The 144,179-nt window shown below is 33.3% G+C and overlaps 9 protein-coding genes and 3 pseudogenes across 14 annotated transcripts; 9 read left to right on the top strand and 3 right to left on the bottom strand.

Moving 5' to 3' along the window:
• LOC107952932 (DEAD-box ATP-dependent RNA helicase 57-like) overlaps positions 1-359 on the bottom strand; it is a 53,474-nt pseudogene extending 53,115 nt beyond the window's left edge.
• Positions 360-16,978: 16,619 nt separating this feature from the next.
• Positions 16,979-22,587, top strand: LOC107952931 (NAD-dependent malic enzyme 2, mitochondrial). 2 transcript variants are annotated; one of them, XR_001698993.2, is made up of 20 exons: positions 16,979-17,484; positions 17,674-17,770; positions 17,920-18,038; positions 18,133-18,300; positions 18,386-18,514; positions 18,651-18,711; positions 18,849-18,952; positions 19,034-19,117; positions 19,241-19,347; positions 19,457-19,556; positions 19,913-20,020; positions 20,159-20,224; positions 20,382-20,454; positions 20,549-20,635; positions 20,781-20,835; positions 20,925-20,996; positions 21,541-21,603; positions 21,955-22,069; positions 22,221-22,354; positions 22,445-22,587. XR_001698993.2 is itself a non-coding variant. In XM_016888139.2 (19 exons), exons 1-19 carry the CDS (start codon positions 17,353-17,355, stop codon positions 22,290-22,292), a joined length of 1,812 nt encoding a protein of 603 aa, XP_016743628.1. In that variant the 5' UTR covers positions 16,979-17,352; the 3' UTR covers positions 22,293-22,587. The 2 variants fall into 2 exon arrangements, 1 of the variants encoding a protein (XP_016743628.1); XM_016888139.2 differs by having other exon boundaries at positions 22,221-22,587.
• A 44,520-nt stretch (positions 22,588-67,107) lies between these two features.
• Positions 67,108-68,671, top strand: LOC107952929 (salutaridine reductase). Of its 2 annotated transcripts, XM_041118016.1 has the most exons (4): positions 67,108-67,266; positions 67,325-67,571; positions 68,500-68,577; positions 68,630-68,671. In XM_041118016.1, exons 1-4 carry the CDS (start codon positions 67,232-67,234, stop codon positions 68,654-68,656), a joined length of 387 nt encoding a protein of 128 aa, XP_040973950.1. In that variant the 5' UTR covers positions 67,108-67,231; the 3' UTR covers positions 68,657-68,671. The 2 variants fall into 2 exon arrangements, with proteins under 2 accessions (XP_040973950.1, XP_040973949.1); XM_041118015.1 differs by having other exon boundaries at positions 68,500-68,663.
• Positions 68,672-68,745: 74 nt separating this feature from the next.
• Positions 68,746-70,164, top strand: LOC121203707 (salutaridine reductase). Its single transcript, XM_041074147.1, has 2 exons — positions 68,746-68,829; positions 69,781-70,164. The coding sequence occupies exons 1-2, from the start codon at positions 68,746-68,748 to the stop codon at positions 70,162-70,164; spliced, it is 468 nt and encodes a 155-aa protein (XP_040930081.1).
• Positions 70,165-70,728: 564 nt separating this feature from the next.
• On the top strand, positions 70,729-77,370 carry LOC107952927 ((+)-neomenthol dehydrogenase). 3 transcript variants are annotated; one of them, XM_041118012.1, is made up of 9 exons: positions 70,729-71,571; positions 71,670-71,751; positions 71,834-72,194; positions 72,337-72,413; positions 75,427-75,843; positions 75,929-76,175; positions 76,250-76,324; positions 76,533-76,709; positions 76,808-77,370. In XM_041118012.1, exons 5-9 carry the CDS (start codon positions 75,824-75,826, stop codon positions 77,183-77,185), a joined length of 897 nt encoding a protein of 298 aa, XP_040973946.1. In that variant the 5' UTR covers positions 70,729-71,571; positions 71,670-71,751; positions 71,834-72,194; positions 72,337-72,413; positions 75,427-75,823; the 3' UTR covers positions 77,186-77,370. The 3 variants fall into 3 exon arrangements, with proteins under 3 accessions (XP_040973946.1, XP_016743624.1, XP_016743625.1); XM_016888135.2 differs by lacking the exon at positions 75,427-75,843; XM_016888136.2 differs by lacking the exon at positions 75,427-75,843 and having other exon boundaries at positions 72,337-72,423.
• LOC107955819 (uncharacterized) lies at positions 71,055-71,999 on the bottom strand. The gene has a single exon (XM_016891613.1). The coding sequence runs from the start codon at positions 71,997-71,999 to the stop codon at positions 71,055-71,057; it is 945 nt and encodes a 314-aa protein (XP_016747102.1).
• A 452-nt stretch (positions 77,371-77,822) lies between the features above and the next one.
• LOC107952926 ((+)-neomenthol dehydrogenase) lies at positions 77,823-79,938 on the top strand. 2 transcript variants are annotated; one of them, XM_016888131.2, is made up of 5 exons: positions 77,824-78,509; positions 78,583-78,829; positions 78,920-78,973; positions 79,044-79,217; positions 79,302-79,938. In XM_016888131.2, the coding sequence occupies exons 1-5, from the start codon at positions 78,490-78,492 to the stop codon at positions 79,698-79,700; spliced, it is 894 nt and encodes a 297-aa protein (XP_016743620.1). In that variant the 5' UTR covers positions 77,824-78,489; the 3' UTR covers positions 79,701-79,938. The 2 variants fall into 2 exon arrangements, with proteins under 2 accessions (XP_040973948.1, XP_016743620.1); XM_041118014.1 differs by having other exon boundaries at positions 77,823-78,829.
• Positions 79,939-98,554: 18,616 nt separating this feature from the next.
• LOC107952924 (uncharacterized) lies at positions 98,555-101,831 on the top strand. Its single transcript, XM_016888130.2, has 5 exons — positions 98,555-98,709; positions 98,786-99,129; positions 99,504-99,666; positions 100,290-100,493; positions 101,076-101,831. Exons 2-5 carry the CDS (start codon positions 99,094-99,096, stop codon positions 101,477-101,479), a joined length of 807 nt encoding a protein of 268 aa, XP_016743619.2. The 5' UTR covers positions 98,555-98,709; positions 98,786-99,093; the 3' UTR covers positions 101,480-101,831.
• Positions 101,832-102,299: 468 nt separating this feature from the next.
• Positions 102,300-106,785, top strand: LOC107952923 ((+)-neomenthol dehydrogenase). The gene is made up of 5 exons (XM_016888129.2): positions 102,300-102,633; positions 105,090-105,336; positions 105,423-105,476; positions 105,946-106,122; positions 106,204-106,785. The coding sequence occupies exons 1-5, from the start codon at positions 102,614-102,616 to the stop codon at positions 106,576-106,578; spliced, it is 873 nt and encodes a 290-aa protein (XP_016743618.2). The 5' UTR covers positions 102,300-102,613; the 3' UTR covers positions 106,579-106,785.
• An 870-nt stretch (positions 106,786-107,655) lies between these two features.
• On the top strand, positions 107,656-110,665 carry LOC121203706 ((+)-neomenthol dehydrogenase-like). The gene is made up of 3 exons (XM_041074146.1): positions 107,656-107,675; positions 110,252-110,498; positions 110,585-110,665. The coding sequence occupies exons 1-3, from the start codon at positions 107,656-107,658 to the stop codon at positions 110,663-110,665; spliced, it is 348 nt and encodes a 115-aa protein (XP_040930080.1).
• A 5,790-nt stretch (positions 110,666-116,455) lies between these two features.
• On the top strand, positions 116,456-128,993 carry LOC107955818 ((+)-neomenthol dehydrogenase-like; annotated as a pseudogene).
• Positions 128,994-129,776: 783 nt separating this feature from the next.
• LOC107955817 (bifunctional protein FolD 4, chloroplastic-like) lies at positions 129,777-132,131 on the bottom strand (annotated as a pseudogene).
• Between the last annotated feature and the right edge of the window lie 12,048 nt (positions 132,132-144,179).

The following is a 144,179-nucleotide window of genomic DNA, read 5'->3' as shown; positions in this document are numbered from 1 at the left end:
ACGAAAACAACAGGAAAAATAGCAAGCACAAAGGAGCGAAATTTTGTATTTTTCTCTATTTTTCGTTCGGCTATAAAGCCATTTTGATTTTGATTGTATTTGACTGCGAACAAAAATCAATACAAAAAAGGGCACAATAGCAATCAAAAGAATCAAATCCAAAGTTTAAAAGGTGTCATTTTTTAATCTTTTTTGGGGATTTCTCTTCGTGTTCATGTTTCCTTTTTATTATTTTGTTTATTTTTGTTTTTTACAAATCTATTTTAAATAAAAAAAGGGCAAAAATAGAAGGAAAGGGAAGCTTACCTGAATTCGCTTTCGGCAGAGGTAGAGGTGCATGAAGCACCGATAACCCCCATGAGCTGGCCAAGGCAGGGATAGAGAGAAAAGCCTCCCTTTTCTCTGTTTTTTTAAATAGAGTGGTGGAAATGGCTAATTTAAAAAAAATTGGTTTAAATAAGAGAATAAAACGACGCCGTTTAGTGGTTAAGTCTCAGAGACCCAAAACGGTGTCGTTTTGAGCCTTACACATCCGACTCGACCGCTCCAGCCTAGGATTCGTGTGTTTTTAATCGGAAGGGCTAATTGCGCTTTTAGCCCTTTCGCTTTTTTATTATTTTGCAATTAAGTTTTTATCTTTTTTAATTTTCGCCCATTAGTTTATTTCGTTTCCAATTTAGTCCCTCCTACAACTGTGCGATTTGGATGGGAGGAATAATTTCCCTTTTGGTCCCTCCTTGTTATTCGCGCATTCAAATTGGTCCTTTTCTTTTTATATTTATTTCAAATTTTCCCTGAATTTATGTTTTAAATTCAATTTGGTCCCCTTTTTTTAGTTATTTTGCTATTTTATTATTAAAATTAATTAATTAATTATTACTATTATTATTATTTTTACGATACTATTATTTTCTATTTTTACTATTATTATTACTATCATTATTATTATTACTATTATTGTTTTTTATTATTATTTATATTATTGTTGTTATTATTATTCCTTATTTTATTATTATATTCTATTATTATTACTATTGTTGTTGTCTTTACTATTATTATTATTATTATTATTATATTATTATTATTATTATTATTATCATTATTACTATTATTATTTTTTTACTATTATTATTTCTTGTTTATTTTTTATTTTAAAATTTTATTGGCTTATTTATTTACTCTTTTAGATTTATTTATTATTTTTCTTTTTATCAGCTTTTTGGTTTTATTTATTTTACTCTATTTTTGTTCTTATTATTGTCATTCATATTAATGCATCTATTATTATTCTGTCACGCATATTGATATCAAAATTTATTTTTACATTTTACTACCAATTCGTATTGCCTTTTTACCCGATACATTTTAAAAAATGTTGTTTTTTAATAATTCGTGTTTTAAGATTCGAGAGGTCATACCCTAACTTACGGGGCTTCGATTTTCTTGATAAATCCAAACCAAATAAACATTTTTAAAATTTTTAATGTTCCAGGGAATTAAGAAAAGATCTTATTCTAACTTAAGGAATATGATTTCTTTCTAAAACCGAGATAGTCAAATTTCTTTCAAAATAAACAAAATTTTCGGGGTTTATTCTCATTTCGAGGGTTTAAGACATTGTGTCCTAACTTACGGGACATAATTCTTTTCCTCGATTAACGTGAAATACGCCCTTTTTCTCAAAAAAAATTCAGTTAAATAACTTTTTAACAAAGGATCGTATTTTAAATCTCTTCAAAGTTCTCAATTTTCGACACTAAGACATTGATTAATCAATTACGTACCAATTTTGGGCGTATCAAAGGTACTAACCCTTCCTCGTGCGTAACTGACTCCCGAACCCATTTTTTGGATTTTGTAGACCAAAAACCATTGTTTTAATAAATTTAAATTTTTGTTAAAATGATTGAATTACTAGGTGATCCGGTCACACCTAAATAAAAAGGATTGGTGGCGACTCCCATTTTCGTTTTCAAATCAAAGTCGACCCCATTTTTCAAGAAAGATGGTTTTGACAGTATCTTTAATCTCCACTTTACTGTCCCCCACACTACCATTATATTCCCAATCGTCTACTTTTCTGAGGAGTGGTCACAGATTTCATACTTTCTCTCTTTTTGATATGTTCAATTCAGACAATCTCGTTCTTTATTCCTAATAACCACATACATATAAGCCTCGTTATTTAGTCCACACTTACTTCGATGAGTTTTCCACTGTGAATACAAAATGATTTGTCTATTTTACGAACACTGCCAAAACTAGTTACTGATGTAGTCGGGGATCTCAAGTTACTCAATTTTAGCTTAACTTTTCGAAAATCTCGACGGAGATGTGAAATTAATATAAACATCTTTTGATTTCTTCAATAAATGAGTCAAAAATGATCTAGTCGTACTCTGTTTACTAGAATCTCGGAGTCTCAGCTTAGTCTACTCCCTTTCACTGCATATGTCTTCCAATTTCTGTGATCGTTCAGATAAAATTACAAACTCTTTCAATTTCACAGCTCTCACTAACATCTATATGCCCTCATTTAAACCCATTCAAAATGAGTATACATTTCAACTTCTGTCTATACAATATCTCTAGTATATTTATGGATTCTGATAAATTCTCATTCATTCGGAGTCTGATAAATTCTCATTCATTCTCTATTATACACGTAATTCTCTATTTCAGCTCTAGAATTTCTCTGTACTTCTTATCTAGATACAATCTGCTAGTGTATTTCTTTTTAAATTCCTATTGGAGGAAATTACAATTTACTTAATCTTTAAGAGTAACTACTATCAAAATTATTCATCTTCAATCAGCTTCATCTTTCAAAGTGACATATCATTTTAGACTATCTTCAGAAGAACATACAATTTCATCAAAAATTCACTGAGTAGTTTCCAGCAATATTAAGTTTTGACCAAATCATCATCAATTTTATCCCTGAATCATTCAGTTCCACGTTTTCGAATATTATCAACTGAAAGTCTGTGAACACTTACCCAATTTTGAAGATAAGGGAGTGTCGTGGAAGGCACAATCGGGGGTAGTTGCAAAGCCATAAGATTAACTCGTGTATCTCTAAGGACCATTAGTTCATCTTTTAAAAGAAAACACTTCTTATTTCACCATATGGCTTTTGCAGAACATCACACTAACAGTAGATCCTTAATTGGAAATATTACCATTTACCTTATCTGATATAGCACGATTAGAATCTGCTAACATAATAAATCTATAAGAAAACAAAGTCAAATCGGATCAAAAGAATCAAATTATCACATGTTATTGTGGCATGTATTTCTAGACTCAACATTCACTATGTTCAGTCCTAGAATCAACTAAATCGTAACTCTGATACTACTAAATGTAACACACCTAACTTGGTTCTGTTTCCAGACTCGGGCTACGGGATGTAACAATAATTAACGGAGCAACCACATATAATTTCAGCTTTAAATATTCAATTAAAAAGTAAAAATAATTCATAATCCTTATTTCAATTAAACATGAAACTATTTCATAAATAAACAATCAGCATTCAAATAAAACATGAGTCACATGATGATAGTCAATTCAAAGCATAATCTTCAAATATAGCTTTTCTCGAGCCTTATACAAGCTTATGAATGGGTTCAGTCACTCTCTTAAAAGAGAGGAATGAGAAGAGAAAAGAAAATAAGAAAAAGAGAGAAGTTGCATAGTGGTGCGCGGTGGTTGCCACGGTAGTGGAAGGTGTCACTAAGGGTGGCATTTGGAGAAAAATAAGATGGGAGAGGTGGCAAGGTGGTGGTTCAGTGGTTAGTTGATAGTGGTGCAAAGCTAGAAATAGTGGGAGAAAAAGAAAAAGAAAGCAAAAAAAAGAATGTTAAGAGCTAATCAAAAGAGAAAAAAAAGAAATGGGGAGGACAAATGGGTAGTGCAACAATGAGGGGAGGAGAGTGAAAGGATGGATGCAAAAGTGTGGTCAACCTTGTCTAGGTTCAATGAACCATTCATAAGGTAAAAATGGAGAAATTGGCAAGTTAGGGGGACAAAGGAGTGAAAAGGGGATTATGGTCTCCACAATTATGGTATGTTGACCAAAAGAAAAGGAAAGAATCTTCCCCTCTTATGGCAAGCTATGTTAGACAGGAAGGGCTTTAAGTACATGGGAAAAATCACAAAAAAAATAAATTAAAAATTGTAGAAGAGGAGACTTGAACCTAGGACCGTTAGGAAAATATTTAAACTTTTAACCACTAGGCCATTTCACTTTATTATAATCATTTTAACAGGAAAATAATTAAAACATGATATGATCTTTACTAAGGGTTTAAAACAAATTTGCATTGAAAAGAAATTAATGAGAGGGAAGGGATTCGAACTCAGATCATCAAGGATAGCTCCATCACTACTCAGTCATTACAATTGATATTTATTTATTATCAAATAAGCAAAAGATTATCTAAATAAAAATTCGGTCGTGACGACGCTTGGTTCATTAACCTAATTTCTACTAACCTAGTTTTTGGGATGTGATAGTCACATTTATATCTCAATATTCTTGGAGTCATTCACTCAGATGCCTAAGACAAAGCATCTTCCTAATTAGACTTGATAGACGACATATTAGTCCTCCAATCGATTTGCTCATTTTTTATTAGACTAAGGACATGTTTAGGTTCATCTACTAATACAAGTTATTTTCTCGTATTACTATTCGACCACGTAATGTCGCTTAGTATTATTTGAACATTAGTTAACTAGTGAGATAATATTTGCTTTTATTTTGCTTTGAAGGCAAAAACCATTGAGGATAATGTATAAAGGGTATTAATGTAATTTATAGATAATTCTATTAAAACAAACTATTTAAAAAAATACAAGTATACAAACGAATATACTACACTTAGAACATCATATCCAACAATATGGACTTAAAAAGCATTTTGCTCATGGAATCAAAGATTTGATCAAGCGATTAGAACTTTTAGATTTGAGCAAAACGTTGATCGAACTTGTGTTTATTAACATATTAAGGATGGTCTTTCTCATTTTATATGTCGATCACATTCTACTCATTAGAAATGATATAGGAACATTATCATTGGTTAAACTGTGGTTGGTCCAATAATTTAACATTAAGGACTTGGAAGATGCTAACTTTGTTCTAAGCATTCAAATCTTAAAGGATCAAAAGAACAAAGTGATAACTTTATCACAACTTTCATACATAGACAAGATATTAAAATGTTATGCAATGATCGATTTAAAAGAAAGGAACTCAACCTTTTCTATCAGGTTTTCATCTTTCTTTGGAGGACTGTCCTAAGACAATAAAAGAAAAAATACATGAGAAAAGTTTGTTCCACTTTGATAGTAGGAAGTCTCATGTATGGTATGTTATGCACACGTCCAAATATCTATTTTATAGTAGGTTTAGTGAGTCAATATCAATCGAATCCTAGTCTAAGACACTGGCAAATAGTTAAGCATATACTCAAGCAGTTACGGAGAATGAATGAATATATGCTTGTGTATTGTGAAGGAGGTCTTACTCTTATCAGATATACTGATTCTGACTTTGAAACATGTAGGGATTCGAGGAAATCAACATCAGGATGTGTCTTTGTCCTAAGTGGCTTCTAAGGCAATAAAAGAAGAAATACGACTTTAGAAGTTCCTTACGAATCTCGAGGTCATTCTTGGTATGGAAAAAATCTATCACACTATTGTGATAAATAAGTGGCAATAGCTAACCCCAAAGAAACCAAAAACCATAAGAGGATGAAACACATTAAAAGAAAGTATCACATTATAAGGAAGGCAGTAACAGATGAAATATTGGATGTAGTCAAAGCCGCACTAAAGGATAACCTTGCAAATCCTTTTACTAACACTCTAGTAACTAGGAGTTTAAGTAACATGTACAAGGCATAGGAATGCGAAATATAACTCATCTACTTCACAGAGGTGAGTGGATGACTGTTGGATCTAGTACCTCAAGTGTAGTATTTTCGTCTATATATACTTGTATTTTTCGAACAAATTGGTTTAATAAAATATCTATTGACTACATTAATATTTCTTATATATAGCCTTTAACGCTTTTTGTACATAAATAGAAGCAAATATTGGCTCACAGGTTATTTAACATTACGTGGTATTATGTGGTCAAACTGTAATACAGAAAGAAAACTTTTATTAGTAAATAACCTAAACATGTCTTTAATCTAATTAGAAAATGAGAAAATTGATTGAAAGATTAATATATCGTCTATTAAGTCTAATTAGGGAGATTCTTTGTCTTGAGCATCGAAGCGGATGACTCCCAGAAGATAGAAAAATAAATGTTACTGACTTGATTAACAGCACGTCGGACAAGACCCAAGTAGAATAGATCCTAGATTTGTTTATGGATTTCTTCAGTTGTGACATTTATAATGTGACATAACTTAATCTTAAGTGGATGATGGACTATGTATGTGTGATTCATATACTCTGATGTAAGTAAAAACATGAGTTTAAATAAATAAGGAACTAAAAGGTGGTACTTTAGGTATACAACTTCTGCAATATATAGCATCATTTCACAATAGTAGAATTCATAGCCCAACTAAAAGGTAAATGATATCTTCTCATCGGCATTAAATGATAGATAAAAAGTAAACAAGGTCACGAGTCATTTGTCTTTATGAAAAAGACTTGATTACTATTTGATAGAAATTGACTTTTCATGAAAGAAGATGTAATGGTTGCCATGAGTTAAAATAGGATTATATTGAGAGAATGGATTTATCCCAAATAGATTAAGGATATCCTATGAGGGTAACTCACTCATGATAAGGTCATTTGACAAGCACTTATTTAGTAGCTTTCGTAATGGTATATAATTAGAGAGAGCTTAATCACGATACTATAGTGGAATGACTTCGTGGCTAAATAAGTTTATAATTAATCGGCGAAAAGCTAGAATTTAATTATAAATTATTTAAGCCCTAATTATATATACTCAATTGATCCTTCGCTAATTCGTTGAAACAAGAATTGAATTACATGTAGAACCAAATGGATATAAATGAATGGAAATGATGAAGAGAAATGAGTTTCATTAACAAATGAATGTGTTTTCTCACTAAGTACAAAAATTACTTAAGAATTAATTTAAGGTTTTACGAATTATTATTTAATTAACTATAATTAAATAATTGAAATCGAAAATGGAATTAAATTAATTAGTCATTATAAATTCATTAAATAAGGAAATTAAATATATATATTTTCTTATAGATTTTATACGATAAAGTTGTTATGAAAAATTAGTTAATTAAATTAATTGAATAAATAATGTTTATTTTGAGAAATGGAAAATAAGCATTGGGTTGGATTAAATTATAAAGTGTTAGGTCAAAAGTTCAAGAAACACATATAATTAGCCTAATAAAGGAGAAGTCCAAATCCCTACATATTACATGAGATGGATCCCTACATATTACATGAGATGGGCAACAACCCAAGTGTTATTATCTAAGGTGTTTACTATTAAATAAATATATTCTTATTCAACTAGGATTCTCCTGTCTTTTTCTCTATAAATAGACACCTCTGGTAGAGGAAAATAAATGTAATTCTACTAAAAAAGTGATAATTTAATTTCTGATTTTGTGTTAGATTCGTATTTGCTAGAGCACACACTCGGTGCAATTTAGGGTATGAAGATAATAGGGAAGGTCATTTGGTTAAAAGTTGGGAACGATTCAAATCCGTCTCATATAAAGCACATGTACTTTTCAGTAAAAGTTTATTGTTATAAATATCACAAACTGTAACAACCCGTTTTTAGTCAAATCAGAATAGTGGTTTTGGGACCACAAATTCGAGGTCAAAATAATTATTTTATTATTATTTTAATGTTTACAACATGATAGTATGATTGTGTGAAATTTTCGTTAAGAAATTTTATTGTTTGAGTGCTTAATTCGATAAAACAGACTAAATCACGTAAAGAGAAAAACTTGTGTTCTATTAGCTAAAGGTGTCTAATAACTATGGAATATTTTTTCAGCTGAAGGAATACGAGTTGACCCAAGCAAGATTTCTGCTGTTGTTGATTGGAAACCACCAAGAAATGTATCTGAAGTTAGAAGCTTTCTAGGATTAGCTGGCTATTATCGACATTTTGTTAAAGGATTCTTGATGATTGCTACACTGATAACTAGATTGCTACAGAAAGATGTGAAATTCGAATGGTCTGAGAAATGTCAATAGATTTTTGAACAGTTGAAAGCATTGCTAACTGAGGCACTAGTTTTGTTTCAACCTGAGTTAGGCAAAGAGTTTGTGATTTTCAACGATGCATCATTGAACTGTTTGGGTTGGGTTTTGATACAAGAGGGTAAAGTGATAGCTTTGTATTTAGACAGTTGAAGCCGCATGAAAAGAACTATCTGATGCACGATTTGGAATTGGTCGTTATTATTTTTGCATTGAAAATTTGGTGACATCATTTATACGATAAAAAGTGTCATATCTTTACCGATCACAAAAGCTTAAAGTATATTATGATTCAGAAATATTTGAATTTGCGACAACGAAGATGGTTCGAGCTGTTGAAAGACTATGAATTAGTGATTAATTATCATCCGAGGAAAGCAAATGTTGTTGCGGATGCTCTGCGTAGAAAATCATTATTTACTTTGCGAGTGATGAATACACAACTAACTTTGTCTGATGATGGTTTGATTCTAGAAAAGTTAAAAGTTAAACCGGTATTTCTTCAAAAAAAATTATGAAGCTAAAGAACGTGATAATGAATTGCAAGCTTAAAGAGTGCAATGTAAGTCGACTATTGATTTAGACTATCAGATCGGATTCGATGATTGCTTAATGTTTCGATGGAGAATTTGTGTACCAAAGAATTCTGAGCTTATTCAGAAAATTCTGCACGAAGAACACAGTGGTTGTTTATCTGTTCATTCGGGAAGTACTAAAATATACAATGATTTGAAACAGTTGTATTGGTGGTCGGGCATGAAACGAGACATTTCAGAGTTTGTGCCGAAATGTTTGGTTTGTCAACAAGTTAAAGCTAAACATCAGTCCCTTCAGGATTGCTACAACTAGTGATGATACCAGAGTGGAAATGGGATAGAGTTACAATGGATTTCGTATCGGGATTGCCCCTGTCTCCGAAAAAGAAAGATGTTATTTGGGTTGTCTTTGATCAACTAACGAAATCGACACATTTCATTCCGTTACGTACAAATTATTCGCTTGACAAATTATCTGAGTTGTACATCTCTGAGATTTTTAGATTGCACAGGGTGCCAGTTTCTATTATTTCAGATAGAGATCCGAGGTTTACATTGCGATTTTAGAATAAATTGTAAGAAGCTTTGGGTACGCGGTTGTATTTTAGTATTGCATTTCATCTACAAACTGATGGTCAGTCTGAGAGAGTAATTCAAATTCTCTAATATATGCTTCATTGTTATGTTTTCGAGTTTGAAGGCAACTGGGGGAAATATTTACCATTGGTTGAATTCGCGTATAACAACAGTTTTCAATCGAGCATAAAATGGCACCGTATGAAGTATTGTATGGTCGCAAATACCGAACTTCATTGTATTGGACCAAGCTTAGTGAGAAAAAGATTCACGGGGTTGATTTGATTAGGGAGACTGAAGATAAAGTGAAAGTAATTCGTGACAGTTTGAAAGCAGCATCAGATCGACAGAAATCGTATGCAGATTTGAAACGTAAAAACATTGAGTTTCAGATCGGTGAAAAAGTATTTCTGGAAGTATCTTCGTATAAGAAAATCCTTCGTTTTGGTCGCAAAGGCAAATTGAGTTTGCGATTTATCAGGCCGTATGAGATTATTGAAAGAATAGGGCTAGTAGCATATCATTAGTTTTTCCGTCAGAATTAGAAAAGATTCACAATGTATTTCATGTGTCGATGTTACGATGGTATCAATCAGATCTATCGCATGTAATTTCTCCGGCAGAGATTGAAATTCAACCTGATATAACATATAACGAAGAACCAATCAAAATTTTAGCTCGAGAGGTTAAAGAGTTGATAAATAAACGTATAGCTTTGAGGAAGATTTTGTGGCAACGGCACGGTGTCGAAGAGGCTACGTGGGAACCTTAGGAAGCTATGAGAAAAATAGTATCCTAACCTTTTTTCTGGTAAGATTTTCGGGGACAAAAATTCCTAAGGGGGGAGAGTTGTAACAGACCATTTTTAGTCAAATCAGAACAGTAGTTTTGGGACCACAAATTCAAGGTCAAAATAATTATTTTATTATTATTTTAATGTTTATAGCATGATAATATGATTGTGTGAAAGTTTTGTTAAGAAATTTTATCATTTGAGTGCTTAATTTGATAAAAAGGACTAAATCGCGTAAAGTAAAAACTTGTCTTCTATTAGCTAAAGGTGTCTAATAGCTATGGAATATTAAATTGGAGGTCCTTATGTTGTAATTATACCATTATTAATATGAATGGACAAATATGGACATCTTTTTAATGGTTTTAAAGGTTAATGTATAAGACTAATTAAGTAAGTAGATAATTAAAAGATAATTTAATAAAACAAAAGGTCATTTTTTTTAATTCATCATCTTTCTAACCGATTATTGAAGAAGATAAAGCCATTAAAATAGCTTCAAGGTTCGGCTAGCTATCATCTATGTATGTAAGTCCATTTTTGTTTTGTTTTTAATGATTTCTATGTTTTTGAGATCGTTGCAGCTTAATCTAGCAAGCCCAGGGACTAAATTGCAAAACTGTTAAAGGTTTAGGGTTTTTCCATTGATGAATGAGCATGTGTTTTGATGTTTAATGGTAGAAAATGTATGCTTGTTGTTAGATAAACAACATTTGTAAAGTGATTTTTGACAAAATTGTCATTTAGGGATTTAATTGAAAATTGTTGAAATTTTGTGGTTAAATTGTGAAATAAATGAAAGATATGGGCTGCTAGGGACCTAATTGAAATTCATCTAGCATGGGTTTAGGTTGAATTACATGAATTTGTGTTTTTATGATATAATGACTAAATTGTAAAAATGTGAAATATTAGGGGCAAATGTGTAAATTTGGCTTAATGTGTATTTTGGACTAAATTGAATAGATATATTATTAAATAAGTTAATTGTGATTAATTTAGATCAAGAAAAGCCAAATATGGATTTAGATAGGGGAAATAACAAAGTTTTGGACTAATCGACTCGTTTCATCGTTTTTGTATTCAAGGTAAGTTCGTATGTAATAAGCATTATTATGTTTGTATTTTAAATGCTTTGATATTGCATAAATTGTGAATACGGCCTTGCAGACATGTTCGACGATGACTCGGCAAGTGTGAAATCCCTGTTGAACCTTAGGAACAGATTAGGATACGAATGGCATGTCATTAGGGGTTATGTGATTTGGGTGCTGGTCCGTACGTCCTACCAGTGGCTGAGTTATCCAGCATGTGTTGCGGATACTCATCAGCTTGTGTAAGCAGCACCATGTAGCTTTGTCATGACCATCAGCTTGTGTGAGCAGACCCGTTGATAGCTCGAGAATGAGATATGTTATGTTATGTTTTATCTAACTTTACAAGCATTGAAATAAGGAAATTTATGAAAGTTTATCTAACATTGTGAATGAAAATGTGGCAGGTTGGTGATTCTATATGAGATATGTTATGTTTTATTTGCTTAAATTGCGCATATATGGTAAGTTGATTTTAATGCTATATGAACTTACTAAGCTTTATAGCTTACATTATTTATTTTTCCTTATTTTATAGTGAATTCAAAACTAGCTCAGATTTGGGAATCGTCGGAGACTTCATCACACTATCCAACTATCACTTTGGTACTTTTGAATCTAAGTTTATGGATATATGGCATGTATAGGATTATGGTCATTTTGATATATAGTTTGGTAATGAAATTAGTCATTTAAAATGGCTTGTAAATGTTAACTGTTTGGTTTTGGTATTTAGCCATAAGAGTTGGCTTATTTTGGTATATTTGATCATGTATATATATGTGCATATGGTTTGTGTTGTGAGTTTGATGATGGATATGTGATGCTTGTTGATAATAGGTATTATGGATGTCAAATGGTTGATATTTGAGAATTAGTATGCTTATTAGTTTACGCAAAATGATACATAATTGTAAGATGCCATTTAGATGATTTGTGATTGTGAGTTAGCATGAATGAAATGGTCAAATTTGATACTTGTGTGTATTGTGGTTAATGGTATGAGATTATCATGAATTAAACTTGGTTGGTGTTGATTTAAATGCCTAGTTATGCCATGTTTTGTACTATTTGATTTGGTATAGGTGTATGGAAATATAGGTGGCAAAATGGCTTGGTAAATAGCCTATTTTTGTCTACACGGGCGTGTGTCTCAGTCGTATGTGATACACGGTCAGGTTACACGACCGTGTGTCCCCTGGTGTTGAATTAGAAATCAAGTCAGTATGCTCCACATGGCCTAGCACACGGGCGTGTGACTTGGCCGTGTGACATAAGTCAATATACCCTACAGGTTTAGCACGGCCTAGCACACGGCCTGGCACACGGGCATGTGAGGCCATTTCGAAAGGGCACACGGGCTAGTCTTATGGGTGTGTGGTTGCCCATGTGACCCAAGTTAGGGAGTTATACGGGGTCAGACACGGGCTGAGACACGGCCATGTAATTCCATTTCGAATGTCCACACGGCCTGTGAAGCGGATGTGTCTTTGACCGTGTGTAGTTTGAAAAACTATCTAATTTTTGTAAAAATTTCCCGAGTTATTGGTTTAGTCCCGAACTATAATAGCCCATTTTTCAGTGAAATAGGAACAGTGGTTTCGGGACCACAAATCCAACCCAAAAATAAAATTTATTTTTATTTTATTATATGGTCCGTAATATGATAGACATGTCGTGTGAAAAATTTGATACTAAAATTTTATTGATTAAGTGTTTAATTACGAGAAGGACTAAATCGCATAAAATGCGAAAGTTGAATTCTAGTAGCTATAAGGATTAAATAACTATGAAATTCAAAACTAGAGGTCCTTATATGGTAATTAAACCATTAAAGAAAAGTACGTAGATTTTTGGTGACTAATCCATGGAAAATTAGAAAAGTGTAGGGTCTAAATTGGAAAATGAAATAATTAATTAATTAAAAGATGATAAAAAGCAAATATCATTTTATTTTGTCATCTTCAACCCCAAAATTCTATGGAAACCCTAGGAGAGAGAGAAGAAACTTTCAAGACTTAATTGGATAAGTTTTCTTGTCTCGTTTTTAGTAATTTTGATATTTTTTAAACCGGGATAGTCGAGTCTATCTATTTGAGAGATTAATTTGAAAAGTTATCAAGATATGAAAAATGGGTCATGGATGAATATGCTGAAAATTAGAAATTTATGGTAGAAAATGAAAGGTTGTTGATAGATAAACAACTTTTACAAAGTGATTTTTGATGAAAACATGATTTAGGGACTAAAATGTAAAGTTGTGAAATTTGATGAAAAATTCTGAAATTTTATGAATCCATGTGCTGTAAAATTTGTAATGGGATTTTGGTTAGGCTTGGAATAGGGAGTAAATTGCACAAGTTTCATTTTTCGAGATAAAATTAGAATTTATGGAAAAGTTAAGGGCAAAATGGTAATTTTTCCTAAGACGTAGATTGAGTCCAAATAAATATGAAATGAGATAAATTGATGATTAAATTCATTATATAGATCCGAATAACACAAACTCGAGGCTAGATCGAGGAAAAGAAATGGTTTCAGATTAATAGATTATTTACGCAAACGAGTGTCGAAGTAAGTTCGTTTAACCTAATTGAGCATGTAAATATGTTTAAATTGAATGTTGTGGTTGTATGAAATGTTATTATCATTTGATGTGAATTATTTGATTGCTATAAAGAAAAATTGGATACATGCTTGAAATGATAAAAAAAGGGTTAAGTTCCGATTGAATATTGAGTTCCGATGAATATATGCGCTTTCCCGAAATGAATAAGGTTTTGCATTTGTTGCTGACGGGATTTAGCTCGGACGACTAATCCTATTGACCTTGTTATAGAAAGGATTTAGCCCGAATGGGTAATCCTGATATAATACCTTTCGAGTATACGTTACAATTAGGGTTTAGCCTAGACTGGTAATCCTAATTGAGCTCTTTGAGCATATGTTATATAAAGGATTTAGCCTGGACTGGTAATCCTGTTATGCGATATATGGCTTGAGAGCGTGCTTCTTGGTTAAGTGCCCTAAAAGGTACCTTCGAATAAGGATTGAAGGATTACTGAATCGTACACCCTGAGTGTACGACCTGAGTATTTAACAAAAATTCCAATGATTCAATGGACATAAAAGTCTTGATATGGCATGAGAATTATGAGAAGAAATGATAATGTTTTGAAAGAGTAATGCATGATGAGCTCAACTATCTTTACTTGATGTATATGTAAACTTTGCGACTAACATGTTTAATTGGATGCATGTAATTAGGCAATTTTGCTAAATAGATGGAAACTTGCTATTGTATGCTTAAATTTAATAAACGGGATTGGTAAGTCTAGTTTTCGTTATACGAACTTACTAAGCATGTAATGCTTACTCCTTTTTATTTTCCCCTGTTTTATAGTGCTCGGAAGCTCGTGAAGGTTGGAAATCACCAGATCATCGTCACACTATCAACTAGTCATTTCGGTTATACTTAGTAAAAATCATTTTGGTATAATGACATGTATAGGACAACTTGACCAATAGAGGCTTGAAATTGATGTTTTGTAACCTAGCCATTGGAATGGCTAGTAATGGTTTATTTTGGTATGATTCAGTAGACAATGATGATATATTCATATGTTATATGTTAAGTACATATAATCAAATGATGTTAATGCCTACGTTAATCCAAGGTAAGTTTATAAACACATATACATGTAATGGTATGCCATGATGAATGATAGAATTGTTTAATTTGAATGCTTGGAATGGTTGGTGTTGGATGTGTGTTTTAAGTGCAGGTCTTGGGTGAAATTTTGGGTGATAATTGAAGCTAGAAATGGCTTCATTTTGTCCACACGGGCGTGTGTCTAGACCGTGTGTGACACACAGCCTGGTAACATGGGCATGTGGTAAGGCCATGTGTCCCTTGCACCTTAATTTTAAGAAATAGAATGCTGAGAATTGAGCACATGGGCAGGGGCACGGGCGTGTGTCTCAGCCGTGTGTGCCATACGACCTAGAACACGGGCATGTGTCTTGGCCGTATGAAACCTGCACCAAATTTTGAATTGAATTAATTAACCACACGACCTAACACACAGACGTGTGGCATGGCCGTGTGCACAAGTCAGAGAGTTACACGGGGTCGAACATGGCCTGCAACACAAGCGTGTCCCAAGGTCACACAGGCGTGTCCCTTGGACCACACGGGCGTATGAGCCTTACACCTTAGAAAATTTTCAATAATGTCGTGAAAAATTTTATGAGTTTCTAATTAAGTTCCAACTTGATTCTAATGCTCGTATTGGGCCTCGAGGGTCCAATTAAGGGACGTTTTGAATGATCTCGATAAATGAATAGTAATTTACATGAATTATTTGTAAAATATTTTGAAAGTTCTGGTAATACTTCGAAACCCTGTTCTAACGACGGATAGGGGTTAGAGGTGTTACACGAACCACTTCAAATGCATGTTTAAGGCCTCGTAGGCTCGTATTAGGGACAATGCGATTGATGTTGAATGACGATTGCATGAAATTGAATAATGTATGTGAAATGTTTGTTTATTTGTGTTATAAGTCCGGTAATGCTCCATAATTCTATTCCGGCGTTAAATACAGGTGAGGGGTGTTACACAAACCGACTTAATTTAGAAAAATTTTAAACTTATGTTGTTACAATAAATTATTTTCTTAACCAGATTTTCCAACAGAGGCGTGCCCAAAATTTTTATATACAAATTTCGAGTCAAAAATGGACTTGAAAAATTTGGAGACAATTTATTTATAAACTTTGAAAAGAAGTTTTGATTACAAAGAGAACTCCTTTAATTATTTTCTACGGTTGAGCTTTGATCCAAAGTTGTCAAAACTTGATTACAAAGGATGTAGTTTGCTTCAAGTGCCATTATGACGTGCTCTTGAAATGGATTTGAACCTACTTTTTTCAGTTGAATTGGATCGAAAGGTGACTTTCTTTATAAACAACTTTTGACTTCCTCTAATTGGTTGAACTAGATCAGAAGGTGGCTTTTGTTTAAAATTGATACGACACTCTTTTGAATTTTTTTCAAGTTCTTTGGTTTCTTTAAAGATCTTCTAGACTTTTTAACTTGTGTGTGTGAAATGGATAGGACTTGACCCCTTTTATAGTACCAATTCTTTAAGTAAAATAGAATTCTTTTGGAATGTAAACTCTTGATTTGAAGTGTTCTACAAAAATTAAACTCTTTAATTTAATATTTATCTCTTATCAATTTAATTAATTATAGATAAAATAATCATTTAATATTGTCACTTAATTATTTTAATATATATTTTTATTATTTATTTATTAATTTAAATTAATTAAAAAATAATTATGATATAATATATGATGACATCATTTTTATTCATAATAATTTCAATTTAAAGAATGATATGTTTTGTAATTAATTCAAAAAATTTCATCTACAAAACCATCACGAAAACATTGATGAAAAGAAATAAGTGCTTGAGATTATGAGTAAGTTAAATTAAAATAAAGTAAGAATACTTTTATGATATAATTTATCAAAAAGTTATATCTTTCAAATGTACAACAGCAAAATAATAGTTTTACACGTGGCAAAGATCAAAAGGGAAAGTTCCTAAGACACACTGAAAGCATCAAATCATTATTATCTTCCCAAATATACCCTCGTTGCCCGTGGGCAACCAATCCCCTTCAAATTTCAATCACTATCGCCCATCCACTGACCAAACCACATTCTCTTCGCTGCCCGCACGTCCCGGGCATCTTCAGACACTTTCTTTCCCAAACATCTTCAACTGTTTTGCCCCTTTCAGACGTATTTAATACTACCGTAGACCAGCGAAAATCGTCAACAATGACAATAAATAAATAAATTAAAGTTAATTCCTTTAAGCTTTTTTACTATATATTGAAACCAAACGCACGTTTTCACACCAATTCTACCAGTCCTTCGTGTTCTTTTTTTCCTAAAATATTTGCGGCAACATGTTAAGACAGTAGTACTACCACTAAGAGCGGCTGTTGTGTTTTTAACTGAAGTTGTGTTGTTGTCTCCTTTTTACTCAGTGGTGGTCTTCGATCTGGAAATCTAGGGCACGGAATGTGGAACCTGACGCGATTTGCATCGTCGAGGTTGAGCCGCACACGACGGTTGTTCTCGTCGGTGATTCCTGGTCCTTGTATTGTTCACAAGCGTGGAACAGATATTCTTCATGATCCTTGGTTTAATAAGGTTGGCTTAGTTTTCTTACTATGATATTTGACTAACCTGTTTGCACTTTGAAGTAGTGATTTTTCTGCTTACTGAGAATGAATTTTATTTAGACTCGGAAATTTATTTTTTTAGATCGTGCTTTTGAAACGTAAGCTCCGGATTACCGTCGATACGAAAACGTTTGACTTTTTTTCCCCTTAAGTGCAGGATACTGGCTTTCCCTTAACAGAAAGAGATCGACTTGGGCTCCGTGGTCTCCTTCCGCCACGTGTGATATCATTCGAACAGCAATATGATCGTTTCTGTAAGTTTGTTTTCCAAATTAGGTATATTATATGTATAACTTACTAAAATCGTATGGTTGTGTATTTGCCTTTTAGGAGATTTTTACCAAGTTGTTGATCTTGGTCTCTAACAATAGCCTTCATTTTGACTGTGTTTTTTAATTGGTAGTGGAATCATATCACTCCTTGGAAAAAAATACTAAGGGCCAACCTGATAGTGTTGTTGCATTAGCCAAATGGAGGATCTTAAATAGATTGCATGACAGGAATGAAACACTATACTACAGAGTAAGTTGGTTGATTGTTTCAATTTATGGCATTTACACAAATTTTTTTACTTCTCATATCATTTAAAGTTTTTCTGCTTTGCTTTTTGCTTCAGGTCCTTATGGACAACATCAAAGATTTTGCACCTATAATTTATACGCCGACTGTGGGGCTAGTATGTCAAAACTACTCTGGATTGTTTAGACGCCCACGTGGTATGTATTTCAGTGCGAAGGATAAAGGAGAGATGATGTCTATGATATATAATTGGCCAGCTCAACATGTAAGTTTTGGATCTTAAGAGTGTCAAAGATTGTATGTCATATGCCTTTTGTTCATTTATGTTATGTTGAATTCCGGTCTCGCAGGTTGATATGATAGTCCTGACTGATGGCAGTCGTATTCTTGGCCTTGGTGACCTTGGAGTTCAGGGTATTGGAATACCAATTGGAAAACTTGATATGTATGTTGCTGCTGCTGGTATCAACCCACAACGTGTAAGAACTATTATCTCTCTTTTCTTTCTTCCTCCTTCCAGCCTGTTTATTTTCAGGCAGGTAAATGTCTGTTGTCTCTACCTGTACATTCTTGCGTTTAACCTCAATTGTTCAATCAATTTTCTTTCACTGACAGGTGCTCCCTGTTATGCTTGATGTTGGCACTAACAATCAGAAGCTACTTGAAGACCGGCTTTGTAAGTATATGATGTACTTTAATTACTTGTTCTTAAGAAGTTGTTACCTTTGCAGAGTGGACTGTATGATATGCTTGCATATGATTTTATTTCCTGACAGGTTGGGCTGATGTCAACATTTTTCTTTGGCTTGACAGATTTAGGATTAAGACAACCTAGGTTAGAAGGGGAAGAATATCTAGAAATTGTTGATGAGTTCATGGAAGCAGTTTTCACTCGTTGGCCTAAGGCTATTGTGCAGGTTTATTTCTTTCAGAGGGGAGAGCTTTGTATTATTGCTTGTTCATACCGAGTTTACTTATTTGACGGTTATACCATTTAGTTTGAAGATTTTCAAATGAAGTGGGCCTTTGAAACCTTGGACCGCTATCGGAAAAAGTTTTGCATGTTTAATGATGACATACAGGTGAACATTTGGTGCAGCTACTTGCTACTTTTATGAACTATTGTCTAGTATAATACAGATTGCTATGGAATCACTTCGAATGCCATCATTATTAAAAAGTTTTGCCGACTCAATGTCTTGCAGGGAACTGCTGGAGTTGCGCTTGCTGGATTGTTAGGAACTGTAAGAGCACAAGGTCGAACATTGGCTGACTTTCCAGACCAGAGAATAGTTGTGGTGGGAGCTGGGAGGTACTGACTTAGCTTATAGATAACAGCTTGGCCTTCAGTCTTTCACCATAAGATTTTGTGCCCATTCTTGGCTTTACTTCTCATATCCACCTTTCTATCTGTCTTCCAGTGCAGGGCTTGGTGTCCTTAGCATGGCTGTGCAAGCTGTTGCAAGAATGACAGGAAAAAATGAAACTGCTGCACAAAACTTTTTCCTACTTGATAAAGATGTATGTTTATGCTTCCACTATAGTACTCTTCATTCCATTTGTGCCAGGTATTTCATACCTTGATATGTAATATATCCTTTCTATGTGTGATAAATATGAGGTTTATATGCACAGAACACGCAAAAAAGTTTTACTTGAAAATGGTTTAAGGGCTTTTATATGATTTACATCATTCATAGTTTCGTTTTTTTGTCTCTCTAAAATATTGTTATTTCTTATGAGAAAATGATTATGGTTTGATACTGGGAACCTAGATACTCTCATTCTAGTTATATGTCAGATTGACCATCTAGTAATTTTTAATTTCATTCTCCACATGGTGGGTAATGCTTCAAATATTGTTGTTGCCGGTTTAGGGTCTCATCACTAAAGAGAGGAAGAATCTTGATCCAGCGGCTGCTCCATTTGCTAAGGATCCAGGACAGATAGTGGGACTTAGAGAGGGGGCTTCTCTACTTGAAGTGGTAAGTCCAATGGCAGGGCTTGAGGGGCTGCCATAAAAGTGCCAGGCTGGTGTCTATGAAATTGTGCTAAGAACAAAAGAAGCTAGTGCAGAATTTGCATATGTAAGAACTAATTGCTGTAAAATTAATTTTATCCAGGTTAAAAAGGTCAAACCTGATGTGCTTCTTGGTTTGTCTGGAGTTGGCGGTGTGTTCAGTGAAGAGGTGGAAGTTCATACTTTTCAAATTATTTCTATCTCATATATAATCACTAACCGTTATTTTGTTGTTCAGAGTAGTTTATGCATACTTTTATGTTCTAATTACTGCTTGCGTTGTGCATTGTTTCGAGTTCCTCACTAGTGTCTTGGCACAAAAACAGGTGCTCAAGGCTTTGCGTGAATCTGGTTCAACTAGACCTGCTATTTTTGCAATGTCAAATCCCACCATGAATGGTTTGTTTTTTAACCCGTCATGCATATTTGGATATTTTCCCCCTTAAAACTAGATGTTTTATTTTAATATTCTGTTTGCATTCCCATTGGACAGCTGAATGCACTGCAGCAGATGCTTTTAAGCATGCTGGAGAAAACATAGTGTTCGCCAGTGGAAGCCCTTTCGAAAATGTCAATCTTGGTATTTTCCATACTAGTTGAAGTTCATCTTGTTTGAAAGATTTTGCATCATAAATTTACAAGAATTTAGTGCTTCTTTCCCGCATGTGAATCCGGTTTTTAAGTTTTGGTTATTACATCTTTTATAAGCATTTGCTTGCTGACAGGTAATGGAAAAGTGGGCTATGTAAATCAAGCAAATAACATGTACCTGTTCCCAGGGTATGTGTTGTTTTTGCAGTTCGTTATTATTCTTTTCTTAACATACTTAGAACTTGCTCAGATTTAACTAATGTTGCTTTTTAATCCAGGATTGGTTTGGGAAGTTTGGTCTCAGGTGCTCGCTTTATAACTGATGGAATGTTGCAAGCTGCTGCTGAATGGTATGAATATGAGTATTATCATATAGTTCCTATTATTCTTGTTTTCTCTCTCTTCCAATAATTCTTAAAGCCTGAATTCACAGTGTAGAATGTTTGAAAACTACGCTCTTATTATTTCTAGTATGCTATAATGTATTCATTGAGTATATATATATATAAAAAGCATTTGAATGGACCAAGACTACAAGAAAAGCACCTGACAGAACAAGTCTACTTGCTATCCGCTTGGTCACAAATCGAAAACCGTTCTCTATAAGCAGGAGAAAATCTGTTTACATTGGGACCTTTCTCAGACCCTACTTATAACGGGAGGCTATAATTTCTTAGTGATGCAAAACTTGGACCCTAAAAGGAGTGAAATGCTGGTGTAGGCCTTTGTATCCCTATGTTATTGTGTGCACTATTGAAGTTTTGGTTGCATAAACTTTATTAGACACTGATTACAATAACCTTTTTGCGCTTCACATGAGTATGAACACAACGGGTCCTATAATTCTTGTGTCACTTGTGATTTTAATTGAAGCATGTGATGCTATCTTTGCAGCCTTGCATCTTATATGAGTGATGAAGAAATTCAGAAGGGCATCTTGTATCCATCTATCGACAGGTAATATTGTCTACATTCACCTGTGACTTTTCCTTGTTGTCTAAAGTGGTATCGTAAACGTTAGTTCAATAGAACACCCAATCATAAACAATTTATGATTTAGCAGGGCATTTTTTCAATACATCATTTGCCTGTCACAATAGATGTAGATTTTTTAGCTTACTTGTCACGTTAGTATTGCTCCGATTATATTGCATGCATGAATGAAGCACTCATGACCATTGGAGATTATTGGGAGGATCTATGGTTTTAAGAATACAACATCACCTTTTCTTTTCCCCTTTAATTTCTAATGCTCTTCTTCTTCTTATTCATCATGAAGAAGTTAATTATGCTTTGTGCACAATGCAGTATTCGGCATATTACAGCCGAGGTCGGAGCATCTGTTCTGCGAGCTGCTGTTGCGGAAGAACTGGCGGAAGGGCATGGAGACGTGGGTCCTAAAGAATTGGCTCATATGTCGAAAGTAAGATATCAAACTTATTTCACCTTTACCTTTTTCTAGTCCCCTCAGTAAAGCATTTTCATGGTAAATATTCACATTTTAGTAACCCTAAGGTAAAAAAATTACAACTTAAATCTTTATCATCTAAATTTTATAACTTAAATGGGTGCAGGAGGAGACGGTGGGATACGTATTTCGAAATATGTGGTACCCCATTTACAGTCCACTTGTTCAGGAAAAGTAGGCTTCCATTTTATTATCTCTCACAATTGGGAAATGGAGGCCATTTCTATGTGGACCGAGGAGGTACGGCCCCTCAAACTAGAGCTGCGAAGCAAGCGTGTTAACTTCCTTCTTTTGTTTACTATTAATTTTATCTTCTTCTTTTTTTCTCAGATAAATAAAATTGAATTATTAATCATTAAGAGTTCAATACCGTCTATTGAACCAAGACAGAAGATTTATGTTGATCTCGAATTCAACCCTTTGTAAAAATAATTTACTTTTTAAATCTGGAGTTGCAGCAAATATATTATCCATCGTTTTTCTTCCTTTTGTAACCCCTAACGCAAGCATTTTGCAACAAATATGGGTCAAGAATGACCTTTTCTCCAATTGGGAGGAAGCCGCGTTCGTCAAATTTTGTAAAATTAAGTGTTTCTGATGATACAGACTTGATGAGCAGATTGGGCTCCATATTTCGATTTCCATTTTCATATTCTGAATTTCTCTTCCAGTGTAAAATGAATGCTGAAATTCGATTTTAGACGAGTTATTATTGTTTCAACTCTAGAAGTTGGATACCACAAGATTTTAATCTTTACATATACCATTCATGGATAAATTTGATTCCAAAATATTTGGAAATTTCATCCATTTTTTTGTGCTTTATTTAAATTATGGAAAATTAGGGAACCAGCAAAAGAGTTACAATAATAAACAAACTGTGAAATTTTGAAACTTGAATCAAGTGAAGTAGACGAACTTTTATTACACAAACAGGTAAGAAAAGAAAAAAAAACCAGCAAAAGAGTTGCAATAATAAAGAAACTGAAATTTTGAAACTTGAATCAAGTGAAGTAGACGAACTTTTATTACACAAACAGATAAGCAAAGAAAAAAAATAATAGAAAAATAGAACACAAGTTATTATTTTGATCCCTTTATTAAAAAATAAACAGATTGATTCTTATAGGCTAGATGAATGAGTAAAATAGTTTCTTTATTAAAATTGTTTTATCAAAAGCAAAATTGTTTCTTTATTAAAATTGTTTTATCAAAAGCTTATTTTGGTGTTTTATATATAAGGCACTAATTGTGATGCTGATTGTATTTTGGGTTTTGTTTTGTTCAAAATCCTGTGAAAGCTTAGGTATGCCAAACTCCATTCTGACATTTTTGTGGAGATGTTTAAAAGAAAAGGCTAGAGTTTAAGATCAGATTGGCTTTAAAAGAGTGGTTACCTTGAACCGAAAATATAATCCAATAGGAGAAGGTTAGGCAACTAGATTAAATAATGGAACAATATTGTGGTCGGGTAATTTCTTGGTCCTCCGCTAGCACTTGTGGATTCAAACCCTAAATCCTAAACCTAAATATATTATTGCTATGGGCGCATGTACAATTACAGGAGGGATGTTTAGTATTGATTCTTATAGTACTGTTCGGGGGGTTGATAAGATAATTCTTGTCTTGTAGATGTTTATTTGCGTTCTATCGAACTAATCTAAGAGCACTTTCTTATCATAATAAATAAGACTGTAAAAAAAAGAAGATTCAGGTTTAGGGTTTAGGGTCAATAATATAGAAGTATAAGTTGCCAAAATGAAAAAAAATGGTTTAGGGTTTAAGATTTCCAAGGTTTAACCAAGGATTAGCTCAGGACCCTACTACTTGTTGTATTTGGTTTAGTATTGCTACCACGCGTGACTCTCGAAGTTAAATACCATTGGATGGGTTACTTTTTATTGGCATTGAAAACACATCACGTTATGGCAGGGTAACATCTCATAGTTTAATGAATCTTCCACTTATTTGATGGGATGGTTAAGAGATTATATATGGTTAAACTCTTCACAACTTATCGATGAGTATAATCTATTTGGTATGAATAGTTTATCAGTCTAGGCGGGGATGTTCTTATTTGAACATCTTGTTTGGGCTACCGGATTCATTTTTTAACCCTAAACCCTAAACCTAAACCTTAAACACTAAATAAATAGATTTTGTTTTCATGGAGGGCCCAACCAACCTTGACAATAACTTGATTTGGATATCTTTTAATTTTTAATGGAAGACTTAATTAAATATTAGTATATCTTTTCAGCTTTACATTGATTTGGATTGAAATAACTTGATTTGAAATTTTCCCAATTGAATTATTTTCTCTTTTTTTGGAAGAAAATAGAACAATGGCCTTATTTAGTAAGCAATATGCAGAACAAATAAAGAAAATGCAAGTGATCTTTGTTAACAAAGATGCATGGTTTTTCGAATAAATTGAATCGATTGAATTAGAAAATAATTGGACTATCGGTCTAAATAATAATGTTAAATTGTTTTTTTGAGTTGAACCATTTAAAACTGATAGTAAATTAAAAATCAAAACCATTTGAATCGATTGAATCGAGTTTTAGTAATTTTTTGGATTTTATTTTATTTTCATACATTTTTTTAATCCAACACATTGAAAAATTTTGAAGGTTTGCCACCAAGGCCCACTAAACTCAAAGCCAACCAAATAGACTTAACCAAACAGACTTTGATTGTACCATGGCTACCGTTCTAATTCTTATTCTAACGTGCTACGAGACATAAATGTAAGTGTACATTAACCAATTTGCAAGTTGATTGGTCAAATAAATATGTAACACTCTAAAATTTTTATTTTTGAATTGTTAAAACATATTAAGTGGATTGATTTGGTTTAGTTGTTAAGTGTAGTGTTTGTGTGTGACAGATCCTGTGTTCAAACCCCTTCTTTGAAATTTTATTAATTTTGTTCTAAACTCTGACTTCGGAATATCTAGGTTAGCTATTATATTTGCTCAATTGTTAACAAGAATGAGTTTGTTGGTTTAGTGGTAAGGTTTTAGCTTACTTAGAGATCTCGTGTTCAAATCCTATATGTGCAAAATGGTAATATTTTTACTTTGTCAATTGTTGCCGCCTAAGGTGTTAGAGTTTCGATTAAATTCAATTGCTAAGTAAATCTCACAATCCCTTTTTTTCTCACTCCCTTTCTTCACGTTATTTTTTCTCTTTTCTCTTGTCATTCTGTTGACTTTTTCTTTTTTGCCGCCCCTTTTCTGCTTCTATTCTACCATTTCCCTTGATTTTTCTTCTCTTGTTTTGTTGTGTTCTGTCTTGTCACCTCTTTGCTACTTGATTTGTTTCGGTTGTACGGGGTAAGTATCTCAGAGTAGGACTCATAAATTCGTCCTGGGCAAATTCTTCGAATGTTACTTTGGTTACTAATTATCATTGTGTTGTTGGGCTTAACTGATCTTTTGTAATTGTGGTTAGGTGAGGAGTATGAATTACCTAATCCTTTGGTAAATTAACTTTATTAGCTGTTATTTTTCTTTTTGGGGTAAGTGTTGAATGCCCAATTTTTAAATGGTTGGTTGGTTAATCCAGGAATTATGTTGATGAATACTTAGTTTTTAGTCGATTTGCTTTAGAAACCAAAGGTTGATTCTCGTTTTATTCACTAATTCAATAAGTGGGTGTTGTTTTAGGTGCTAGTTTTAATGTTGTTGTGTCGGCATCAAAAAAATGAAAAGGTATATACCGTCTATATCGAAAAACAACGAATGAATGAAGCCGAAAAAATATTCTGTTGACACCACACAGTCGTATGCCAGGCCATGTAAGCCACACAACTGTATGGGCCACATGAACTGGGTCAGGTAGGCTGTGTGAACCACAAAGACATGTAAAACACATGGGTGTGTGTTAGGCCTTGTGCCAAGCGATGTGGGATACACGGGCTGGGCCAAGTAGGTCGTGTGGGCCTATTTTCGGTAAATTTTAGTTAGGGTCGTGATTGAAGTGTTTTTCGATGCTAGCGACTTCATAAGGTCTGTTATGCAATATGTAGGACTCTAATATTTGAAATTTATTGTAACGCCTCAAACCTAGCCTAGATGTTATGGCCGAATCCAAAGATGTCACAAGGAAAGGTTTTGAAAATGGTGTCATTACATTAAATCATTCCAGATTTTAAATCCATATTCGTTTATGTCTATTGTCGAAAATGTTATTCAATTAATTTATTTACCAAAACGTAATTTATCGCGAAAGTTATAGTAATCGTTATTTTCTTAAAATCTCAGTCATAAGTTTGGAAAACCTTTGTTTTAGTAAAAACTATGTTTTAAGATAATCGTCGCAACTAAAGTATAAAACGAAAAATCCAAATACCAAAAATTAAACCAAACAGTCTGGAGAGTCCAATCAATACCAAACTCCCAGAAATAATTCTTAAATAAATAAAAACATTTATTTAAAGTTAGTTCATAGATTAGTGGTCACCGCTAGACTCCACTACACCGATCCACCTAAGTCTGTGGATTACCTGAACATAATAGACAACAAAAGTGAGTTTATGTAAACTCAATGTGTAACCCAACAGAAATAGACATGTTGTACATATAGAAGTCACATACATAGTCAGATTCAGATTTAGATTCAGATTCGGACTTAAGTCCTTTATAAATTTAGATAACAGAAACAGATATACAGAATCCTACCCCCATCCTCTACACACCAACTCCGACCATCCCATCACACCATGTGGGGTTAAAAAAACCCACCTATCCCTACACACCACACCGTGCCATTACGACACATATCAGATAATGTGCAGCCAAGCTGCCAGAATATAGACAATGATTGCCATATAGGACACTTCCTCTACATATATAAATCTCACCCCAAACAAATATTCAGAATAACAGATACAGTAATGTCATGTTTAACATGCTTGCATACAGATATCAAATATATATAGCAGAATAATCAGACATGCATAACAGTGTCCTATTTAAAGTAAACTATTAAAATATCTAATCGCGTAATCTAAGGTTTGGTTAGCCCTTACCGACCCTACGTTAGGCCTATAATTGATCGAAACGACCCGTACGACCCTAGGGAAAATTTTAGAATTATGGGCCCACATGCCCGTGTGAGCCCACACGCCCAGATTGGTCTCACCTGTGTAGTCCACACAGCCTAACCCAAAACCTACACGCTCGTGTGGCCCATACGACCACACCCACACCATCATTCGGCTGTGGCTTACGCACGGCCATACCCTCGTCAAACACATTACCAGCTATATGCCCGTGTGGTATCGATAGTAAGGTTTTTTAACTTTTCTCGAAGCTCAATTTTTTACGTAAAGAGTACACACCTGGTACGGTTTTAAGGCAAAATAATCTCGAGCCTTCTGAAACCTAAAAATAGAGTATCCAACATCGATTTAGTAGATTGATTAATGAATTCAACACTAGAAGAGACTTACCACCGATAACAAACCACCTCTAATGCGTACTAAACCGTTGAAGTGCAATTCCCTGCTCCACAATCTACTCCTGAACATGAATTACCACCAATCAATCACTACAGATTGTCATCGCTAAAAAATCCCAAACCAAAAGTTAACGACAACAGAGTTCTACTTACCAAACCACAAGGAGAACCCGAAAATTCCAACAACACAATCGAACAACGAATTCACGAGCCGAATTGAAAGAGAACCAAAACAAAGGGTTGCAGAGAAGGAGAAAAGAAACGTCAGAAAAGGGGAAATAGAAGAAATTTGACGTCATATATTTTTTAGAGAAGAGAGAATTTTTAACAAAAAATAAATAAATAAAAAATAAAAGATAACCCTCATATCCCTTATGGCTTATTTTTCTCCCACTAACCCACTAACTCATAACTCCCTCAGAATTTTAGCTCTACTAAAACTCTATCAGACAACCGAGTAAAAATTAACATCCATACTTGTGCAGGGATTCGAACACAGGACCTTAACACACTAATTTCTTTACCACTCGAACCAACAGGCTCATTCTGATATGGAATAATAGACGATTTTATAAATCCCATTCAACAAGGGTAAGGCTTGGATAAAAAATAACAAAATTGACAAGTATGAGACTTGAACCCAAAACCTCATATACACACCTAGAACACTTAACCACTAAAGTAGATAGATATTTGTGTCAAACATTTACAAAAATAGAAACAAATTATTTAGGGTGTTACAACTCTACCCTCTTAAAAGAAATTTTGACCTAGAAATTTACCCGATCAGAACATATGAGGATACTGCTGACGCATCAAGTCCTCAGGTTCTCACATGGCTTCCTCGGTGCTATGATTCGGCTACAAAACCTTCACTAACGGTATGGACTTCCTCCTCAGAACCTTAATATCACAATCCAAAATCTGAACTGGCTCCTCCTCAAAAGTCAAATCCGGTCTAGCATCGATCTCTTAAACATAGACAACGTGAGATGGATCAGATCGATACCGTCTCGGCATCAAAATGTGAAACACATCATAGATACGATCCAACTCCGGAGATAACTCCAACTGATAAGCAACCGGTCCCACACACTTTAAAATTCGATATGGCCCAATAAACCTAAGGCTCAACTTACCTTTACGATCGAATCTCAGAACTTTCTTCCATGGAGAAACCTTAAGAAAAATGAAGTCACCCACAGAGTATTCAATATATCTCATCTTCAAATCTGCATAGGACTTCTATCTATCAGAAATTGCCTTCAGACGATTCCAAATCAGTCTAATATTATCTTCCGTCTTAGAAACTAACTCAGGACCCAAAACTCAACACTCACCCAACTTAGTCCAACATAGTGGTGTACGAGACTTACGACCATGCAAAGCCTCGTAAGGTGCCATCTGAATGCTAGACTGGAAACTATTATTGTAGGCGAACTCAGCTAGCGGTAGGAAATCCTCCCAACTACCTCAGAAATCAATCACACAACTCTGAAGCATATCCTCTAGTATCTGAATTACCCTCTCAGATTGACCATCAGTTTGAGGATGGAATGCAGTATTGAAGTCCAATCTCAAACCCAAAACCTGGTACAATTTCTTCCAAAATTGAGAAGTGGAGCAAGAATCTCTATTAGAAATTATTAAAACGAGAACCACATGCAATCTTATAATCTCGGAGATATAGAGCTTTGCTAGCTTCTGCAAAGAGTAGTCCGTCCAAACCGGAATAAAATGAGCGGACTTGGTTAATCGATCCATGATGACCCAAATCGAATCCTTCTTAGTGGGTGTCAAAGGCAACCCACTAGCGAAGTCCATCATTACTTGTTCCCACTTCCATAAAAGAATCTTAACGGGTTGGAGCAAACCTGAAGGTAACTAGTGCTTAGCCTTAACTTGCTGGCATGTCAAACAACAAGCAACAAAATCTATAACCTCACGTTTCAAACCCAGCCATAAATATAGTTCACGGAGATCCTCATACATCTTATTACCACCACCCGAATGGCTCGTGGTCCAATATAGCCCTCAGAATCGACTGCCTCAGATCAGAATCATTTAGCACACAGATTGACCTTGAAAACACAGAACTCTATCTTTATTCAGCCCAGAATCTGAAGTATTGTCACTCTCAATCTGACGAAACCGCAAACCCAAAGGCTCATCCCCTAATTACTTATCCCAAATCTGATCAATTCAATTCGGCTGAACTTGTAACTCGACTAACAGACCCCTATCATCAAATAGACTAAGACAAGTGAACATTGCTCTCTAATCAGTTATTGCTCTATGACTAAGAGCATCAGCCACCACGTTGGCCTTATTAGGATGATACTCTATCGTGCAGTCATAATCTTTGAGCAGTTCAATCCACCGACGTTGTCTAAGGTTCAACTCCTTCTAAGTAAGGAGGTATTTGAGGCTTTTGTAATCAGTGTAGATGATACACCTTTCACCATACAGATAATGCCTCCAGATCTTTAACGCAAATACCACAGAAGCTAACACGAGATCATGCATTAAATAATTCCCCTCCTGTGTCTTAAGCTAACGGGACGCATAAGCCACAACCTTACTGTCGAAACTATTTTTTTGAAAAACGAGAATTGACTTTTTAAGACAAAAGTTTAGACTCGCCACCGATCCTTTTTGATGAGGTGTGATCAGGTCATCTCAAAACGTGGTCGTTTTTCAATAAACATATTGATTTATCAAAACAACGATTTTGGTCTGAGAAAATTGAAAAAACGGGTTCGGGAGTCGATTACATGCGAGGAAGGGTTATCACCCTCATCACACCCAAATTTGGTACCAAATTGATTATTCAGTGTCTTAATGTTGAAAATTGAAAATTTGACAAGAGTTTAAAATACGATCCCTCTTAGTGCTAATTCTTTTTTAAAGTATTTGGATGAATTAAAACATATGTCAAGGACCGTTTCATCTTAAGGTAAAATGTTATATCCAGTACGTTACGACACAACACCTCGACCTTCGAGTATAAGCTTACCTTTTATTTCATTTAAAACTCATGTATTTAAATTTTAAAAAGGACATTCGGATATTTAGATCAAACGGAAAATTGAAACCCAGTACGTTAGGGCACGACTACTCGAATTTCTAAATACAGAATATTACTTTTGTTTTATTTAAACCTCATGTATTTTAATTTAAAAGGATAATCGGTTACTTAGATCAAACGAAAAACCGAAACCCAGTACGTTAGGACACGATTTCTTGAATTTCCAAGTACCCAATATTGCTTTTACTTGAAAAATCCAGACAAAAAATAATAATAAATAAAATAATATAGAGATAAAAAATGGAATAACAAAGAAAATTCGAATGAAAATTTAATTCAAATCGGGAGTGGACAAATAAACACATGTACAACAAAATATTGAATGAAATAGTTTAAAAATAGGACGGATAATAAAAATAATAGTAATAATAATAAAATATAATGGTAATGATATTAAAAAAAGTAAATATATAATGATGATAATAGTGTTAATAATAATAATGAACAAATGACATATTAATCATAATAGAAAATGATGATAATAATAATGGAAGTAATGAAAATAATAATAATAGAAACAATAGTAATAAAAGTAATAATAAAATAGAAAATAACAATGATACATTAATAATAATAATATACGTGCTAATAATAATAACAATATAAAAAAAGGAAATAATATTATATTAATAAAAATAATAATAGTAGGTTAATAATAATAGTAATAAAAAGGTAAAAATAATAATAAAATAATAAAAACACTATTACGTACTACTAATAATAATAAAAAAGAACACAGTAATAGTATATAGAATAATAGTAAAAGTAATAAAAATAATAATAATAACACTCTCCTACCTTCAAAATCCGGCCATCGGTCTGGCCTTGCTCTGGTCATTGGACCTTCATGCGTCGCCGTCGGAGTCACCGTATACGGCGGTCGAACCTAAAAAAAAAACTCTCTTTTGCTTTGATTTTTGATTAATCTTGTGTAGTTCTTGTATTGAAAGTCTCTATTCGAATCCCTCTTCTTTTTTCTCCAAATAAAAAAAACCCTTTACAATAGTTTTGAATGGCATTTATAGCTAAATTTTACAACTGATTGCCTCTTTCTTTTTGCAGGCAAGTGGGGTGATCGAGTTAGTAGGTTGGTTTAGTGGGGTGCTAATTGGACTGTTAATTTATTTGGTGCTTTGGGCTCTGCTTGTTAGGCCCGGGCAAAATTTGGGCTCTACAGCTGCTTCTTTGCGTCTTGTTGCTTTGATCCATTCCACCGTAAATTCAGAAAGATAAAACTTGTAGTTTTGATATAAAACTTGTAGTTTTGATCTACTTTGTTGTCGCCTTAATCCGCTCCACTGCAACTTCAGGGAGATAAGATTAGCTGTCTTCAGTCTACTCCACTGCAACTTCAGGGAGATAAGACTTGTGGTTTTAATCTACTCCAATGTAATTTCAAGGAGAAGAGATTTCTAGCTTCGATCTACTCCGCTGGAACTTCAAGGAGGTAAGAGTTGGTAATTTCAACCTGTTCCACTGCAACTTCAGGGAGATAAGACTTGCTACTTCAAGTTGCTCTACTGCAACTTCAAAGAGATAAGGTTTACTATATTTGATCTGCTCCGCTACAACTTTAGGGAGATAAGATCTGCTATCTTCAATCTACTCTACTGCAATTTCAGGGAGATGAGACATGTAACTTCAACCTGCTCTCTAAAACTTCAGAGAGATAAGGTTTGCTATCCTCAATCTATTTCGCTGTAACTTCAGGGAAATAATCTGGTGGCTTAAATCTGCTCCATTGCCGTTACATAGAGATAAGATTCGCCATCTTCAATTTGCTCCACTACTGCTTAGAGAGATAAGATTTGCTATCTTCAGTCTGCTCCAGTGCAACTTCAGGTAGATAAGACTTGTATCTTGAACCTGCTCCACTGCAACTTCAGGAAGATAAGGCAGGTGGCTTAAATCTGCTCCATTGCCGCTACATGGAGATAAGATTCGCCGTCTTTGATCTGCTCCACTACTGCTTAGGGAGATAAGATCTGTAATTTTTAGTCTGCTTCACTGCAACTTCAGGGAGATAAGATTTGTATCTTGAACCTATTCCGCTGCAACTTTAGGGAGATAAGGCTGGTGGCTTAAATCTGCTCCATTACCGCTACATGGAGATAAGATTTGTCATCTTCGATCTGCTCCACTACTGCTTAGGGAGATAAGGTCTGCAATTTTCAGTCTGCTCCATTGCAACTTTAGAGAGATAAGACTGATGGCTTAAATCTGCTCCATTGCCGCTACATGGAGATAAGATTTACTGTCTTCAATCTGCTCCATTACTGCTTAGGGAGATAAGATCTGCAATTTCATCAGTGTTGCTACACCGTCCTCTGGGGTACATGTCCTGTAGACTCGATTTCATATGCCTATGTTTATGCCAAATGATTAGGATGCTATGATCAGAATTAATAAGATTCTCCTAACCAAATGCACTATGAATGTAGAAATGTTATGAGAATTGTAAGACCCAATTTTTGCCCTACCCAAATTACATAAAGCACAAAACCAATTCCAAAATAGAATTCAACAAAAAAAAACAAAAAATAAAAACAGACCCAATTTTGAAGCCCAAATACTTAACCCTAGCCCACAAACCCTAAAATATTTTCAGCCAAAACCCTAGCCTCCAATTGCCTCCATGCTTCCACTACCCACGTTCTCTGCCTCCATGCCTCCATTCCCACGTTTTGCCTTCACCTGCAGCAAAAAGAGGCAGAAACAGTTAGAATTTAGGCTATAAAGCCATGAGAGTGTAACAATGTTTTTTTTTGGGGGGGATTATTCAATAAAAACGCAGATTTGATACAAATAGTGGCATCTAAAAATCAAAGAGCAAGAATTTTACCAAAATACAAGCATTCGAATATAGGAAAATAACCACCGATTAGACAAACAGAAAGCCTACACCATCGATTGAGAGCAAAATAGATCTGGCAAACCGAAAACCACCAAGGTTGTTGTTTGTTTCTTCCTTTTTCCAATTTTTTCCTTTGTGTTTTCGAAACTAACCATTTTGTTGTTCGTTCATCTATTAAAGAGGATAAAAAAGATAAAAAGAACTTATCTTTTTAAACTTCGGTCACTATATGCGGTGACTGGCAATGGTGGTGGTCCGGCAGTGGCTTAATTCTTGGTCATCAAATCCCAGCAAAGAAAAATAAAAGGGCTATGGTTTCTTTTAAAAATAGCATACTACCATTTTTTTTTCTTTTTTGTCTTGTTTGGCCCCTTTAGTTTTTTAAATAGCAAATAAAATGGTGTCGTTTGGGAGGGATGGGACCCGTGCTTTTGTGCTTTGAAGGGAATATTTATGCTGCTGATCCTTCCCCTTTGCACGCATGTCTACTTTGATCCCAGTTCATGATTTGTTATTTCTTTGTATTGTATAATTCGCACCCCATGTTTCGCTTTGATTATAATTAAATCCCAAGCCTTTTATTGCTCTAATTACTTTCAGTTTTTCTTTAAATATTATATTCACCTATTATATTATTCACATTATTATTATTTTTGTTTATTATTTTACACCTGTACATGCTTTTCAATGTTATTCGCACTATTATATTATTATTATTTCTATTATTTTTAATATTTATTTTTACCATTTTTTATTAGTCATTTAATATTACTTTTTATACGCATATTATTATTATTACATTTTTATTATTTTTCTATTAAAACTAATTAATTTGAGTTTTGATTTCATATTATTATATTAATTATTTAATATTATATATTCATTATATTTTTATTAAAGGTTAATTATTTTAAATATTATAATTCTTTTACTCATTATTATATTTATTATTTTATATCTATTATTTCTTTTAAAATTATCAAATTTTTTTTACATACTATATTATTATGTTATTTTAGTATAGTTATTATTTTAATTTTCACTTTTATCATTATATTTAATATTGTCATTAATATATATTATTTTATCATTATGTTTTTATTTTACTATTAATATTATTATTGCTATATTTATCATATTTTTATATTTTTATCATTATTATTGCTATTGCTAATTTTCTCTATATTTATTTTATTTATTTATATTGATTGAGTTATTAATTGTATTATTATTATGTTGCATATCATTTTTTTTCCTCCCCAAATTTTAATTGTTTTAATTCTTTTATTCCACAATGTATTCTCAATTTGTTTTTAACATAAAGATAATTTTCTATACTTAACCGTTTTAAAAAACGTGCCCTACCATATTGGGTTCGTTTTTTTATATTCGATTTAAGTATTTTATTCAACATTTTATTCCCAAATAGTTTTTAATAAGGACAATTTTTTATACTTAATCATTTTAAAAAACGTGCCCTACCGTACAGGGCTTCGTTTTTTATTCGATTTAAGTATTCGAATATCCTTCTTAATCGATTTATTCTCCAAAGTTTCTCCAAAACAAAGGCAATTTTCGATATTTGAAAGCTCGGAAAATTGTGCCCTATCATATTGGGTTTCAGTTCTTGTTCGATCCAAATATTCAAATATCCTTCTTATTGAATTTCTCCAAGTTTTGAAAAGGGGAAGCAGTGTTCTGTATTTAAAAAATTCGAAAAATCATGCCCTACCATACTGGGTTGTGGCTTTACGTTTGATTTAAATATCCGAATACCCTTTTTTTTTAAAAAAAATAAAGTGCACGAATTTTTTTAAAATAAAAGACAAGCTCATAATCGGGGGTCAAAAACGTTGTGTCCTACCGTACTAGACGTGACGTTTTACCTTGAAGCGAGATGGTCTTTAACTCACGTTTCATTTACTCAAATGTTTCAAAAAGGAGGATCGTACTTTAAATATTTTCAAATCTTTAATTTTCGACATTAAGACATAAATTAATCAATAAAGTACCGATTTTGGGCGTATTGGGGGTGCTAATCCTTCCTCATACGTAACTGACTCCCGAGCCTATTTTCTCAAAATTCGTAGACCAAAATGTTTTATAAGGTGGCCCAATCACACCACTAAAAGGATTGGTGGCGACTCCATTTTCGTTTTAAAGTCGATCTCTGTTTTTAAAAAAATGGTTTCGACAAGAATGATTCCTTTTTAAATGTTTAAAGTGTCATGCTCATTGTTCATTAGAGTTTTATTTGTAGCACCCCAAACCCGGCCCAGACGTTATGGTCGGATCCGACATGCCACATCGAAGCGTTCAAAACATTTTATATTGTTGATCCAGAAAAACCTACTTAGTGTTTTAAAAGATAATTTCATTATAGTTTAAAGTGAATGGAAGCTGTGCACCAGGTAGGAAATCGGAAAAGAGGAGGTGAGTCTATCGGACTACTTAAGTACCAAGCTCCTTTCGGATCCAATCCTAGACATGCACACCGCCATTGCCACACCTTAACGTCATGTATATTTCTAGGAAACCGATTTGATTAAGTCATTTTTAGGAAAAGTGATTAATTTTGGAAAATACTTTCATTGCGGAAGCTTTGCTTGTTGTCGTGTTATTTTGAAATCAATTGTTGTTTTTTTTTTGAAAACGCGCCCTAAAGCTATCCAATTTCAACAGTTAAAATAAGTAATACCTATCTTAGTAATACATATTAAAACCATCAAAAATAATTAAGCGGTCTTATTACATTTAAAAAACCAAACCTCAACGTAAATAATAGGATGTCCAGTTCACCAGAAGAAAACCAAACTTTCAGAACGGGTGGCCACTCCAAATTCCCTCACAGCTCCAAGCCCACTATGGTTGGGGATTTCCTGTGTGGATGAAAATGAAAGGGGTGAGTTTGGGGAAACTCAGTGTGTAAGGAAAACCTATTCAAAGCCCAAGTCAGATCAAGCCTATTAGGCCTAAGCCCATTCAAGTAACAGTGGTACTGGACTAGAGCCCTTTTCAGATTACAATAAACTGGGCCTTAGCCCCTTATTCAGATAACAGTATAGCCCATTTCAAAATACATGCAACATCAATAACATATGCAAGCCCATTTGGGGAAACTACTCAACCCACCAACCACTACACTCCACCCGTACCAGCCCTACACTCCATGTGGGGAATAGCTCAACCCACCCAGCCCAACACTCCACAGTTGCAGCCTTGCTGCTCAATTAACAGTAAATTGAGGCAAAGCCTCCAATACGTGGACAAGCCACTTTCAGTACTTCCTCCGTCAATATCCCAATCCCATGCATCAGATAATAACAACATGGCATGCAGTAAATAACAATAGTCAAACATGCATTTAGGTCAATTTAACCCTAGGGGTATTTCGGTAATTTATCTACTAGGGGTAAAACTGTAAATTTTCCACTTTTAAAGGTATTTCAGTAATTTATCTGTTTTAGGGTTTTTCATGCATATTCTTACTTTTCACGTACTAACAGAATCACGTACCGAGGGTTCTTATCGAATTGGGCCCGTTGGCCCATCATTCCAATTTTGGCCTATTAAGCCCAAAAATATCGAGGGCACAGAAATCATGCACTTTGCAGTCTAAATTTTGCAGCTTACCAAAAACATTAATCGATTTACCTCACGAGCATTCGCACACTCGCAAATATACAAAATACCGGTTTTCGGCATTTCGGCTTTTCGACTTTTGCCGATCCAGACTAAGAAAGAGGGTGTTAGTTACACACCTGTTTGCGACGATATGCTGACGAGATCCACACACGAACTGCCTACAATTGGATTACTAACACGTTAATCTAACTATTCAAATACGAACTACGATTAACCCCTTACAATATTCGGCTAACCACACCTACAGATCATAGTAAGCTTATAAGAAATCAATAAGTAACTCATTAACAAATTTTTGTCAATGTTTACCACATAATCATAATTTCACTGCAAGCTGTCTTCCTGAGCAACAGTCACTAAATCATTTATAACTGGAGCTAAGAAACTCCAAATCAAGTGCCGTTAATTTTCCCTGAAAATAGACTCATATATCTTCTATCCATAAAATTTTCAGAATTTTTAGTTTGGCCAATCAATACCAGATTTTTCTTAAAGTTTCTCATGTTTCACTGTTTGACTAATCTGACCACTCATCATTACGAATCAAATTTCTCATTGTACAGAATTCAAAATATGTTCTCATTTATTTCATTTGAAACTAGACTCATTAAGCTTTAATTACATAATTTATTCACCTTCTAACTTATCTCTCACAATTTATGGTGATTTTCCAAAGTCACGTTACTACTGCTATCCCAAGTAGATTTATTACCAAATCACTCTTTCACACATAACTTGCATGCATGTTATTTAAACATGTATATCACCAATCAATCATCACATATCTATGATTTTACTTAAGTATAATCTCCATTTCATCATTTTAAAGCACAACATGTTAGCCGATTTTTCCCTTTAACATCTAAGGCACATGCATGCTCATTTGTTTGGCTCAACTTCACCTATCTTCCATTTTTCATCAAAAGAACATGAAACAATAACCATTTCCTTCATTTTAATTCATGACTAAATGCTCACAACACAACTAAAAACCAAAATATGCTTCAAGAGTTAAGGTAGAATCAAGAAGAACTCATGAACATCAAGATAGAAGCAAACTACCATGAACTTACCTTCAATTTTCTTCCCCAAGTGACCGAACATTCAAGAGCTTTCTCCTCTCCTTTCTCTTCTCTAACTTTAGGCTATGATGAACAAAGATGGACAAAACTTTGTTCTTTTCACCCCCTTTTTTTTAATAAAATTTCATATTTCATCCATTTAATTCTTTAATACAAAAGACATGAAATTCCCATCATGGAACATTTACCTAACCCATTATCATGGAACATTTACCTAACCCATTATCATGAAACATTTACCTAACCCATTATCATAGAATATTTACCTAACCCATTATCAATTTGTATCAATTTGTACCATAAATTATGGATATCAAGTGCTCATATTGTCTACAACAACATGATGGCTGGCCACTTCATGTAAAATGGGAGGTTTGTCATGCAAATCCTCCTATTTTGCACTCCTATTTATTTGGCCACTTCAATTTAGCCTATAAAATTTTCAAACATTTTCACATAGGTCCTATTTCATAATTTCACCCCCTTTTTCTTATGGAACAAAAATTAACTAAAATTGCCAGGTTCTATCTTAAGCTTGGGCCTTCTAAAGGCCCACTAACATAATTAAACCTATGCCAACATTCACAGAATTCCCGAAAATTGGGGCGTTACATTATTACTGACGTATTACGCTGTCATCTTGTTCGACTGGTATTCTCGATAGAAAACCCAAAAAAACAATCACATTCTGCTCAGCCAACTTGCGCAGCTGTAATTTCAGAGTCCCTTCCACTGTACCTTCTAGGACATAAAGTTTATACCTCCCACTGCAACTTCAGGGGAATAACATTTGGTTTCTTCTATCCATCCTGCTGCAACTCAGAGGGATAGGATTTGTATCATCTTCAATCAATTTGCTTTGTTACACCATTCCCTGGGTGTAATGACCAAATGTATATGTCTGATATTTGCATGAATGCAGAGTATAATTTTTCTTTTCCCGAGAATGATCTCCTTTTACACTTGAGTTGACATTGCTCGTTATTTGTCGAGGTTGTATCACCGACGAAATGTCTTGTGTTTTAATAAAAAGTCCATTGAGATAATCATCTTTCTCCAATATTTTTAACCCTCAGGCTTGGTGAGTTCTAAACAATAGTCTTGTTTCAGGTTCTTGTATTATTTAGAAGCTTCTAAAGTAATATACGAAACTCCTTTTATGAAAGTATTATTAGTCCAGTAATCATTATTTCAATGCAAAATGATTGAAAAAGATCATAACAATGAACTGGAAGGAAATTAATTAGGAGTATAGGTCGAAGCAATCAAGGATAGCAAATGCAATTAAGAAGAAAATTTATTGAGATATATCTTGAAAAGAATAAGGTAATCAAATATAGCAAATTTAAAATGGGCAAAATGGAAAACTAGGTACCCTATATATCGCAGCTTGAACTTCTCTGTACCAATTTCTTGAGGACCATTTTAAGCTCAATCTGTGTTTAGGGAATCCAGAGTACTTTGTCGATACCCCAAAACATAACATACGTCTTCATTGTTAATTCAGGCATAGCAAGACTACTGTATGCCCTACTTTGATCCAAATTTGAGCCGCCCTTTTTAGGTTTTCAACTAAAATCCCCTTTGGTCTCAGGGAGCCCTTTGCGGGTTTTCGCCTTGGCCTCTCCGGTTTCTTTTTTTCTTTTTTTTTGTTTTTATTAACTATTAACTGTGACTGAATCTGAGTTCACCGGATTGGATAGGTCCTTGCCATCCATCTCGGTCAATATCAACGCTCCTCCAAAACAGGCCTTCTTTACTACATAAGGTCCTTCCCAGTTTAGCATCCACTTTTCTCTAAGTCCTTTTGTATAAAAAGGATCTTCCTCAACGCCAGGTCCCTAATTCTTTAGGATGAACCCTTTTGTCGTAAGCCTACGTCATCTGACCTTAATGGATATCCTTCAAATTCGACTGATCATATCAGGATTGGATCCATTTTACCTCATCCAACTTTAGTTCTGACAAGACTCGGAGAAAAGAAATAGTGGACAAAACGCTTCCATTCCACAAACTAATGAGAAAGGTGTTGCCCCGATGAAGGTTTTAACCGATTTTTGATAAGTATAGAGGGTAAATGGTAACTTCTTTATGTCAACCTTTACAAGTCTCGGTCACATTCCATAATCTTTTTTTTTGTTGTTTTTGTTTTTTTTTCTTTCTCTTTTTTTGTTTATTTCTTTTTGGCTGCCTTTGTTGTACTAGGATATGGCGTCTGATCTTTGAACAGACTGTAAGATTTCGACATTGTGTAGTTGTATTAGATATGATCTTTTCTGACATTCCTTGTCGGCATTTGATCTTTTTTTTTTGAAATTTGATGACTATCGACTTTATAACATTGGCATATGAAGCGACTTTTACCCTCTTCGTGAAGTAATCGATGACCTAAGAGATGAATCGGTATCAGTTAGAAGATTTTGAAGAGATCGACCCCATAATATCCATACCCCACATATCGAAAATCTGTGAGGAAATGGATGTGGCACATAAGTCTTGTCTTCCTCCATTTGGCATTTACGGCATAACTGATACAATCCTCTTCCATGGTGGATTAGCAGCACCCAAACCTGTAACACCCCGTACCCGAGACCATTGCCGAAATCGAACAGGAGGTGTTAACGGACTTAATTCATTACTTAAACAGCTCATACAATTTATTTTAAAATTTTCCAAACAAGCTGGCTAACTGCATCACAATCGCTTTAAAAATCATATCTCGAGTTCCAAAACTCGAAATCCAATTCTGTAAATTTTTCCTGAAAATAGACTCATACATATATCTACAAATTTTTTTTCTAGAATTTTTGGTTGGGCCAATTAGTACAGTTTATTAGTTGAAGTCTCCCCCATTTCAGGGTTCTACTACTCTGACCTCTGTGTATTACGAATCAGATATCTCCCTGTATAAAGCTTTAATGACTATGCCGTTTGTCTCTAATAAAACTAGACTCAACAATGAATCTGTACTTATAAATCATGACTTTTAATTATCTTTGTAAAATTTCTGGTGAATTTCCAAAGTCATAATAGGGGATCCAGAAATCGCTCTGGCCCTATTTCACAAAAATTTAAACATCTCATAAAATATAGCTCATATACCTGTTTTGTTTCTTCCATATGAAAATAGACTCATCAAGCTTCGATTCCATAACTTATTCATTATTTAATTCCATTTCTACTATTTTTAGTGATTTTTCAAATTCATGTCACTACTGCTATCTGAATCTATTTTGTGATAAATTTTACCTATTTCATGGTTTCCATGGATTAGCTAGCAATTTGACATACATAGCACCAAATATGATCATGATTAGCCATTCCAATGGCTAATCATTACCAAGCATTTCCATACCTCTCAATAACCATATCATAAGACCATATATACAAAATGATTATAATGCTATACTCAAAATATATATGCCATTTTCGCATGGCTATACGAATATATATACATTACCAAAAGATACTTAATTAACAACAAAGGTCGGTCCTATACATGCCATTATCAAAGTTCAACTAAAAGAGTACCAAAAAGGGGCTTAGATAGTGTGGATGACTTCGACTTTGACACTTCCGAGTCCGATGCTGACGAACAAAATCTATAATACCGAGAATTTAAGCAATAGAGTAAGCTTTTCGATGCTTAGTAAGCTTATAAGTAAGGAAATCATTTGAAACAAAAACATAAAAGAAATAGCATTCATAAGGATAAATAATTGTCTATGCACAAGATCACATATTCATTTTAATTTACACTTCTATCAATATGTTTACACATTCGAAGTCAAACTTAACTAAATTTCATTTGAATCAATTTCATGTAACTTGAGTGAGCTATAGACATCATATAACCCTAAGGAATGGCCGGGAGAGCATTATTCGATTATATAATCACAACTTATACTGTACCACATTTTTCCAATGTATATACGATCCATACCTGGTCATATCAGGGATTATGAGCACATTAATCGGAATTATTACGATAGAATCGCGCCTTTCCAAACATAATTACTTTCGGAATTTGGCTCGGATGTAACAACCAGCACGAATGCCTTCGGGACTTAACCCGGTTATAATAACCCGGACGAATGCCTTCGGGATTTAACCCGGTTATAATAACCCGCACGAATGCCTTCGGGACTTAACCCGGTTATAATAACTAGCACAATTGCCTTCGGATCTTAGTCCGGATATAGTAACTAGCACAAATGCCTTCGGATCTTAGTCCGGATATCATCTGAATAATCATGCACATATATCAATATATCATAACACATCTGTATTTCATTTTCATTACTAGAACTCAAGCACAAGACACTTACCAACCATTCCCATTTTCGGCTCAATAGCCACATACAAAGAGCATGATTTCGATTTGCTTTATAACATGTTCTCTATACACATTCGGCTACCAATCATAAGTATAAACTAATTACCTCGATACATAATTCAAGTAGAATCATTATATCACCGTTTATTTGTTATGCTTATATGTCGTGATTTAATCAAATCATAAACTAAGTTCCATTACTCAAAGACTTACCTCAGATGTTGTCGAACGATTTCAACGGGTATTCGATCACTTTTTCCTTTCCCCTATCCAACTTTGATCCTCTAAGCTCTTGAGCTAAATCAAACAATTTACTTCCCAAATCAAATATAGTCATACGGCATCCATATACATTTTAGAACCAATTCACTTGAATTAATTGCCCACTTAAGTCTCTCATCATTTCATTTTCAAATTTGTATATTTGGTAAGTCACATTAAACAATTATACATACAGCTTTAATACATTTCGTACTAGCCGAAATGTACCATCAAGATATACTTTATTCAAATAATTTACCTTGGCCGAACATGTACAATGTTTTGTAGCTTAATAATTATAATATACATCATGTATTTATAATATTTATGCGGCCAATTATCCATGGTCATACACACACACAATCAAAAATAAATACCAAAATTTTCATATCCTTTATGCCCTAAGCCGAATACACTTGTCATGTTCACCTACATTTTTCAACAATTTCTTCTTAATCAAACGCATATTTGGCTAGAACCATGGAAATTTTTAGCAATTTTTTTATTTAACACCTAATCGATTATAACGCATTTAAGCATTCTTTTCATTTTATTAACTCAAACCACATACATTACTCAAGTACAACATTTTCATATTCGGCATTAGCATCAAACATAATAGCCAATTCTTCCCACTTTAAATCTATGCATCTATTTGATCATAGTTTGTTCAAGCGCTCATACAACAAGATTCATCCAATTTAACAAGAAACAAAAACCTTATTTCTCCATAGCTACTATGGCCGAAAGTTCTAGACATCTCAATACCGAAATTTCTAACATGGGTTACCTAAAGAACTTGGTGATTAGTTCAAATTTATCTAACATTTCAAAAATTTACATGAATTTCATACCCCAATGAAGACCTAAATGACTGAATGGCTCCTTTCTCCCCAACTCTTCTTCTCTTTCGGTTTTTGGAAAGAAACAAGGTGAATACTTTGTTGTTTTCACCCACCTACTATTTTATTTCTTTATTTTATTACATTCATTCATGATAATATGGCATTTAACTAAATAAAGCTTATAAAAATTATCATATTTTATAATATAATAGTAACATGGCCGGCCACTAACTAGAAATGGGTAAATTAACATGCAAAACCATTCCTTTAAACACATGCATTATTAAACCATTAAAAATTAACCAATCACATTTCAAAAGTATCACATATAAGTCCTATTGAATAAATTCACATGCAAATGACCAAATCAAAGCTTGAAACTTTCACACTTGTATTTACTCACTTCATAAACATGAAATATAACTTATAATTACTTTTATAGCTCGGTTTTGTGGTCCCGAAACCACTTTCCGACTAGGGTCAAATTAGGGCTGTCACAACTCTCCCCACTTAAAGAATTTTCGTCCCCGAAAATCTTACCAGTGAATAAATTCGGGTATCGATCTTTCATAGAGTTCTCGGTTTCCCAGGTAGCTTCTTCGATCCCGTGTTTGAGCCATAACACCTTTACTAAAGGAACCTTTTTGTTTCGCAACTCTTTCACCTCACGAGCGAGGATACGAATCGGTTCTTCTTCATAACTCAAGTCAGATTGAATTTCAACCTCTGATGGACTAATTATGTGCGAAGGATCAGATCTATAACGTCGAAGCATCGAGACATGAAAAACATTGTGAATCTTTTCAAGTTCAGGGGGTAAAATCAATCTGTAAGCGACTGGCCCAATTCTATCGGATATCTCATATGGCCCGATAAACCTCGGACTCAATTTGCCTTTACGGCCAAATCTGAGCACTTTTTTCCAAGGTGAAACTTTAAGAAACACTTTATCTCCGACCTGGTATTCCATGTCTTTTCGTTTCAAATCCGCGTACGACTTCTGACGATCTGCAGCTGCTTTCAGACTTTCCCTGATTACTTTTACTTTCTGCTTAGCATCTTTAATCAAATCAACCCCGAAGATTTTACTTTCCCTAAGCTCGGTCTAAAACAACAGTGTACGGCATTTACAACCATACAAAGCCTCGTAAGGTGCCATCTTAATACTTGATTGAAAACTATTGTTGTAAGCGAATTCAATCAAAGGTAAATATCGTTCCCATGAACCACTAAACTCAAGAATGCAACATCTCAACATATCCTCGAGTATCTGAATTATCCGCTCAGATTGACCATCAGTCTGGGGGTGAAAAGCGGTGCTAAAATGCAACTTGGTACCCAAAGCTTCTTGCAATTTCTTCCAAAATCGCGATGTAAATCTCGGATCTTTATCAGACACAATAGAAGTAGGTACTCCATGTAACCTTACAATCTGAGATACATATATTTCAGCTAGTTTGTTAAGGGAATAATCCGTACGTACAGGAATAAAATGAGCCGACTTTATCAGTCTATCAACAACAACCTAGATCGCATCTTTCTTGCTTGATGACAATGGCAACCCAGATACAAAATCCATCGTGACTCGATCCCACTTCCATTCTGGTATCATGATCGGCTGAAGTAATCCTTAAGGCACTTGATGTTCCGCTTTCACTTGTTGACATATCAAACACTTCGAAACAAAGTCAGAAATGTCTCGTTTCATACCATGCCACCAAAACTGACGTCTCAGGTCGTTGTACATTTTCGTACTCCCCGGGTGAATTGACATACGACTACAATGTGCTTCGTTCAGAATCATCGAAATAAGTTCTGAATTTCTTGGAACACACAATCGACTTCTGAACCTCAAACAATCGTCATCAGCTATTTGAAACTCTGACTCCATATTTGAAATACATTCAGCCTGTTTTGCAACCAATTCATCATCAATTTTCTGAGCTTCACGAATTTGATGAATCAATAATGGTTTGGTCTCTAATTCTGCTACTAACACATTATCGGATAGAACAGACAAGTGTACATTCATCGCTCGTAAAGCAAAAAGTGATTTACGACTTAAAGCATCCGCAACCACATTAGCCTTTCCCGGGTGATAGTCAATGACAAGCTCATAATCTTTTAACAACTCAAGCCAACGTCTTTGTCGCAGATTCAAATCTCTTTGAATCATCAAATATTTGAGACTTTTGTGATCCGAAAATACATGGCACTTCTCACCAAATAAGTAATGTCGCCATATTTTCAAAGCGAATACGATGACAGCTAATTCGAGATCATGGGTTGGATAATTTTTCTCATGTGACTTCAATTGCCTCGACGCATAAGCTACAACTCGACCTTCTTGCATCAATACACAACCCAACCCAAGTAAAGATGCATCACTGTAAATGACAAACTCTTTGCCTGATTCGGGCTGCACTGGTACTGGAGCTTCAGTCAAATAAGTTTTTAGTTGATCGAAACTTTTCTGACATTTTTCTGTCCATTCAAACTTAACATCTTTCTGAAGTAGTTTCGTCATTGGTGTGGCTATCATCGAGAAACCCTTTACAAACCGTCTGTAGTAACCGGCAAGTCCCAAAAAGCTCCGAACCTCAGTAATATTTCTCGGAGGCTTCCAGTTAAGTATGGCTGAAATTTTGCTCGGATTAACTCGAATACCCGATGCAGATACCACATGACCCAAAAAGCTAACTTCTCTCAACCAGAACTCACATTTACTGAACTTAGCATATAACTGCTTATCCCGTAAAATCTGCAACACTAATCTCAAGTGCTCAGCATGTTTGGTTTCATCTCTCGAATAGACCAAAATGTCATCAATAAACGCAACTACAAACCGATCCAAATACTGTCTGAAGATCCGATTCATCAAATCCATAAATACCGCAAGGGCATTAGTGAGTCCAAACAGCATCACTAAGAACTCATAGTGATCGTATCTCGTTCTAAAAGCAGTTTTGGGTATATCTGAATTTCGAACTCGCAACTGATAATAACCCGATCTCAAATCTATCTTTGAAAACACTGAGGCTCCCTTTAGTTGATCAAACAAATCATCAATACGCGGTAACAGATATTTATTCTTTATTGTCACTTTATTCAGCTGAAGATAGTCGATGCACAACCTCATGGTTCCGTCCTTCTTTTTCACAAACAATACTGGTGCACCCCAAGGTGAGAAACTCGGTCGAGCGAAACCTCTATCCATCAACTCTTGCAACTAAGCTTTCAATTTCTTTAATTCCGTTGGTGCCATACGATACGGAGCTATCGAAATCGGTGTAGTCCCAGGTACAAGTTCAATGCCAAACTCTACCTCCCGAACAGGTGGTAACCCCGGTAATTCTTCAGGAAAAACATCTGGATATTCACAAACCACTGGTACCGATTCAAGTTTCTTTTCTGATTCTTTATTATCAAGTACGTATGCAAGATACACTTCACACCCCTTTCTCACATATTTTTGAGCTAACATCGAGGATATTATTGTTGGCAATCCATTCAAAACAGTAGACTCAACTCGGATTATCTCATTATTTGCACACCTCAAATCAATAGTCTTACTTTTGCAATTCACAACTGCATCATGTACGGTCAACCAATCCAAATCGAGAATAACATCAAATTCATCAAACGATAAAAACATCAAGTCAGTCAGAAAACAGGAGCCTCGGATTATTAAGGGGCATTTCTTACACACCTTGTCGACAAGCACATAACGACCCAAGGGATTCGACACTCTAATAACAAACTCAGTAGACTCAACAAGTAAAGTCTTACTGTATGCTAAAGTCTCACATAAATAAGAATGAGTAGATCCAGGGTCAATCAAAGCAATCACATTAGTATCAAAGAGAGTGAAAGTACCGGTAATAACATCAGGCGAAGAAGCATCATCGCGTGCACGTATAGCATAAGCTCTAGCAGGAGCACGAGCCTCAGATCTGGTGGTAACATCTTTAGACCCTCTCTGACTGCTGCTAGCGTTCCCCATATTCCTAGGTGGCCTACCTCGTGCTGTAGTAGCACCCAGTTTCCCACTCTGATTTACATTCTGTTCAGACAGTTTCGGACAATCTTTGATAAAGTGGTCGGCTGATCCGCACTTATAACAGGAGCGGTCATGGAATCTACAACTCCCCGAATGCCATTTACCGTAATACTGGCACTCTGTCCTGTCCCGACGATCATTTCTAACACTGGCAACCGAAGTGACTCGTGTACTCACAGGGGGTCGATCACGATCTCGTCTGGAAAAGCTCGAAGTGTCTTTAGATCGGCCTGGATCATTTCTAAATTTCTTTGATGGTTGTTGAAAGGGCTTTCCCGAAGAGCTCTTACGAAACTCTCTTGCTTCCACTTCAGCTTTTCTTTTCTCCTTACTGAGCTCTTCGGCTTTGCAAGCTCGCTCGACAAGTACTACAAATTCTCTAATTTCAAGAATGCCAACATACAGTTTTATATATTCGTTCAACCCGTCCTTGAAGCGTTTACACATGATAGCCTCGGACGAAACACATTCCCGAGCGTATCTACTAAGTCTGACAAACTTTCGCTCATAATCAGTAACTGTCATAGAACCCTGCTTAAGCTCAAGAAATTCTTTCCGTTTCTGATCGATGAATCTTTGACTGATATATTTCTTGCGGAACTCGGTTTGAAAGAATTCCCAAGTAACCCGTTCTCTCGGCACGACGGAAACCAAAGTATTCCACCAATAGTAGGCAGAATCACGTAACAGAGATATAGCACATTTTAAACATTCATCAGGTGTGCACGATAATTCATCGAACACACGAACGGTATTATCAAGCCAAAACTCAGCCTGCTCAGCATCATCACTGTCAGTAGCCTTGAACTCAGTAGCCCCATGCTTCCGAAACCTATCAACCGGGGGCTTGTTCAACCTCAACGGGCCAACTACAGGAGATATTACAGGTGCAGGGTTTGTATTATTCGGGGGTGAGGGTTGTGCAACAGCCGGATTAGTTCGAACATATTGGGTAAACCGTTCGTTCATCATAGCATAGAAGGCTTGTTTTGCCTCATCATTTTGATTACTTGCATTAAATTGAGAGTCAATCGGCGCTGTCCCGTGCGCGGGAGCAGGCGCTACACTCTCAATATCGTCAGCTACTGCTCGATCAGGATCAGAATCCATTTCTATACGAAAACACATTTTTTCTGTCAAAAATCACCACACTATCATATTAACACATAATGGCATGTATAGCTAGACCATACTTATTACGGTAGTCCTAGAATCAACTAAACCGTAGCTCTGATACCAATAAAATGTAACACCCCGTACCCGAGACCGTTGCCGGAATCGAACACGAGGTGTTAACGGACTTAATTCATTACTTAAACAGCTCATACAATTCATTTTAAAATTTTCCAGACAAGCTGGCTAACTGCATCACAGTCGCTTTAAAAATCATATCTCGAGTTCCAAAACTCAAAATCTAATTCCGTAAATTTTTCCTGAAACTAGACTCATACATCTATCTGCTAATTTTTTTTCTAGAATTTTTGGTCGGGCCAATTAGTACAGTTTATTAGTTGAAGTCTCCCCCATTTCAGGGTTCTACTACTCTGACCTCTATGTATTACAAATTAGATATCTCCCTGTATAAAGCTTCAATGACTATGTCGTTTGTCTCTAATAAAACTAGACTCAACAATGAATCTGTACATATAAATCATGACTTTTAATTATCTTTGTAAAATTTCTGGTGAATTTCCAAAGTCATAACAGGGGATCCAGAAATCGCTTTGGCCCTGTTTCACAAAAATTTAAACATCTCATAAAATATAGCTCATATACCTGTTTTGTTTCTTCCATATGAAAATAGACTCATCAAGCTTCGATTCCATAACTTATTCATTATTTAATTCCATTTCTACTATTTTTAGTGATTTTTCAAATTCATGTCACTACAGCTGTCTAAATCTATTTTGTGATAAATTTTACCTATTTCATGGTTTCCATGGATTAGCTAGCAATTTGACATACATAGCACCAAATATGATCATGATTAGCCATTCCAATGGCTAATCATTACCAAGCATTTCCATACCTCTCAATAACCATATCATAAGACCATATATACAAAATGATTATAATGCTATACTCAAAATATATATGCCATTTTTATACGAATATATATACATTACCAAAAGATACTTAATTAACAACAAAGGTCGGTCCTATACATGCCATTATCAAAGTTCAACTAAAAGAGTACCAAAAAGGGGCTTAGATAGTGTGGATGACTTCGACTTTGACAATTCCGAGTCTGATAGTTGACGAACAAAATCTATAATACCGAGAATTTAAGCAACAGAGTAAGCGTTTCGATGCTTAGTAAGCTTATAAGTAAGGAAATCATTTGAAACAAAAACATAAAAGAAATAGCATTCATAAGGATAAATAATTGTCTATGCACAAGATCACATATTCATTTTAATTTACACTTCTATCAATATGTTTACACATTCGAAGTCAAACTTAACTAAATTTCATTTGAATCAATTTCATGTAACTCGAGTGAGCTATAGACTTCACATAACCCTAAGGAATGGCCGGGAGAGCATTATTCGATTATATAATCACAACTTATACTGTACCACATTTTTCCAATGTATATACGATCCATACCTGGTCATATTAGGGATTATGAGCACACTAATCGGAATTATTACGACAGAATCGCGCCTTTCCAAACATAATTACTTTCAGAATTTGGCTCGGATGTAACAACCAGCACGAATGCCTTCGGGACTTAACCCGGTTATAATAACCCACACGAATGCCTTCGGGACTTAACCCGGTTATAATAACTAGCACAATTGCCTTCGGATCTTAGTCCGGATATAGTAACTAGCACAAATGCCTTCGGATCTTAGTCCGGATATCATCTGAATAATCATGCACATATATCAATATATCATAACACATCTGTATTTCATTTTCATTACTAAAACTCAAGCACAAGACACTTATCAACCATTCCCATTTTCGGCTTAATAGCCACATACAAAGAGCATGATTTCGATTTGCTTTATAACATGATCTCTATACACATTCGGCTACCAGTCATAAGTATAAACTAATTACCTCGATACATAATTCAAGTAGAATCATTATATCACCGTTTATTTGTTATGCTTATATGTCGTGATTTAATCAAATCATAAACTAAGTTCCATTACTCAAAGACTTACCTCGGATCTTGTCGAACGATTTCAACGGCTATTCGATCACTTTTTCCTTTCCCCTATCCAACTTTGATCCTCTAAGCTCTTGAGCTAAATCAAACAATTTACTTCCCAAATCAAACATAGTCATACGGCATCCATATACATTTTAGAACCAATTCACTTGAATTAATTGCCCACTTAAGTCTCTCATCATTTTATTTTCTAATTTGTATATTTGGTAAGTCACATTAAACAATTATACATATAGCTTTAATACATTTTATACTAGCCGAAATGTACCATCAAGATATACTTTATTCAAATAATTTACCTTGGCCGAACATGTACAATGTTTTGTAGCTTAATAATTATAATATACATCATGTATTTATAATATTTATGCGGCCAATTATCCATGGTCATACACACACACAATCAAAAATAAATACCAAAATTTTCATATCCTTTATGCCCTAAACCGAATACACTTGTCATGTTCACCTACATTTTTCAACAATTTCTTCTTAATCAAACGCATATTTGGCTAGAACCATGGAAATTTTTAGCAATTTTTTTATTTAACACCTAATCGATTATAACACATTTAAGCATTCTTTTCATTTTATTAACTCAAACCACATACATTACTCAAGTACAACATTTTCATATTCGGCATTAGCATCAAACATAATAGCCAATTCTTCCCACTTTGAATCTATGCATCTATTTGATCATAGTTTGTTCAAGCACTCATGCAACAAGATTCATCCAATTTAACAAGAAACAAAAACCTTATTTCTCCATAGCTACTATGGCTGAAAGTTCTAGACATCTCAATATCGAAATTTCTAACATGGGTTACCTAAAGAACTTGGAGATTAGTTCAAATTTATCTAACATTTCAAAAATTTACATGAATTTCATACCTCAATGAAGACCTAAATGATCGAATGGCTCCTTTCTCCCCAACTCTTCTTCTCTTTCGGTTTTTGGAAAGAAACAAGGTGAATACTTTGTTGTTTTCACCCACCTACTATTTTATTTCTTTATTTTATTACATTCATTCATGATAATATGGCATTTAACTAAATAAAGCTTATAAAAATTATCATATTTTATAATATAATAGTAACATGGCCGGCCACTAACTAGAAATGGGTAAATTAACATGCAAAACCATTCCTTTAAACACATGCATTATTAAACCATTAAAAATTAACCAATCACATTTCAAAAGTATCACATATAAGTCCTATTGAATAAATTCACATGCAAATGACCAAATCAAAGCTTGAAACTTTCACACTTGTATTTACTCACTTCATAAACATGAAATATAACTTATAATTATTTTTATAGCTCGGTTTTGTGGTCCCGAAACCACTTTCCGACTAGGGTCAAATTAGGACTGTCACAACTTCATGATTAGCTGGCCAACATAAAACCATTAACATGTGTCCTTCTAACAACCGTGGACCTTTTTTAGCTTCCATAAGTCTTAGTAGCCCATGCATATCTTGATACGATCATGCAAAAACATCTTTGAATTCTAGAAATAACTCAATGACGTCTCGTTTTTTTTTTGCGGTGATGTTGGCTTCGATCTTTTCCTCTTTCTCTTTTCCTAGGCTCATTGTCCACTGACTTTTTGTAGAGTAGGATCTATTTTTCATCTTGCTCTACCATTCTTAACAAATCAGGAGATAAGTTACAATCTCTGTCATCTTCAAAGTCCTGAGATCCCCCTAAACACATATCTCACCCAAAAATAGACTCTGAGTCAATGACAGCTCGCTCACGTCATTGATATCTAGGGACCTATTGTAGGTACGAAGGCAGATTCCAAAGAATAAATGATTCTAAGGATGATTATTTGTATGGTATGATCATGAATAAAATGAAAGAATAAAAGAATATTTGCTCGAAATAAGAAACGAAGATGTATTTTATTGAAATAAAGATGCTCGACATAAGTCTATTTCATAAAAAAATTCTTATTTGCTCCTAAGCTTAGAACAATAAGCGTGTTCTGAACATTACTCCGAATTGGCTCTAAAAGTATAGGGATCTCTTCCACAGTCCCATTGTTCAAAACATTCCCAGGTACGTAAGGGCAAATGCCTGATAAATTCTCTTCCCCGGCTCCCTTTTCAGATACAGTATTAATGTTCAGAATCCCCAATATCTGAGCCATTGGCTTCTTCAAAGAATTCCAACTCTTTATTATCCATTAGACCCTGCACCAAAGTTTTGAATTTAGCGTACTCCAGGATTTCATGACCGTCTTCAATGTGAAACGCACAATAACTTCTCATCCCTTTAGGTATCTTCCTCGAATTCTAGATGATCAACCCCATATCTATCATTTGTTTCCAAACCCAGTTTAGTGGGGTTTTTACTTCTGCGATGTTCTTCTTGAGTCTCTTTCTCGCATTCTCGATTATCGCGTTTACCCTCTTATCAGCATAGTTGGGTAACAGATTTTCTACCCCAAACAAATCATCCAATTTCACAATGCCCATTTTGATAAGCCTTTCAATTAACTTTTTAAAAGTGGTGCATGTTTCTATCAGTGTCCCGTGATTCCTGCATTATACTCGCATTAGGCATTCGCGTCTTACCATTTAGGAAACGGAGGCTGTATAGGTTCTGAGTAGAACGGAGATACTACATGGGCATCAAAAAAAATTTTGGTATAACAACCCTATACGTCATCAAGATGGGAGTGAACTGGAGTTTTTTTGAGCTCGGCCTCGAGTTGGATTCTTACCTTGAAGGGCCTTGATAACTAGTAGTCACGGCCCTCGGTTGGCCAATAGTGACCAATTTGGAATACCCTTTGTTCACATTATTTACTTCATTTTCATTTTTCTTCAAGGTTGATCTTTAGGTGTTGCCTCTCACGTCTATTTTCCCACATCTTATTGCGTTCTCTATCATTTCACCAGACATCACTATGTCTGTGAAACTCTTAGTTGTGCTTTCCAACATGTGATTAATAAAATGTGCCTTCAGGGTATTAATAAAGAGCATGGTTGTTTCCTTCTCTAGCAGTGGTGGTTGGACTTGTGTGGCGACTTCCCTCCACTTTTGAGCATATTGCCTAAAGCTTTCATTTGGCTTTTTCGCCATATTCTGCAACATGATCCTGTCAGGCCCCATATCAATTACATGGCCATACTGTTTCATGAAAACCTATGCTAGGTCCTTCCATGAATTAAATTGGGCACGATTCAGCTGATTGTACCATTTGGCCGCAACCCCAGTCAAGTTGTCCTGGAAATAGTGAATCAACAACTAGTCGTTGTTGACATATCCTATCATCCTTCGACAGAATATTGTAATATGAGCTTTGGGGCAACTAGTCCCATTACATTTCTCAAACTCTAGCATTTTGAACTTGGGAGGGAGTACCAAATCTGGGACCAGACTCAACTTTTTAGCATCAACTAGTGCTTTCCAACACCTTGAATTTCTCCTCCAATTGCCTTGGGAGCTTCGCTGTCGCCTTTCCTATTATAACTACATCATCGAGGTCAAGGACAACGAGGTTTACCAGATTGTCTCTGAGGTTGGAGCTTGAACCTGTTGGGAAGTGTATCAGTGCCGAAGTACCGATCTGACATTAAGGTTTACTATTGACAGACACCCTTGGAAATTGTGCTTGGGTGTTTGTTGGGGTAAAACCTCGAGTATAAGAAAGATCTTCGTTATCATTTATGGTATTAACGACAGGGTTTTTCCTTTATCAGGACCTCCAGCCAACAGCTGTGTTAACTGGTTCATCATACTTCTCTAGGATTCTAACATCTAATCCCTCATATCCTGTTGGATCTTGGCCAATTGTTCTTGCATCTATATTTGTAGTTGATCCTGTATCTCCTTTTGCATTTGTTCTAATTTTTCTAACTTTTGGTCTACGGCTTTTGTTTTAGTGCGAGTACTGTAACGATGCTTAGTTGATGAACTTTTATCGGTTTTCAGATTAACCCTTAATAATTTTAAAATAATTAGGGCCCTTTTGTGAAAATCTAATGCATATAATGCAATGTAATACAAATGCATGGGATGAATGCAAAAGAAAGAGAAGCGTTGATTCTGAATTCAATTCTATTAGAACAACTTTTCCATAAAACAAATATTTTTACATAAAACGGATACATATACGGCCTTACCTTATATTTCAGGCAAAGACATCGATCTTTTTCCTTATATCCGGATGTAAGGTCAAATCTTACGAACTTTCCAATGGATGACTCTACTAGCTCCTTTTTTCTTGATCTAGGCCACGACTCATTGCTCACTTATCCTTGCGATGCTCGTTAGCTTATTCAAGAACGTCGAGGCGTAATGGTTCTCTAATAATCTTTGTATGCAGTAAAGTCATATAGTCCTCTACAAACTACCAGCCTTCTCTAGCTATTTACTCAAACCATATTCTGGTAGCCGTATTATATTCCACTTTATCAAGAAATCTGTTTTCCATGCCAAGCTCTCTATTTAGCAATCGAATGTGAATCAACACCTCATTTCTATGATTAAAATGCAATGCAATCAAAATAAAAGAAAACACGTTAGCATAAGAGAAATAAATAACCAAAATAGAGCACCTATCCGAGTGACCATTAGGGTTTGGTGTGGCTCTACCTAAGGTAGGCTCTTAAGGCTCTCTATATGCGGTTCGGCTCTAAGTCAAGAGCACCTGAACCGGCAGATTCCTCGATCCTCCCCTATTATAGGTTCATACTGATAATGCGATGCAATGTGTAGAATGATACCAAAACTCAAACCAATACAACAATTATAAACCATAATGATGAGAATCGTAACAAAGACGGATGAAATGCAAAGAAAGGATCTTTATGATGAAAATGCAATGTAATCCTAAAAGAAACACGTCAGTACAAAAACATAAATGACAAACAGAGCACCTATTCGGGTGACCACTAGGGTTTGGTGTGGCTCTACCTAGGGTGGGCTCTTAGGGCTCATTATATGTGGCTCGGTTCTAGAGTAAAGGTACCTGAACTGGCAAATTCCTTGATCCTCACCCATTATAGGCTCAAATGGATCAAGTTTAGTTCAGGGGAATACATTTCCCTATGGCCATGCGGAGATGAAAATCTCACAAAGACATAGGTACGGATGTATCCCGGAAGTAGTCCACTATCCCATGCGGAGGTGAAAACCTCACGAAGGCGTAGTTTCTCGCTCACACTTAAAAGGGCGTGACCAAACGGTCATGCAATGCAATGCAAGGGGATATAAAAACTCGAAATACAAAGAACATGAATAAAATGATGAAAACCATAACACCAATGAAATGCAATAATAGGATCATATGTTAAAAATCAAATTTTCAATTTTCGACAAAAAGACAGAAAATAATCAATTTACGGCTTGACACTCTTATGGTCCCTAGTGGAGTCCTCAAGCTGTCGAAACTATTTTTTGAAAAACGTGAATCGACTTTTTAAGACAAAAGTTTGGAGTCGCCACCGATCTTTTTTGATGAGATGTGATCGGGTCACCTCAAAACGTGGTTGTTTTTCAATAAACAGATTGATTTATCAAAACAACGATTTTGGTCTAAGAAAATTGGAAAAACGGGTTCGGGAGTCGATTACGGGCGAGGAAGGGTTATCACCCTCGTTACGCCCAAATTTGGTACCAAATTGATTATTCAGTGTCTTAATGTCGAAAATTAAAAATTTGACAAGATTTTAAAATACGGTCCCTCTGAGTGTTAATGCTTTTTTAAAGTATTTGGATGAATTAAAACGTATGTCAAGGACCGTTTCATCTCAAGGTAAAATGTTATATCCAGTACGTTAGGACACAACACCTCGACCTTCGAGTATGAGCTTGCCTTCTATTTAATTTAAAACTCATGTATTTAAATTTTAAAAAGGACATTCAGATATTTAGATCAAACGGAAAATCAAAACCCAGTACGTTAGGACACGACTACTCGAATTTCTAAATACGGAATATTGCTTTTGTTTTATTTAAAACTCATGTATTTTAATTTAAAAGGATAATCAGTTACTTAGATCAAACGAAAAATCGAAACCCAGTACGTTAGGACACGGTTTCTCGAATTTCCAAGTACCCAATATTGTCTTTACTTGAAAAATCCAGACAAAAAATAATAAATAAATAAAATAATATAGAGATATAAAATGGAATAACAAAGAAAATTCGAATGAAAATTTATTTTAAATCGGGAGTGGACAAATAAACACATGTATAACAAAATATTGAATGAAATAGTTTAAAAATAGGACGGATAATAAAAATTATAGTAATAATAATAATAAAATATAATGGTAATGATATTAAAAAAAGTAAATATATAATGATGATAATAGTGTTAAAAATAATAATAATAATAATGAACAAATGACATATTAATGATAATAGAAAATGATGATAATAATAATGGAAGTAATGAAAATAATAATAATAGAAACAATAGTAATAAAAGTAATAATAAAATAGAAAATAACAATGATACATTAATAATAATAACATACGTGCTAATAATAATAACAATATAAAAAAAGAAAATAATACTATATTAATAAAAATAATAATAGTAGGTTAATAATAATGGTAATAAAATGGTAAAAATAATAATAAAATAATAAAAACACTATTACGTACTACTACTAATAATAAAAACACTATTACGTACTACTAATAATAATAAAAAAGAACACAGTAATAGTATATAGAATAATAGTAAAAGTAATAATAATAATAATAATAATAATAACACTCTCCCCCCTTCAAAATCCGGCCATCGGTCTGGCCTTGCTCCGATCACCGGACCTCCATAGGCCGCCGTCGGAGTCATCGTACAAAATTTAGGCTGTTAATTGGACTGTTAATTTATTTGGTGCTTTGGGCTCTGTTTGTTGGGCCCCGACAAAATTTGGGCTCTACACTTACCATTTTGGATCAATACACATCCCAAACTGATGTGCGACGTATCATTGTACACTACAAACTCTTTACCAGATCTAGATTGTATTAGAACAGGAGCTTGAGTCAGAACAGACTTAAGCTTCTCGAAGCTCAATTGTTGCACATCAGACCAAACAAAAGGAACACTCTTGTGAAGAAGCTTAGTCAAAGGAGTTGCAATTACAGAAAACCTATCGACAAACCGCAGATAATATCCCACAAGACCCAGAAAACTGCGAATATCAAATACATTCTTAGGCTGCTTCCAATTAAGCATAGCTTCAATCTTCCTCGAATCAACTCGAATCCCCTCAGTAGAAACCATATGACCCAGAAAAATTATCTCACGTAACCACCAGAACTCATACTTGCTCAATTTAGCGTAAAGCTGTTTCTCTCGGAGTATATGAAGCACTACTCTAAGATGCTCGTCATGCTCATCCTCGGTCTTAGAGTACACCAGAATATCATCAATGAAAACCACGATGAATTGATCTAGATATGTCTAAAAAACTCGATTCATCAGATCCATGAATGCAGTCGTAGCATTTATCAAACCAAAGGGCATAACTAAAAACTCATAGTGCCCATAATGAGTCCTAAACACCATCTTATGAACATCTACTTCTTTAACCCTAAATTGATGATACCCAGAACGGAGATCAATTTTCAAAAACACAGAAGCCCCTCGAAATTGATCAAATAAATCATCGATCCTCGAAAATGGATACTTATTCTTCACAGTCAATTTATTCAACTTCCGATAATCAATACACATCCTCATGGTCCTATCCTTCTTCCTTACAAACAAAACCGGTGCCGCCATGGAGACACACTAAGGTGGATGAAACCACAATCCAGAAGCTCTTGAAGTTGAGCCTTAAGCTCTGTAAGCTCCTTCGGTGCCATACGGTATGGAGCGATAGACACCAGAGTTGTACCAGTAGAAGCTCAATGCCGAACTTAACTTCCTGATTAGGAGGTAAACCCAGTAACTCCTCAAGAAATACATCCGAAAAATCTCTCACTATTCTGATACCCTCAATAGAAGAGTCCCTAGAAACAAAAACACTGACGTAAGCCAAACACGTTTCACACCCTTTCCAAACCAATTTCTCAGCCACAAGAGTAGAGATCACATTGGACAGATAATCTCGACGTTTATCGATCACAACCACCTCCTTATCATCCTCAGTCCTTAGAACGACCCTCTTAGTCACGCAATCCAAACTAACTTGGTTCTCAACCAACTAGTCCATACCCAGAATTAAGTCGAACTCTCCAAATAGAAGCTCCATCAAATTTGCCAAAAATACAACCCGCACTTCTAACAGAACATTCCTATAAAGTTTATTAACCCGAATAGACTGCCCTAACAGACCCAGTACAGTAATCTCACTAGAAGTGCTCTCAATAGAAATCTCCAGGTTTTTAAAAGCAGTGCTAACTACATAGGAGTGTGTAGTACTTATGTTTATCAGAGTAATATAAGGTACATCAAAAATTAAGAATGTATCGATGATAACATCAGGAGCATCCCTATCCTCTCGACGTCGAGCAGGATAAACCAGAGCAGGCTGCCTCGCCTCAGTCTAACTAGCATATCTGCCCGGTACTCTCTACCCGGTGCTCTCTACCCTAGGACTATACCATTACCACCCGTAGCCAGTCTACGACCCCTAGATAGCTATTGATCTACCCTTTGAGGTTGTACAGAACCCGGTCCTGAAGCTTGCATCTGATCAGTCTGCTGTGGACACTCTCTAACACGATGCTCCAAAGATCCACACCTTAAACAAGCCCCTAACCTCCTCCAACACTAGCCCGGATGGTGCCTACCACAATCCCCACAAGGCTGAATCTCAATAGGAGCAACAGGGACCCACACTCTAATAGGCCCATCAGGTTTGGTCCATTTCTTAGGCCTCTGAATAGAACTAGAGGGCTCTAAATCCCTCTTATTGTTGCCTCTCTCTCGAACCCTATTCTGGCACTCTACACACTTGACTTCTTCGGTAATCTTCGCATTATCAACTAGAACTGTGAACTTTCACTCTTTCTGTAGAGCAATCAGTACCCTCAAACTATCTTTCAAGCTGTCTTCAAAGCAGACGCATTTCTCATATTCTGGTGCCACCATGCCTCGAACGTAGTGGCTCAGCTCAAAAAATCGGCCTCATACTAGGCAACTAATCTATTACCTTGCGTGAGATTCATGAACTCAGGCCTACGAGTATCCACATAGCTCACTCCCACATACTTCTCCTCGAAGGCAGTCTTAAAGAAATCCCAATTTAGACGATCTGTCTGAGTACCTTCTCAATCGGTAATCACCACTGATAAGCCTCATCGCGAAGCAAAGAGATTGCACCCTTAAGTTTCTACTCAGGAGTACAATCTATGTCATTCATGATCCTCTCAGTGGCCTCTAACCAATACTCGGCCATAGTAGGGGCGACTCTAGTGACACTCATAAACAGCTCAGCACCATTAGACTGGAGTTTTTTGGTTTCCGACCCACGGCCCCCCAGATCTAGAATGGGGTCCAGCGACCCTCTCCAATACCCTCAACATGGCTGGGGACAATGTGTCGTCCCTAGTCGAACGACTCTGAGATCTAGTCTCAATAATAGATGAAACCGGTGTCTAACTCATGTATAAATTTGGCATGCTACCCAGAGAGGAAGACTCAGCTCGAGCCCCCCTACGACCTCTACCACGCCTATGAATACCTCGACCGTAAGTTCCACGAGCACTCATTGTAAATTTTAAATTTTATCTACATTATAACATTTTATGTATCAGTTCCAGTGTTTATTAACAAATATTTTATGCGTAAATTATCAGAAGTTCAGAAATATTTTCAGAGGTTTCAGTCTCTAACTAACTCAGTACAGTTTCTGAAAGTACTAACTACAGCATTTCAGATAGTTTTATCTAAATTCAAAAATACTTACATGATCGGCGCTGAAGACTCGGTGTACTACATACTTTCTAAAAATTATCCAAATTATTTGAAAATCAGTTCTTTTTGGAACACAATTTTGGAACCTAAAATTTTACAACCCGAGTTTATAACCTGGCTCTAATACCACTAAATGTAACGCCTCAAACCTAGCTTAGACGTTATTGTAAAATTCGGAGATGTCACGAGGAAGGATTTTAAAAACGGTATCATTACATTAAATCATTCCAAATTTTAAATCCATATTCATTTATATCTATTGTCAAAAATGTTATTCAATTAATTTATTTTTCAAAACATAATTTATAGCAGAAGTTTTAGTAATCGTTATTTTCTTAAAATCTCATTCTTAAGTTTGGAAAACCTTTGTTTTAGTAAAAATTATGTTTTTAGATAACTGTTGCAACTAAAGTATATAACAAAAAATCCAAATCCCAAAAATTAAACTAAACATTCCGGAGAGTCCAATTAATACAAAACTCCCAGAAATAATTCTTAAATAAATAAAAACTTTTATATAAAGTCAGTTCATAGACTAGTGGTCACCGCGAGACTCCGCTGCACCGATCCGCCTAAGTCTGTGGATTACCTAAACAGAGCAGACAACAAAAGTGAGTTTACGAAAACTCAATGTGTAACCCAACAGAAATAGGCATGCAGTACATATAGAAGTCACATACACAGTCAGATTCGGACTTAAGTCCTTTGCAAATTCAGATAACAGAAATAGATATACAGAACCCTACCCCCATCCTCTACTCACCAACTTCGACCATCTCATCACACCATGTGGGGTTAAAAAAACCCACCCATCCCTACACACTATACTATGCCATTACGACACATATCAGATAATGTGCAGCAAACCTGCCAAAATATAGGCAATGATCACCATACAGAACACTTCCTCCATGTATATAAATCTCACCCCAAACAAATATACAGAATAATAGATACAGTAATGTCATGCTTAACATGCTCGCATACAGATATCAAATATATATAGTAGAATAATCAGACATGTATAACAGTGTCCTACTCAGAGCAAATTATCAGAATATCTGATCACATAATCTAGGGCTTAGTTATTTCTTACCGACCCTACGGTAGGCCCATAATCGATCGGAACGACTCGTGCGACCCTAGGAAAAATTTTAAAATTATGGGCTTATATGCCCGTGTGAGCCCACACGCCTAGATTGGTCCCACCCGTATGGCCCACAAGGCCTGACCCAAAACCCACACGCCCGTGTGGCCCACACGGCCACACCCACTCTATTACACGATCGTATCTTGCGCACGACCATGCCCTTATCAAACGCACGATTGTGTCTCGCACACGCCAGGCACACGCCCATGTGGCATCGATAATAAGGTTTTTCAACTTTTTTCGAAGCTCAATTTTCTACTAAGGGGTACATACCTGGTACGGTTTTGAGGCAAAACAATCTCGAGCCTTTCAAAACCTAAAAATAAAGTACCCAACATCAATTTAGTAGATTGATTAACGAATTTGACAAAAGAATCGACATGGAATCGACTTACCATCGATAACTAATGCGTACTAAACCATTGAAGTATAATTCCCTGCTCACAATCTGCTCCTAAACATGAATTACCACTAATCAATCACTACAGATTGACATCGCATAAAAAATCCCAAACCAAAAGTTAACGACAACAAAGTTCTACTTACCAAACCAAAAGGAGAACCCTACAGTTCTAACAGCACGATCAAACAACGGATCCACGAGCCGAATTGAAAGAGAACCAAAATAGAGGGTTGCAGAGAAAGAGAAAAGAAACGCCAGAAAGGGAGAAAATAGAAGAAATTTGACGTCAGATTTTCTTTGGAGGAGAGAACAAAATTTTAACAAAAAGAAATAAATAAAAAATAAAAGATAACCCCCATATCCCTTATTTTTCTCCCACTAACTCATAACTCCCTCAGAATTTTAGCTCTATCGAAACTCTATCAGACAACCGAGAAAAAATTAACATCCATGCTTGTTCAAGGATTCAAACATAAGACCTCTAACACACTAACTCCCTTACCAATCGAACCAGCAGGCTCATTCTAATATGAAATAACAAACAATTTTATAAGAGCCCATTCAACAAGGGTAAGGCTTGGATAAAAAATAACAAAATTGACAAGTGTAGGACTTGAACCCAATACCTCATACACACACCTAGAACACTTAACCATTGAAACAGACAGATATTTGTGTCAAACATTTACTGAAATAGAAATAAATTATTCAAGGCGTTACATCTGTAATGCCAACATTGTATGTGTAGCTTTCGATAGCTTGTTTGTATATAATCTCTACGTTTAAGTAAATGTAGTGATATGTTTAAGCATTATTCATTCGTGTACATATGAGTATGTTCTATATTTTAGCACATGCTTTGGGGCGGGATAATGATGTGATGGAGGAAGTGTTGGCAGTGTAATGATATGTCTTATCTGGTGGTTTAAGCCACATATTTGTTCTGGTCGCTTGACCATACCTATTTGATTTTGGTGGATTAGCACAATATTTCCGGCAACTTAACTGCACTATTTGAAAAGTGGCATGTGCTCACTATTTTGATGTGTGGGGTTGGATGGGTATTTATTAGCTTAAATAGTGTATAGAGATGAATGGAGATGGTGTGTAGCGAATGGGGGTAGGATTTGTAATTGTATTTGTAATTGATCTGTCTATCATATTGCATCACATAGTATGTCATGTTATGTAATTTGTTCGATTTTTTATTTCTGTGTGAATTTGCTATCTGATCTATTTGTATGGGTTGATTTTATACACTGAGCTTTGTAGGCTCACCCAAATTTTCTGACTACTTAGTAATCAACAAACTTAAGATCGGGCGATGCATAAGAGATCGAATTGATTTTCTTGTTAATAAAACAAGACAAATTATGTTTTAACTTAATTATGGACTTTTTGGGACTTTAAATCTATTTTCAGACTTTGCTTTACAGTTTGGTTTATGTTTGACAGGTTTTAGTATTTTATATTTAAATTACAAAAGCTCATGATTTGCCAAATTAGAATCATGATTTTCACTCTGAAATTTCCGCTGTAAAACAAAGTTATCAATTAATTTTTTTTGTAAAATGAAAAATTTTAAACACAAATTTTCTAATAAACTAGAAAGATATTTGCCAAAAAAAAATAACTTTTAAAAATCACACGATTTTCAAGAGTTACTTTTGAGTTTCTAAACAAGTTTATATAATTCCTTAATATCTAGCCTTAATGTATAGGTTGGGTGTAGGATGTTACAAAATGTAACTTTATTATTTTGTAATATTGATGACTCAGTTTGATTATTAGTGTAATAATATAAAAAAATCTTATTTAATACATATATATTATAATAGTTAGACATAAAAAAAATTAGTACAAATTTTAACTTGACTTTTGTGAAAAAAAAAGAAAGAAATCTTCTATTTTCCAAAAATAAGTCATGTAATTGAAATTAATTTATTGCTACAACATGCCTACCAAGATTCATCAAATTTTATTTATGTGGTTAAGTGGAGTATTTTTAGTTTTCCAAAACCATAAAAAGAAACGGTATTTTTAATTTTCCAAAAACATAAAAGGAAAATCAACTGCTGGCTATATTTTTCTTCTTCATTTGCGGCTTATGTTTTTCTTTTTAATTTTCGACAATTAATTCTTTTCCTGCAGAGCTGAAAATTTTGAACCATACCATTATAACAACTCATTTTATTCAACACCCATCCCTTTTCATGTAAGACTAATATTTAAAAAAAATGAAATTATTAAATTTTTACTATCATAATAATCATTAAATTTTATTTTTAATCTCATGTGATGGTTAAGGGTGTTTATTACGCTAAGTATGACTTGAGTTCAAGTTATATTAATTACGTTTTTTATTCAGGATTAACCTTATTATTGTAATTTACTAAAAATAAAATTTTAACTTTTTTTAATTGTTAAAGTTAACTTTAGCTAATGTAAAGTATTACTTTTACGCCCATAGTAGTGTTTAATTTAATTTAAAAATTTTAATTTTAATAGAATTTAATTTTATTATATTTTTTATATAAATATAGTCAGTGGCGAATCTTAGAATTAAGTTTTGGGGTGTAATAAAATTTTCAAAAATTTTAAAATTTTAAAGAGATTTAAAAATTTTGAAGGTCTAATTAAAATTTTCTTTAGATCATATATTTTTTATCTCTATCTTCTTTAAAGATTTTTTGTTTAACTTTCATTATCGTACAAAATAAATTAGACTTTTTACATTTTCTTTTTCTTATTATTTTAACTCTTAGTTTTTTTTTCTTATTAGCCCGAAATATAAATCGTAAAATAAATATGAATTATATAAAAAAACTTCTAGTTTGTACCAATTATATCAACCAATTGTACTCATAACTTCTTCTCAATATTTAAATTGAAAAAGAAAAAAATATATTTAAGTGTGCTCGAATCAATGTCTATATGGTTATTACAATAGCAACAATGCTAGTTGAGTTAAACTCAATCAATAATCCATTTTTTTGTTACTTATCTTTGTTTACAGTAAATAGAATTTTTTTTACCTTGTTTTGAATATTTTTTTTTGTCTAACTATTTTAACACTTATATATTAAATAAACATTTTTATTTGTATTGTTGCACCAACAACGAAACGTATTATATGTTTTCGGTTTACGTCATGGATTAGCTACCATTATTTCACAAGCGCTTTTTTTCCCTTGTTGTCATTGTGATTATCTTAAAAAAAACTAGTCAATCGAATTAGAAATTAATCGAACCCCCTTTAAAATAAATTTTATTACATTAAATCGCCTAAATATTTAGATTCATTCCTCCAACCCCAAAATATATGTATACTTTAATTTTATTCATATTTCAAATCATAAATATATACATGTATAATTTAATTATTGAATAATTAAATTATACATAAAGATCAATAGCAAAAAAATATGTAATCGGCAATGTTAATATAAATTTATCCTATTAAATCGTATTTCTAAATCTGCTACTGTGAACGATTTAATAAATTCAGCCACCATGATTACTTTTAAGACATCACCAATTTCATTAATTAAAAAATATAAAAAAATTATATTAATTATGACAATGAGAGGCTTTCTTCACAAAACAAACAAAAGAGGGGCTATTCATTATTTATTACTTAGTTGCGTAAAGATCACGGTGCTTGACTTGCCCACCTCCACTCTTCCTCCTTTCTTGGAAATTTCAGAATTTCTAGACGGAAAAAATTATAACTTTGTGTATTTTTTATATTTTTATATTTTTGAAATTTATTCTATTTATTTTTATATTTTAAAATTTAATTTTAATTGTTAAGATTATTAAATTTTATTTTTAAATTTATTGGTGTGTCATTTTAAAATAAAAAAATATAATATAATTAAAAAAAGACATAATAGAATTCAAATGAATAAAATAATCTTAATTATGTTAATGATTATACTTTAATTTTAAAATTTGAAAAATAATGGATTAAAACTTAAAACATAAATAAACATATACTAAATTATAAAGCTTTAAAATTAATGGTGGAATCAATTAGAATTGCCAATTCAATAATTATAAAATAAACAATTAAAAATTAATATAAATTTTATAAATTGATTTAACAGTTGGTTTTTTTTATCTCAATTTTTGGTTTTTTTATCACTATCGGTTTGATCTATATTCAATTTTAATTAAACAATATTATTAAAATATAATAAAATTTTAATTTAAAATTTTAATTTAGGCCTTTAAAATATTTTTAAAAATTTAAATTAGTAAATGTAAAATTACATTTTAGCTTTCTTAAAATTATAAAAATTTGATTTAATTCTTTAAAAATTATAAAAATATAAATTAAAAAAAATTAAAATTTCATTTGACTCACCTAAAAAATTATCCTGGTTCACCTTGATTGGTTCCATTTTCAAAAGAAAGGTCAAAAGCTAAATTTAATTCTTTAAGACTATAGTAAATTTCCATAATTTTTCCTCTCTGTCTCAAGATCATTTTCTACTGGATGCATTTATTTTAAAATTATATATAATCACATATAATATAAATTTGAATATTTAATTTTAAATTAAAACAAATCTATCTAATCACAAATAATAAGTCTTTAAATATTCAATCCTTAAAATTAAAATAAATTTAAACACAACTCACTATTCATTGAACTTAAATTCTAAACACACTCTTCCAAAATAAAAAAAAAATAATAATAAACAATTCTAAAGACAAGTAGACAAGTTGAATATTGCATTTTTAAGAATTTGGTCCCCATAAAAGGCACCAACTTTTGTAAGAGCGCTCTCCATCTCTCTTCTATCAAAGTCCCGAAGGCAGAGATAAAAGAAATGGCGGAAACATGCGACTTCCTCGCAACAAAGAGGTAAACCCATTGAATTAAATTCTTTACATATCTTTCTCATAATAATTCTTTTTCTCAGATATGCAGTGGTGAGTGGAGGAAACAAGGGAATTGGATTGGAAATATGTAAGCAGTTGGCTTCCAAAGGAGTCATGGTGGTGTTAACTGCTAGAGATGAGAAAAGGGGGTTTCAAGCTCTTGACAAGCTCAAGGAATCTGGCCTTTCTCATAATCTGGTTTTCCACCAGCTCGATGTCGCAAACCCTATTAGCGTTGCTTCTCTTGCTATTTTCCTCAACACCCAATTCGGGAAACTTGATATCTTAGTATGTAATTTCTCCTCTTTTTTCTTTCCTTTTTTTTATTCTAAAAATTTCACCTATGATTTATTCATTTAATTTAAAAAATTTACAAAATATCAATGGATTATTTAAAATTTTTTATTTAAATCATTAGACTGAACTAGTGAGTTCTAAGCAACGATTTAACGATTAGTACGACGGATCAGTACTCATCGATAAGTAAAAAAAAATACATCAGATTCAAGTCAATCTGTTAATTTCATACATCAGATTCAAGTCAATTTGTTAAGTATGACTCCTATTTCAGTCAAATTTGAGAAATAATATTTTAGTTAAACTCTGTTTATTTGTTTCAATCAAACTCTAATTAGTCTAGATTATTTTATTATTATTTGACCTATGTACTTAGCTTATAAATAGACTTTTTTACAATATTAAAAAAAACACTTATTAGAGATTAAAATTCATTACAGAATTTTGTATTTACATTTTGAGTGTTTTTTATCTTCGAGTTTTCGGGGTTTAGCTTTTATCTCTATCTTTTGTACTCTTCGTTTTTTTGCCATTATAGTAAAATTATATTTTCCCGTGATTTTTTATCCTCTTTGGAGAGGTTTTTTCACGTTAAATTTTTGTGTTCAATTTTTCAATTTCTTTTACTATTTTTACTTGTTCTTTGCTTAATCGCGTCGATTCCCAACACAATTTGACGGTCAATGTAAAAGATTGAAGAAGAAAATTGTTTGAATTTTAATTTACAAATTTGTGACATTTAAAGTTGTTTTAAAAAAAATTGAATTGCAGAAGATAAAGGAAAAAAAAAACTTTTGATTGAATGACAAAAATATAAATTTAGTAATAGTTTAATGATGTTAGATGGAATTTACCCAAAAAAAAAAGGGGTTAAATTAACATAAAATGATGGTAATGGTAATGATGAAAAGTGTTGTAGGTCAATAATGCAGCAGTTGCTGGAGCGAATATCAACTATGAGATTTTAACTACCGCTGTTGAAAAATCGAGTGATTGGATAAGTCTTAAGATTCCATCCTTGTTTTGAGTTGTTTTATGGAATTTAAAAGAATCTACTTTGTGGAAGCAGCCACTAGGGGAAGAAGTGTGGAATGAGATTATTACAAGTGAAACTTATGATATGGTCCAAGATTGCCTAAAAACCAATTACTATGGTATGAAAGCAATGGTTGAAGCGCTACTTCCCCTCCTCAACTTGTCTGATTCCGCCAGGATTGTTAATGTTTCCTCTAATCTTGGTGTACTGGAGGTAAACTTTTACTACATAACCTTCCACATACCATGTTACTCAACTTGCTACTACAATTGTTCATAGATTAGGAGCTGACGGTTTGATTTGTATCAGGTTCGAACAAGGATATTCATATTTCAAATCGAATTTAAATTAAAAATAAAAATATTTTTAAATTTAAAATTTCTTTTAATTTTAAACAATATTTTCTATTTTCATTTTTTTTAAAATAGCTTTATTTTTTTTAATTTTTGAAATTTGAAAAATGGGTTTGATAAATAAATAAAATTTATTTTCAATAATAAAATATAAAAACATGTTTAGTATCGTAATGAAAATATAAAATAAAATAAAGTTATTATATTCGAACTAAGGTATGAGATTTTACTTTTAAAAATTATTGAAATGATAATAATATTTTTGCTTAAATGGGTTAGAATTAAGGTTGATTTATTGATTAAATTTAAATTTAATTTTTTTTGTTTTAACTTTTTTCAATTCTACAAAATATTTTTCAATGAAAACAATGCAAATAAATTTTTATTATTTTCTAATTTTCACATATTTTTGTTTTATAAAAAAAATATTTTAAAATTTTTCAACAACATTTCTTTTTCAAAAAAAAAAAAACTAAAACAGCCTCTGATTCTTAAATCTAATTCAGCAATTATAATATTATAATTTAAATAATTAGTTTATCAAAATTTTAAATAAGAATTTTCATAAATAATAATCAATGAAAATACAACTTAATTAATGTTTATGATTTATAAAATTGTATAATCAAAATTTATTAATTTTAACGAGGATTAATATCATTTAGATTCTATTTTTAAATATATATAATTTTAAATAGAATAATGAAATAAAAATATATAAAATAAGATAATTCTGTTAATTTAAAAAAAATTAAAGAAATCATTAATTTGGAGTTGAAACAGAGATGATATTTTTGCATTTTGAATTCAGCTAATGACGTGTAAATGGGCGAAGGAAGGGCTAAGCGATGTGGAAAAGCTGAGTGAGGAGAGAGTGGAATTAGTGTTGAATAAGTATCTTGAAGATTTTCGAGACGGAGCGTTGAAAACCAATGGGTGGCCAACTTATATTGGACCATCTACTTATATTGTCTCCAAAGCAGCTATGAATGCCTACACTAGGATACTGGCCAAGAATTACCCCCGTTTTTGCATCAATTGCGTGCACCCTGGCTTTGTCAAAACCGATATTACCGGCAACACTGGATTTTCCACCCCTGCTCAAGGGGCAGAGAATGTAGTGAGAGTAGCGTTGCTACCCATTGGTGCCTCTTCCGGTTTTTTCTATAATTGCCAACAAGTTTCAAGTTTTTAAACCAAATAATACATTACAACTTAATGAATTATCCGAAAATTACAGCCAAATGTTACTGTTTTTCATGGTTTATCTTATAATAAACTTCTTGTTGGTGTATTTTGGAAGACTTAATTAAATATTAGTGTACTTTTATTTTTCCAGCTCTATTATTTTATGTTTTGTTGGAGAATAGAACGAAGAATTTATTAATAGAATAAGCAATATGCGAATCAAATAAGGAAAATGCAAGTGATTTTTGTTAATATAGATGCATGACTAATATTTAAAAAAAATGAAATTATTAAATTTTTACTATCATAATAATCATTAAATTTTGTTTTTAATCTCATGTGATGGTTTGATGGCATGATGGTTAAGGGTGTTTATTATGCTAAGTATGACTTGAGTTCAAGTTATATTAGTTACGTTTTTTATTCAGGATTAACCTTATTATTGTAATTTACTAAAAATAAAATTTTAACTTTTTTTTAATTGTTAAAGTTAACTTTAGCTAATGTAAAGTATTACTTTTATGCCCATACTAGTGTTGTGAAGAATAAAGATTTATTTATTTTTTAAATTCAACTTGGCTTTATTTATTTTAAAATTATCAGTATAATATAGTCTTTTAGAACAATAGAAATGGACCCTACAATTGAAAAGAAAAAAGTAAAAAGAAAATTTGGCCCAAGAGACAGGAGGCCCACGCTAAAACAAAACTAACAGATAAGATAAAGAAACAGAAAAATATCTAATTCAAACGTCCCATCCAGTCGGTGTAAAATAGCTGGCATCCACTAACCATCTGACGTTCCAAGTTCCCATGCCATCCGTTCAAAACAATAGCAATTTCCCAAGGAGATTTCATTTTTGCTATCCCTTCCTCTTTAGATTTCTCTAGATTTCCTTCAACCCGGGTTTCTCAACCATCTTTCCTCTCTTCCTCGCTGAAGGCAAGTGAAGGCTACATCCTCCAGGTATATTTCTTCTCCCGTTCTTAAGGCATCTTTTGCAAGTTCATGAGCTTGACGATTCTCTGATCTGTGAATAAACTGGAAATGGCTTTCTTGAAAAAATTGTTTCTTTCTTTGGATATCTCGGATGACCGCCCCGATCGCTGACTTGTCTATTGTTGTTGAGTTGCATTTTTTTATAACTGTTTTTGAATCTCCTATTATGGTAATTGATTGAAAACCCAGTGAGATCCCTAACTTTACTGCTTGTAATCCTGCATATGCCTCCGCCATGAACGGGGACGATATTGCGGAGTGGAGTACTGATTTTAAGGCAAGAAACTCATCCATCTCCCCCCTCACCATCATACCCGAAGCCGATCTTGAATATTTGTTGTCAAAGGCTGCGTCAACATAGATAGTTGCTGTCGTACTTCTTGTGTTCTGTCTCTGACGTATGTTATCACCTAAGGTAGATGGTCTTTCTTCCATTCCATCAATTTCTACTATGTAACTGTGGACTAGTTTTGACAACTCTTGCCTGGTGGTTGTTTTCCCCTCATGAACAAGTTGGTTCCTGGAGCTCCATATCATCCATGCAGCACAACAAAAAAGCTGACACAGTTGACTGTTGCCTATGGTAAAAACCCAGGTAGGCCAGTCCCACAGATCTGTAATAGCATTATTTGTGAGCCATGAGAGACTAAGATTTTGCCATGTTTCTATTGTTATAGGGCACTGTCTAAACACATGGTTGCTATCTTCTTCTACACTTCGACACCGGGGACATGAGCTATCTAAAGCCACTCTTCTTAGTCTTAAATTCTTTAGGGTAGGGATAAAGTTCCATGAAAGACTCCAAATAGTGATGGCAATTTTGAAGGAAGGCGTAGACTCCATAATTTCCTATAGAAATTTTTTGTTTCGATCTGTACTAAATAAGCATTAGGATCTGTAGTTGCCTATTGTAATAGTTTATAGGCACTTCTGACTGTAAATTGGCCAGAATGTTCTCCTCGCCAAACTTGAAAGTCGCCATGTTCTTCTTCTGCCAAAGGAATTTGCAGAATCTTTTGTGGAATATTTTCTAAAAAGGTATTTTCAATTAAATCAGCTTTCCACTTTCTTGTTGTTGCCTCAAACAAGTCCGAAACTAACTCAATTCCTGTATTGTTGATATTGTCATTACTTCTATTAATGTCTTCTACACTTGGAATCCAATGATCATTCCAAACAGAAATTCGGTCTCCTTTCCCAACTCGCCAACATAAACCATCTTGCAGTAGTCTTTTTGCTGCCCAAACGCTTCTCCAGGTAAGTGAAGGTAAATTCCTTAGTTGTACATGAATAAAATCTGATTGTGGATAATATTTAGCTTTTAAGACCTGTGCTAATAATGAATTTTGGGAAATTAATAAGACGCCAACCTTGCTTGGCTAATAAGGCAACATTAAATTGATCAAGACTTTGAAAACCCAAACCACCCTTGTCTTTTGCAATACAAAGAACTTTCCAAGCACACCAATGAATGCCCCTTTTACCATGACTCTTCTGCCACCAAAATTTCATTATAATGCTTTCAAGATCCTCACATAAAGTCTTATGAAGTAAAAAACAGGCCATCACATACGTAGGGATAGCTTGAAGAATAGCCTTAATGAAAACTTCTTTTCTACCTTGAGAGAGATGCCGAGTACTCTAATTTTCAATTCGCTGTTTAAATCTGTCTTTTAAATTTTGAAATGCCTCCTTTTTCCTTCTACCCACCATATTCGGTAATCCAAGGTAACGTTCTGGATTATTAGAACTTCGTACGCCTAATATGCGAGTAACTACTCTCTTTTCTTCCTCTCGAGTATTAGAGCTAAAGAACACTGTGGATTTATCAAAATTGACTCTAAAGAACACCGTGGATTTATCAAAATTGACTCTTTGACTCGAACAATTTCCATAATCAAGTAGAATATTTTTTAAGAATCCAGCTCCCCTTTTAGTAGCCTCTCCAAAAAGAATGCAATCATCTGCAAAGAGTAAATGTTAAATTTGTGGACCTCTTCTGCTCGCCTTAACCCCTTTTAAATGCCCTTCTCGAAGTGCCAACCTCATTAGGCTAGATAAGCCTTCTACACAAATCAAAAATAAAGATGGACTTAAAAGGTCACCTTATCATAATCCACTCGTAGGTTGAAATAACTCCCCAGCCTGGCCATTAAGTATCACTAAATAGGAGACAGTAGATACACATTTCATAATAAAATCGATCCAATTTGGGTCAAAACCCATTTTCCTCATTATCTTTTTCATAAAAGTCCATTCAACTCTATCATATGTTTTACTCATATTTAATTTTATTGCCATGAGTCCCTTTTTCCTTATATTTTCCTCTTTAGGGTATGTAAAATTTCGTACGCCAATAACACATTGCCTGAAATTTGTCTTCCTGGCACAAAAGCACTCGTGCATTGTCAATGCATTTCTCTAAGACTCCTCTAAAGCGATTAGCAATAGCCTTTGTCAATATTTTATAAACGATATTACATAAGCTAATGGGACAAAAATGGGAAAGGTTGGTTGAATTTACTTTTTTAGGAATAAGCACAATATGTGGTATTGATTGGACTAACCTCTATGCCGCCATTCAGATGTTGAAGACAAAAAGTTGAGACCTCGCCCCAAAAAATGTGCCAGTATTTTTGAAAAAATAAAGTCGGAAAGCCATCTTCACCTAGTGCTTTTGTGGTTCCCATACTTGTCAGTGCCTCCTTAATCTCATCCATTGTATATTGCGCTGTGAGTCTGCTATTATCCTCTTCAGTAATACACCGTTCAATACCTGTTAAAAGATGTTCATACAGGCTAGGTTCCCCAGCCTCAAATAACTCCTGAAAATAGGATTTAGCAATTTCTACCATTTCTTGCAGATTCTTTACCTCTCTTCCATTTGGATTCTGTAGCTTTCGGATGTTATTTTTTTGTCGCCTTTGTGTCGCGAGACTATGGAAGAAAGCTGTATTCTTGTCTCCAAGTTTCAGCCAGTTTGCTTTTGCTCTCTGCTCCCAGTATCTTTCATCCTTATCAATCTCCAAGTTCAGTTGCACCTTTGTATCAATCAGCTCTACTAAATTATTACCACTCCTCAGCTTCTATTAATTCAGACAGCTTTGAAGTCAAAAGCTCTTTCTTCCGCCTTCTAGAATGGCAACTGCGTGTAGCCCATTTCTCTAGTCCCTTTCTGAGAAACTCCAATTTCTGTAAAAGATCTCCTGATGTTGCTTCCCACAAAAATTTAACTTCAGCTTTGAATGATTCCTCCAATATACACCAAGCTTCAAATTTAAAATTTTTTTGACTCCGTTTATCATCTTTATTTGTGGTGATTAAAAGGGGACAATGATCAAAGGTCGACTGCACCAAATGTTGAATGGTGACTTCAGGAAACATTGACATCTAATTTTCATTTGCCATTCCTCTGTCCAAACGCTCTCGAATGTTTGTTTCTGGCAAATTCCTCCTTTCCCAAGTAAACCATTTTCCAGAATAGCCTACATCCATCAATCGACAATCTTCTAAAGCATTACGAAAAACTTTCATTCTTTTTTCTTCTCTAGGTATCCCTCCTTTTTTTTCGAAGCCATGCATGATTTCATTAAAATCTCCGCAAACAAACCAATGGGTGGCCAACTTTTATTGGACCATCTACTTATATTGTCTCAAAAGCAGCTATGAATGCCTACACTAGGATACTGGCTAAGAATTACCTCACTTTTTGCATCAATTGCGTGCACCCTGGCTTTGTCAAAACCGATATTACTGGCAGCAATGGATTTTCCACCCCTGCTCAAGGGGCAGAGAATGTAATGACAGTAGCATTGCTACCCATTGGTGCCTTTTCCGGTCTTTTCTGTAATTGCCAACTAGTTTCAAGTTTTTAAACTTAATAATACATTACAACTTAGTGAATTATTCGAAAATTACATCCAAATGTTATTGTTTTTCATGGTTTATCTTATAATAAACTGTATTTTGGAAGACTTAATTAAATATTAGTGTATTTTTATTTTTCAGCTCTATTATTTTATGTTTTGTTGGAGGAGAATAGAACAAAGAAAATGCAAGTGATTTTTGTTAATAAAGATGTGTGATTTTTTGAATTGGTTGGATTATCGGTCCAAATAATAATGTTAAATTGTTTTTTGAATTCAACCATTTAAAACTGTTATTAAATTAAAAATCAAAATCATTTGAACCAATTCAATCGAGTTTTAGTATTTTTTTTAATTTTTATTTTATTTTCATATTTTTTTAATCCAACCAATCACCCAACCAGTGAAATTTTTGTTGGTTTGTCGAGATGCAACCAAGGCCCACTAAACTCAAACATGCCAACCAAGCAGACTTTGATTGTACCACGGCTGCCGTTCTAATTCTTGTTCCAACATGCTATGAGACAGCGAAGCAGCCAAAGTTTCCAGCATTTGATTTCGAAGAAGTAAACACGGGAAAGAAGAAAAATGTGCAACAAAAATATTAGTATCTCCTTGTCAACTTCGAATCAAACGGCTGAATCAAAAAGTACAAGGAACATAAAGTTGCCCTTTTTTTTCTTTTTGGTGTCAAACAAGTTCCAATGGCGGAGTAATTGAAGACATTAACCAACAGATAGTCAGATAAAAACCTCCAATAAACCAACTAGCTAGCTGTGTTCTTTCTTCTGCTCTCTTCTCATGGTGGAGTCCCTCCAAAGGTTTCTGTTTCTTTGATGGCGGTTTTGCATTTGTTATACCTTTAACCCTAAAGCTTTAACATTTGTTGACTTCTTCTTCGATCAGGTATGCTGTTGTCACCGGGGCGAACAAGGGGATTGGACTGGCCATATGTAAGTTGTTGGCCTCTAAAGGGGTCATGGTGGTCTTAACTGCTAGAGACGAGAAAAGGGGTCTCGTCGCTCTTGAAAAGCTGAAAGAATCCGGTATCTCTGGTCATCTAGTTTTTCACCGGCTCGATGTCGCCGACCCTGCTACCATCACTTGTCTAGCAGACTTTGTCAAAAACAAATTTGGGAAGCTTGATATCCTGGTATGAGTTACTATAGTCAATTACCTGCTCAACTTTTTCACCATGTGTGTAGCAATATAAGAATATTTCTGCAGGTGAATAACGCTGGTATAGGCGGAAGTACAATGAACCATGAGGCTTTAAAAGCTGCAAAAGTTTCCGGTACTGAGGTAAATTTATAAGCCATTAGGAAGCAGTTTTCTCTTTTTAACAGTTTATAAAAGCTTAAAAGTTTTTATTTTCGGCCTGAACCAAGTTTGAAAATCGTGTCACATACATGAGGACTCAAATACGCAAGGGGTTTTACTTGTAGGGTTGGGGTTGTGTTATTGTTATGTAATCCAAGGCCCCTTACAAAAGTCTGCCATACAAATGCAGGCAGATCTGGAAGCAGTTTGGAGTAAAATATTGATTGAAACGTACGAGCTAGCAGAAGAATGTTTGAAAATAAACTACTATGGTGCTAAAACTACGGCCGATGCACTCATTCCTTTACTCCAGTTATCTGATTCTCCGAGGATTGTCAATATTTCCTCTAGCATGGGCAAGCTACAGGTAAATACATTGATCTGTTTTAGACCAGCTTGAGAATAAGAACCGAGTTAAACTGGAACCTGGATTAACTAAACCATATTTTCTCAAATTTGTCGCAGTACATACCGAGCGAACAGCGCAAAGAAGCATTAAGGGATGCTGATACAGGAGAGAAAATCGACGAGTTAATCACCGAGTTTCTAAAGAATTTCAAGGAGGGTTCATTAGAAAGCAAGGGTTGGCCAACCTTTCTCTCTGCCTATACAATCTCAAAAGTAGCTATGAATGCCTATACAAGGATTTTGGCCAAGAAGCATCCAAATTTCTGCATCAACTGTGTTTGCCCTGGTTTTGTCAAAACAGATATAAATAACAATGCCGGTCATTCAACCCCCGAAGAAGGTGCAGCGATTCCAGTCAAGTTAGCACTTTGGCCGAACGGTGGTGCCCCTTCCGGCCTCTTTTTCGTTCAGGGTGAACCTGTACCATTTGAATGAAACTAAAAAAAAAAGAAACAATAAAATCCCATCAAAGTGGTCGGGAACTTAGTTCACAATTCTCTCTTCATCATCGATTACAATAACAATGTTACAACATGGTTCAACGGATAGGGTATAATGTTTCCCGTGGGAAAGTTCTACAATATTTTATGAGATGCTATAATTGTGAGTTTCTTTGTTCATTTCTGATTTGGAAAGCTAAAAGATTAGGTGAAACATGAGAATACGTCAATGTCTCAAGCAAAAGGACAAGAAACAAAATGTTGATGCCTCCATTTTTTGTATGCAAACAAGGGCCTGCTTTCATAAACAAGAGAGGAACAAGCTGGCTGATTAAACACCATTGAGTGGGACAAACCTGATAAATAATCTGGATTTGTTGATAAATGTTGATAAATATTATCAAAGAGCATCATCACCGAACTCCTCATTTTTTTAAATACATGTGTTTGACTACCCTGCTCCATTATACATTGATAGGGTAAACTACACCAAGTACATTAAATTATTAGTAATTTTATATTTTGATCATTCAACTTAAAAAAATTACAAAATAATTATTAAATTATTTAAAAGTTTTCATTTAAGTTCTCAAACTATTCAAAAATTTTTATTTAAGTCACTGGGTTATTAAGTTTTTTTTTTTTAAGTTCGACTAGCAAGCTCCAAAGATGATTTAACAATTGGTACCATCAGTGAGTAGAAATATATACCTTAGATCTAAATTGATCTGACGGTCAGTGTCAGTGATTGAGAAAAAATTGTTTGGATATTAATTTATATATTTGTGACGATCAAAGCTATTTCATGTAAAAAATTGGATTGTACAAGAAAAAGTGAAAGGAAAACTTTCGATAAGTGCAGGTAGTGCGAACAAAGAAGACTACAATAACAATTTTAACAGCCCAATTACTTAAATGAAAACTTTTGTTGAATTTAATAATCATTTTGTAACTTTTTATAGTTGAATAACCAAAATATAAATTTACTAATAATTTAATAATCTTAAATATAGTTTACCCGTATAAGATTAACATATCCGTATGGAATATACACGTGTATCCGACTGTTAGACACAAATACTAGTAACATAGACTCTCATGTATGGAGAAAATGAAAGAGAATTCTGAAAAGACATCTCAACTCCACACATTAAAGTAGTTTTAATTTGACAATGAAAGCCATGTTTATTAAGGAGTTTCCTTCGTCAGTTCATCAGTGCAATAATTGGCATAAAAAGTAGTGTTATAGTTTCCATTTGTTTCACTCTCGCTACTCAACTCCATCTGGACCATCTCAACATGACAGACACAATGCAAAGGTAGCAATTTCTTTATCGAGGATTTATATTTGCCATAATAACACTGTAACATGACATCAACTACTTTTGTCAGGTATGCAGTTGTCACTGGAGCAAACAAGGGTATTGGACTTGAAATTTGCAAGCAGTTAGCCCAAAATGGGACCATAGTGATATTAACTGCTAGAGATGCGAAAAGAGGTGTTGAGGCTCTTCAAAGTCTGAAACACTCCGGTTTATCGGATCGTCTCGCCTTCCACCAGCTTGATGTGACAAAACCCAAAAGCATTGCTTCTTTGGCAGATTTTATAAAGGAACAATTTGGGAAGTTGGATATCTTGGTATCAATTATCAAAACATATATAACATATTAATAAAACCCTATGGAAAAAAGAAAAAGAGATGTTCTTAAAAACATTGATCTTGTGCAGGTTAACAATGCAGGGATATCAGGTGTAACCTTTTCAATGGCTTCAGGTACTGAGGTAAGTCATCAAAGTTTTTGGGGACATAAAGTATAGCCTGATAGCCTGAGTTTTTTTGTTACACATACAGGAATATTCGAGTAACATATGGAGTAAAGCGACTGAAACTTATGAGTTAGCTGAAGAATGCCTGAAAACAAACTACTATGGCGCTAAAAGAACTACAGAAGCACTTATTCCATTGCTGCAAATATCTGAATCACCGAGGATTGTAAATATTTCCTCATCCATAGTCATGTTAAAGGTAGATATATGAAATATAAAGTACCCTAAAAACCTTGATAATAAACTTCAAAAAGGAACTGATCGACTCAACTTCTTGTAACAGGATATGGTTGGTGAACAGCTCAAAGGAGTATTAACAGGCTTTACAACAGAGGAGAAACTGAGTGACTTGATAAGTGAGTATCTAAAAGATTTTAAGCAAGGTTTACTCGAAACTAAAGGATGGCCAACTTGCCTCTCTGCATATACCGTGTCAAAAGTAGCTATGAATGCCTACACAAGGATTGTGGCAAACAAATACCCAGATTTCTGCATCAACTGTGTTTGCCCTGGCTTTGTTAAAACAGATATAAACCTCAACACGGGTAAGCTAACTGTTGAAGAAGGTGCTGCAACACCAGTTAAGTTAGCAGTGTTGCCTAAAGGTGGCCCTTCTGGTCTGTTTTTCGTAAGGGGTGAACCCGCATCTCCGGACCTTGATGATGGATACATCGGACGATGATAATGCAGTGTCATCATAGATGCAATATATGTAGCTTTCATAATCCAGTCTTCAGTGCAGGTGCAAGTGTATTTTTCTCTGAAAAAAATTGTTGTGTACATTCCTACTCTTATGTGGGTAATTTCGTTACTTCCCTACGTTACATCAGAAAGTTGGATAAGATCAAGTAGTGGTATTTTGTAAACTTCGAATATCTAAAGTGTTAGGACTTTAAATCGTCTAATTATGTATTTTGAAATTGATGAGTACCCATCTTATATTAATTTATTAAATTTGATTCTTATGAAAAAGCTAGGTCAATTATTAGTAAATAAACATAATTTTTACGGATTTGTTAGCATATGAACACTTTCTTTTTAGGTTAATAATTTAATAAATTAAATTAAAACTATATCATCAATTTTTTGGGATTCAGTGCATTTTTTTTTTTGCAATTCGATTTCTTTAAGTTGAATTTCTTCCATAATTCTTCTTTGTCATGTTGCTGCACATAGGAAAAGTTCTAATGAAGAGGGTAAAAGCATGAGAGGGTTGGAAGAAAGAAGTGTTTCTATCAGATAACCGAATATCTAATTAAGTTTGTATATTGTTTACTTTTAAATTGAGTTAAAAGAAAAAAAATGGATTTCTATTTAATTTTTGTAAAAATTTAATTAAAAAAATTGTATGAAATGACTTTATCTTATTGGTGCAACTTTAATTTTTAATTTTTAAGATGATTCTAATATAAGTTACTAGATTTCTTAACCGTGTGAGTAGAAACTCAGAAGGGATAGTTTTGTGTTCGAGAATGATCATTAACTCTCACATACCTTCTCCTTTTGCGGCTGAAGCACTTGCATGTCTCCAGTCGGCGCAAATGGGCCTGGATCTGGGGATCAGGAGCGTGGTGATTGAAGGTGATACCCTTTCGATCATAAAAAACTGCATGCAGACCATGAAGACATATCTATTATTAGTGCCTATATTAAAGATTCAAAGTCGTTGAGTGAAGCTTATGATAGGTGTATTTTTGAACATGCATCGTGGAAAGAAAAAGGTTTGGTACATCTTCTTGCTGCAGAGAGGATTAGAAGAGGGGAGAACACTTATCTGATGGTAGGAGTCCCCTTGTTCGCTGTTGCAGAAGTGGAGAAAGATAAACAATGGCAAGAATCGTCGGACTAACGGTGGAGGGGATGGTTGCTTCAAGTTTGAACGTCTCTGATTTTGTATTTTCTATGGAAGAGGCGATTCGTTTTAAAACCAATTCCTATCCTTTCTTTAAATATTATTATTTCTATCCTTCTTATAATATATACTATAACTTTTTTATAATAATATAAAAGTATGAATTCCACCACACTTCCTGTTGGATTAATTAATCTCAATATACTTTTTTAGAAATTTATTCTTTTTACTTTTTAGATTTATAAATTTAAGTTTAATTATTAACATCATTAAAATTTTTTTTTGTTAATTTCGCTGGTTGGAAATGTGAAAATTTAAAAAAAAATCTCATTTAATAGCCATGGAACAAAAAAAATGACAATAAAATAACTTTAATTTAACAAAGAATTTTAAAAATGTTGGCAATTCTTAACAATTTCCATCTGTTATAAAATAAAGAGAGATGGGGAGAATAAAGAATAAAGAAAATATGAGAGCAACAGACCATGAACTTTATTGATCAAAAGGGATCATTACAATGCTTCATCAAAGTCTCTATTTATAGGGATAAGAAGTACAAAAGAAATAGAGATTTAATTCTAATGACTATTTAAAGTATATCAAAACTTTATTTTTATCATGATGGACATCCACTTAATAAGATATTCATAACACTCCCCCTTGGATGTCCATTGGTAGATAATATGCCTCGTTAAAACCTTATTAGTAAAAACCCTGTGAGATAAAAACCTAATGAGAGAAAAAGAGTACACAATCTATAATACGTATAATATGTTGCCTCATTAAAAACCTTACCAGGAAAACCTAATGGGACAAAACCTTGGTTAAGAGAAAAAGAGTACAACGCGTATTTACTCCCCCTCATGAAAACATCACATACTTTCTCATATTCTACGTATTCAATCTTAAATACTAGTTTTTCAAATAACTATTTGAATGTATTGCTAACCATTTATATAACCATTCTTTTAAAAGTCATGAGTAAGGGAAATTTAGGGAAATATATTTTGATCAGGAGATTCAACAATAATCATAACAAACTTTAATCATGATTCTTTTATAAAAACACAAATAGGTATTTTGGATCATTTTATAATCCTCTTTCAACTACTATTCACTAAGTCAAATTTACCAAATATATTCAAATTATTTTAATTCTTATAAATGAATAATTTCCCGAGAATTTCAATATGCTTCTAGCATTCTAAATCCTTCAAGGATTTTAATATAAACTTTACTATATAGTGATTTATAAAAGGTTGTAACAATATCTAATAGACGCAAGTTAAATCATTTATGAATTGTCAATTTAATAATATATCTAAAGGTTATTGCATCCACCACAAAAGAATATTATATCTTTTCATAATCAATGTCAGGACTTAGCAAAAAAATTCAGATTTTATTCCGCTTTTGCAAAACTACTTTAATTGCACATTTACTGGCTTTATACCTTTAGATATTTAGACTACTGGTCCAAAAACTCCAAAAATTTAATTGTACTTCAGTTGCATCTTTCTACTTTGATCAATTTATTCTAAATCTATATTTCTCAATAGATTTATTTAGGATCCTTCATTTTATTTCATTATAATAATACTGCATGCAAAATCATTGTCAACCACTTTTATTATCCGGTTTCACATTTTCTCGAATTGATATAACTTATTGAGATATCTTATTTTCATTATTTTAAAATTCAGTTTCAATTACCTGAATCTCTTCTGAAGTTTTACTTATTAGTTATGTCTTGGTTCTCTTCTAGAGCACCCGCCTCCACTATATGACCATCTAGAATAATTTTCATATTTGGAACCGATCAATCTATTATTTATCCCAATTGATTGTCCTACTGGGACTTTGAATCAAATTAAAATATTAGATGGTATATAACACTTGGTTATTCTTATTAAGTTTGTAAATACATCTAACAGTTAAATTGTAATGAGTTATCCTTATTGAACTTCTGGTTCAAATTACTCCTACTAACTCATTATAAGTTATTATTTCTCTCCCCCTAATGTTGGGAAAACTGACAACTCATGTCATAATTAAATCTCAAATTAATAGCTCAAAAATATTATAAGGACTCATAAAATTATACATTCCTAATATCTTATTATGAACCATCTTTGTGCGTTGTGGTAGAGCAGTTGGAACATATACCGCACATCCAAAAATTTTAAGATGGGAAATATTTGGCTCTTGACCAAAATTAAATTGTAATGGGGAGTATTTATAATTTATTGGCTTGATGCGTACAACATGTAAATCAATACAATCTCATGTTGAAATAGAAAGTTTTATTCTCATAAGTAATGATTTAGCTATTAGTTGGAGGCATTTGATACACAATTCAACTAAATCATTTTGTGTGTGAACATGAGTTACAGGATGTTCAACTTTTATTCCAATTGACATGCAATAATCATTGAAAACTTGGGATGTAAACTCACAAACATTAGCAAGATGAATTATTTTAACTGCATAATCTGAAATTAATCATTTAAACAAGCAATCTCGCAAACGGCAGGTTGCGAGTTGATAACACATATGTGATTATTTTGTAGATGCATTTAGCAAAATCATATAATATCAAAACTATCCACATGGTGGATGAATGGGCCCATATTTGTTTTAGAAATGCAAGACATTAAATCTCAACTTTAGCTAGTGAGTTAATAATCAATTTTCATTGAGAACAAGCAACATATGAGAATTCTTTTAAATTAAAGAATCTTCTGGTTTTTTAATGGATGTCCATATGATATCTCAATTAATTTTCGCATCATATACGATCTAGGATGGTCAAACTGGTCACGCCAAGTAGTAAACACATTTGTATCCATATATAAGTACTATTGTGACATTTACTACTGAAAATGTCTAAATCAATGTGAAGTTTATAATACCACTAAGTCAATAAATATAATTTGCGAATAATTATATGCAATATTCGCTTCAGGGAATATGCCAAAATCTTCAAATGCCCAAAAATCCATTAATAGCAAACTTTGAGAGTGGATCTTATTTTCCAGGTGTACAATAGGTACATAACCAATGACTTTTCATACATAAGTTTTGTCTCTTACAAGTTCTCATCAGTAATATTTTACCACATAATTTTAATTGAGAACTTATTCTAAATACTGTAGAGTTATACTTACAGTTTTTCAAAAAAACTTGCAACTCTAGGTGCATCCAAACATAATAAGCTTTAGATAGAATTATCACGATATGAGATCCATTACAAATAACTTTAAAAGTAATGCATTAACCATCACAAATTTTGTGCTTTTTAGATAGTGATATATTAACTATTCTGGAGCTTTCAACTAATTTTATACTATCAAATATTGGAATAATATTTGTTTGTTTCAATATCAAATAAGATAAATATTTTCTATCTATAATGATAGAATTCATTCCTACATTTTCATATCCATCCTCAAAGAATATTAACAGAAACAAAATATTTGGGCATACGCCACATATGTGGCCAATAATATTCCGTATCACATTTTGATAACATAAGTTATCTTTACCATTTAAAGAGTTATCTTGAGAACTCTCATTGTTCTCTTATTTATTACATTCATTTTGGGGAATGCAGCAAATCTAGTAGGACAAACTTATAAACATCCCAATAGATTCTTTATTTCATAATTACCATCGCAAACATGCGTGAGATTTCAAATCAAAATCTATCTATGCATGTTGTCATGATTAGTCTCTAATTATAATAAACAATAAATAAAACATAGTAAAATATACCTGAAGATCTTTAACATCATCGTCATCACTAGAAGGTATGAGATAGTTCAAAAATATTCTTGATTTCATATGGATAACGATATCAAATCTTTCACCATCCTTAAGAACAAAAAGTAAAATAAGTTAATCAAAACAATGATAACATATAATGAAAGAAGAATGAAAAATAATAATCAGATATGAAACATTAAATAAAAGAAACTTCCTGTAAAAATTTTGCATCTTGCCGTCAAAGAAATTGAAAATCATAGAGGATAAATTTGATCGTCGATAAAAGGAACTATCACTTTGAGCAAGATCGTGCTGATAACGTGTTATAAAATAAAGAGAGATGGGGAGAATAAAGAACAAAAAAATATGAGAGCAACAAAGAATGAACTTTATTGATCAAAAGGGATCATTACAATGCTTCATCAGAGTCTCTATTTATAGTGATAAAAAGTATAAAAGAAATAGAGATCTAATTCTAATAACTACTTAAAGTAAATCAAAACTTTATATTTATCATGATGGACATCCACTTAATAAGATATTCATAACACCATCAATATTTTAATTATGAGAAGATGACTAACTAATGACATTAAAAATTAAAATACTAAATTATGTCAAAAATTAAATTTGATCATTGTATAATAACTAAAATTGAATTGGCCATTGTTATATAATCTCAAAAAAAAAAAGAAAGAAAGAAAGAGTAAGAGGGTATGTATTTAGACATATGTACATCAACAATTTAATCAGAATGAAGTATTTAGACTAACAATGACATTATAAAAGTTGAGTACCAAATTATGTCAAAGATTAAAGTATAGAGATTAAATTTCAAATTTGAGCATAATATATGAACCAAAACTAAAATTTGATCATTATTATATAATCTAAAAAAAGTAAAAGGTTGTGTATTTAGACATGTGTATGTCAACATTTTAATCCAGATGAAGTATTTAAACTAACTATGATATTATAAAGTAGAAGTAAAATTAAAGTATAAAATTGAATTTAAAAATTTGAACATATTATAAGGACCAAAACTGAAATTGGATCATTCTTTAAAATCTCTTGAAAAAAAATCTTAGTTTGTAGTTTGGGCATGTGTCAATAAGATGAATGAAAAAAAAATTAAAGTATAAAATTTAAATTTAAAATTTGAACATATTATAGGGACCTAAACTGAAATTGGATCATTCATCTAAAATAAAAAAAGAAGAAGCTTTGTTTGTTGTAACACAACTTACCCGACCCGATCGTCGGGTTTGAGCTAGAATATGCCACATTTGTAGCTAGAGCATCTACATTCAAATATAACATAATTTATATAAATTCAAAAATTTATAATCACTAACATGACCATTACATCATTATATCATAACATATAATCTGAACAGAGGTTTATGCAAGCATACAAAAGCTCTTTTAATATCTCAAGACCATTGGAAGACTAAAATGCAAAGTTTCAAAATGTTTTGAGTTGACGTCACTACATCATTGGAATGATGCTGCGACCCCTAAAATAGTAGGCAAGCATCACAACTTGGGGACTAAAATGTAAAATTTCTAAACTTCACCGAGTTGGCGTCGCGGCCACGGGGTGCAATTTCGTGAGATTGAAGACCATGAGTTGGCATCATGATCTCAAACAGAAGACATCATGACAAAGATAATTGATGTCGCGACATCCATGGGATGGTGTCGCAGCTTTTCAAATAGTATACTACGAGTTCATCTGCTTTTTCAACCAGTGTCACGACATCAATATCGACATCCATATAGTTGTGTTGCGACTTGGTTAGTAGACCACTACAACTCATATCCCTTTAAAATTTCAACATAACATCCAACATAGTTTGGCAATTTTTGTGACCTATAATGGAAACCCTCACAAAACATAGGTTCATCTCAATTAATCAATTCGTCATGGCATACCAATTTTTGCAATAATATCATATGCAACATTTGCAACCAATTATTCAAATGGTATACAACTCATGGACAAATCTAAGCTTAGCTAGACCACATATCAAACTTAACATACAATCATGACCATAACCATACATTCAACCTTGACATTCATATTTAGGGAATGACCATTTACATAACCAAAGACCTTATATACATTCCACAATTCTAAGTACCAAGATAAACATGTTTCTACCATCTTGATGATAGTATGTGATCCGTATCCATCCGACTAGGTAAGTGTCACTCTCTGATCTCTTAAGTAGCCGAACTCAAGGAAAAGCCAGGAAGTCGATTGTATAAAGATAGAAATTATTGGACTCTAATAAGATACTTAGAAACTTAAGTGGCTGGTTTGGGAATGATTAGATTCCAATCTTAGTGTGGACAAAATGATTAAGATTTAGTGGTGGAAATGGTCTATGGAGACCATGCCTATGGAGTATATATATGTGCGTGTGCGTAGAAGCTCTGCGTGTTGCAGCCATCGTGTGATTTGGAGTCTAGAAGTAAAGAAACTAGGAACTGGTAAGTTTCTTGATCTCTATGAACTTGTGGATTAAGGGAAGAAGTAGAGTAAAACTCTTAACACTTCTGTGAAATTGTGGATTCTAGGTTTTAAGGTTTGAATGCCTTTAAGATAATTAATAAATGATTCTTATACTTAGCTGCCATGACAAAAGAGGCTCTAGCGTATAGACAAGCTACGTTGATAAGAATAAGGGAATTTAGGTGAGATTCTATACTTCATTTTTGGATGTTGTATGGATGGAAAGAATTTGTGTTAAGTCTAGGATGAGTTTTACAATGTTGTAATATCGTTATTGCTTGAGAATGCTATGTATGTATAAGGTTGTATGGGTAATAGAGCATCGAATGTCTGTCGGTATGCATTAAATAGCCATCTTAACCCAAGTATAAGATTGGTGTGCTCTACGTTATTATGTTTATTATGACGATACTTGTTTGTTAAATTGTGAAATATGACGGGAAATATTGATGGGTTAGACAAAGTTAGGATTGGGAAAAGGGGTAAATTCTGTTAGATAATGCCATATAGTATTGTTGAGTGGAAATCATAATGTGAGAACTTTAGGCCTTGTGGATGGGACACTACGGTGGTCGAACATTAAAGTTAGGATGACAAATGGAGAGATGGGTGGATGAATAGGGGAAAAAGAAATGGAATTTCGATAAGATACTGCCATCCAAGATTGTAGGGAGTAAACTGTGATGCGCGAAGCTCTAGGCCTTGAGGTGGGGAGACACTTCTGTGTCCAAGCATCAAGGTGATACGTGAAATAGGTCCTTCGGAACTGCACCATGACGATGATATTTAGGTTCCATAAAGAATCACTGTGACAACAATCAGCAGACTCTATGGGGTGACACTGCGATGAAGGTAAGGTCCTTCGAGATGACACCTCTAAAGATGTCTAATGTGTAAGAGCATAACTAGGGTATGGAAAATGGAATAGTCAACTGGGACAGTAAACACGGGTAACTTTCACCAGGACTAAATGTGTTATAACGTCCACCAGGACAAAAGATAGGGGAACGTCCGCCAGGACATTTAATATGGGAAAAAAGAGTGGGATACCATAACTCTGCTATGGCATCATAAAAAATCAGTCAGTAAAGTGGACATGAGAATCATAAGGCATAAGATCTTAGCTCGTGGATTGGTAAAGGTTGCCAAGTTGGAATGAACTCTAAGGTTGACAGAACAAGGTGAACCCCCTTACGAGGATTTACCATGTAAATTATGAAGTATTTGCGAGCACAAGGTTACAGATATTAACGAATAATCCTATAATGGAGCATGTACTAGATGAGGGAGCAAAACTTAAGGGTCCATGGATAAAAATAAAACTAGAGGTGACTAAATCCGTCGAGGTCATATGTGGGATAAGTCACTCGTGCCAACAAAAAAGAGAGTCCTCTAAGGATTAACCAAGATAGGCAGTTTGCTAGGAAATAGGGAGGATAAGAATTTGAAAACCAAAGAAGTAAATATCAGCTAACCAATAACTGACATTGAGTCTCCCTATTGGAAAAATTAGATTTGAAAACGGTTTTCTTGCACAGTGGAAAATTAAAATTTTGAAAACTGAACCAGTTTGTGATATTTATAGAAATAACCTTAACCAAATTCGTACCTGTGTTTTTGGCTTAGCGGACGTTTATAATTATTGACTTTCAACAAAACGATCTTCTCTGCTATTCTTGTACCACGAACTACTTCGAGTGTAGGCTTGAACCAATTGAATCAAAACACAGAACTAGAAAAAGTTTTCTCTCCTTTTGGGATGAAAACGAAGATTCTCTCTTTTTTATAGAAACTAGTAGAATTGTTATTTGGGAAAAATATATTTAATAGTTAAGAATTAATTCTCTCTATTTTTTAGCAGAATAACAATCTCTCAAAAATTTTGTAAATAACTCTACCAATATCATCTATTTATAGGAGGAGAAAGTAGAACTCTTGTTGAGTCGTAGTGGTTTATTTCAAATGGAAAAACAACTTCCTACTTAGAATAAGAGAGGGGTGGATGACACACCCTAGTATTCCTCCAAGGGTTGCCACCCCCTTCATATTACATGAGGGTTTATGGACCTCTCTCACATCGGGTCCAATTATGAGTACTTCTTAGGCCTTTTTGACCCAATACTCTATAACGTGATTCAACTCGATCCAATTTTTTTATTTTCCAAAATAAACTTTAATATTTATATATAAAACAATTTTCTCATTTCTACTTTACCCTAACAAAATTTTGACGATTTTACCATCGATAAAATTTTGATGATTTTGCCCCTGGTAAAATTTCGACAAAATATGTTCAATATTTATTTTCATTTTTGGGCTTCGAAATAGTCCAAAAACATAAACTCATTCTTCTGATCATTTTTAAGCAATCTATATAGGATTGGAAATTTCCATTTTTATTTTTGGAAACCTACATCCATTTCCAAATGATTCTATTTCCCTATTTCGGAGGCCATAATCGTTTCTAAATGTTTCTCATTTCTCTTTTTCTATTCATTCTGTTCATTTCTATTCAAAACAAGCAATTCATTTATGGTTTCAACAAACTAACAGAGAGACGATTGGACATATGTAGTTGAGGCTCAAATGATTTATAATTAAGTTTCAAATTTTTTGCCTATTAATTATAAACTCATTTAGTCACAAAGTTATTCCACTATAGTATCATGATTGAGCTCTCCCCAACAACATACCCTCACGAAAACGACTACTTAGTGCTCGTCCAATGACCTTATCGTAAGTGTGTTACCCTTATAGGATATCCTTAATCTCTTTGGGATAAAATTTGTTCTCTCAATATGATCATATTTTATCTCATGGTAACCATTACATCTTTCTTCATGAAAAGTCAACCATTATCAAATAGTGATCAATTCATCCATCATAAAGACGGACGACCTGTGACCACATTTACTTGTCACCAACCATGTAATGCCAATGACAGAAAATCATATACCCATGTTTTGGGTTATGAACTCCACTGTTGTGAATGACACTACATACTACAGAAGCTGTACACCTAACGCACCAGCTTTCGGTTCCTTATCTATTTGAATTTAGGCTTTTACTTACATCAAAGTGTATAAGTCACGTATACATAGCCCGCCATCCACTCAGGATTTAGGTATGCCTCACTATGAATGTTACAAGTGAATAAATCCATAAAAGCATTTAAGATCTATTCTATTTGGGTCATTGTAACACCCCTAACCTATTTCCGTCGCTGAAATAGGGTTACGGAGCATTACCGTATAATCAGGAACATTTAAAATTTAAACCATTCAATAATTTAATCATAACATAAATCATTCATAAACATGCATAATGTCTTTAAATTGAGCCCTCTAGGCCCTAAAAATAACCTAGAAACAATTCGGGACCAATTGGAAACAATTTAGAAAATTTTGGGGAAAAAGTAACAAAATTTGAAAACAGAGGTCACATGGCCGTGTGCCTCACACGGCTGAGACACACGCCCATGTCTCAGGCCTTGTAACCATCGAACTAGGGACACATGACAATGTCCCAACCCGTGTCCTCACCCGTGTAACTCTCTAAGTATGGTCACACGACCGTGTCGCACGCCCGTGTGCCAGGCCGTGTGTTAGGCCATGTAACTCATTGACTTACATACAAAGGAACCCTTAAATGACATACGACTGTATCGCCAGGCCATGTGCCCCACATAGCTGAGTCTCACGCCCGTGTCTCAGGCCGTGCAAACCCAAAATTCACCTAAAATCAAACCATTTCCAAGATCATTTCATGCACAATCATTCAACCCATTTAAGCATACTTTAAAGAAACTTAAGCATCATCAAAACACACATCAAAATGCCAATTTCAATATCCTAATTCAACTAGCCAATATGCCATTCAAAGGTATCACATACAAAAGTCAAACATCATCTACTTATACATGTTCATTTGCCTAATTCCATGCATATGTCATAATAGGTTACCAAATTCGGTTAATTTCATTTTTCGAATTCAAGATTTAATTACATTGTTTTGCCCACTGAAATCCTAGTAAAATGGACTCAGATACGTGAGTGAACTAAACCACATCAAGATAGCTCGTATGAGCTTAAACTAGACCACACCAAGACACCGAAGTGCAAAGCCTATAGGCATCAAATGTTTAAACATTTTCAATTACATCCCCCTACCACACCAAAGTCTCCATAAAGACAAAGAATAGTCAATATTATTTTTAAAAAGAAATTTATTATTTATATTTGTTTTTAAACTCTTCAATATTTTTTGTTTTACATCAATAACTATGTATTATCTTATTATTAACTGATGGTGCATGAGTCTGGCACACTAGTCGTACATAAAATATTCTTCCAAAAATAATTATTTTTAGTTTTTTTAAATTTAAATTTATAGTGGTAAATCTTCAAGAAATAGAAATAATAAAACTTTGAAAGTAAATAAGTGAACCGGTACAGATTGGTTCAACTGAGCTAAAAACCGATTGAATTAAAGTTGAATCGATTTCGAATTGGCCTAACAAATTGGTTCCCAAAGCAACCAATCTGACAAGTTCAAGGCAAATAAAATATTAAAAATAAAAATATTAAAAAAATTCTAAAATTTGGTTCAACTACTTTTTTAACTTAATTTCAAACTGTCTGTACCGGTTCACTAATCAACCAATTTTTAAAAGTTTTAACCTATTTTAGCACTCAACATTTACAATTTTTGGTCAATTTGGTTATTATCGTTTAAAATTATGTAAAAAAATTCATATTAAAAAAAGTAAATTATATATTTTTTAAATATGAAAAACAAGTACTCTTTATAAAATAAAAATGAAAAATATCTTTTTTAAATATATAAAAATTCAATGTTATCTAAATCAAACTAGATTAGGTGGCTCAAGAACTGGCTGGGGTATTGTTCGATGAGAGGTAAAAACCTGGTTGACCTGTGAACTGGTACGAACTTGTCGTACCAAGCTAAAAAAACCAATTGAATGGCAGTTGAACCAATTTTTATAATATTTTATTTTTTATTTAAATATTTTATTTTCTTTGAATTGGTCGTATCGGTTATTCTGGGAACCAATTGATTAGACCAATTCGAATTTAGTTCAACAGATTTTTAGCTCGATTCAATCAATCCATATCGGTTCTCAGGTTAATGGATTTTTTTACCTCTCATCAAACCGATACTCCAACCGATTCTTAGTCTAATTGGTACAGTTAGATAATAATGAATGTTGGAATTTTTATATTTATTTTTTGAATTTTAAGGAGTTTTATTTTTTTCATATTTTTTATTTTTTAAAATTTTTATTTAAAATATGAAAAAATAGTTTTTAAAATTTTTCAAAAAATTTTATAGCTTTTAAATGGTAAGGACCAAATTGGCAAAAATTGTAAATGTTGAGGGCTAAAAAAATTATTTTACGTTTGACACTGTTAACTTTAATGACAAAATTGAATACAGGAGCCTATATTTTTAAACAAAAAAAGTACAAACACTCAATCTTTCAAAATTAAAGTATAAAAACTAAATTTTAAAATTTGAAATAGTACAACGACCTTTGGAATAATTAAAACAAAATAAAAATATCAAAATAAACCGTCTTTCATCTCCCTTCTTGTTTCATTTTTCATTTTCTTTCAATTTAATTCCTCCTACTAAAGGTGAGCGTTCAATCAAGTAGAATTGAATAGAGTGAAAAAAATTCAAGTTAATCGAGTTCACAAGTTCCATTTTATCATCTTAGCTCAGTTTGAAATTTTTTCGAATTGAATAAAATTATTTGAGTTAAATTAAAAAATTAAACATGTCAAATAAAAATATTGTTATAGTAAAATTAATTTCATGTTAGAGTATATAAATTTGAAACCATATATATTTAAAAAAAATTTAAAGCAAAAAGAAGAAGAAAGAAAGAAAGATACTTGAGTATGATAAATTTAAATCATTAATTAGGTTCCCAAATTATTATTTTAGAAAATTTTTAAAATTTTAAATTTTTATATATATTTTAGAATTTTTTAAAAATTGATAATTTTTCTTAAAAATATAAAATTTTAAATTTTTATAAATATTTTGAATTATTAAAATTATTTTGAATTTTTTTTTGAATTTTTTGTTGAGAGAGACTAATTTACTTATTTTCAAAGTTGACAAGGATCAAAAGAGAATTTAAACCAACTTGTTATTTGAATTATTTGAATTGTGAAATTCAACTCAACTCAAACTCAAAACTCGAATAAGTTATTCGAGTTAACTCAAATAAGTCTATTTGATTAACTCGAAATTTGAATTTTTTTTCCCATTTTTTCGAATCGAATTGAGCTTTGCTCACCCCTGCCTCCTACCATTTTCAACTCTCTTAAGCTTTAACTTCCAAATTTTCACCATAGATATTAGTGAAATCACAAGAGTAACTTCATGGCAAGCTAAGTTTTATGTAGAGCTAGCTAGAATACATATTTGAGGAGAGAGAAAAGAGAAGTTAAGGATTCAGAAAGGTTAAGGTAAGGATGATAAGATTTCCTTAAGGGGTTTCATGTTTATTTCATTTAAAATGCATAAAATAGTATGAGATTTTTGTTTTGATATTCAATGTTTGTATATATGTTGTGTTAATGAAGAGAAGGAGAAGAGGAGTTAACATCCAATTGGTGATAAAGGCAAAGAAATAACAAGGAGTGAAGGAAGCAAGAAGAAGGTAGGGGTTCATTCCAAGCAATTTTGTTATAAGAATATCAAGAATTTTACTTTATCTAATTTAAACCCTAAACGAGTGTAGACACTCAATTTTGCCCGGGCCCGGAAATAAGTCCAAAAACAAAAATAATAACCCCCCCCAAAAAAAACAAAGTCCAAAGTTCAATCCAGAATTACAAATATAATTTGGCCCGATCGGAATGGCCCATTACTTGAAAAGATTTAAGGTCCATCTACAAGCTTGACTCATATGGAAATATAATCTTCAATGATATGCAATCTTAGATATGATATGCAATCTTAGATATGATACAATCTTAGATATGATTGCAATCTTAGATATGATATACAATCTTAGAAGATATGATTTTGTAATCTTGGAGATTTAATTTGTAGATATCCTTTAATCTTAACCGTTGATGTAATTGATCTGTACCGTTGGATTTGGGGAGGCTCAACTATAAATAGAGGCCTCTCCTTTCATTGTAAGACACACTGGAGTTTTGGGAAGCAATAAGAATTCTTGAGAGCATTCACTCAAATTTCTCTCCCTCTTACGTTCTTACTCTCTGTGGTTTGTTCTTATTTTATTCTTCGTCTATCTTAGTTTTTCAACCCTTTTTTATTTTAATTTCATCATTTTTCAAATATGTATATAATATTTATTCTATTAATTTTATAGGTTATATATTATAGATTATTTATTTTCCTATATTTTTATATGAAAAATACTTATTATATTATTATTATATCCCTTATCATATTATATTTCGTCATATTCTATTTATATATTTTTATTACATATTATATTTTACTATAAACCAAAATACTTTTCTTTAATATATATTATATTATATTTCCTTATATTACCTTTATTTTATTATAAAGTATATATTATATTATTTTATTAGTTATATACATCTTTAAAGTTTTATAAATAAATGTAATATTAATGTTTAGTACATTTTTATGTATAACTATTATATTTTATAATAGAACTTATATGTAGATATCATTATTTTAAAAAGGGGTTCTCTTTTATCATTTTTATATTATACTTTTAAATGTCTTATTTCTATTTATTTGTATTTTATACATTTTACTTATTTATCTTTGTTTTTTTTATATTTTGATATTGTTTAGTTGATTAAATCCTACATATCATTTATAATGTTATTTTATAATTATTGTTAGAAGTCGTATTTTAGAATTGGCATGTATGTTGGTGTGATTTTAGGCATGTTTATGTTAAATTGTATGCTATGCACCATTTTTTTTTCTTTGTGTCTATTGGTTTATTAAAATGTATATAGAATTATATCTTATAAGTTTATATGCTTACTTATTCATTTTTAATGTATATCCTATATTTTTTTGTATGTATATTTTACTTGTTTTTAATTTGCTATGTTTGTTGTTTAAAATTTGTTTAAATTCATGTTTTTACTTACTTATTATGATAATATGTTATATTGTATGTTATTCCATAATGTAAATATGCTCATTCATGCATCAATTTAAAAAACGAGACTCTAAAGTTTTCAAAAATAAAAAGGTAATGCTTGGTGTTTGGAAACTTCGAGAAAAGTAGTGCCCTAACTTATTGGGTTGCAATTTTTCTCGTTGAGTTCGAATAGTCAAATACCCTTCTAAACTTTTAAAATTTTCAAAATACAAGCAACTATATTGGAATTTCAAAGCGTTGTGTCCTAACTTACTGGATGTGGCGTTTTGACGTTTCGAGATAGGAATTTTCAAAAAGGCTAAATTAGTGCCAAATATCCTAAAAATATGGTGTCCTAACTTATTGGATGAAATATTTTGATTTATTTGATATAAGTGAACCCTAATTTTCAAAACAAAAAATCAAAAATATTAAGAGAGGATTGCATCTTAAAATTTCTAATTTCCGACCTTAAAGACATTTGATAATTAATTAGGTACCAATTATTGGGCGATACGAGGGTGCTAATCCTTCCTCGTACGTAACCGACTCCCGAACCCGTTCTTTTTATTTCGTAGACCAAAACTAATGATTTTAAAACAAAATGTTTTAAAGGTGATCCAATCACACCTAAAAAGATTGGTGGCGACTCCCGTTTTCGTTTTTAAAGTTGATTCCCATTTTCAAAAACTCAATTTAAAAATGGTCTCGACAACAAGAATATGATAATTTTGTTTAATAACATTTATGAGATATATTTGCAGTTGAAAATGATGATGTGTATTTTGAAAATTATTTGAAAGTAAAATGGTATTTCTATAATGAATTGAAAAGTGTATGTATAGTGAAATTAGAGAAAATGACTAAATTGCAAAGAGGGTAAAAGTTAGGTAGGTGAAATAGATATTGATATGAAGTAATTAAGTGAAGTGTTGAATGTTGACAAAATAGATGTTAAGTGAAATTTGATGAATGGTTGATTCTATATGGAGAATGGCTAATTTGTAAAAATAGTAAAATTTGAATTGTCTTCTATGTTAAGAAAATGTAAATAAATTAGATATTTTAAATGCCCAAGTAGACAAAATGAGAACTAGTAGGATATAAATGACATGCCATTAGAAAAATTTCAATGCGCGCAAGTGATTGTGGCCCTATGGTGCAAGTGATAACGGCACTACGTTGCAAGTGTTTGTGGAACTTCAGTGCAAAGTGACATCCGTACATCCGTGCAAATAATAGTGACACTCCGGTGCAAATTACCAACAATTCCGCATATCATATATGTTCTATTGAGTTTACATTTGTGCAATAGAATTACAAGATAAGTGAACTTAAAAATGACATTGGTAAGTAGCTTGTCACTTGTTGAATTGGTACCTTACTATAGTTATTATTGAAACAAATTGTGTATGATGATAGTGATTCATGATAGTTATATATATATATGTTTATATATGTGTATGTGTAATGAATTAATTTCAAATGCAAAGTTTAATTCTTGATATGCAACTAAGCTCTCGTGAACTTAACGTATTTCTTTCAAATGCATAGGTAAAGATCTTTTGAAGCTTTAGAGTGAAGATCGATTCCAACTCATCTCATCACAATTCAAGCTTGGAAGAGTGTATGAATTCTAAATTTTTGGCTATAGCTTTTGGCATGTACATAGGAATATGTTAAGTATGTTTGTGGATGAATTCAATGGAAGAAATTGATGGTTTTTTATTTTCTTTGTAAATTTTGTATCAGGAACATGTTTGATGTTGTTTTAAGTTGAATGTTGAATTGGGTAATGTTTAAGGTTGGAATTTGGCATAAAAGAATGTTATGTTGGTTGAATTGGTTGATAGGAGCAATGTTGTGGAGTTATGAATAAAAATTGCATAAGTGATAGAGAGTAAAATGCTTAAGTTTTCAAAGTGCAGGATTGAGATCGCGAGTGGTACCATTGTGAGGTCGTGATGAGCTCAATTCAAAGAGTGACATTGTGACATGGAATCCATTAAGTTGCAACAAACACTTGATAGTTTGAACTTTACAATTTGGTCCCTAAACGACCTTCGTTCACCTTGGGAGCTTTCGTAATCTCATTTTAAGCTCAAATAAATGTCTAAACCATATTTTAAGCTTAACAACTTGAATTAAAAAAATGTTAAATTGATTTGGAGTGGTCGTAGTTACTTTGGTAATGAATGTGACATCTCAATATCATGACTCGACAAACGGGTCGGGTAAGGGGTGTTACAAATTGAACTGATTTTTTTAGCTTGGTTTGACAAGTCCGTAGCTGTTCGCGAGTCAACTAGTTTTTTTTTATCTCTCATCGGACTAGTACTCTAGCCGGTTCTTGGTCCAACCGATTTAGTTTGGTTAAGATAACATTGGATTTTTATATCATTTTTTTTTTATTTTTGAAATTTAAAGAGTTCTTATTTTTCATATTTTTTAAAAAAAAATATAAAATTTGCTAAATTTTTATTTTTTTAATGTGAAAAAATATTTTTTTCAAAAAAAATTGCATACTTTTAAAGGGTAATGACCAAATTGACAAAAACTGTAAATGTTGAGGGCTGAAATAGTTTAAAATTTTTAAAAATCAGTTGACCCACGAACTGACACAAACAATTTAAACCTGGTTAAAAAATCAATTGAATCGATTTTTATATTTTTTTAAATATTTTTATTTTTAATAATTTATTTGCTTTGAATTGGTCGAACTGGTAGTTGGAAACCAATCAGAGATCAATTCAAAATTGGTTTAACTGTTGATTTAATTGATTGTTAACTTGGTTTAACCAGCCTGTATAGACTCATAAGTTAATTGATTCTCAATGTAATCGATCAATTTAGATAACAATGAACTTTGGAAATTTTATATTCTTAAAATATTTTTCTTTTTTTTTAATTTAAAGAGTTTTTATTTTTTATAATTTTTTAAAATAAAAAAACTATAATTTTTAAAGTTTTAAGTTTTTATTTAAAATATGGAAAAATATATTTTTAAAATTTTATGTACTTTTAAAGGGCAAAGGTTAAATTGACAAAAAAAACTATAAATATTGAGAGTTTAAAAATTATTCTACCTTTGACACCGTTAACTTTAAGTTATTCTACCTTTAACACTGTTAACTTTAACGAAAAAATTAAATAGAGGAACCAAAATTTTTAAATTAAAAAAGTATGAAAACTTAATCTACTAAAATTAAAATATAAAAACTAAATTTTAAATTAAAAAAAGTTACAGAAATCTTTTGCACATTTAAACCTTTAAGGCATGTTTGGTTCGAAAGAATGGCTACTCTATTCCGTCTCTGCTCCATGAGCTACAGTGCACATTTGTTTGATTGAAATTTGACCGCCGAATCGCTATTGTGTGCGGGCTCTATTATGCGTAAACACTGCATATTGATTCAGAGGTCGGGCTCTGAATGCCTATTCAACGCCTCTCCTAATAGTTTTTTTATTTTATTTTATTTTATTTTTTTATTTCAGACAAAAATCTCCTCCCACTTCCACTCATCATTCAGACGAAAATGTTCTTGGGTTTTCCATAAAATGCATAGAAGACTCTCTTCTTGGATTTTGGGTGTGGCGAATTTGCGTGTGGTGGAACATATGGAGAAATAGATGTCGAAGGCGAAGCTTTCCAAAGAAATGCGCATGTCTCCCACCGTGCAGCCTAGCGATTGTGGGAATGGCGAGGCTCCGATCAATTATCAGCGATTGTTGTTAGTCTTCTTCCCTTCGCTGTTTTAAAGTTTTGCTTAATAGTCCTCAAGTTTTCGAGAAAATATTTGGGGATGAAGCAATCATGGATATTATCGGTTCTCTTGAATGTAAGTACTATATTGTTTGTTCGTGGATTTATTATTGGTGACTATTGTTGATTGAATTCAATGTCAAATTTGAAAATTTACTTATATTATTGGCACGATACTTCTTTATGCAAATAACCATTATATTTTGGGATTTTCTGAGAGTTCCTATGTTTCCTGTTTGTTTGCTTTCTCTTTTCAAGTGCATGGTTGTTTGTGTTATTTTTTAATTCAATTTCTAAATTATGGTCTTAGGGTTAGGAGAGCTGCAATTCAAATTCTAGAGTAGACTCTTTGATTACACAGATTGAGACAAAGCTTGAGTTCGATGTTTTTTTTTTTTTTTTGAATACCCTTGTTCTTCAATTTCTTTTTCTTTTTCTTTTGGTTTGCAGTTGAATCGTTCAAGTGCCGTATCTGCAAATACACCCTCCAAAATTTGTCATACTTTTCCTGGAAATGGAAGATGTCAAAGGTTAAGTTTCAAGACCAAAGCTGCGGGTTCAGTTGAAGGAAATGTACTTGACAAAGAATCAGCTAGTATCAGTGACAAGATAGGTAACTGCTTGCTGTCTCATTAGATATCTGATTTCAGGGAAAACTGTTTTGGAAGCCATGGTTTCTCTTAAACTATTTAGAGCTGAAATATGGAGAATGAAACTGGCATCAGTCCTAACCCTGTTATAATTCATCTGGCTTTTGAAGCATCTTTGAATTTTTTTTATTATTTAAAATCATCAAAGGAAATTAACATGTCATCTGTATTTCATTCCTAATTTGTTTATAACACAAGATGAATGTAAAATCTCTCTTTGGGTTATTTTGATGAGAATTGAATCCAAAACGCAGTTGCCTTGGTGCCGTAGTTCATAGTTTGCCACATTATGATGGACTTTACAGGAAAAATAAAGTGTATATTAATATTTGTTGCTTTCTCCTATATTTGATGCTTCTTCAATTTTGGATGGAATTACATTTAAGTATTGTCATTGATGTAGATTATGGAGTTGTTGGTATTCACCATGTTGGAATTCTATGTGAAAACCTTGAAAGATCGCTTGAATTTTATTAGAATATTTTAGGTATGTAATCTCTTTTCTATACTCATATTATAGATATTGATTTATTTTTGCAAGAAAGAAAGAGAGAAACTGAGCGTCTGCTTCTAAATGTTAAATTAGGTCTTGGAATAAATGAGGCTAGGCCACATGATAAGCTTCCATACAGAGGTGTTTGGTTGTGGGTGGGTTCTGAAATGATACATTTGATGAAACTTCCAAATCCAGAGCCCTTAATCAGAAGACCTGAACATGGAGGTCGAGACCGTCATGCCTGTATTTCAATTCGTGATGTATCTAAGCTGCAAGCAATCCTTGACAAAGCCGGTAAAATCTTTTTTTCCTTATTCCAGAGTCATCCATGTCAAGCAATATCCCATTGTTTGTTAATAATTTGCCTTGATGGCAGATTCTCATGCAATTCTGTAGGTTATAATTTGCCTTGTTTGCTTTCTCTTTGTTGTTTTTTCTCTGCTTATTTTTATTTGAATAGTCTGCCGAGTTGTTTCTATGCATGCACCAATTACGCCCTGCCTACTATATTGTTAAGACTCAAACTGCACTCTTTGCTCCATTTCAGTATTAAGGGGAAAGAAATTTTGTAAAATTTATTGATTTTATGATATATGTTTCTTTTGATTGAATGAATATAGCATTTAGGTTTCTTTTATTAGATGCAAACTGTAGATGCAAATTTGTTGTTGCTAAATACTTTGATGGGTGCTTCTTTCTCCAACTTAAGGATTCACCTTCTGTTCAATGTGTTTCTTCTCATTTTTCTTCTCATTGCTTTACTTTATTCAATGTCTATTGGTGTTAGTTTTATAAGGAGAGGAGAAAAAACTAACATTACTATTGTCACTTTCATTTATGGAAAAGGTATTTGAAAGAATGTTCCCATGTATGTAGGGGTTTATTTAAAGGGGTATAATGCTGCTTTGAAGAAGGAAATTCTTATACTTCCACATTCTCCTTGCCACTTCAAATTGGTTGCAAATGATAATGCTATTGGGAATGGGCTTGAAATGCTTGATGGTCATAAAATTCATAGGTCACAAAACTCACTCCGAATATCTGGTTCAGGAACCTCTTTAGGAGTAGTAAATTGGTCAACTCATGAGAATGTTGTTGTTGCACTTTCTTCTGAATTTCCTTGCCAAGAAGTTGAAGACTGCAATCATCAAGACAATAAAAAGGGCTTAGAATGTCTTCTTCAGGCATGGTTTCTTGCTCAACTTGATGCTATAGCTTCAAATGCAGGGACGGAAGTTAACACGTTGATTTTGGGGAGTGAAAGTCTACTTCACTTTTAGGTGACCATAAATGATTCTGGAACTTATGGACTTGTCTCATCTAATGGTTTTTCAGAGAAGAGAAAATAAGACAAAGGATTTGCCAATTGAAATTTCATACATATTGACCATCTCAGAGGAAACACTCCAAAGTGGACAAGTGAATGCATATGAACTTTCATTTTGATAACTTTTTGTGTTTGTAATATTTGGATGGTATAATGACGTGATAGAATGTCATTATAATGTTGTAATTTTTTTATGTTGTAAAATTTTGTAACATATAGATTATGACATATAAACTAATGAAATCATGTAACTTTTTGTTAATAGATGAATATTATGTTTAGATATGAAATATAATTTTTAAGTTATTTATTACTTCTAATATTTTATTTTTTATTGTAGAATAATTAAATTATTTGTTACGCTAATGATATTTTAGCCCATTAAATATATATTACAGTTTAAAAATAATAAGCTAGATTATATATTATTTTTTTAATTCATATAATAATAATTATATCAAGAATTTTATTAAATTATATTTAATAATAATTATGTTAAAATATGGATAAATTATTTATTATTTTTATTAAATTATTTTTAATAATAATCTTATTGAAATTTAATAACAATAACAATAATTATCTACTTAAAAAAAATTCTACTAAGGGTATTTTAGACATTTTAGTTTTTTTTTTCTATTACAACATCATTCCATTCAACCAAACATAATAATACTATTATAGTTCTATTTCATTCTATTCAACCAAATAATTGAATTACTGATTACAATTCTATTCTATTATAGCTCTATTCAATTACAACTCTATTCGATTATAATCCTATTCCGTTACATTGAATCAAAAGGCTTATCTTGTTGATAAAAGCTTAATTGAGCTGTCAAAATTTTGCGCCAAACGTCCGCCGCAAGGCAGTTGGAGGTTACGTGGGGATTTGGTTTATTTGGACTATCTATTAGATACCACAAATTCGTTCGAAATATAAGGAGCCTTTTCTAGGAACTTTTGCATTTTAAGGATTATCTGTATCTCTAAAAATATATGAAAAGATTTTTCTCTTCTTTAATTTATTAGATCATCAGCTTTTCAGACTTCAAACCAGCGAGGGTCTTTCTACTCAACATCATCAATGACAGAAGCAACCAAGAGGTACTACTTTTTTCTTCACACACCATGAGATGTCTCTTCAATTTTCCTTCAAATCCTATGCTGCTACTGTCTGTTTTTTGGTTGGTGAACTGGGTTATGTGGCAATGGAGTTGGATTTTCTAGTATGTAAACTACAAAATAGGGTGAATTAAGACGCATCAGAGCTTATGTTTTAAGACGTTTAGTATATTGATAGAAAAAAAAGGAAGATTGAAGGTGATATTCAAGTAAAAATACATGTAAAATAGGTCATACTTGAGAAGATGTTAAAATTTAGCATTTATAATCTATTTATCGGCTGCCTGAATTTGAATACTATTCCATAATTGGCTAATTCAAAATTTCCTATTACTTAGTGATGTTAGCAACACATTTCTTATGTGTTTCCTTGAATTGTGTAAAACGATAGATTAAAAAGTTTTGAAATGCATTTAATTAAGTTATTGAGTTGTTAAATTTTAGTAAAAAGTTAAACATTGAAAAGAATATTTAAAATTTTTATGTTTGGAACGAACTTTGACGATCATTTGTTCAGGTTCATTCTAGACTTCAAAATTTTTTAAATTATAAATTTTTTTTTAAAATTAATTATTAAAATTTATAAAATATTGAGTAAAACTCAAAAAGTTCAAAAATAAAATTATAAAAAATCATTTAAAAATTTAAATCCAAAATATGGACATTATAAATTTAATATAAATCTAAATAACTATTTGTACAAATTCTTTCGGGAAGATATTTCTAAAATATATAAAATTTTAAAAAAAATATTAAAAATTATTGTTCTTTAACAACTTGAGATGTGTATCAATGTTTTGATTGCACTTGTATCTTTTAGGCTATATAAAAATAAAAAAATGATTTAGAGAAAAAATATATATCTTTTTTCTTATTAAATTTAAAAAAATGTTAAATGTAAAAAATAATCAAATAATTCGAAGAATGAATAATTTAAAAAATTTTAATTTAATATAATTTTTAATAATTTTTAAAATTTTAATGAGCCAAAAATTTGGGAAAACTTAAAAAAAAAAACCAAGAATAACATAAACATTGAAGAAGCTTCAAAAGATAAAAAAATGACTTTAAAGTGTTGGGATAATTAGAAAATTCCAAATATGGAGATTGAATGTGTTGAGGAAGCTCATAAAAATCTAAAAATTGAGGAAACTATAAGAAATAAAAATGAGGGTGTAATATGTTGGTAAAGTTAAAGAAATCCAAAAATTGAAATGAGATTTTTTGAGTTTAAGAAACAAAAAATGGAAAAAAAAGTTAATATAGTAAGAAATTTAAAAATAAAATGAGAAATATGAAAACAAAAATAACATGAGAAATTTTAAAAGGGAAATGAGAGATAAAGAATCCAAACAACAAGAAATAACTGAAATATTTTAGCAATGGATTTTTTTATCAGTTCCCATATATGGTGCCAATTGTTGATGTTGATTCATTTTTTTGTTAGACTTGTAGAATAGAGTGAGTCGGGCTTAGTAGCGGGTAAATTAAGTTATGTGATATGTGAACTATAAAACATGGGTGAATTAAGAGATGTTAAACCTTGTGCTCCAAGATATATTTCAATACTTAAGTCAATGCTTTAGTAGAGAAAAAAACAAAGTTAAAAGCTGTTAGATATTTGATGAAAAATGGATTGAGACAGAGAAAAAAACATATAAAAAATGAAGCAATCAAGTCATGATCTTCTATTTCATTACTTGGCTTATAGTTTACATGTATAACAATGCTTAAATAATCTGAAAATAATATTAAATAATTACAACTTGGCAAGTCTTGAAACTTGTACAATACAACTTGTCACTCTATTAGTTGATTTTAGTCTAATTAGCAACCAAAACATCTTGTCAAAAAATATTATCGTTTCAGAGCAATTTGGCAAGTTGACAACTTGGAAAGAAAGGGCTTGCATGCATAAGCTCGCCTAACAAAGCTCACAACTTTGGTGAAATCGTAATTTTGGATGAGCTTGCAAATTTGGTGAGCTTCGCATCTTTGCTGAGCTCGCATCTTTGAATGAGCTCGTAGATGTGCGATTTGTGTTCGCCATTGCATAGATGGCCACTTTGCAACAAAAGCGATAATAGAGTAAAATTGTGTTTTTGTGTGTGGTCATATATGAGAAAAAGATTGAGGCTTAACATTTATAATAGATTTACGGGTTGCTAAGATCTAAATATTACTCTATGGTTGATGCAACTTTTCTTATTCTTTAACAATGTTGGCAGTACATTTATCATTTGTTTTCGTTACTTATGTAGCACGTTCTATTTATTGAAGAAAATGAATTCATTATGTGTCATTTGAAAATATTTATGTTAAACAAATAAACTATTATCTTTGAGGTTTACATAGATATAGCCTATAGGTCCATTTTATTTGGGTATTAACTGCTTCTTCTCTGAACTAATGGTTTGAAATGAATTTGCTTATTTCAGGTATGCAGTTGTCACTGGGGCAAACAAGGGTGTTGGACTTGAAATATGTAAGCAATTAGCTCAAAATGGGATCATGGTTGTGTTAACAGCTAGAGATGAGAAAAGAGGTCTTGAAGCTCTTGAAAGTCTAAAACACTCTGGTCTCTCGGATTATCTAGTTTTTCACCAGCGCGATGTAGCAGACCCAAAAAGCATTGCATCTCTGGCCGATTTTGTGAAGAAACAATTTGGCAAGTTAGATATCTTGGTACCAATTATCCAACTTAAATACCATAATTACCTGAACCCTAATTTTCTATGTTAAGATTTTCTTAATAAATTATTCTTTTGCAGGTTAACAATGCTGCGATATTAGGTGCAACCTTTTCGATTGCTCCTGGTACAGAGGTATGTTGGCTAAATTACCTTTATTAAGAAAGCATGTGTCAGGACATAACCTATTGGGTCATGGATACCTAATTATCTTATTATTTCTTTTCTAACTCAAAAGGGGATAGTGGTTAAGAACTCTGTATTGTCATTAAAGGTTTAGGATAAGTTTTGGCTATGACATCTCTCTCAATTTGTAATGTACCAAAAAGAAAGTTCTATTATCTTAGGCACGTTTTCAAAGGGTTAAATGCATGTTTAATTGTTCCGTCATTATTTTTTCATTTACAATATTTTCATCTATTAATATGTGAATGACGATTAAACATGCATTGAACATTAATAGATTAAAAAATAATGGAGTGGAATCAACCCTGTCTTCGTACATATGAGAGTGGTAAAACTTTGATAGATTTATAGGTACTCGAAGAAACAGTAAAGAAGTAGCCGGATGGGATTATGTCATGATAGCTTGTTACAAATGTAGGTAAATTCGCGTGATATATGGAGTAAAGCGACTGATGACAATTACGAGTTAGCCGAAGAATGCCTAAAAACAAACTACTACGGCGCTAAAAGAACTGCCGAAGCACTTATTCCATTGCTGCAACTATCCGACTTGCCAAGGATCGTAAACGTTTCCTCCTCTGTAGTCATGCTGAAGGTAGAATCCCGAGTTCCTGTAAAATCCCATTTCAGATCATAAGCTTTAAAAATGGTTGATGGAAAAGTTTCTTTGTTACAGGGTAAAGGTGAAAAGCTTAAAGGAGTGTTAACAGGTGTTACAACAGAGGAGAAACTGAATGACTTAATAACTGAGTATCTAAAAGATTTTAAGGAGGGTTTACACGGAAGTAAAGGATGGCCAACCTTCATCTCTGCCTATACTGTCTCTAAAGTAGCATTGAATGCCTATACAAGGATTCTGGCAAACAAGTACCCAGATTTCTGCATCAACTCTGTTTGCCCTGGATATGCCAAAACTGATATAAACCTCAACACTGGTACAATAACTGCTGAAGAAGGTGCTGTGACTCCTGTTAAGTTGGCACTCTTGCCTAAAGGTGGCCCTTCTGGTCTCTTTTTTGTGAAGAGTGAGCCTGCAACTCCGGAACCTTGATGCGACACCACGACGACGGCAACAATGCAATCTCAACTTAGATGCAATGCAACAGTAAGATGAAAATGGACAACAAATTTGGTTGCGAAATGCAAATTTGTTCTGTAAATTCCACTTTATATCTGAAATTTTCTGTTATAAGTTGTAATATATGGGAATTGCCCAACTTTTGAACCTAAACATATATATATGGCAATATTAGTTTTAGTTTATCCATCAAAAAACTTAGTTTTACCTCAAAGATGGTTGCTTTTAATGGGAGTTGATTTTTATGAACAAAAGAGAAATTTCTGCAGGTCCTTTCCCGCTGCTCGAAACTGACATTTTTGCCCACACATTATTTAATTTAAAATTATTGGTTAAAATAAAAAAGAAATCGTATACATTCAAAAATAATTATAATTATAAATTAAAAATTTTGTTTATTTTAAAATAGAATTATTCAATAATTATAATTAATATTTGATGTTTTTAGATTTGAGTTTCGAATTTTGGATATTTTTATATTTATTTATATTTAATAATTATAATTAATATTTTTTTAAAATAAAATTATTCATATTTATTTTTAAACTCTTCAATATTTTTTTGTTTTACATCGATAATAATATGTTATTGTATAATTAAATAATGGTGCATAAGACTATCACGAATATTGCCTTAAATATTTCCCATAAAATTCCAATTTTTAGTGTTTTTTTTTTAAAGTTAAATTTGTAGTGATAAATCTTTTAAAAAATATAAATAATAAAACTCAGAAAGTAAATAATACAAATTTACTCAATTATTACAGATTGTTTGCACTTCTGTGGTTCATAAAGGCTTAACTGAGCTGTCTAAATTTGGTGCCAAATTTGGTTGATTTGAAGCGTCTTGTTGACTGAATTTGGATTATTAGGTACCACAAACTGGTTTGAAGGGTAGGGACCATTTTCTAGCTTAGTATTTATGATATTTAAGGATTGCCTATATATGTATCTCTAAAAGCCTATGAAAAGATTATTATCTTCTTTAATTTATTAGATCATCATTTTCAAACTTCAGACTAGATAGGGGCCTTTCTACTTAACATCATCAATGGCAGAAGTAATCAAGAGGTACTACTTTTTTCTTCACATACCATGATATGTCTCTTCAATTTTTCTTCAAATTCCACGTTGACGTCAATTTTTTTAGGCTTGGAAAATGGAGGGAGATCGGTTTTTGTAGTTGGCGGACTGTGCTCTGTGACCATCTAGCTGGATTCTGTGGTGTGTAACTAGAAACTGCAAAATGGGGGTGAGTTAAGAGGCGTCGTAGCTTATGTGTCGGGACGCTCTCTTAATTCGGTTTTTAGTAAAGAAAAAGCAAGGTTGAAAGCAATAATAGAGTAAAAATATAGGTGGAAGAGGTCATATTTGAAAAGATGTTAAAGCTTCGCATTTATAATCGATTTATGGGCTACTCAAATCTGAATACTACTCTTTGATTGGTTAATTCATCTTTTCCTATTATCTTGGGATGTTCGCCATACATTTTTCATGCATTTTCTTGAATGGTGTAAAATTTTAGTTTAAGTGATAAGATATAAAAGATTAAGATTTATTTGACTTGAGAAAGAATGATTCAAATCTGTTTTATAAGTAAAAAATAAATAAATTTAAAACTAAAGAAAATGAAAACATTAAAAGAAGAAATTTAAGAACAAAAATTATAAAACAAATGGAAAATGGAATGAATAACCCGATGATATGATGAATAAGTGTTCAATTGAAACCTTTAAGATATAAATCATAACAAACTTGATTAATGACTTTAATCAACTCTCTAAGAAATAATGCAAATTGAATGATGAATCCTTAGCAAATTGAAGGTTGAAGAATGAATTCTCACAACTCTTTGAAGAAAATCGAGAAGAAAACTATGTCAAAAAAATCATAAAAAAGAAATATTGCACAAAAAAATTAACTCCCAAAGTTGAAAACTTTATTAATAAAAACAATTGTCCTTAATGAACAATAAAGAAGCCTTTATAGTCAGATTAAGAATGCTTCTACAAAATGCTTTGGGGACAAAAAAATACTTTTGGGACAAAAGTATTCTTAAATAAGCTGCTTTTTGCTAGAAAAAATGCTTCTCCCAAACAAAAAATTGGCCCAAAAGTATTTTTCTAAGAAGCTAAAAGTGTACTTTCCCAAAAGCACTTTTGAAAAATATTCTTAAACTAGGCTTAAGAAACATAAAACTCTAAAATAACTTAGAATACTTAAAAAAAATCTAAAATTTAGAATAAATAAATAAAAAAAGAATACCTAATAAATACAATAGTGGACTAATATGTAATAAAAATTAAGGCTAAAAATCGAACTCAATATGATTTAAATTCAAATTAAAAGTCCGAAACTAATAATTTTCGTAATAATACCGTCCAAAATTTTTGCTCACACAGTCTTCACTATAACAATCATAACTTGAGTTCCCGAATTCTAAATCAAGTGATTCAAAGTGCGTTTCAAAGCTAAGAGATAAATCTTTGAACACTAGACATCTTAACCCGGAAAAGCCTAGATCTCATTCAAAATGTGATCACAAGTTAACTGATTTTCCAACTTGAACATTGGCACATTTAGTGAAAGGATTTTAATAAATTTTACACCATTCGTGCATGTATCATAAGGCATAAAAAACTCCCAAATTTTGGCAAAAAAATTAGGATAAATTACAAAAATAGTCCATGTCTTTATTTCTATTTTTGTCACCAAACTAATTTTTTTCGATTTAATCACTCAACTTTTCGAAATAAAATATTTTAGTCACTAATCTCATTAATTGCCATTAGATAAGTGACGAGAAGCTAACGTGAGGCTTTTTTTATTGGTCTAATAACAAATTTAGCTCTCTAATATTTACACATTCTATTAATTTAATCTTAAATCTACAAAAATTCTATAAATATAATCAAATGCATACTTGGATGACTATTTTTGTAGTTTATCCAAAAACGATGAAATCCCTCCGAAAAAAAAACCACACTCAGTTAAACTCTCATACATTCATATTGAAGTTCAACAAAAAAAAAAAGGAAAAATTATAAATAAATCAAAATTTAAAAAATATTTTAAAATTTTATGTTAACAATCACTGAATTTGAACAACGACTTATTCAAGTTCAGTCTAAATTTGAAAATTTTTAAATAATATATATTTAAATTTTGAAAAAATTATAAATTTGTAGAAAAATATTAAAATTTTTAAAAGTATTGAATAAAATTCAAAAATTTCAAAAAATAAAAATTTTAAAAAAATCATTTAAAAGTTTAAGTCTAAAATGAATTTAGACAGATTAGTTTTCCAAATTCAATCTAAATCTAGACTTCAAGATAATTTTATTAAAATAATTTTATTAAAATATATGAAATATATAAAATTATTTTTCTTCGTGTAGAATTGACACCACAAAATCAAGGTTACAGAAAAATGGTCACTACATCATTGTCATAGAATTGTTCTTCTTAATTGTTTAAAACATTTTATTTGTTGAAGAAAATGAATTCATTATGTGTCATTTGACAATATTTATGTTAGACAAATAAACTATTATCTTTGGGGCTTACATAGATCCAGGTCAATTTTATTTGGGTATAAATTGCGTCCTCTTTGAACTAGTGGTTTGAAATGAATTTGCTTGTTTCAGGTATGCAGTTGTCACTTGGGCAAACAAAGGTGTTGGACTTGAAATATGTAAGCAATTAGATCAAAGTGGGATCATGGTGGTGTTAATTGCTAGAGATGAGAAAAGAGGTCTTAAAGCTCTTGAAAGTCTAAAACACTCTGGTCTCTCGGATTATCTAGTTTTTCACCAGCTCGATGTAGCAGACCCTGAAAGCATTGCTTTTCTGGCAGATTTTGTGAAGAAACAATTTGGGAAGTTGGATATCTTGGTACCAATTATCCAACTTAAATACCATAATTACTCGAGCCCTAATTTTCTATGACAAGATTTTCTTAATACATTCATCTTTTGTAGGTTAACAATGCTGCGATATTAGGTGCAACATTTTTTATTGCTCCTGGTATTGAGGTATGTTGGCTAAACTACCTTTATTAAGAAAGCATGTGTCAGGACCAAATCTATTGGGTCATGAATACCTAACTGTCTTATTATTTCTATTTAACTCAAAAGGAGATAGTGGTTAAGAACTCTCTGTTGACATTAAAGGTTCAAGATTCAAGTTTTGGCTATGACACCCCTCTCTCAATTTGTAATGCACCAAAAAAAAAAGGTTCTATTATTTAAGGCACGTTTTCAAAGGGTTAAGATCCACTCTATTACTTTTTCATCTATTAATATTCAATGCATGTTTAATCATCATTATTTTTTCATTTACAATATTTTCATCTACTAATATGTGAATGGCGATTAAACATGCATTGAATATTAATAAATGAAAAAATAATGGAGTGAAATCAAACCCGCCATTACATAATCAAATCCAATGTATAATGCACTATAGGTAGAGGTACATATGAGAGGTAAAACTTTGATAGATTTATAGGTACTCAAAGAAATTATAAAGATGTAGTTGGATGGGATTGTCTCATGATAGCTTGTTATAAATGTAGGTAAATTCGCGTGATATATGGAGTAAAGCAACTGATGACAATTATGAGTTAGCTAAAAAATGCATAGAAATAAACTACTATGGTGCTAAAATAACTGTTGAAGCACTTATTCCATTGCTGCAACTATCCGACTTACCAAGGATCGTAAATGTTTCCTCCTCTGTAGTCATGCTGAAGGTAGAATCTCGAGTTCCTGTAAAATCCCATTTCAGATCACAAGCTTTAAAAATGGTTGATGGAAAAGTTTCTTTGTTACAGGGTAAAGGTGAAAAGCTTAAAGGAGTGTTAATAGGTGTTACAAGAAACTAAATAACTTAATAGTTAAGGATAAATCTACCTTTTTGAGTAACCATAGGTTGAAGGAAGAATTCTTTCTCGTTTAGACCTGTGAGTAGATCCTACACCAAGGCGCATACCAACTTGGTATTAGAGCCTTCAATCATGGGTGATAGAGAGACTTTGGTAGCTAAATTGGAGGCTTTCATTGCGCAAATGGCTACAAGCCAACAAACATTAAAGGAATAGATGGCAGTGTAATCTATTTTGGTCCAAAAGACAACAAAAGGGTATTTGGAGAAAAATAGTGAGGAGCAGGGAAGCAACGAACGCAGAAAAAGGAATTCAAACTTGCAACAAAGTGGGTGCTTGGTGCCATGATACTCTAAGATAGAATTTCCCATTTATGATGGTGTTGGATATCCTTTAGGGTGGCTAAAAAGATGCGAATTTTTTTTTTTTGCAATCGATGGACTAATGAAGAAGACAAAGTAGGATTAGTTTCATTCCATCTCTTAGGAGAGGCACAATTGTGGTTTGATTAAATGGAATAAGAGGAGGCAAATCTTAATTGGGGACGTTTCAAAGAGTGTTAAGGTTTGGGCCATCTATGCCTAATAACCCCTTGGGTGAACTTGCCAACTTGAGACAAACTGGGACTGTAGAGGAATATCAATTGCAATTTCAATTACTTTGGCTAGGACTGTTGATCTTAAACCTCGACAATAAGTAAACCTCTTTACTGCCGAGTTGGTAGAGGAACTTCGAATTGATATTGAGATGCAACAATCGAAAAACCTTGGAGTTGCAATGAATATAGCTTGAACATTGGAACATAAACAAAATGTCTCTTCCAAATTGTCGTCTCGAGCCATCCTGAACTGGCAAACTTTCCCAAACACTGGTAGCAATTCAATCTATAACAGCCTAATTTTCAATGGTGTCAGAAACAGTGATTCGAGATCACTAAATCCGACGAGTAAGTTTAAAGAATTTAATAAATTAACATTTATGAGTCAAGTATGGCATTAGAAGTATTTTTGAATTAGTGAATTTTGTGATTTAAAAGAATTTATAAGATAAATTGGGTCGAAAACGAGGTATCGAGACCTCGAATTCATTAACCAAGCAATAAATATTTTTAGAAAAATTTATGGAGTGTTAATGAGTTAATATTAAAGTTTCATTAGGGAATTTTAACGTTTTGATAGTTAATTAATTGAAAATGACTAAATTGAAAATGGTGTAAAACTTGCTAAAGTGATTAAATGGCTTAAGTGTCTAATGAGGAAGGATTTAAAAGGAAAATAGGCCCAAATTATATGGGCTGGAAGGTATGGGCAAGGAAATGGGCAAGAAATCAATGTGAAATAGGGGCAAAATTGGAAACTTTGCAAATTTATTAGATAAAACAAAGACTAAATTGAAAAATCTAGAGTTTTCTTCATTTTTCATCAGCCAAAACGCCATAGGAGAGTTATCAAGCTAGTTTTTTATATTTTTGCATCATGTGAGTTCAATTCTTGCTTTTTCTTTGTAATTTTTATGTTTTTGTGACTTTTACAATTAGGTCCAACTATTGAATTCATTAATTTTTGATTCTATGGGAAATTTTGAAAGTTACCATGAATGAGTGCTGGAATTTTATAATGAATTAACATGGAATTGAAGCTTTAATTCTATTATATGATGTTTTGATTAAGTGATTTTGTTAGAAATTGATTTTTAGGACCTAATTATGAAAATTTTATGAATTAGGGTTTGGTGCTGAAATTATGAATATCAAAGGCTATATAGTAGCCTAAAATGATTATATAAAGTGTTAATTGAGAAAAATAAGCTCAATTGATGGGTTAATTGATCAGGGACTAAATTGTAAACAACTATAAAATTTGGGATAAAATTGTAATTTCAAAAATTGAAGGGCATAAATTTTGGAGTGAATTGGAATTGAATTAAATGCTAATGAATGGAAAATTTTATATTTTAGATTAAGAATCTGAAAAGAAACGTGGAAAAATAAAAGTAATGGATTAGTCCCTGAATTTATACAAATTCCACAAATTGGCCCAGGTAAGTTCATAAGGTTGAATTTTCACATTTAATTGTTAATTTAGGAATGATATAATGTATTATTTCATGTATTTTTTTATAGAATTATGATTATTGTAATAAAATGAAAATCGAAGCAAAAGTTCAAATTGAGTAGAACGCAGGATTGAGTACAATTGTCCCGTGACCAGTGATGAATTGACGGATAAGACCATGGTTGGACTATGGAAAATTGTGGAATGTAAGACCATAGCTGGGCTATGACATTTCAGTGAAAAGACCATAATTGGATTATGGCATTGTGAACATAAGACCATGGTTGGACCATGGCAGTATATGTGTATACGTGTAAGACCATAGCTGGGCTATGGGATTGTATAAATTGAAAGACCATAGTGGGGCTATGGGATCGTATAAATTGAAAGACCATAGCGGGGCTATGGCATTGTGATATGTGCAAGATCATGGCAAAGCCATGGTAATATATGTGTATGACCATAGTTGGATTGTGGCATTAAGCAAACGATGTACTCAAATCCATAAGATGTTCTCTAATTTGATAAGTATTGGTAAGTATTATTTGAATTAAAGTGTTGAAATCTAACTAATTATTGACATTGAGATCAACCAAGTGAATTCATCATTTGAAATTGTGGATGATAAGAAAAGTTAGTGAAACATTTGTTTAATGATTTATTGTTAAATGTACAGTAAGATTTATGTTTTAAACCTATGAACTTACTAAGCTTTCTTAAGCTTACTTTTGTGTGTTTAATGTTATGTGTAAATTGACAAGAGTTCAGAGGATCGGATCAACACATCAAGCCACACTATCCAGATAACTCCGATAGATTTTGTTAAATATCATATAGTTTATATGGCATGTATAGGATCGAATTGAAAGAAAATATACTTGTAATGGGGCTATGATTAGTATATACAAATACTTACATGTGTATGTTTAAAAGCAAGTATTCAGTAGCATCTTATAAAAATTTAATGAATAGAGCCAATTTGGTAAATTGGTGCAAATGAGTTGTGTGATAATACATAGATCTAAAATTTGAGTTATAACTTGTATTGGTTACTTGATTGAAGTATTATGGTATATGAAAGTATTGCATGCAGGTTGAATTGTGTAAAGGGTGAGAAGAATGGCCTTAAAATGGCTTATATTCGTCTACACGGGTAGACACACGGGCATGTGTCTTGATCGTGTGTGACACACGGCCTGGCACATGGGCATGTGGTCCGACTGTGTGTCCTTTGTATCTTAAATTTTTTGAAACAGATTGCTCAGAATTAAGCACACGGGCAGAGACACGGGCGTGTGTCTCAGCCGTGTGTGCTACATGACCTAAAACATGGGCGTGTGTCTTAGCCGTGTGAAAATTGCACCTTAATGTTTTGCAAGTCAGAGAGTTACACGGGTCAGGGACACAGCTGCGTGACCTGTGTCACTTGGCTGTGTAAGCCACACGGCCCAACATGAGAAAAATTTTTAAATTTCACGAAAATTTTCCTATGTTTTCGATTTAGTCCCTACCCGATCCTAACATTCATTTTGGGCCTCGAGGGTCTATCCTAAGTATGTTATGGTTAATATCGAAAAATGTATAGTAATTGATATGAATTATCTGTAAATGTTCTGAAAACTCTGGTAATGCTCTATAACCCTGTTCCGGCGACGGATACGGGTTAGGGGTGTTACACAATCATTCTAACAACTAAAAGCATTGCAAAAGGAGGGGGACAAAGAATAGAACCAACAGGGAACAATGGAAAAATAGGTTCTTATGCACCATTTATTAAGAGATTGACACAGGCAAAAATGACAGAAAGAAGGGCTAAGGGGTTGTATTATAATTGTGACGAGTTCTATACCATGGGATACAAATGTAAAAGGTTATTTTGGATATAAGTACTAGATGTTGAAGGCAAGCAAGATGACGATGAGGTAGATGATTTTAGATAAGTTCTGAAGCTTATTATGGATTTTAGCTTGAGGACAAGCTTAACTCTAAGAATGGGAGTAATGATATGGACGTTTTTATTGCAATAAGAGTTTTAGTTTTATTTATTTTCTTTATTATATAAGGTTTTATTAAGATTTTTAGTTTTACTTATTTTTTCTATTATATTAGGTTTTTATTTCCTTCATAAACTCTAAGTTAGAAATTTTATTAGGACTATTTCCTTTGATATTAACAGTCTATAAAAGGCTGCTAATATGAAATAAAAAGGGAAGCAATTATTCTATAAACAAGAAACATTATTTTCGGAGGGGAATCTACCTCTTTGAGTAAGCATTGGTTGGAGCAAGAATTCTTTCTCGTCTAAACCTGTGACTAGATCCTACGCTAAGGTGTATAACACAATGCAATCTCAACTTAGATGCAATGCAACAATAAAATAAAAATGGACAACAAATCTGGTTGAGAAATGCAATTTTTTTTTGTAAATTCCCACTTTATGTGGGTTAGTTATACTAGTGTGTGGTTTTGTTTGTTACTTTTCACGTTATATGTGAAATTTTCTAAGTTGTAATATGGGAATGAACGGAATTTTGAATCTAAACATATATATGGCAACATTGGTTTTAGTTTCTCAATCTCAAAGATGGTTGCTTTTAATGGGAGTTGATTTTTATGAACAAAAAAGAGCTTTCTGTGGGTCCTTGCCCGTTGCTTGAAACAGACATTGTTGCCCACACAAGCTAGTTTCGTAGGAGTGTTGAACCACTAATTGGATATCTTTTGGGGGGGTTTATTATATACCACACACACAAAAAAAAAAAGACATGAAGAGTAAAACTTGTAAAAAGATCAAAATTTTCAACCTTTTTTTTATTTTCTGTTATTGTTGACATTCAACTTTTACCTAAATATGTAAACGCTGATATCTCCAGCAACAAAAAGGGTTCTTCTTTACTTTCTCCACAATATCAATGACAGAAGCAACAAAGAGGTACTACTTTCTTTTCTTTCTTCACATACTAGCTATATATGTTAAGTTTTCAATTCTCTGAACAAATTTTGTTAAACTTTCTTCTCAGATTTGTAGTTGTTACTGGTACAAACAGGGGAATTGGATTGGAAATATGTAAGCTGATGGCTTTAAAAGGAACCACGGTTGTTTTAACAGCTAGAGATGTGAAGAGGGTTCTTGAAGCTATTGATAAGTTGAAAGATCTTGGCTTGTCTGATAATGTATTTTTTCATTAACTTGATGTTGTAGACCCTACTAGTGTTGCTTCTTTAATAGATTTCATCAAAACACAATTTGGGATACTTGATATCTTGGTAGTTTTTTTTTATCAAAATTCTACATTTCTGTTTTTTAGTTTACTTCTTTCCAAGTTCATAGTTTGACTGTTGTCACTTGTGCAGGTGAACAATGCAGGGATTGGTGGTGTCAAAGGTTATTTTGAAGCTCTTAGAGATGCAGGCTTTGGTAAGGTAGTCTCATATCAATCCACTTGGTGTCTATTAACCACTGTACAAAATTATCTCTTAAATATGTAGTGATTATTTGAGAGATTCAAAGAGATTACAGATGATAGGATTTGAATCCTTGAATTCATTGAGTGTCACATTTTGTTGGATATTTGATAAAGGAAAGATTGAAATAAAAGAAAAAAAGAATAAAAAGTTTGAAGAAGAATCAGCTTATTAGCTTCTGTTTCATTAAAAATTGATTTCATATTTTATAGGAATAAGAAAGCTTAAATAAGCTAAAAGTAATAATAAAATAATTACAACTTGGCTTAATCTAGTTACTAGATTCATATAACTTTCTTTTCATTAGCTGATTCCATTCTAATCAACTACCATAATGTCTAATAAAAAAGTTATTATTATTTTAGTGCAAGTTGGCAACTTACAGAGTAAAGAGCTAGTAGGTGAGCTCGTAGTCTTGGTGAGCTCATAGTTTGTATGGATGGTCTTTTCACAACACTCCTCCTTGAATTCCATACTTCGAAGTCCAATATCATAATGTAGGTTTTCAAGCCTCATTGATCTTGTGAACTGCAGATTACCAAGGTTACTTCCTTGGCTTGTTCCACTTCTCTCACAAAGTGATACTTGATTTTGAAGTGTTTTGTTCTTCCATGGAACACCAGATTTTTTTTCAATTGTAACAACATATTTATGATGACAATTAATCTCTATTGCTTCATTTTTCTTCAAATTTAAATCATTCAGCAGTTTCCTCAACCAAATTGCTTGATTTACAATTGCTGTAGCTGTAAGATACTTAGCTTTTACAATTGACTGTGCCACTGTTTCTTCTTTCTTTGAGCTCCAATAGAACACATTTGATCCTAGATTAAAGAAATAACCTGAAGTACTCTCCATGTCTTTAGTAGATCTAGCCTAATCACTGTCTGAATACCCAAGTAGTTTGACCTTTTCAATCATCATCATAAACTTCACTCCATGGCTTAGAGTTCCTCTTATGTATCGTAGAACCTTTTGTGTAGCTTTGTAGTGGTTCACATTGTAACAATGCATGTACCTTGACAACAGACTTACAACAAACATTATGTTAGGTCTGGATGTTGTCAAGTAAAGTAAACATCCCACCAAGCTTCTGTAACTTGTTTCATTAACTTTATCAACATCTTCACTGCTGGTGAACTTCCTACTTTGAGTGATAGGAGTGATCACATGTTTACAATTCTCTATGCTATATCTTCGCAAGATTTTTATTGCAAACCCCTTCTAGTTTATGAATATTTCATTGTGGGCTTGGTTCACCTCTAGACTAAGGAAGTATGTCATTTCAACTAAGTCTGACATTTCAAACTTGTCTTGCATATGATCCTTGAATAAAATCACTAGTTTGTTGTTGTTGCCAATCACAAGTAAATCATCAACATATAATGAAATAATGAGAAGTATTTCAATACTTGTTTTCTTCACATATAAAGTGGGCTCGCTGATGCTTCTTTCAAAACCTATCTATGTCAGGCGGCTGTCGATTCTTTTATACCATGCTCTTGGTGCTTGCTTCAAACCACACAACGCTTTTTGTAGTTTGTACACCTTGGCCTTGCATCCAGATATTGCAAACCCTTGAGGTTATTTGACATAAATTTCTTCCTTCAGAAAGGTATTAAGGAAGTTTGACTTTACATCTATTTGATGTATCCTTCGACCCTTTTGAGTAACAAGAGTCAATAGCAACCTTATGGTTTCTAACCTCACAACAGGAAAAAAGGTTTCAGTGAAGTCCACTCCATATTGCTGGCTAAACCTTTTCACAACCAACCTTGCTTTATATTTGTTAACTGGTCTATCAGGATTCATATTGATTCTGAACACCCATTTAACACCAATTACTTTCTTTAGAACTGGTCTATCTACCAACTCCAGTGTCTCATTTTTGTCTATCTACCAAAAATGCATTAAGAATGAGACCAAAACATATTACTTTTAGGACCTAATACGAAGTTGTTCAATAAGCAATCTTCGTCTCAAACTTTATTTTGGTGGTAATACTGACAACGAGAGAGGAGCTTCAACTCCAAGATCTACATTAACAGTTAGCTTGAAAAGAGAAGTCGAGCTTAGTACATTTATTTCTATTATTTGTTATTTTTAAAAGAAGAAAAATAATTAAAAAAAGGTAATTCCACATAGTCTGTCTACTCGACCGTGTAGCTCACATGGCCATGTACCTTTTTTTTCCTCTTTAAAGCTATTTTTTTCTTTTGTCATTTTATTCCTTTGTTCCTCCCTAGCCCAAGCCCTGTTTTTATTTATTTGTTTATTTATTTATTTTTTGGATTTAAATTTTTTATTATTCTTTTTCTATTGCTTTTTCTACTTTGTAATCTCTTTATATTATTTATTTTTTGTCTATTTTATTATTAGTTTACTCGGAAACATGTACTTCATTTAAAATCGCCTATGATTTTGGTTTTCACTATTCCGATGAATTCATCCAAACCCAGAACAATTTCAATTTTCTTCCTCCCTTATGATATTTCGCTTATTCTCTGTCTATCTGTTTGTATGTTGAGGACAATGTACATTTTAAGTGTGGGGAGGTTACTTATATGCTTATGTGATATAATTCCTGAATTATTTTTTGTGTTTTAGTAATTCTCCCACACCTACCATTAGAGTTTTTTTTATTTGGAGTTTTTATTGATTTTATTTTGGAATAATTTATGGATTTATACTTTAAGAGACGAGAGAGTCAAGTATGATAAGTTGGTTTTTTTTCAAAAACTATTATTTTAGGTTGTCTCCCAGAATTGAAGCATTATTTTAAAATTTTAAATTTGCAAGTTTAACATCAAAATCATAAATTTTTTTTGTGAGCCTTTGAGACTATGGAGCATATGTTTTTCGTTCTCATTTTATTTTTGGTTGTGAGTATGCTAACTTGATTTGTTATTTTAGAACTTGCTTTGGTTATACATGTCGAGACCACATTATTGATTTGATATATTGAGATGATAGAGACACTTAGGATTTAACCTGTTTAGCCTTTAAATAGCTTACCCATTGTATTACTCTCTAGTAAATCCTGTGGATCCTAACAGATTTTTTTCTAACCCGTTAATGTTAACTCATAACTCATATCTATGTTGTAAAATTATCCTTTTTATTGACTCATTTATTGTCGAGATTTGATTTGGTTAGTTGCCTAACTATTTTTCATTATTTGAATTGTTGAATTTTATTTTGTTTAAAAAAATCAATAACAAAATCAAAAGAAAAAAATATATATCAAAGAAAAAAAATTTGATTGAGCTTGAATAATTAGTTTCATATTATGTTGAAAAGCTTGTTTCCATTTGTGAGTTTCTTATTGATATAGTTTCTTTTAATTTAGCAACTAATTTTTTTTTTCTAGTTTGGTAACTTATCAACTCGATTCTCGATTATAACCAACTTTTCTAACCTTTTCCATACCCTTAACCTAAGCCTTATTACAACCCTGCAAAGACCTCTTGATTGGTGTGTCATCTCATTCTATAGTGGTGGAGATTTGATTTTCAAGCAAGCCTATGGTAATGATATTTCTTGTTTGACTATTGAGTGCATACTACTTGAACCTTAAATACTTTGAGTGCTTTGAGTGAATCTTTAATAAATATGTTATTTCTTGTTAAGTTTGAATTTCAGGTAATTATTTAGATAGAGGAGATGCCTAATATTTTTAAAGCTTAAAAATCCTCTGCTTGGATTACTTGTACTCTTTAGTGTCATTTTAGTGTAAATTTCCCATGCATGCTTATCTGTAAATTATCCTGAGACATTATCGATGACAACAATAAATTGAGAGAAGTTAACTTGAATATGGGTTGAGGATTTTGCTTAAGGATAAGCAAATGCTTAAGTGTGGGGATATTTCATAGGTGCTAAAAATAACATGTTTTAGTCTCATTATTAATGCGTTTTTGGGTGATTATTCGATGTTAATTGTGAATTTTATGCTCCTAATCTGCTAGATTCATGTCTTCATACTTAGGAGATCATTTGAGAGAAAAATGAACAAAAAATAAGCAAAAATCGAAAAATTAGAGCAAGGTACAGGGGCCACACAGGCTGGACCATTCCACATGGCTTGGACACACGGCTATGTGTGTTTAATTCTCTATCCATACGTGCAAAGATCGTAACAAGAATCTATTCCATAGCTATAGCTATTTGGAACTGGAATTGACGAACAAGGAATACCCATATTAGTGTTTAGTAGTTTCAAATAGAAATCTAAATGGGGCGTGGCCAAGTGGTAAGGCAACGGGTTTTGGTCCCGCTATGCGGAGGTTTGAATCCTTCCGTCCCAGAGCATACTCTATTTATATATCAGAATAACCATATCCGAATCTAAATTGCTCTTTTTTTGTTTTTAATAACCTTCTTTCTAAATGACTATTTTCAATAAAATCAGGACAGTGATTTCGGGACCACAAATCCAAGGTTGTAAAATTTATTTTAATATTATTTTGTGGTCTACAGCATGTTAGAATTATGGTACAAAAATTTCGTTAAGAAATTTTACTGTTTATATGTTCAGTTTGTGAAAAAAGGAATAAATTGTATAAAGTGCGAAAGTTGTGTTCTATTAGCTAAAAGTGTTAAATAGCTATAGAAATTTAAAGTGAAGGTCTTTATATGGTAATTAGACCATTAAATGAGTTAGTGGATGTGCATGGCTTGGTAATTGAGTAATTTTTAAAGTTAGGTAAGGGTAATTTGGTAAAAAGGTAATTAAAGGTAAAATAAACAAAAATAAGCTATCATCTTTCTCCCATTCTCTTTGTGCTGGCCGAATATCACCATTAGAGAGGATAAAATTTTTGTTCAAGCTTTTTCCTTTGCATTTAAGTGAAAATTCATCTCGTTTTTAATGATTTTTATGTTTTTGGAATCATTATAGCTTACCCTAGCTAACTAGTGGACTAATTTGCAAAACTATTAAAGTTTGATATTTTCCGTTGATGATATAATAAGGTTTTGATGTTTAATGGAAGAAAATGAATCTTTGTTGTTAGTTAAACAACTTTTGTTAAGAGATTTATAATGAAATTGTCAATTAGGGGTTAAATTGAGAAATGTGTAAATTGTGTGTAAAATGTGTGAATTTGTGATGTGTATGGGTTGCCATGAGCAAGTGGTAAATTCGGCTAGGCTTAGATGTGAATGACATTGCATGAATTTCATTTTACGAGCCTAGGGACTAAATTGTAAAAAGGTCCAAGTATAAGGGCAAAATAGTAATTGTCCCATAACATGAGTTTTGGATTGAATTAAGTAGAATGTGAATTAAATTAGTTAAATTTGATTATATAGATCAAGAAAAGCCACTTTTGAAATTAAATCGGGGAGAGGACAAAGTAGTTTACTAATCGATTAGTTTTCTCCACACTAATTTGAGGTAAGTTCGAATGTTAATAAGCATTAAATTACATGTGTTTTAAATGCTTTATTATTATAATTGTTATGATACGACTCCACAAAAATGTTCGACGAAGTATCGATGACGTAAATATCCTGATTGAACCTTAGGAATAGATAGGATACAAATGACATGTCATTAGGGGTTACCATGTTTTGGGTGTTGGTCTCATATGTCCTACCGGTGGTTGAGTTTTCGGCATGCGTTGCGCTTACTTTACAGCTTGTGTGAGTAGCGCCGTGTAGCTACGTCTTGATTGACAGCTTGTGTGAGCAGACCTAGTAATGGCTCGAGAGTGAGCATCTATATGAGATATGAGATAGAGGAGGTTTTGACCACGTATTGACACTTAGTGTGCAAGATACCCGAGCATCTAATAGTATTCCAAATGGTTCAACGGGCACAGTGATGATATGAGGTTATACGAGTTCAATACGAACTAGTACAGGTATTTTTGTGAAATCTGAGAAGTGATTTATATTTGATATATAAATACATGGCTAACATGTTTGTGATTGTGTGATAGGCTTTGAGCTAAGTTAAGTTGTATCTATGCTTTAGAATTTTGTTTACCTAAATTGTGGTTGATTCGGTAAGTTGTATTTATTAGTTATACGAACTTACTAAGCTTAAATTGCTTACACCGTTTTAATTTTGGTGTTTTATAGTGATTCAAAAGCTTGTTCGGTTTGGAAGTTATTGAAGATCGCGCCACACTATCAACCTCTTATTTTGGTAATTTGGACTTTATATTTTGAGTTAAATGGCATGGATAGGTATTTTGGCTAATGTGGCCTATATGTCTTGTTGTGTTTTGGCCATTTGAATTGGCTTGTAAAGTGGTTATGTATTTTGATATGTATATATGTATAAATGGCCTTATGATATGTGGTGTATAGTTTCTAGATGAATGCCTTGCTTGTGAAATTGGGTGCTGTTACTAAATGGTTGGAATTAAGAATGTGTATGCATGCTAAGTTTTAGGCACAATGTTTCATATATGTAATTGACAATTTAGGTAGATTGTGGCAGAATTTTTGGTATGTTTTAAAGTGGTCAAATGAATGTATTTATGGATATCATGTTTTATGTGTGAAAATACATGCTATAAACTTGATATTGCTTGGTTTTGAGTGCCTATTTATATCATGGTTATATGCAAATTGATGTGTTTAGGTTGGTACCACATTGGGTGAGAAAAATGGCTTGGAAAATAACCTATTTTTGTCTGCACCGGTAGAGACACGGGCGTGCGTCTTAGTCGTGTGTGACACATGGCCAGGTGACACGGCTGTGTGTCCCTTGATACTTTATTGGAAATCAAGTTAGTAGCTTCACATGGCCTAGCACATGGGCTTGTGGCTTGGCCGTGTGGCAGAAGTTAGTATACCCTCCAGTTTTCACACGGCCTGGCACACAGGCGTGTGGTTTGACCGAGTGACCTAAGTCAGTGAGTTACTTAGGGTAGGACACGGGTTGGGACACACCATGTGTCCCCATTTTGAATGCCCACACGGCCTGAAAAACGGGCATATCACTTGGCCGTGTGAGACATATGGCCTGGCCACACGGGTGTGTGTCCCCTGCACTTTGCAAATTTTTTATGTTTTTCTAAAAATTCCTTAAGTACTCGGTTTAGTCCTGAACTACTTTTAATGTCTATTTTGGCCATTAAGGGCTCGTATTAGGGACTATAGTCTGTAACCCTATTCCAACGTTGAATACGGGCTAGGGGTGTTACAATGTGAGCCACACAGGCTGACTTATAGCCATGTGGTAGGCTGTGTCGATTTTGCAAATTACACTTTGAATAGCAAAAAACACGATTTTTAGGGTTTTCCAAGCATTTTGAGACCTATATATGACACAAAAAAGAATATAGGAGTGAGCTGTCAGAGAATATTGAAGAAAACAACTAGAAAAACATCACTGAAGCTGACTCTAAAGCAAATTTCCATCAAGAATGAAGACCTCCTTTTGATTTTTTTGAAATTTATTATGAGTTTCTTTATTTCTTGTGGTTATACTATTTTTGAGATGTTTTTATTTGCTATCATGAACAATTTTCCAAATACCTAGGGAGATGAACCCTAGGATGGATTCATTTGTTTGATTTATATTTTTATGCAATAAATACTTGGATGTTGTTCTCAATTATGTGTTCTTAATTCTTGGTTTAATATTTCTAGATTATTAATCCATGTTTGATGTGCTTGAATCAGGGGAGGAATAGACCTTGTCTAAAAGTAGATCTAACATAATTGAGTGGAGTTGCATGCAATCCTAGAAATAGGATGACATAAATGTACCAAATTAGAGTCAAATCTAATAGGGGGATCCATAGGTCGAGTTAATGCAATAATAGGGGTTTTAATTAGAAAGAAATTTCAGTTAATCAACCTAGAGCCAATTGCTCCTACTCGAACGAGATATTAGCATAATTTACGGATTTCTACGGATCAAGATACTGAGTGAATAAATTGTTTGATTCAGATTGATAATGACAAATGAAATCTAGGTAGATTCTTTCCTAGGTATTGTTTCGCTTCTTGGTTGTTAACTGTTTGTTTTTTTGATTCGTTCTTTGTCGTGTTATTTAGTTAATTTTATTTTTAATCAATCTCTCCAATTTATCAGTTAAATAATAGAAATATAGTAATTACTAGTACTTTTAGTCCTTGTGGGAACGATATCGTTGCTCACAATAGCTATGCTATTAATTGATAGGTGCACTTACCTTAGGCATTTCTTCAAAAATAAAATGAACTAAATAACATGGCTGCATCATTTCTTCAAAAGTGACTGGTTCTGCTTCACCAGATTACACTATTGATAGATTTCAATGATGGACCTAATTCCTCATACTAGTGTTCATCAATTGCATCATTTTTAGTTTGGTTCCCAGTGGTTCGTAGATCAAGTTTTAGACTCCCTTGTTCACAAATCTCCTTCTCTGTTGCAACCCAATTCTAGATTTTTCTTTCATCAAACATCGCATCTCTATTTATGATCACTTTCTTGGTGAAAGGATTATTGATTCTGCATCCTTTCTAAAACACTGGAATATCCAACAAATATCATTAGTTGTGATCTACTATCCAGCTTGCTTCTTTTCTCTTCTGGAACGTGAACAAAATAGGTGCAACCAAATACTTTTAAATATGAAATAGAAGGTTTGAAACATACTAGGCTTCGAATGGTGTGTTCCTTTCAATAGCTTTAGTAGGTAGTCTGTTTAGCAGGTAAACAATAATGTTTACTGCTTCTACCCAGAAATCATTTAGCAGTTTATTTTCAAACAACAAGAAGCGAGCCATGTTCATCACAACTCTATTTTTTCTTTCACTTACACCATTCTATTGTGGAGTGTACACATTGCTCAGTTGATGATGGACACCAGCTTCTTCGTATAATTTTTCAAACTTTTCTGAGGTGTATTCTACAACGTTGTCTGATCTTACTATTTTGAGCTTGCAGCCACTTTGGTTCTAAACCATGGCTTTAAACTTGAAGAAGATTTCAACCATCTCAGACTTGTTCTTCATGAAGTACACCCAACAGAACCTTGTACTATCATCTATGAACAACATAAAACATTTACTTCCATTTAGTGAACTTGTTTTCATGGGTCTACAAATGTCAGTATGTACTAAGTGCAATTTTTCAGTGGCTCACCATGTTGTGTTTCTAAGAAATGGAAACCACACTTGTTTTCCAAGCTGACACACCTCGCATATATCTTTATGTTCCATATTTGATAAATTTTCAACCAAGTTATTCTTGGACATTTGACTTAAGGATTTGTAGTCAATATGTCCCATTCTTTTGTGCCACAATTTTGTTTCATCCAACAAGCTGGTATATGCTGTTGAAGTTACTAAGTTCCAGTTGATAGTAAAACTTCTGTCTGCCATCTTTGTTGATATGAGCTCGTATCCACTTGGATCAAGAATTAGAAATTTATTATCCTTGAATGCCACAAAGTAATTTTTCTCTAGCAGTTGCCCTACACTTAACAGATTTTGGTCTATGCTAGGAATTAAAAGAACATTTGTGACAAGTTTAGTACCTGATGGAGTTTTGATTAAAACATCTCCCCTTTCAGTTGCTTCGATATACTGGCCATTTCTAACTTCCACCTTGGAATGGAAATTTTTGTTAACATTCTTGAAGATGCTCGCATCTGCTATCATGTGACTTATACAACCATTATCAACAATCCAATTCTTTCTTACTCTACTGGAGAGTTCGCATGGTGTGGCGAGCTGGGCTTCACAGGAAGTTATGAACATCGGTTCTTCTGCTTCTGCTATCTGTGCCTCAACATTTTTTTGTTGAGTATGCCCTTTTTTTGCATACTTTCTCTACATGGCCAAACTGTTTGCAATTTTTGCATTGAGCATTAGGCCTAAACCAATAAAACTTCTCAAGATACCCTAACTTTTTGCAATGTGAGTACGGTGGATATTTTTTTCTTTCCACTTTCTTTCTTTGGCTTTTCCTTCTTATCTGAATAGATCTTTTTTCTTTCTAACTTGAGTAGCTTGCAACAACTCTGTTTCTTGCTTGAAAAGCTCTTTCAGCGTGTCCTTCTTCTCTACTTGTCTTTCTTTGTTCTAGAGCATACAGAGCATTGATTAGCTCTGAGAGTGAGATGGTTGATAGATCCCTTGAATCTTCCAGTGAGGATATCTTTGATTTGTATATCTCAGGAAGTGTGGTAATCACCTTCTCAACTACTTGAAAATACTTAAACTAGTCACCTGACAGTCTTATTTGATTCACCACTGCCATTGTTCGATCTAAATATTGCTTCATGGTCTCAGCTTCCTTCATATTGAGGTTTTGAAAATCTCATCTGAGATTTATTATTTGCTATTCCCTTGCCTTCTGTGATCCTAGGAGCTCCTCCTTGAGCTTATCCCAATCTTGTTTGGGAGTTTCGCAGGCCATGATTCTTGTAAAGATCACATCTAAAACATCGTTTTGTAGGCAAGACATCGCATTGTGGTTTTTGGCACATTCCTCACCGTGTTGTTTCATTTGAGTAAGTGTGAGATTTTACCTCAACACTGGTGGTTCTATTTTAGCATTTAAAACTTCCCAAAGGTCAAAGGCTTGAAGATAGATTTTCATTTTTACTACCCAGATATGGTATTTTCTCCTGTAAAAATAGAGGAGTGGTATAAAGTTTGCTGAAGAAATTTTTATGAAAATAGGCCTTCAAAGATAAGTGGCTCTTAATACCAATTGTTGGATATTTGATGAAGGAAAGATTGAAATAGAAGCAAAAAAGAATAAAAAATTTAAAGAAGAATCAGCTTGTTAGTTTCTTTTTCATTAAAAACTGATTGCATATTTTACAAGAATAATAAAGCTTAAATAAGCTAAAAATAATAATAAAATAATTACAACTTGGCTTAATCTAGTGACTAGATTCATATAACTTTTGTTTTCATTGGCTGATTTCAGTTTAATCAGCTACCACAATGTTTATAAAAAAGTTATTATTGTTTCAGTGCAAGTTAGCAAGTTGGCAACTTGCAGAGTGAAAAGCTCGCAGGTGAGCTCTCAAGTTTGGTGAGCTCGTAGTTTGCAGTTCGCATAGATGATCATTTTGCAACACATTTTAACAGTAACTGCATAAGTTAACTAAGTTAAGCCTTGGGTTTATGTTTTTCAGTACTAGACTATATCAGGTTAGCTTTTTAGAATTTGGATTGACCTAATAATCCCATACTAGGTTTAGCATCAACTTTTTATCCTAAAAATATTTCTTGATTGCTTAGGAACTATAGCTACTAAGTGGTAAGTATTTAATGATAGAAAGTTTATGCAAAAGAACTATCCTAAATGCTTAAAGATGTTTAGAACACCTCTTGTAAATGAGTAAGCTTTTTCCCTTGTTGATGTAGCTTGGTGCACAACCAAACCAGGGTAGCCTACTGACTCAATCACTAGAGTTATCCGAGCAATGCCTTCAAACAAACTATTATGGTGTTAAAAGAATGTCCAAATCCTTTATTCACCTTCTCCCACTATCCGATTCACTGGGTATTGTAAATGTCTCTTCTTCCATGGAGAAGTTAAAAGTAAGAAGATGAAAATAATCAATTGTTGGTACCATGGGTTTTAGCTTAAATTTTCTTATTCTGTCTTAAAATGTATCGAACGAATGGGTGAAAGCAGTCTTGAGTGATGCTAAAAATCTTACAGAAGACAAAGTGGATGAGATATTGAGTAAGTATATGAAAGATTTCAAGGAGGGTTCATTGCAAGAAAAGGGTTGGCCTGTTTTTATGTCAGCCTACATACTGTCTAAAGCAACCATGAATGCTTACACAAGGATCCTAGCTAATAAAAATCCCAATTTCATCATCAATTGTGTTTGCCCTGGCTTTTTGAAAACAGATATAAACTTCAATAGTTGGATCTTAAGTGTTGAAGAAGGTGCAGAGAGTCTTGTGAGATTATCATTGTTGCCTAATAATGGCCCTTCTAGTCTCTTCTTTGTTAGGAAAGAAGAGAGAATTTCAATCAAATATTGCTTGATTCAAAAAAGTTAAGCTTGTGAAGAATTTAATTTGAATGTTGTGTGGTTAGTGTGTAAAGTTACAGAAAAATCTAATAAAAGCATTTGGAAGAATAATAGTTACAATATTTGTAAAATAATAATGTAATCCACATAGCTTGTAACCATACATGCAATGATCTAATTGGCCAAAATGTTTATCAATAATATTATTGATCTTGTTCTAGTTTCAAGGTCGAAAGATACAATGTAACAATGCTAAGTTGTAGCATTTTATCTGAGTAATTTGTTAAAATGTTGAAAATTTGTCAATTCAGAACTTGCAATTATAAACACTATTGTATCACTATTCTTTGAGTATAATCTAAGGGAAACAAATCGGTTGTGGCGATCATTGCATATACAAAAATAGAAAAGAGACAAATTAGGATCACATCCTCTGATAAAAAAATAAATGCATACTAGTGGTATAACAACTAACAAGACTAGACTTTTTGATTGTTTCCAAAATTAAGCTTTGTTACAATTGACTCAGTATTTCACAAAAGGAGCAATGATTAGTTGGAGGGCATAACACATGAAAGCTAGTCTATAACATTGCTACCCAAGAAAAAGCTGCTCATTAATGTATTTACTTATAGTAAAGCAGAACTACCACTATGATAACATTTGTATAAAGCTTTTTATTTGTAAAGAACTAGTTGAGTAAGTTTGTTTAGGGAATTGAGCACTCAAATCTAGTCAAAGAGAGGGCTTAACCAGCAACATAGACAAGTAAGTTGCCACAAGTGCAACTTGAGTCAAATGGATAAAATTCTCACTTGAAGTTATATGCCTTCTTTGCTGAACTAACTATGTTAGAGAGAAGCAATGCTATTGTCATAGGACTTATATCCCCTAGAACTAGAGTAATGACCGCAGCAATCTTGTAGGCCTCGTCATAACAAACATCTCCAACTAACTAATATCTTCGAGGACTGCTTGCATCCTTTCACATGGAACAACATATTACTTGTCAGCTAACTGAGGGGGGAAAGGGATTCCAGAAAAAGTGGTTGACTCTAAAGTCTCATTAACCAAGTCAAAATAAGACACAAATAAGAAAGAAAAGAATGAAAAAGTTCACCAACCTCAATTAGATTTATTCCAACATCAATAATAATAGCACATGGCTTTATCTAGCTACCTCTTACCATATTTGGTTGCCCCATAGTAGATATTATGATATTTGCTTGTCTTGTAATTTCCTTAGGATTCTTAGTTCTAGAATGAACAATAGTTATAGTAGCATCTTCCCTTTACCAACATCAAGAAATTGTTGTGGGGTAAAAAGAAATATGTAATTATGTGTCCAGAGATAATACAAATGAGTAGGAGAAGAGTCATTACTTGTAGTAACAGAGCTGTAGGCATTCCAAAAATATTACTCCAACCAATGACAACAACCCTTTTTTCCTTTAATATTAACACCATATCTATGCAATAGCTCTATGCATCCTTTAAGGGTACATGGAGCAAACAAGGGTTCTCTACCTCTCATGGCAAGATGACCAATGTTCAATGGGTGGAAGCCATCCACATGTTTCTTAATCGTAATAACATTTAAAATATTCTGCTCATTTATATGCTGATGGAAATCCATGAAGTAGAATTAAAAGCTACATCATGTACCAACATAATGCATTAACTAAAAATAATTCAACCAACTATTTTAAAGATTGCAATAAAGCTACTTAATTTCTTTAGACCATGATTACTTTCAAGCATGCAAACCCCATATACTACATATAGTATGATTGACATAAAAATGATAAAAATACAAGTTTTAAAAATTAGATTAGAATCATGAAGAAGGTAGAGGCAATTGAACAAGGATGCCATGAATCGAAGGATCACCATTGAAGTTAGAGTTATACTTGAGAACTTATTGCTCAAAAGCATCACTAGGTAAATTTACTTCAAAGGACTTAATCCTTACAGATTCACATGCTTTTTTCTTGTTCCGCATATAAGAAACAGAGTCTATCTTATCTCCAACTAGAATAATGATAATCTAGGAACAACTTCAATTGCTTCCTTTAGTTTTGTTACTTCAGCACTTATTTCTTCTCTTATTTGCTTTGCCACTGATTTCCCATCAATCACCTTAGCGAATGGCTTAGCAACCATCGAAGCTGTATAACAACAAACCAAAACCAGCCTTAATGATCCCATTTCCATATGAAAATTACTGTGAGGCACACCCCACAAGTCTTCACCTTGACTCGTATTTAACACGCCTTTTTTGCCAATGCCCGTCACTGGCCTAACTTGATATTTACAGGATATTAACTGAGTCCAAGTAGTGTCTGAACTTGAAACTGAAAGACTTAGTTTTCTGAACTACTAAATCAAAGATGGCTTGTGTCATAAACATAATGCTCTATCTTTCTAACTCCTACACCCAAAAGAGAACCTTTCTTATTCAAAATAGTCATACCTTTTTTGCTTATACGTCCAAGTTACCTATGCCTCAAATGAGTTGACTCCAAATCCTTAACAAACGAGGAAATTACTATTTTACCAATCACCATTGAGCCCTACAGAACATAAAGATTACTAGTCTTTCAACCTATTATTAGAACGAGAGCTCACGAGTTACCTTAATGTCATTTGACTTGATGGCAATCCTACAACCTTTTGAGTCTAAATTTCCCAATGAGATGAGATTTTTCTTTAAATAAAGAACATGTCTGACATTTGACAGTGTCCTAACGATTCCTTCTTGCATCTTGATCTGAACGGTACCAACAACAGTTACTTTAAATGGTGAATTGCTACCCATAAGTATAATACCACCTTCAACTGGACTATATGTGGAGAACAAGTCATTGTTTGGACATATATGGAAAGAGTACCTTGAATCTAGTATCCACTCAGATGTAAGTTTAGACCTTTCGATCGTAGACACTAACAACCAATCATCACCCTTGTCCTCAACCACATTTGCAACGACTACCTCAACCTTCTTTTCCTCTTTGTTTTCAGTAGCCCTCCTATTTTTATTTTTCAACTTATAACATTCTGCCTTTATGTGACCCAATTTCTTGTAGTAGTTATATGCCTTGTCACGATTCTTCAACTTTGATCTTGACCTATATTTGTTCTGACCTGAATCTTTAGGTTGTTGCATGCCTCTAGCAACCAAAACCGAGGCTTGACTACTAGACTTGCTATCTGAACCTAACTTATTATCGAGTTTTTCCTTGCTCAAAATGTTGCCATTCACATAATTCAAATGAGAGTTTATATCTACCAAAAGTTAGGGTCTCCATTAAAGTCTTATACGAATGGGGCAAAGAGCACAATAATAGCATAGTCTGATCTTCATCATCTATGTTAACTTTAACATTCTTTAGGTCATTCAAGAGAGAAAAAAATTGTCTAATTTGCCCCTTAAGGTTCCCACCTTCTTCCATGCGGTATGTGTATAGACGTTGTTTCAATACCAATCGATTTGTTAGAGACCTTGCTAAAAAAGGGTTTCTAATTTTCTTCATAAGGCTACTGCTATTTTCTCGACAAGTACCTCTTGCAACACATTGTTCGTGAGGCACAAATGAATTGCAGACAAGGCATTCTTTTGAAGCTCTTCCTATTCTTACTGGTCTAGATTTTTGAGCTTTTGCCTAGTAACGATATTCTTCAGACCATTTTGAACTAGAATTTTCATCATCCAAACTTTCCATAAACTAAAATTTTTGATCCCATCAAACTTTTCAATATTGAATCTCATTATTGCCATCCTGAATGAGTCAATTATGGAATCCTAACCAAACTCTAATACCATTTTGATAGAGATAGACCCATATAAACGATGAACAAGAACCAAAAGAGAAAAGAAGCTTAGGCACATAAATATTGACATGGTAAAACTCCTCCAATGAAGAAGATAAAAAAACCACGAGTGAAGAAAACTTCACTAGTCGAAAAATAAACTGAAAGAGTAAAATGATGAAGAAAATCAAAATGAAAAACCCTAAACCCTGAATAATACCAAGTTTCTCTCGCTAAATCACGAAATTCCTTAAAACTATCTTTTTTTATGTTTTTTCATCAACTTTTCTAAGGTTGCTAAAAACCCTTCAATTTTTCAACATTAAATTTTTCCTACCATTTTCTTTTGAAATTTCAAACTAATAGCGGAATTCCAACACATGGATCCTGCTCATAAGAATAATTCAAGTAAACAATCTAGGAAATGCACAATTTTGAGAAAATGACTTGTTCAATAGTTATGCTTTTGGTCTAGTTCGGGTTGGAATTTTTCAAAGAATTTAGGCCATAAATTTTGAATTTTTTCTGGCAGGATTTTGAAAGATGATTGTCCATACCAATTCCACCATTCTTGGAACCAATTTAGGAATTGGAATTGGGTACCATATTTGAAATATATGAGCTACAGATGTCTCATATGTTGATTTTCCATTACAAAGGCATTGTACCAGGCTATTTGGTAATCCTAATATGTGAAATATGTGTGGTGGTCTATGTTGGTGGTGAATTTGGCTGGAAATTTCTTCGGGGAATTTGAGTTTTCACCTCAATCTCTTGGTCGAAGAATTTTAACTATTTGGGTTGTTGAATGGGTGATAATATAGCGCCCTAAATAATTTATTACTATTTCTATAAATATCTGACACAAAGGTGTGTCTGCTTCAGTGGTTAAGTCTTCTGGGAATGTGTGAGATGTAACAGCCCAATTTTGGGCCTAGTCGAAACAGTAGTTTCGGGACCACGAATCTGACATAGAAAAATTTGTTTTTATTACATTTTCATGGTTTACATTTTTATGGAATGATTTCGTGAAAATTTCATTCAAAAATTTTGATATTTGAGCACTCAATTTAGCAAAAAGGATTAAATTGTAAAAAGTGCAAAAGTTGAGTTCTACATGCTAGAGATGTCTAATTGTTATGAATTTTTAAATTGAAGGTCCTTGATGGTAATTAGACAATTTTGCTTTAAGTTGGACAAAAATAGACATGAGGTAAGAGAATTTTAGTGTTTTGAGAAAAGGGTATTTTGGTCATTTGGTAATTAAATGAATTAAAAACCAAAAATCAAGCCAAAAATTAGTCCATCTTCTTCATGCTTGGCAAAAATTTTCAAGGGAGACATAGTTAGGGTTTAACACTTTTCAAGCTTGATTGTAAGTCCGTTCTAGCCTTGTGTTTAATGATTTTTATGTTTTTGAAATCCTTGTAACCTAATCTATCTATTTCTACTATTAATTTGAGAGATGATTGAGGTCTAAGGTTTGAACCATGTTAGATATTTGTGTATGTTGATGTCTAATGGTAGATTATGCAAGTTTAATGTTAGATAAACAACATTTACCTGGTGATTTTTTATGAAAATGTCAAAAGGACCAATTTGTAAAAAAGATTTCAAAATGTGTATAAAAGTGTGGCTAGGCTTAGGTCTTGATGAAATTAAATAGATTTCATTTTACGAGCCTAGAGACTAAAAGTAAATATGTCAATGTTTAGGGGTAAAAATGTAATTTTTTCATAATGTAAGTTTTGGACTGAATTGAGTAATGTAATTAATAAATGAGTTAAATTTTCTATTACAGATTAATAGAAACGAGGTTCGGACCTAGATTGGGGGAAAAACAAAGTATTTGACAATTAGATCTATTTTCTACTATTTTTGTACTGAGGTAAGTTCTTATGTAAATAATGCATTGATTTAATTATGTCTTAAATGCTTTACCATCGTATGAATTATGATTGACCATTGAGCGTGTTCGAAAAATTTACGATAATCGTGAAATCCCAATTGAACCTTAGGAATATATATGATACAAATGTCATGACATTAGGGTTACCGAGACTATGTGTAAGACCATATTTGGGTTATGGCATCATTACGAGATTTCGTGTAAGACCATATCTGGGATATGACATTGATATGATATTTCGTGTAAGACCATAGCTAGGCTATTGCATTGATATGAGATCCCATGTAAGACCATATCTGGGATATGACATTGGTGTGGTACTATGTATATGAGATACCCGAGTATCCTTTAATATTCCAAGTGGTTCAACGGGAAATGCAACGAGAATGTCAAAGTTGTGAAAGACTATGGTATGTGGTAAATTGGTACAAGTATGTACATAAAACTCATGCTAGTGAGTTCGATATGTGATGAATCCTTCGGTAAGGTTGTGATTGAGTAAGTTGAATTATGAGATTTATAATGACATTTATGTTAATTTACTTCAAGTTAATTGTATGTTAAATGTGAGTTTATAATGCTTATTATTTGAATGAGAACTTACTAAGCTTTAAAGCTTACTCCATTTCTTTTCCCTTGTCTTATAGTGTCACCAAACCAGCTAGGGGATCGGAGATTGTTGGAGATCCAGTCACACTATCAACTTAATATTTTGGGTACCAATGATTTCAATATTTTGAGTTATGGCATGTATAGGGACTTGGTTATTTTGTTATGTGTCATAATTGATTTGGCCTAATGTGTTGGCCTATATTGGTTGATAATTCATTTTGTAAACGGCCATATGGTATTGGCTAATATTGGTTTAAGAATATATGCATATGATGATGTTTTCATAGATGTGGAAGTATGCATGATTGAAGTTGATAAACATGTGATGTTGTATGTGAAAAATGGTAACATGTGAATGATGTGTGGATATCTTGTTTGTGGCTGATTTGGTTGAATGTATATACTTGGAATGGTGCTATGTTTTATTGTGTAGGTTCGTGCATGGAAGGGTGACAATATGGCTTGGAAAATAGCCTTTTTTGTCCACATGGATAGACACACGGGCGTGTGTCTAGGCCGTGTGTGACACACGGCTCGCCCTATGGATGTGTGTTCTGGCTATGTGTCCCTTGCACCTTAATTATAGCAAAACAGAATGCTCAGTATTGAGCACACGGGCATATGTCTCAGCCGTGTGTATGACACGACCTCAGGCACAGGCATGGGCCCTAGGCGTGTGAAGTCTGCAACTATTTTATGAAAAATTATGAAAATTAAATCGACCAGACAACCCAAGCACATGGGCGTGTGCCTTGGCCGTGTGACTTAAATTTGTTATTGGATGGCAAACAGAAAGTTACACGGGTTAGGGGCACGGACGTGTGTGACCACATGGCCTGCCCACACGGGCGTGTCCCACGCCACACGGGCGTGTCCCACGCCACACGGGCGTGTGGCTCTTAAAACATGAGAAATTTTCTAAGTGTTGTGAAATTTTCCTAAGTTATCGCTTCCATATGTTTTGGGCCTCTAGGACCGTTTTAGGGACAATATGGATGTATATGAAAAGTTTTAAATTGGATGGAAATTTACATCTCGGTTTTGTATGTTTTTAAGTCCGATAATGCATTGTACCCTGTTTTGGCATCAAATACGGGTAAGGAGTGTTACATGAGAGGTCTTGGGTGCAAATCTCACATTTTCTAATTTTTTGATTTTTGGAATCAAGCCTCATCTTTGTTCAGTGGGCTTATATTAAATTTCCTATAGATTCATATCAGAATGAGCCAGCTGGTTCAAGTGGTAAAGGAGTCAGTGTGTTGGAGGTCCTATGTTCAAACCCCTGCATGAGCGAGGGTATTAATTTTTGCTTCGGTTGGAAGTGAGAGTTTGGATGGAGTTGAAAGTCTGTGTGAGTGGGTAGTTTTAAGTTAGTAGTGGAATTAGTGGGATTTAGGGGGAATTTGAATCTTTTATTTTGTGGGATTTAGGGGGAATTCAAATATTTTATTTTACTTTATTTTTTATTTTTATTTAATTTTCTTTTCTTTTCTCTCACTTCCAAAACTCCCAAAATTCTGACGTCAAATTTCTTTTCCATTCTTTTCTCTAACATTTTCTCTTTTTGGTAAACCTTCGTTCATTCCCTTGATTCGGTTCGTGAATCTTGCGTCAATCATTGTTATTGCGGCTTTTGGTTCTTAATCTGGTGGGTAAGTAAATTTTTCATCCTCTTTAATTTCTGGTTTGGGTTTAGCGGTATTAGATTGTGGTGTTAATTAGTGGATTCTGTGACTAGGAGAAGGTTGTAAGGTAGGAAATCGCGCTTTAACGGTTTGATTCGAGGTGGTGGTCATTTTTGTTTAAGCAATAAGTCAGTTTTACGTAATTGTGTTAATCGTGTTGGGCTCGTAATTGATTACTAAAGGGGTGTTGGAACATTCTGTTTTACGTACTGGTGGTCTCGGGAGTGATTTTGCAGTAAAAACAAATCAGATGTGTACCCGAAACACATAAAGCTGAACTTCGGCAAAACTCGAAAAACTTGTCTGTCGATGCTACACGGGCATGTGGTAGCCCGTATGGTAGGTCATGTGTGAAACACGGTCATATTGTAACACCCCTAACCCGTGTCAGTCACCGCATTAGGATTAAGAGGTATTACCGATCAAACACAACATTTAACTAACATTTCACAACTCAATAAACATTCATTATCGAATAACATTCATTCACATACACAATGTCCTTCAAATAGGTCTACGAGACCTTAAACATGCTTTAGAGAAGGTTCAGGACTAAACCGATCTTGTAAAGAAATTTTTGAAAACTTAAAATTTTTTCTAAGTTACAAAAGTCACACGCCCGTGTGAACAGGCCGGTGTCTCACACGGCCTCAGACACGCTGGTGTCTCTAGGTCGTGTGAAAAGAGGGCATACATACTGAAGCAATGTCATCAATGGAGCCGCAGTCATCGAAAAGCCTTTCACAAATCATCTATAATAGCCAGCGAGTCCTACGAAACTGCGGGCTTCAGACACATTTCTCGAAGGCTTCCAATCTATTATTGCAGAAATCTTACTCGGATCAACTTGAACTCCTGATGCAGACATAATATGCCCCAGAAAACCAACCTCTTGCAACTAGAATTCACATTTACTGAACTTTGCGTATAACTGCTTATCACGCTGACTCTGTAATACAATTCTCAAATGCTCGGCATGCTCAGTTTCATCTCGTGAATATATCAATATATCCTCAATAAATACGACAACAAATCAATAAGTACGGTCTGAAAATCCAGCTCATTAAATCCATAAAGACAGCTGGTGCATTCGTTAATCCAAAAGGCATAACTAAGAATTGATAATGACCATACCTTGTTCTAAATGCGGTCTTCGGCACATCAGAGTCCTTAACACGCAACTAGTAGTAACCCGATCTCAAATCTATTTTAAAAAACACCGTTGCCCCTTTAAGTTGATCAAACAAATCATTGATTCGTGGTAAAGGATAGTTATTCTTGATGGTTATTTTATTAAGCTGTTGATAGTAGATACACATTCTCATCGTGCCATATTTCTTTTTCACAAATGATACATGAGCACCCCAAGGCGAGAAACTCGGTCGTGCAAATCCTCTGTCGGTCAACTCTTGCAACTGAGATTTCAATTCTTTTAACCCTGTCGGAGCCATTCTGTACGGAGTTATCGATATAGGAGTCGTTCCCGACACTAATTCAATACCAAATTCAACTTCTCAAATAGGTGGTAATCCCGATAATTCTTCAGGAAATACATCCAGATACTCACACACAACTGGCACTATTTCAATATTCTTTTCAATCACTTTCGTATCAAGCACATAAGCAAAATAAACTTCGCAACCCCTTTCTCACATATTTCTGAGCTAACATCGATGAAATCACTGCTGGTAAACCATTCAAATCATCTGACTCAATTAGGATAATTTCATTATTCTGACATCTCAGATCAATCGTCTTTCATTTACAGTTTACTACAACATCATGTAGCGTTAGCCAATCCATAGCCAGAATTATATCAAATTCATCAAATGGCAACATCAAATCAGCCAGAAAACAGAAATCCCGAATCATCAATGGACAATTCCTGCACACTTTATCAACCAAAACACACTTGCCTAAGGGGTTCGATACTCTAATAACAAATTCAATAGACTCTATAGAAAAAGTCTTACTCAATGCAATCACATTAATATCATAGAGAGTGAAAGTACAAGTAATCATATCTAGAGATGACTCTTATTTGCAAGCGCGAATAGTGTAGGCTCGTATAGGTGCTCTGGGCTTTGACCTCACAGCAGAATCTTTAGTCGTTCTCTGACTACCACTCATATTTCTTGTGTTTCTAGGTGGTCTACCCTTGTTTGCAGTGTTACTCAGCCTCGTGTTCTGAACATCATCTTTTTCCATCAACTCTGGGCAATATCACATAAAATGATCCAACGATCCACATTTGTAATAGGCTTTATTTCTTTTGTTCCGGCATTCTCCAAAATATTGTCTCCCACACTAATGACATTCAGGTTTGTTATCTCTCACTCCGCCAACACTCGGTACTGATGTAGCTTGAGCTTTGGAACCGGAGTATTGTTTAGCACTATCCTTGTTCAGATATCCAATCGAAGCATTCGGGCGAGTATACCAATCTCTAGATTTCTTTAATGAAGATTGATACGACTTACCCATCAATCTTTTTCTGGTGTCTCTAGCCTCTGAATCTGCTTTCCTCTTTTCTTTGCTGAGATCTTCGGCTTTACAAGCCCTTTCAAATAAAACAACGAATTCTTTGATTTCCAGAATCCCGACTAGAAGTTTTATATCTTTATTCAACCCATCAATAAACCGCTTACACATAATCTCTTCGGTAGAAACATATTCTTGAGCATATTTGCTCAATCATACAAATTCTCTTTTGTACTCAGTCACGATCATTCGACCTTGTTTCAATTCTAAAAACTCTTTATACTTTTGATCAAGAAATCGCTAACTTATTTACTTTTTTTGGAATTTGGATTGAAAGAACTCCCAGGTAACCCATTCTCTAGGAACCACAGATATCAACGTTTTCCACCAATGGTAAGCATTATCTCTCAGAAAAGATACCACACATTTGATACATTCATCAGCAGTAAAAGATAATTCGTCAAATACTTGGATAGTATTCTCGAGCCAGAACTCAGCTTTCTTAGCATCATCATCAACGATAGCCTTGAACTCCTCAGCCCCATGTTTACGAATCTTATCCACTGGAGGCTTATTCAATCGCATCTGATCTATAACTTGAGGAACAATAGGGATTTTTTGAGGAACAAGTGGGGGTGGAGGTTGTTGAGCAGCTGGATTCATTCGAACGAACTCCGTAAACCACTCACTCATCATCTGGAAGAAGGCTTGCTTAGCCTCTCCCCCTTGACTACTTAAAATCGGCCTAGAATCAACTGGCATTGCCCATTGAGCAGGAGCAGGCGCATTACTTTCCACATCATAAGCTATTGCTCGTTTGGGATCCATTACTATATGAAAACACACTTTAAGCTGTCAGGAATCATCACACTATCACTGTTTATATATATGACATGTATAGCTAGACTCAACATGCTACGTTGGTCCTAGAATCGACTAAATCGTAACTCTGATACCAATAAAATGTAACACCCCTAACCCGTGTCCGTCGCTGGATTAGGATTAAGAGGTGTTACCGATCAAACAAAATGTTTAACTAACATTTCACAACTTAATAAAAATTCATTATCGAATAAAATTCATTCACATTCACGATGTTCCTTAAATAAGTCTACGAGACCTTAAACATGCTTTAGAGAAGGTTCGGGACTAAACCAATCTCGTAAAGAAAATTTTGAAAACATAAAATTTTTTTAAGTTATAGAAGTCACACGCCCATGTGTCTAGGTCGTGTGAAAATAGGGCATACATACTACTTGTACCACACGGTCGAAGACACACTCCTATGTCAGGTCGTGTGAAAATTGGAGGGGTTACTAACTTGGGTCACACGACCAGCCACACGCTGATGTGCTAGGCCGTGCGCCACACAGCCAGTATACACACCCATGTGTCTAGGTCGTGCCAAACCTGTAGGGTATACTTACTTAATTTGAAAGGGTACCCCAGGGGACACACGACAGTGTACCAAGGCCATGTATCACACATAGTCGAGCCACACGCCCGTGTGCTAGGTCGTGTGGAGTGAAAATAGGTTTGGTTTAAGCCACTTTTCTCACCCTCCTTATGCCTTCCAACAACAAGACATTTTATACCATTTCAATACATTTTTAGGCATTCAAAACATCATCAACTAATGCACATTTCATACCATAATAACATTAGTCAATTTAATACACATTCATTACTCCAATCATATTGATTTCATATGCCAAATTCATCCATTCCATCTAATTTCAATATACATTGATTCATCCTTCAAAATAACTAACTCAAATCTCAAAATAACACTAATTCAATACCTTAATCTCATACCATACTATGCCAATTCACAATCCATCCAATACCATGAACATTTCATCATTTATCCAAACATCAAAATAACTACAACAATTTGACCAAATTCATAATGCATAACATACACATCACATAGCATATATAAACACATTATATAAGAAAAATTCACATCCCACAACTTTACCATATACAAGCCAAAGCACATGGCTATAATTTCATAACACAAAATATACCATAATGATACTAGCCTATACATGCCACATACCATATATACATATCTCAAAAGTACCAACTTAGGTTTTTGATAGTGCGATGATGTTCCCGATGACTCCCGAATCTTAGCTAGCTTTAATTATCTATAAAACATAGAAAAATAACACATAGTAAGCTTCATACCTTAGTAAGTTCATAAGTAAATAACTCAATTCATCAAATAAATGTAATTTAACTATTTTCACATTAACAAATCAAAATCACATTAACCACAAACCTTTTTGATGTCTCAAAACATGATCAAATACCATCTCATTGAACTTTCTCAATCTAATACTCGAGTAGGTTCAGTACGTACCTGTATCACCTCGTACTAACCTCTTTCTCAACCACGTCACTTCTTTTACCCGTTGAACCATTTGGAATAACAGTCAAATACTAAAGATCTTAATCGATAAGTACCTTACCATGACCCGTAGCAAAATCAAGGTACCTTATCCCGGATTACCTATACCATGGCCTGTAGCCAAATCAAGGTATCACTCACACTCAAAGTGCTGATATCATGGCTTGAAGCCAACACAATAGCCTAATGACATGTCACTAGCATCCTAAACTATTCCTAAGGTTCAACCGGGAAGTTTCACTTGTCAATTTCATCGTCGAACACATCTGTATAGTCATATTCATAATTCAAACATTATCCATAATCTCATAATCACATTTTATGAAATATCAAAGCATATAACATACATTTATAATGAAATTATCACATGCAAACTTACCTCGTATTCAGAAATGACGAATCAGATCGATTACTCGATAATCTTGCCTTTCCCTCGATCTAATTCTAAATTCTTTCTTTCTTGATCTATATGTATTCAGAATTAACTCATTTAATCACCTATTCATTCAATTTAGTCCAAAAATACAAATTTGGGCATTTTTACACATTAGCCCTTAAACTTTCACATTTATTCAATTTAGTCCATATTCACAAATACACAAAATTCACACAATTCAATTGAACCCATGCCTGACCAAATTTCATAGGGACCTCTAGCATCCCAAAAATTTTATTTATTACACATTTCAACCCCTCAATTTGCATATTTCACAAATTAATCCCTATTTGACATTTTCATCAAAAATCATTTTACAAAACATGAAAATCTATCACCAAGCTTTCATAAACAATCATCAAACCTCAAAGAATACATGGATTGAACAATGGCAACTCTCAAAATATTTAACAGTTTCAAAAATTAAGGTACGGGCTAGCTAGAACACGAAACAACGATCACAAAGACATAAAAATCATAAAAAATCGAGCTCAAAACACTTACCAATTAAACTAGGAGAGTGCCTAATGTAACAAGCCCTAAAATTTTTTCTTCTTCCTCTAGTTTTGGTTGTAAAGATGAATGAAAACAAAATTTTGGCTTTGTTTTTATTAAATTATAACTTAATAATCATTTTACTATTATAACCTTTATTATAAACATATAATAACACATAATGAATGTCCATTTATGACCATTCCCACTATCAATGGTCTAATATCAACTTAAGAATCTTTCATGTAATAAGCCATGGCAATTAAGCACTTTAAACAAGTAAAATGCAACTTTTGCATTTTACGCGATTTAGTAACTTTTGCATTTTATGCGATTTAGTCCTTTTTCTCCAATTGAGCTATTAGACGATAAAATTAGCTCAAGAAATTTTCACACATATCTAATCACTTGCTATAAAAAAATAAAATAATATTAAAATAATTTTTCAACCTTGGATTTGTGGTTTCGAAACCACTATTCTAATTTAAGCTAAAACTGGGCTGTTACATGTGTGGTTGACGAAGGCATGGCCGTGCGCAACACATGACTGTGTGGTGGCATGGGTGTGGCCGTGTGGGCCACATGGGCTAGGCCAATTTGGGAGTATGGGCCACATGGGCGTGTGGATTTTGGGCCAGACTGTGTTGGTCATACGGGCAAGGCTAATCTGGGTGTATGGGCCCACATGGGCAAACCATACGAGCCTGTGGGTCCATTCTTTCTAAAATTTTTCCTACGGTCGTACTGGTCACTCCGATTGACTGTGGGCCTACTGCAGGGTCGGTAAAGGCTAATTAAATCCTAATTTGTATGCTATGATATTCTGATAGACTGATCTGAGTAGGATACTGAATGTATGCCTGATTGTCCTGTTATACATATATCTAAAATCTGTATATATGTATGTTGAGCATGCTAAATCTGTTATATCTGTATCTGATTTCTGCATCTGTTATTGGGGTGGGATGTGCATATGAGAAGGAAGTATTCTGTTCGGCGTTAATCGCTTATATTCTGGCAGCTTGGCTGTATATATTCTAATATGTGTCTTAATGACACAATATGGTGTGTAGGGATGGGTGGGTGTTTTAAACCTTACATGGCATGATGGGATGGTTGGAGATGGTGTGTAGAGGATGGGGGTAGGATTTATGCATAACTGTTTCTGTAATCTGAAACTGAATCTGGATTTGAATCTGAATCTGAAACTGTATCTGTTTCTGACTGTGTATATAATTTTGTATGTTTGCATGCTTAATTCTGATGGGTTATACATTGAGTTTTTGTAAACTCACATCTATTATCTGTTTCGTCAGGTAATCCACAGACTTAAGGGGACCGGTGTGGCAAAGACTCAGCGGTGACCATAC

Source organism: Gossypium hirsutum, chromosome A07, assembly GCF_007990345.1.
Source record: "Gossypium hirsutum isolate 1008001.06 chromosome A07, Gossypium_hirsutum_v2.1, whole genome shotgun sequence".
Lineage (NCBI taxonomy): Eukaryota > Viridiplantae > Streptophyta > Magnoliopsida > Malvales > Malvaceae > Gossypium > Gossypium hirsutum.
The sequence above is the reverse complement of the archived record's forward strand: the minus strand, read 5'-3'. Positions and strand labels throughout refer to the sequence as shown.

What these genes read in the sequence shown, in the direction of transcription:
- LOC107952926 (XM_041118014.1), top strand. Translation starts at nt 78,560, where the DNA reads ATGACATCAACTACTTTTGTCAGGTATGCAGTTGTCACTGGAGCAAAC. An exon ending in CAATGGCTTCAGGTACTGAG is followed by an intron (nt 78,974 to 79,043) that starts GTAAGTCATCAA and finishes TTACACATACAG; the next exon opens with GAATATTCGAGTAACATATG. An exon ending in CATCCATAGTCATGTTAAAG is followed by an intron (nt 79,218 to 79,301) that starts GTAGATATATGA and finishes TTCTTGTAACAG; the next exon opens with GATATGGTTGGTGAACAGCT.
- LOC107952929 (XM_041118015.1), top strand. Translation starts at nt 67,232, where the DNA reads ATGGCGGAAACATGCGACTTCCTCGCAACAAAGAG. An exon ending in GACTTCCTCGCAACAAAGAG is followed by an intron (nt 67,267 to 67,324) that starts GTAAACCCATTG and finishes TCTTTTTCTCAG; the next exon opens with ATATGCAGTGGTGAGTGGAG. An exon ending in TCGGGAAACTTGATATCTTA is followed by an intron (nt 67,572 to 68,499) that starts GTATGTAATTTC and finishes AAAGTGTTGTAG; the next exon opens with GTCAATAATGCAGCAGTTGC.
- LOC107952924 (XM_016888130.2), top strand. Translation starts at nt 99,094, where the DNA reads ATGAAGCAATCATGGATATTATCGGTTCTCTTGAAT. An exon ending in TAGTATCAGTGACAAGATAG is followed by an intron (nt 99,667 to 100,289) that starts GTAACTGCTTGC and finishes ATGTTAAATTAG; the next exon opens with GTCTTGGAATAAATGAGGCT. An exon ending in AGCAATCCTTGACAAAGCCG is followed by an intron (nt 100,494 to 101,075) that starts GTAAAATCTTTT and finishes CCATGTATGTAG; the next exon opens with GGGTTTATTTAAAGGGGTAT.
- LOC121203706 (XM_041074146.1), top strand. Translation starts at nt 107,656, where the DNA reads ATGGCAGAAGTAATCAAGAG. An exon ending in ATGGCAGAAGTAATCAAGAG is followed by an intron (nt 107,676 to 110,251) that starts GTACTACTTTTT and finishes TGCTTGTTTCAG; the next exon opens with GTATGCAGTTGTCACTTGGG. An exon ending in TTGGGAAGTTGGATATCTTG is followed by an intron (nt 110,499 to 110,584) that starts GTACCAATTATC and finishes CATCTTTTGTAG; the next exon opens with GTTAACAATGCTGCGATATT.
- LOC107952927 (XM_041118012.1), top strand. Translation starts at nt 75,824, where the DNA reads ATGGTGGAGTCCCTCCAAAG. An exon ending in ATGGTGGAGTCCCTCCAAAG is followed by an intron (nt 75,844 to 75,928) that starts GTTTCTGTTTCT and finishes TTCTTCGATCAG; the next exon opens with GTATGCTGTTGTCACCGGGG. An exon ending in TTGGGAAGCTTGATATCCTG is followed by an intron (nt 76,176 to 76,249) that starts GTATGAGTTACT and finishes ATATTTCTGCAG; the next exon opens with GTGAATAACGCTGGTATAGG.
- LOC121203707 (XM_041074147.1), top strand. Translation starts at nt 68,746, where the DNA reads ATGGTTGAAGCGCTACTTCCCCTCCTCAACTTGTCTGATTCCGCCAGG. An exon ending in CTAATCTTGGTGTACTGGAG is followed by an intron (nt 68,830 to 69,780) that starts GTAAACTTTTAC and finishes TTTTGAATTCAG; the next exon opens with CTAATGACGTGTAAATGGGC.
- LOC107955819 (XM_016891613.1), bottom strand. Translation starts at nt 71,999, where the DNA reads ATGGAGTCTACGCCTTCCTTCAAAATTGCCATCACTATTTGGAGTCTT.
- LOC107952923 (XM_016888129.2), top strand. Translation starts at nt 102,614, where the DNA reads ATGACAGAAGCAACCAAGAG. An exon ending in ATGACAGAAGCAACCAAGAG is followed by an intron (nt 102,634 to 105,089) that starts GTACTACTTTTT and finishes TGCTTATTTCAG; the next exon opens with GTATGCAGTTGTCACTGGGG. An exon ending in CCTCTGTAGTCATGCTGAAG is followed by an intron (nt 106,123 to 106,203) that starts GTAGAATCCCGA and finishes TCTTTGTTACAG; the next exon opens with GGTAAAGGTGAAAAGCTTAA.
- LOC107952931 (XM_016888139.2), top strand. Translation starts at nt 17,353, where the DNA reads ATGTGGAACCTGACGCGATTTGCATCGTCGAGGTTGAGCCGCACACGA. An exon ending in GTTGTGGTGGGAGCTGGGAG is followed by an intron (nt 19,348 to 19,456) that starts GTACTGACTTAG and finishes TCTGTCTTCCAG; the next exon opens with TGCAGGGCTTGGTGTCCTTA. An exon ending in GTCAAATCCCACCATGAATG is followed by an intron (nt 20,455 to 20,548) that starts GTTTGTTTTTTA and finishes CCCATTGGACAG; the next exon opens with CTGAATGCACTGCAGCAGAT.